Here is a 131843-nt window from a genome sequence, read left to right as displayed (position 1 = left end):
GAGGGAGGGAGGGAGGGAGGAAACATACTTGGAAGGCAATCTCAGAGCAAAAGGCAATAGCAGCTGGAACTAGGAAAGAACTCCTTAGAACATGGGCTTTGAGCTAAGTCTAGAAGGAAGCAAGGGAAACTAAGAGGCAGAATTTTGAGGGAAAACACTCCAGGCATGGAAGGTAGCCTATTCAGAGAGTGGAGAGGGAGTGTCACATTCAAAGAACAGCAAAGGGGCCAGTTGTAACTGGTCATACAGTATGTAAAAAGGAAGAGAAATGTAAGATGAGAAAGGTAAGGAGTATGCTGAAAAACCAAGAACTTTGATAAGCACTGATAGCTTTCTGACCATAAATCATTGTTGTTTTGTCTTTTGTTTTCAGAGGACCAATGGCATCAGGGATGATGTCTAGACTTGCTCATGAATTGGATTTAAATGAGGCAGAATTACACAGAGTCATCAGCTTCTCTCTCTCCTGGAGTCATTGAAGTTCAGTAGGGGAACAAAAGTCAGGACAATTGGCAATGCCCTAGGATGCAATGGACGACCTTGGCTTCTTCAATAACTCACTAAGCTCTAAGCACTGTACAGTACCTGCTTCAGTTGTTTTCTTGGCCATTGGAACAAATTGTTCTCATCCCCCCTTTTCACCAGGGGAGTCTTTCCATGCTTGGGATAGACATCCCTCTATATGGCACATCAATTACTACCAAACTGGTTTAGCCTGTTTACTGAGATGGTTTACCAAGATGTGGCTGCTGCTCATGCTATAGTTTCTTGGAGCCACAGATGAGGATTGGGTGAAAAGTAGGGATCAAAGGTGGATGAGCAGCCCTGAAAAGGGCTCGGTAAGCCCTCACATCAGTTCTGCTAGTCCTACCAAAACACCAATAAAATCCTGACCTTAAGTCAAGAAGAGAATTGAATTAAGAAAGACAAAGGAGATAGTAAAGGCACAGGTAAGAGGCCACCCTAAGAAGCTTGGCTGAAGGGAAAAGCTTCTTTAGTATTAATCAAAAGAGTTAGCTGAAAATGCAGATTTTTATAACAATTTTTTCTGATAAAGGTCTCATTTTTCAACTATATAAAGATTTAGTCAAATTTATAAGAATACAAGTCATTCCACAATTGACAAATTGTCAAAGGATATGAATAGGCTGTTTTCAGATTAATAAATCAAAGTTATCAATAGTCATAAAACAGTTCTAAATCACTCGATTAGAGAAATGCAAATTAAAAAAATTCAGGTATCACTTACACCTATCAGATTGGCCAATATGACAGTAAAGGAAAATGATAAATGTTGGAGGGGATGTGGCAAAATTGGGGCATCAATACATTGGTGGTGGAGTTGTGAACTGATCCAACAATTTTGGAAGGTAATTTGGAATTATGCTAAATGGGCTATAAAACAAAATGTATACCCTTTGATCAAGAAATACTACACTAGGTCTGTATCCTAAAGAGATTTTTTTAAAAATGAGGGAGTAAAGGACCTGTTTGTACAAAAATATTTATAGCTGCTCTTTTTTAGGTGGCAAAGAACTGGAAATTGAGAGGATGTCTATCAAGGTGAATGGCTGAACAAACTGTGGTATGTGATGGTGATGGAATATTATTGTGCTGTAAGGAATAATGAAGAGGATGATTTCAGAAAGAGCTGAGAATATCTACATGAAATGACATAAGCAGAATCAGGAGAACATTGTACACAGTAACAGCAACACTGTGGAATGATCACATGTGATAGACTTTGCTACTAATACTAATACAATGATCCAGGACAATTCTGAGGGACTTGGGACAAAGACTGCTATCCACTTCCAGAGAAAGAACTGTGGGAATAGGAATGCAGATCAAAGCATATGATTTTGTTTATTTGGGTATATGTTTTGAGGTTTTAGTTTTATAAGATTATTCACTCACAAAGATAAAAATATGGAAATATCTTTTATGTGATAATATATGTAAAACTGTTAGACAGGAATCTAGATAGTTAAGGTATGGTTGCCAGAAATCAGATTAACTCGATTTCAAATAAAAAATAGACCCAAGGATGACTTTTATGGAAGTTTATTTACAATTAGGAATTGAAGGTAGGAAAATAGAGAGAGAGAAACTCTGGCTTGGACCAGAGGTCCGAATCAGATAAGAATTTAGAGGTCCTAGCAAAGGAGCACAGAGGTTAATTAAACAAGGCTTCTTAGCCACAAGGCTTTTTACAATTAGAGAGGCAAGAGAGGCCTCCTTGAGGGCAGAGCCTCCAAAAACGCCAAGGGAGGAGAAAGGAAGTCAGCATAACTTATCAATGTGACAATTCAGAAGTAAGCCATCTGAGGTCTCGCCAGAGATTCTTCTACACCAAGTTCAAAGCGCCAACAACCCCACAGGAAGTTACCATCACATTTAAAAAATAGCATCTTTTGTCACTTCCTGCATCCACCTTCAATTTCAAGTGGACAAATGGCAGCCTCAACACTGTTTTGGACTGCCCAACGGGCAGTCCCTTGTTCTTGATTTGTTACTTATTGTCACGTGTGGGTAACTAATCTTCCCCTCCCCACTTAATTCTAAGTTGGGTGAGGTGACATTATTTCTGATGGCTAGAGTCTAAGGATGAATAAGGATGAGCTAATTCCATTTACACACAACCCAGACTGAATTGCTTGCCAGCCCTGGGAGGGAGGAGGAAAGAAGGTAGGGAGACAATTTGGATCATAAAACTTCAGAAAACTAATGTGGAAATTTGTTATTGAAATAAAAATAAATAAATAAAGAGGTAGCTGAAAGACCTTTTAGTTCTTCCTTGCTCAAGAAAGGTTTGCTTGACCCAGAACACTCTTTCTCCTTTCCTAGCCCTTCCTCAGAACAGACTAAGCAGGTGACTCTCTTCTATAACTGAGATTGGAAACCAAGGCTCAGGAGAAGGCTGGAAGAGCTTTCACTTTTCCCTACAGGGAAGCTGCTTCCCAAGCACAGTACACTGAGACATGGTAGAAGTGCCTGAAAGACCTGACTGACCTCTGTCAGCTTGGCCATAGTAAAGGCTGAGGGAGCACAAATCCCTAGCGAATGCAATATAAACAGGTCAGTGTGTCTATAGCCAGAGTGCTGAACACTGACTATAGCAAAGATGTGACACCCAGTGGGGAGTGGTGGGTGTACACCTCATACTTGGTGTGGAGCAGACAATCATACCAAAATAATCAAAAGACATTGGGAGCTTTATGATATTGGAGACCTATGAGACTCCTTGAAGCTTCAGATCTGACATGATTTGACTTAGGAGTGAGTTGCCCCTTCCAATTCATCACAGCTGGTGTGTTTCAGACAACTTTCTTATAAACAAGAGAGTTGATACCAGCTCAATGAGCTGTCCAATGAGATTTTCCTGGATTTTAGTGATGAGTGATGCACTACTGCCAGTGTAAGTGCGGTAATCTACCTGTGTTCTTTATACTCTGGGCAGCTAAATGGCACAGTGGATAAAGCCCTGAGCTTGGAATCAGGAAAACTCATCTTGCTGAGTTCAGATCTGAATACTTATTAGCTGTGTGACCCTGGGCAAGTAACTTAGCCTTGTTTGCCTCAGTTTCCTTATCTATAAAATGAGCTACAAAAGGAAATGGCAAACCACTCCAATATCTTTGCCAAGAAAACCCCAATCAGATCACAATGAGCCGGATATAGCTGAAAACAACTGAACAGCAACAATCTGCAATGCAAGGGTTTTTACATATGAACATTCTTTTCTCTCTCTTTCTAAATTTGAGCTCCTCAAAGCACACTTGCAAGTAAAGCCATTCTGTGTTCTTAAAACAAAAACCTAAGAAAAATAGGGATACAAACATAAACTTTCTTTTTCAGTCAGAATTCCCTAATGTGACTACAATATCCCTTAAAGAAGCTAAAAGCCCAGTAAGATGGAACATAGAGGAATTATTTGTCTTCAATGCTTTCAAAATTCTTGATATTCTGAATTGTAAAAGCTAAAATATTCCTTTGTGATTCCTATTAATCAAACATAGCACTCCAGATGTCACTGAATATTTTGCAACCAAATTTCTTTTACAAACAAACCCTAGTGACAGGGTCCAGTTTCTATTTGCCCCCCCTCCAACAGTCTTTTTACTATATCTAATTCTGTCCCTGAAATGACTGAAAAGATCAATCAAAGGTTTGAAAATGCCTCCTCCCCCCCCAGTTTAAAGTCTTTAAAACATCCCTTTGTAGAAAACTCAGAACTATGACCATTTTCTTACACAAAACAGAATTTGCAAAGAGAAAAGAAGGCAGCAGCAAATGGATTAAAGAAAGAACGAAGGGTTTATAGCAGATTGGACAAGCTGAGGTTTGAGTTTTGCCTTTGATACTAACTGCATGACAAATTGTGCAAACTCTAAGAAGTAAATCCCATGGTACTTGATGAAAGCAGCCAGGCAGAAAGTTACATTTATCAGACCAAACACATATTTGCTTTTCCCCTGGCAGTCAACTTCATCATTCTTCCATAAGGTAAGCATAACCTGTAGGGCAGTGCTGAGCAAACAGATCCAATGATGTTATTCCACAACATAAAAGTAGGTTTCTGATTTTCACCTGCTAGATGAAAGTGATTCCCCACTCCCCAAGCCAAATGATCAAGTGGAATATTTCAAGTGTGCCTAAAAGGGACAATCTTTTTGTTTTGTTTTATTTTTAATTCATTTATTTATTTTTAAGTATTTTCCCATGGTTACATGATTCATGTCCTTTCCTTCTCTTCTTCCCTCCCCACTCCTGGAGCTAACAAACAAGTCTACTGGGTTATTGTAACATCCATTATTTTAAGTGGGGTGAAACTACCTCACAGATTTCCACAGTACCCCCCAGAAGTCTAGGGGGGCAGTTGGGGCAGTTAAAAATGTGAGTATAAAAGCCAGGACACCCAGCTTGCAAGATCTCACTCTTTTTGGGGGCTCAAGGGTGGCTGGGAAGAAGGGTAGGATTACTCTTTTTGTTAGCTCATCTCTGACCTCAGGGAGTAAAGTGTTACTTTGCTGTTTACCTTATACAGACTAAACCAGGCTGTGTGCACTGGAAAATACCTCAATTGCAATATCTCAGTATATAGATTTACAATCTAGATTACCTTCACCATCTTAAACTTGATAACATTAGATTAAAAGGAAAGTTAGTTTGTGAGGCAGTTAGTGGTTAAGTTATTTCCTAAAGAAATTAGGTAGCTTTCCTTACCCTCAATCCTAAAACTTCCCTCCTTCCTGTGTTTTCGTAAAATTAATAAATCCCTTCCCTTGTTAAATTTGAGAGCCTGTGTGAAGTTATACTTTGGCTTTACCAACCAATATCATACATTACCTAGGTAAAATCTTCATCCAGGCAAGCACTGGAACAGCTGTTATCCAGAGAGCAAGTCTGCTGTATTAAAAGACATCCTGAACCTTTATCTATCTTAGGTTTGGGGAAATAATCTTCTAACAATGGAAGTTGCTAATCTCAGTGGCATTATTTCCTTTCTGTCTACCAGTTTAGCCCTGGATTAGCCAAGCCTAAACTGTCTCCATTTCTTGATCTAAAAAGGATTCTGTTAAAACTGTTACTCTTTCTGCTGTAACTGCCTCAAGAGGGGGAGGAGAAAGAATTCTATTCACTCACACCCCTCCCCCCCCCTCGCTAGGATAGCCAGTTTCATCCTTTGCTCTGACTCCATTACCAATCATTGCCAATCTCAATCAATTTTACAGTTATACATGTGTATCACTTGATACTTATTTCCATATTATTCTATTTTGTAATAGAGTGTGACCTTTTAAAAACCAAAACCCCAAGTCCTATACCCATATAAACAAGTGATAAATCATATATTTTCTTTTGCATTTCTACTCCCATTGATATAAAAACCTGGAAAACGAGGATATGCCCTTCAATTGGGGAATGGCTGAACAAATTGTGGTATCTGTTGGTGATGGAATATCTTGATGTGGATAGTGTTCTTTCTCATAAGATCCATGGGATGGTTTTTGATTGTTGTATTGATATTAGTAGCAGAATCTGTTACATTTGATCATCCCACAATGTTTCACTTACTGTGTACAATGTTCTCCTGGTGCTGCTCATTTCATTCCACATCAGTTCATGGAGGTCTTCCCAGTTTTTACTGAAGTCAAGCAGTTCATCATTCCTAAAAAGAACAATCTTAAGATGGATTCAATAGGCATCCTCTCTACAAAGATCTTCTCTTTCACCAGCATGGGTGGTCCTTCCACCCACACAGACTGTGACACCTTTAGGATTAAAGAGAAGGTCCTTTAAGGCTGCCACAGCTGAAGAACTTGCCATCTGGTGGGTGACCTAGTGAGGTGCCTCCCCAGACTTAGTATCCCAGTATTCCAGAATTCAAAAGGACTTCAGGACCCATCTAGTCTGACCCATATACATGACAAAGCTCTCAGTGGCTTCTGAGGTCCCTCTCAGCTCTAACTCTATGATCTCCAGCAAGTAGTCATCCAGGTTTCACTTAAAACCTCTAGCTAGGACCCTATTATGCCACACCCAAGACAGTTCATTCAATCCTTATTACTTAGGGTAGGTGGGTAGCATAGTAACAAAAAGGCTGAGCCTGGAGTCAGGAAGGCTTGAGTTCAAATATGTCCTTAGACACCAGCTCTGTGACACTGGGCAAGTAAGTCACTTAACTTCCATTGCTTAGCCTTTACCACTCTTCTGCCTTAGAACCAATACATAGTAAGGATTCTAAGACAGAAGGTAAGGGTTTTTAAAAAAACAAACAGCACAGTGTCTGGCATATAGTAAGTGCTACATAAATGTTAATGGCAATGATGAAGATGATAATAGTGGTGATGGTTGTGATGATAATTATGATGAGGAAGAAGTTTTCTGCACATCGAAATGGAATATACTTCTTTGCATCTTATACCCCACCCCACCCCCAGTTCTACTCCCTGGGACCAAGTAGAACAAGTCTAATCCCTCTTCTACAAGACAATCCTTCAGTTACCTGAAGACAGTGACAACCTATTCTCCAACCCACCCATAACTAGTCCTTTCCATCAGTCTATCTTTCCATCATTCCCCTGCACTTTTTTTTTTTTTATAATTTTTTTTTAAACCCTTGTACTTTCGGTGTATTGTCTCATAGGTGGAAGAGTGGTAAGGGTGGGCAATGGGGGTCAAGTGACTTGCCCAGGGTCACACAGCTGGGAAGTGGCTGAGGCTGGGTTTGAACCTAGGACCTCCTGTCTCTAGGCCTGACTCTCACTCCACTGAGCTACCCAGCTGCCCTGCCCTGCACTTTTGTGTGCCTTTATCCTCCTCTATGCCTCTTCTGGATATCCTCCTCTATGCCTCTTCTTTAGTTTATCAATGTCTTTTTTTTATTTTTTAGAAAAATTTTCCATGGTTACATGATTCATGTTCTTTCTCTCCCCTCCACCCCCCCACTCCCCCACACCCACCCCTGAAGGCAACACATGTTCCCCCTGGGTTTTACATGTGTCATTGATCAAGACCTATTTCCATATTATTGATAGTTGCACTGGGGTAGTCATTTAGAATCTACATCCCAAATCATTTCCGCATCAACTCATGTGACCAAGCAGTTGTTTTTCTTCTGTGTTTCTATTCCCACAGTTCTTTCTCTGTATGTGGATAGTGTTCTTTCTCATAAGTCCCTCAGCCTTGCTCTGGATAATTGCATCACTGCTTGTAGAGAAGTCCATTACATTCAGTATTTATCACAGTGTACCCATCTCTGTGTATAAGGTTCTCCTGGTTCTGCTCCTTTCACTCTGCATCAATTCGTGAAGGTCATTCCAGTTCACATGGTATTCCTCAAGTTCATTATTCCTTGTAGCATAATAGTATTCCATCACCAACAGATACCACAATTTGTTCAGCCATTCCCCAATTGAAGGGCATATCCTCGTTTTCCAGGTTTTTTATATCAATGTCCTTTTTAAACAGATAACATCAAGACTTGAGCATACTGTTCCATGGGTGGTCTGATTAGGAAAGAATATAGAACAATTATCACCTGTAAGGAATGATGAACAGTATGATTTCAGAAAGAGCTGGAAAGAACTATACAAACTGATGTGGAATGAAACAAGTAGATCCAGGAGAACATTTTACACAGTAACAGCAATACTGTAGAATGATCAATTGTGAAAAACTTAGCTACTCTCAGCAACAGAATGATCCAGGACAATTCTGAGGGACTTAAACAAAGAATGCTGTCCACCTGCAGAGAAAGAACTATTGAAGTCAGAATGCAGATGAAAGCATCGATTTTTCAATTGTTTATTTGGGTTTATATTTGGGGGTTTTGGTTTTATAAGTTTACTCACAAAAATGAACAATATGGAAATATATTTTCCATGAATAATACATGTATAACCCAGATGGAATTGCCTACCAGCAACTGGAGGGAAGGGAAGGAAATGAGTTCAATCATATAACTTAGGAAAACTTGTGTGAAAATTTGGAATTACATGTAATTGGTAAAAAATAAAATAAAATAGAACAATTATCACCTCTCTGTAGTCTAGGAGACTAGGCTTTTCTTAATGAAGCCTAAGATTGCATTAGTTTTTATGACTACTGTAAAAAGGAAAAAATAGGGTTTTGGTTGGACTGAAAAAAGCCAATTAGGGGGCAGTCCCCTTTGGCATAAAAGTTTACACTACCACATTATACCAGGTGGTCCACTTAGAGACTGATCTTTTTAAAGAAAGACATGCTATCTAGTCATATTTTACTCATTTCATACTGCTGAAACTGACTTTTGGAATCTCTGAGCTGAATTTGATGTTTAGCCTTTCTAAATTTCATCTTCTCCTGCCTATTCTAAATCATTTGGATCTTGACTCTTGTGGTGAAGAGAGGGGGCATAATTGATTTGCAGAGTTCTTCTGCCAGTTAAGGATTTTAGAATCTTGGGAAAGAGACAGTTGGTCCCGGGAACTCGTGAAGAGAACCAGGGTCCATCTGAGCTCTTTCTTTAGACTGAAATCTGGCCTATATTTTGCAGCTTTTCTTTTAAGATTTGTTAATTTAGCTAATTCCTTTGAATCTCCCTACCATACCTTATTCCCACCTTCATTTTCCCTGTCTGAATTCCTGTGAGGGTTTGAAAGGAGGGTAGTTTGGAGTGTTAGTTTAAACTTGATATTTTAAATAATCAAATAGGGCTTACCCTTGCAACAATTTACCTATTGAATCATTGTATCCAACTTTCCTAACCCCATTGATTACAAAACCATCTGAGAGCTGAGTTAAGGCAGGTCCTTTCTCAGTCTCACGTTCCTGCCTTCCCTTCCCCCACCTGAAGTTTCTCTAAGCGTCTGTTAGGGCTACCTTGTATCCTCTACCCTGCCAATCTATCCTAGAAAACAATAAACCTTGTTTGTATTTAATCAAGACCTTTTGGCTACTTCATTAGTTGATTAATAAGAGAGGGAGGAAGAGAGAGAAGAATAACATACTCTCTGGAGTTTGAGGGAAGCTGAAGGTATCCATTTTGGAGGAAGTGTAACTTCAATACTTCCTTCTAGTCCCCTCCTGTGAAACTGACTAAAGCCTCAAGTCAGTTTCATGCTGTCCTTGGCTAGCTCTAACCTTGCTCGGTAAAGTGTCCTTTTACTTGAAGGGTTCAGTCTATTTCCCTTCAGTGTTTTGTCTCTAACCTGGTTCCCAGTCTGTGTTTCCCTGCTGCTGTTGCCTGCCTTAGATTAACTCATCCTCTCCCTTGCAACCCTTGGTACCACAGTGTTATGTTCCCTAAGCTCAGACATTCCCTTATTTCTCCTACCACCTCAACTACCAACCTTCATCACTGCACCTTCCTCATCTACCTTATTGCCTTAATTTCCCTATTACCTAGCCTATTCCCTTGATTACCTCCAGTCTTGGATCCCTTGCCTTGTCTTATTCCCTATTCCAACCAGCTACTACCTATAGCTTCAGTCCCTTATTACATCCTGCAGATCCCCTTATTACATCCTAAAAATCCCCTTATAACACTCTGTCACCCAAGATGTTAAGTGATTCCTGTCAGTTTTGTGTTGGTTGCAAATTTGACAAGAATGTAATCTACTCTTTCATCCAAATCATTGATTAAAAAGCATTAATTAGTTAGGGCCAAGGACTTTTTATTAAAGACTACTAAGTTGACATCTATACACTGACAGCCATTTGCTAGCCCTTGAGCACTAGGAATACTGGATTTGTCTATTAATGCTCTTCCTATACTGTAGCTACTCTTTTGTTAATGTTTAAATCCTTATCTTCTATCTAGAATCAAAACTGTATATTGGTTCCAAGGCAGAAGAGTGATAAGGGTTATGCAATGGGGTTAAGTGACTTGCCCAAGGTCCCACAACCAGATTTGAACCCAGGACCTCCCATCTCTAGGTTTGGCTTTCAATTCCCTGAGCCATCTAGCTGCCCCACCACCACTGTAGCTATTCTTTTTTTTTTTTTAAACCCTTACCTTCCATCTTGGAATCAATACTGAGTGGTAAGGGCTAGGCAATGGGGGTCAAGTGACTTGCCCAGGGTCACACAGCTAGGAAGTGTCTGAGGTCAGATTTGAACCTAGGACCTCCCATCTCTGAGCCTAATTCTCAATCCACTGAGTCATCCAGCTGTCCCCTGTAGCTACTTTAAAAAAAATTTTTTAATTAAAAAAATTTATTTTGAATATTTCCCCTAGTTACATATTTCAAGTTCTTTCCCTCTCCCCCCGTAGCTACTTTTGATGAGAATATGATTCACCAATGTGGGTCCATCAATTCATCAATCAAATCCATCATATGTCCTTACTAGAAACCTTCCCAGTTTGACAGGATCTTCCAGCATCATAGAATCATCAATCTAGAACTAGAAATGAGAATCAAAGACCATCTAAAACAACCCCATCACTTTTACAGATGAAGAAACTGAGGCCCAGAGAGGTTCAGTGATTTGCCCAAAGTCACACAGGTAATAAATTGCAGAGCCATGATTTGAAACCAGGTCCTGTTAATTATGGGTTCTTTATGGTATACTATGCTACTACCATCCCCAACCCAGAGTTGCTTCTGTAGTACGAGACACTATTTTATCTTGTTTTATTTCTGAGGTAACTAAGTGGTACAGTTAAAATCTGCGTTAAAATCTGGCCTCAGATAGTAGCTGCATGTCTCTGCCTCGATTTCCTCATCTGTAAAATGAGGGCAATAATAGCATCTCTCAAATTGAGAAGATGTCCATCAGTGGAGAATGGCTGAACAAATTGTGCTACATATTAGTGATAGAATACTATTATGGTATAAGAAATGATAAGCGGGATAATTTCAGAAAAAGCTAGAAAGATCTGCGGGAACTGAGGCAGAGTGAAATAAGCAGAACTGGGAGAACATTGTACACAATAATAGCAACACTGGATGATGATTATCTGTGAAAAATTGGTCACTCTCAGCAATGCAATGATCTTGGACAATCCTGAAAGACTTACGACAGGGAATGCTCTCTACCTCCAGAGAAAGAACTGCTGGAGTTGTCTTTCACATCAGTGTATCTATGGTTTTATTTGGGGATTTGGGTTATGTCTGAGCTTGCTCTTATAACAATGGCCAATGTGGAAGTATGTTTTGCTTGATAATAAAAATGAAATAAAAAAGTAATAGCACCCATCCCCCAGGATCAATGTAAAGACAAAATGAGATAATATTTTAAAATACTTTGCAAACTTTAAAGTGTTACACAAATTCTAGCTATTGTTATTATTTGGTCTGGACCTTTGTTTTTGTTTTTGTTTTTGTTTATTTTAGGAACCTCTAATGTGGAAATTAAGAGTTGCATAAGGTACTAAAAGGTCAAATGAACTGTGTATGCAACTAGTACAGTATGGATCAGACTTGAACTCAAGGCGTCCTCACTCTAAGGTTGACCTATCCACCGACTCACACAAAACTTCACATAAATGTATAAATAAACAAAACACAATGAAAATCCAAATAAATACATGGAATACATATATATATATATATATATATATATATATATATATATATATAGAGAGAGAGAGAGAGAGAGAGAGAGAGAGAGAGACAGAAAAAGAGAGTCAGAGAGAAAGTAAGAGAGAGAGAGAAAGGAAGAGACAGAGAGGGAGGAAAAGAGAGAGAAGAGGGAAGAAGGGAGAGAGGGAGAGAAAGCGAGAGAGAGAGAAAGCATATATATATAAAACCCACATACTAGACAAGGGGGAAAAGATATGATCTATGTTTCTTTTTTTTTCCACTTAGAATGTGAGCCATATAAATAGAAGAGACCCAAATCATTTGCATTTTCTGTGCAGTAGATAGCTATGTTAGACATTCAATTCTTGCAGATGGAATCATCAGTCATCTTTATTAAAAAGTCAGTTTCATTCATTTATGCTTTCACATTCTCTCCTTTCTTCATTAAAGTTAGACCCCAAATCAAATTTTTGTGCCAGGATTCAGATGTCAATCATTGCTTTTGGAAATGACTTTTGCACATTTATCAATTAGGGTATGGCTTTTATTCTTATAAATTTGACAATATTCTCTATATATTTTAGATGTGAAACCTCTATCTGAGAAGCTGTCTATGCAATTTCCCCTGAATTTTCTGATTTCCTTCTAATGGCAACATTTATTTTATCTGTACAAAACCTTTCCAATTTAATACACTCAAAATTATCTGTTTAACATCTCACAATAGTCTTCATCTTTCCTTGACTTATAAATTTTTCCTCTCCTCTCCATAGATAGCTGCAATAGTTTAGGGAGAATGACTAAGGACCTAAACTAAAAGGCATCTTTCCAGTAAAATCAACAAGACTTGGTTCATTGGATAGAGGGAGGGGGAAAGGGAAAGTGAGTAAGAATGTATATAGACCATGTTCAACAAATATTAACATAGTGATAATACTGAATCTCTCTGTCACCTGTTTGCACAAATGGGTACTACCCAGAAAGATAATGGCAATCTCCCCCACTCTCTTCTGCCAATAGGACTTACCCTGATCTAGATGGGCATGTGTTTAATAAATGCATATTTACCAAAAAATATTAACTTACAAGTAATTTCTTCTATTTTTGACCATATTCAGGAGCTAAAATTTTGTTCTGCTCAGTTTAATCCACCCAGATTTATCCCAACAGAAACCCCCTTAAAGTCTACTTTCTCATACCCAAAAAAGCAATAGAAACACTTGGACCCTCTAGGATAGTTTATAGCATCATAGAATAATTGTAAACTCCTCGAGGACAGAAACTGTCTTCTGTCTCTTTTTTTGAATCCCCAGCATTTAGCCCCATGCCTCGCACATATTAAGCACATTAAGTTTATTAAAAATGTTTATCAATTGATTTATTGAGAAGGGCAGCAGTGTCAAATATGCTGCCCCAAGGGGGCTAATACATTCAAGTGTGACAAGAAACAGACTAAAATGTAACTGGAAAATATTTACCAAAATAAATAAAAATACAATAAAGCATAAGTAACTACATTTTAAAACTAAGTCAATAGATGGCCTGCAAGAATCCTTATTTATGGCTCAGTAACCTCTATTTCTATTTGCCTTTGATGCCACCACTCTAAGGGACTCTACAGGCCATCTAGTTCAACACTTTCCTTTAGGAGATGAGGCCTGAAGAATCATTACAAATGGGCTCAATGACTTACCTAAGTTCATATAAGTAGCAAGTGATAGAGATTCAGTCCTAGTCCTTTGACTCCAAACCCAGTGCTCTTTCCATTGGCCATAATCTTTTGATCAATGACTATAAAGAGTATTACTGAAGGGGATTTTTTTTTCATTTAAAATTGAAATTTTAAATTAAAATTAACAAATTTTTAATTAACTTAAGGGCTAATGAGCCCCGTACCTTTTGATAATCCTATCATTCTTAGAAAGCAAGAATTGGGAAATTAACTGGACCAGAAGTTAGAAGAGCTAGATTTGAATTCCATTCCTGTAATTTATTTACTTTGTGACCTCAAATGACTCACTTAACTCCTCTAAGTCTTAATCTCCTTACCTGTAAAATGAAAGGAATGGAACAGATGATCTCTAAGGGCCCTTCTGAGTCTTAAATTCTTGATCAAATAGGTCAAGTATCTTTGATTTAACCTGGAGTCAGTCTGGTTGGAGTTGTGGGAGGCAAGTCATCTGCAATCCCTTCCCAAGTCACACTATTCTTTCTTAAAAATAGGGGACTTCTGGGAGAGATAACCCTTTACTTCAGCTCTAATCGTGATTCCTTTCTCAGTAGACTCCAAACCAGAGAGCATGCTGGTATAGAAAGACCTCTGAATTTGGAGCAATACAGCTTGGATTTGTATCTAAGATGTACCCCTCCCTCCCTGTGTGACCCTGGGCAAGTTATCAATCCTCTTTCAGCCTCAGTTTTCATTTGTAAAAGGAGGGGGTTGAATTAGATAAGCTCTAAATTCTCATTTCTAATTCTATTAATTAAAAATCTAAAAGATCTAAGTGGGGGGCAGCTAGGTAGCTTAGTGGTTTGAGAGTCAGTCTTAGAGACAGGAGGTCCTATGTTCAAGTCTGGCCTCAGATCCCCCCTAGCTGTGTGACCCTTGTATATTTGGAATTGGGGAGATGCCATTTAAAAGTATGTTATATTATTTCCTATGGACACGTGGGGACTTTGAAACTACATTTCCCATGATTCCTCATGGCAAACAGGAAGTATGATGATGTAAGAGAGGGGATAAGACTCCTGGGTCAGGAGGAAGTCTTGTTCTTAGCTACTGGACATGGGAGATAGGAAAGGTAAAAATGGCTGAGGCAATGTGAAGTCTAATGATTTTATCCCTATCAGCATGGCCTTAATTAACCTACTAATTTCTCTTAGTATATCAGTCTTTAACATTTTTAATCGTAACACCCTGGGCAAGTCACCTAACCTCCATTGCCTAGCCCTTACCACTCTTCTGCCTTGGAACCAATACATATTATTGATTTTTAATTTTTAAATTAATTCTCATTTATTTATTTAGAAATTTATTAAAATTTTATTTATTTATTTGTTAATTAATTTAATATTTAAGATAGAAGGTGAGGATTTAAAAAAATAAAATAAAAGGTCCAAGTGTATTATTTTAATTGTTAGGTTTGAGATTTTAAAAATAATATTGTCTTCAATCATAATGCTCCAGGATGAACTTGGGTGACTCAAACATTGACTTTCTAGATTGCCAAGTGCCTGAGTCACCCACTAAATAATGTGTTTATTCAAAACAACTCAGGGACCTTATGACCTGACTAGGAACAGAAAAACCTACATTTGTTGAAGTGAATATTAAATTACTCCTACTTTAAGTAGCAAACAACCAGCAAGCCCTGTTTTCTGAGAAAGAAAGCCAAGAGAACCTGTCATGTATTGAATGCTCACCAAACATGAACAGTAGTTGATGGTCTTATGTTTAAAACAAAGTGAGTTGCTATAGCATTTACACTAGCAAAGGACCAGCAGAAGCAATATTTCATTTACAGGCATTATCTGCCATCTCATTATTGGAGGTACTTGAACTGAATCACTGCCTGAAGTCTTTCAGAGGCCAGAAATTATTAGACAAGTTTTACTTTAAAAAACTCCTGCACCAAATAATAGTGGATTTCCACTAGAAGCAAACTAACCAAAGACATTGGACTAGATGGCCTAATAAGGTCTCTTTCATCTCATCAAACTGTGTGTGTGTGTGTAAAGACAGTTTCTATCATTGTGGGTAAGCAGAGCCAATATAATAAAAATGACAATTCTACCTAAATTAATTTACCTTTTCAGTGTCATACCAATTAAACTACCCAAAAATTATCTCATAAAGTTAGAAAAAAATGATAAAATTCATATGGAAGAACTAAAGGCCAAGAGAGAGAAAGAGAGAGCAAAAGATCAATGCTTGAGTCACCCAAGTTCATCCTGGAGCATTAGAATGGAATAATTATACATATTTATTTATTTATGCATTTATGGTATATTTGGGGTTAATCCTTTTTATCATCTATTTGAGGGACTCCAGTTATGGAAACTTTCTCCATTATTGCTTATTGGAAACTCCTCTGTAATTTATAATCTTAGATTATAAAGTCCTGGGACACTGAACAATTAACTGACTTGTCCCTGATCACAGAGCTAATATTTGACAGGAACTGGTTATTAAGCTATGTCTTGCTGACTCCAAGTTTGTTTCCATTATAAAATGCTGCCTTTCCTAGGCAATATAAAATTAAAAAAATAAAAAAACAACCCAGAGTCTATCAAAGGAGGTGCATTAGACCAAGAATGAGGAGATCAGTGATCTAATCCCACTTTTGTTATCAATGGTTTCAGTTTCTCCATTTGCAAAATGAGAGTGATAATCATTTACCTGGGAACCTCACAGATGTGTTGGACTTTGCTCCCAAATATCTTTTCACAATTATTAGATATTAATATCATATCCACATCTGGGCCCTTGTCTGAACTCCAAGAACATTCTTTCTTAATGTGTTTATCACTGGTTCTCAGCAGCAATTCAGTTTTTACCTCCTTATGTCTCCTTGATACAAATGTATGCAATATGGAGACAAAAGCAGTTGATCTACTGTTACATTTTCTTAACTTTCTATAGTTGTGGGTAGGCAGAGCCAATATAATAAAGATAATTCTACCTAAATTAATTTTCCTCTTCAGTACCATACCAATCAAATACCCCCAAATTATTTCATGAATCTAGAAAAAAATAATAAAACTCATCTGGAAGAACACAAGGCCAAGCATATCAAGAAAACTAAAGAAAAAAAATGAAGGAGGGTAGCTTAACTATACCAGATTTCAAATTGTGTTATACATTGGCAACTATCAAAACAATCTAGTACTGGCTGAAAAAGAGAGTAGTGAACCAATGGCCTGAAATTCTACCTCTGACCTTATTTTATCTCAGAAGCAGACCCAGAGCTGATTTACACATCTCACCATTTGAGATGCTATTTGGGACATCCACCTATTCAGGCACAACCATTCAACCCTGCCTATACTTCATTGTTAGGAGGGGGTACAACCATTGCTACTTATATCAGACAATTACAAACAAAATCGCGAGAACTTCATGGCTCTGGAGCTGCTGTTGAAGCAGGCCCCTTAGACTTCTTGCTTCATGATTTGAACCCAGGTGACAGTGTGTACATAAAGAATTTCAAACGTACTGGGTCAACTGAACCTGCTTATGATGGACCATTCCAGATCCTATTAACTACACAACAGCCATTAAAATTGGGGAAAGGAACTCATGGATTCATTGCAGTCATGTGAAATGAGTACTCTCTATTGATAATGAATAATTCTCTGTATCTATTATATTTGACTATTGATTGTATTTGACTATTGTGATAAGAATGCTTTATTGATGGATCTTGTACTATTTTGTTGTACTTTATTTGATTGATCCTTGTACTTGAACCATACATATACTACCTCATAACAAAATATCTGTATTAGTGACCTATATTGACCTGATGTGCCTTTCAAAACATTTTGTGCCTTTTGTCATTCTTTTTGTATCTTCTTGAATGTACTATTGCTTTATATGCCTCTTTTGCACCCACATCACTTTGTCTACCTCATTTACACTCACACTGTGGGATCATGGCAAGTTAAGGAGGGAATGAATCTTATTTCTTGAAAATTAACCTCTTTTCTTTACCTCTGTGATTGTGTAAAACTATACATTTTTTTTGTTCGTTTTTCTTCCTACATATGCAATACAGTATTTGATTATTTTTTCTTATCTCATTTTTTACATTTGAAGCATGTTACCAGCATTAAATAGATTCTTGACTGTTTCAATTTTTGCAATAAGAATAAGCTAAGATGTCCATTTGCCTAGCATATAAATTTTTACCCAAAAAGCTTTGGACTATAGAAACCTGGTACTAGTTATTTCATTATTATGAGACTTTTGCTTGATGACTATGTCTAATCCAAGGAAAATTGGACCACAAAGGAGCACAGAGTTTTTGACCTGCAAAGTGCAAATGAGCACATAAAGGAAAGAGAACAAACTAATCCTACAGGGATTGATGGCATTCTACACGAAGACTTGATCCTGTGTGAGACTGGAAGTTGCGATGCTTAGCATATGTTAAGATGTAGGACTTCCTTGTACCACACTTGATATCAAGTACTCAACATTGAATTGTTCTGGCTCCATTATCTCTGAAAGTGAAGAAAAGTTTTGAGCCAGGAAATGCTATTTCCCATTTGTCTTGAGATCTAGTCTCCTTTTTCCATTTCTTTCATGATGTGACAACTTACTGTAGTCCAGGCTGCTAAATTGGGTGAGTGATTGTTGTTGCAAAGCTTATGGGACATGGATTGCTACAGGAACCTGCTTTGATTTGTGAATTTTTTCCTTTTTCTTGTTCCTAGAATTTTTTTCCTTTCATATTTTTTTAATATCCTGTATTTTCCACAGAGGTTGTTTTTTTTTTTCCTTTTTATTTTTCTTTGGACTTTTTGATGTTTTGAGAATTAATTCATATACCTTATGCCTTGACCATGTATTCCTGTTGATTCCCATGTATATCCCTGTATTTTCCTCGGGGGGGGGGGAGGGAATGTAAAGTTGTTCTCCTCTGGGGGACTGTTATTCCTGTGAATTTGGACTTGAATTTGACCCTAATTTAGAACAGAAGACTACCTCCCAGAATCCAGAAGACACCATGAAGATGCCTGCAGAGACCACACACTGTACCAAAAGATCCAGAGTGAATTTCGAGACATGGCGAATTTGAACTTTGGGGGATTGAACATATTTATTTTGAATGGACACTTTATGCCAGAAAGGGGACTGCCCCCTAAATGGTTTTTGTCAATGTACTGAACATTGGTTTTGTTCTTTCTCCCTTTTATTTCCCTTTTATCTCTGAATTATTGTAAACTTTAATTTGATTATTTTTTCATGATCCATTGGGGAGACTTGTCTCCCAAAGGATCATAGGGGGGAACGTAAAGTTGAAAAAACCTTGTACCCCTTTAAACTACATTATCCAAACTCCCTTTCACCATACCCATAATTCCTTAAGCCTTTTCCTATTTGTTGTGGGTTTGGCGAGCTGTTTTGATATGGTTGTTGTGGGCGTGGTTACAGGGCTTTTTGGGAGAGGAGGCGGCATGATAAAGGGTGAGTTGAGACTCTTTACGCTTTTAATAAAATCCTTATAAATATCATACTTTGGAGGCATTGAATATTAATTTTAAAACTTACAGCACTCAACATGTACTAATAGTAACTTAAGGTTTGACAAACACAGATTCAAGCTTTTGGAAGAATTTACTATTTGACCAAAACTTCTGGGAAAACTAGAAAATGGTATGGCAGAAACAAGACATAGACCAATACCTTACATTATATACTAATGTCAAGTCAAAATGGATATATGATTTAGAAATAAATGGTAGGGCAGCTGGGTAGCTCAGTGGAGTGAGAGTCAGGCCTAGAGACAGGAGGTCCTAGGTTCAAACCCGGCCTCAGCCACTTCCCAGCTGTGTGACCCTGGGCAAGTCACTTGACCCCCATTGCCCACCCTTACCAAGCTACCACCTATGAGACAATACACCGAAGTACAAGGGTTAAAAAAAAGAAAAGAAAAGAAAAGAAAAAAAGAAATAAATGGTAATACCATAAACAAATTAGGGGAGCATGAAATTATTTACCTGTCAGATCTATGGATAAGGGAAGAATGTATGTCCAATTAAGACATAGAGAACACTGAGATATAAAAGATAATTTTGACTACAATAAATTAAAAAGGGGTTGCACAAACAAAATCAATGCAACCAACATCAGAAGAAAAACTACAAACTTGGGGGTAGGGGGAATTCTATAGTCTCTGACAAAATATTCCCTAACTGTCAAAAAGGATGAACAGACAATTCTCAGATATAGAAATTAAAACTGTGTTTAGTCACTTTTAGAGAAATGTACATTAAAACAACCCTGAAGTACCTCCTCACACCTATCAGACTGGCTAACATGACAACAAAGGAAAATGATAAATATTGGAAGGGCTGTAGAAAAATTAAGACACTAATACACTGTTGGTGGAGCTATGAACTGATAAAACCATTCTAGAGAAAATTTGAAACCATGCCCAACGTGCCATCAAACTGTGTATACCCTTTGACCCAGAAATATCACTCCTGGGTCTGTATCCCAAAGAGATCAAAGATAAGAGAAAAGGAATTACCTGTACAAAAATATTTATAGCAGCTCTCGTTGTGGTGGCAAAGAACTGAAAACTAAAGTCCATCCATTGAGGAATGGCTGAACAAGCTATGGTATATGATTTTAATGGAATTATTTTGTGCCTAAGAAATGACAAACAAGATGGTCAAAAAAATACCCTGGAAAGACTTGTATGAAGTGATGCAAAGTGAAGTGAGCAGAACCAGAACATTGTACATAGTAACAAAAATAATACATGGTGATGAACTACGAATGACTTAATTATTATCAGCGATGCAAAGATCAAAGACAACTCCAGGGGACTCACGAGGGAAAAAGCTGTCCATCACCACAGACGAAACTGATGGAGTCTGAAGGCAGATGGAAGCACATCATTCTTTATTCTGTTTCCTACATGAACTTTTCTCTAGTGTAAGTGGTGTGTCTTCTTTCATAACATGATGAACACAGAATTATGCATTGTATGAAAACACATGTACAAACTATATCATACTACCTGCTCTCTTGGGGAGGGGGAGAAATGAGAGAATATGGATCACAAAATGGATTATTAAAAATTTTGTTGATATGTAGTCTGAAAAAAAATAAAAATAAAACAGGGGGAGGGGGAAAAAAACTCTTTCTATCTTTGACCTCCTTTGGGTATAAGCCTAGCAGTGAGATGTCTGGATAAAAGCTTATGGAAATTTTAATGATTTCCTTAGCTCAAATATAAACTGCTTTCAAGAGGGTTGATCAATTCCCAGTTCCACCTATGGCATATTATATGCCTTGTCTGTCCACAATCCTTCAAACATTGACCATTCCCATCTTTTGTCATCTTGACCAAATTGCTTGGTGTGAGATGAAACCTCCAAGTAGTTTTGACCTGCCCATCTTTTAAAACTCAAATCAAATGCTCTTTTCTTCCAAGGAAGCCTTCTCTGATCCCACTGTGTCAGGAAGACTCTTTTCCCTTCTCAGGGTTGTGATAGCACTTGCCCATCTCTCATTTGCTCTGCATGTTTTGTCCTTTGGGCATCTCCGTGGTATCCCGCTCTTTCTTGCATGTGGCAGATGCCCAATTGTTGAATGCAAGTGGAAGTGAAAGATTGGCTTTCGATTTGCTCATGCTGTATGTAGTGACAATATTTTCACCCTTATTGTAACTCCAGTGAAATAACCAGCCATCAGACCTCATTGCTGGCGACTGGTTTAGCTTGTGCCATGACTAAGAGACTCTTTTTTTCCCTCTTAAATATTTTATTATTACTTTAATAGTCCTTTTGAAAACTAAGCACAAATAAAATAAAGCCATAAATTTCAAGCCATTTACTTGCCGATTTTAAAAAGAGGGATAAAGAAGATGGAAACTAATATATAACCTAAACTAACAGGCTCTTTTTAAATATGGGCAGTAAAAGTAGACAAGCAAATGTTGGGCAGTTTAGACATTGTATGTTAAACTCACTCAGTCCTGAGCTCAACCTAGGACAGGGTTGGCAGGCAGCCACAATAAACTGGAGCAGCATTGAAACAGCAGCAATAACCCCACATCAAGACAGGGTAGGGAGCCAGGCATAACCAGCTGTATTCAGGTGTGAGGAGCTGTGGATGCCTGATCTTGGCTGGGGCTATCACATAATTTAAAAAAAAAAAAAAAAAAAAAAACCTTACCTTCTCTCTTAGACTCAATACTGTGTGTCGGTTCCAAGGCAGAAGAGCTGTAAGGGCTAGGCAATGGGAGTGATGTGATTTGCTCACAGTTACACAGCTAGGAAATATCTGAGGTCAGATTTGAACCCTTGGCTTGGCTCTCAATCCACTGAGCCACCTAGCTGCCCCTAGGGCTACCTCTTACCAATGATGAGTCTTTGAGTTTAAGAGCAGCACAAGAGGTCGGAAAATCAAAGTAAATCCCCTTTGTAGGCACTCCAGAGCAGTTACTGGGTGGGGCTTATTTGCAGACTTCTTGGAGATGCCAGAAAAAACAGATTTTAATTATTGATATCTTATTCCTAGGTCCTCAGCTATTGCTGGTTTGTTTAAAAAAAAAGTCAAACACAGAGACAGGAGGAATAAGGGCCTTTGGGAGCCTTACCTGATTGTTTATAGTCTTTGAAAATCAAGTAATTTCCATCATTAAAAAAAAAAAATTAGTCTGCTAGAGTATGGTTACCCAACCAGGCTTTTCAGCATTTTCATTCATCTGTTGGATACCTACTCTACAGAGCATAATACTAGTCACTCAGTTAGTAAATGAGATGGTAAAGAGGCAGTCCATTGTTGAAAATCACTTGCCAGAACCCGTTTGCATCCTACAAATGCCCTCATTGAGGGTGTCTTAGATTTATACATATGTGACTCTCATAAAGATTTGTATGTATGGGAAGGGGCTGCTAGACGGTTCAGTGGATAGCATGCTGGACCTAAAGTCAGGAAGACTCCTCTTTCTGAGTTCAAATCCAGCCTCAGACACTTACCAGCTATAAAGATCCTGGGCAAGTCACTTAACTCTGTTGGCCTCAGTTTCCTCATTCGCAAAATGAGCCGGAGAAGGAAATGGTAAACCACTCCATTATCTTTGCCAAGCAAACCCCAAAGAGTTGAACATGATTGAAAACAATTGAACAAAATATATAAGAAAGCAGGCACAAAGCTGGGATTTATTGATATTCTGTTGGCCCCCTTTCAGGGTTTTAATATAGTCTGATATCTTTTACACAAAAATGGTACTTTTCTCTTCTATGTCTTCTATATGAATGTCTCAACCTTCCCACAATTGTATCCTCTCCAGCACTGATCTCTTCAAGGTTATATTTGATCCAATCTCGCTGATTTTCCCATCTTCATTCTCTTTGGTTTTATTTCTCCCTTCTTTATGGTCACATACAGGTCCAGGACGGTAGAGACCTAGTTTAGTGGCACTACTGTCCTTGATAGAGAAAAATTGATTTTATAAACCTCTTCTACTCTTCTTCTGTTTAATTATCCTTCTTACATTTTCATCCTTGAATGCCCTTGGGATGGCTTGAACCAGTCATATGGCTTGCCAAATTTCTATAAATTGGTTTTACCACCCACTGCTTCTCAGTGCTTTATGAGGCAATACTGCTCAATCGTCAATCTTTCTTCATAAGATTTTATAACAAGTTTATGTTAACCCTATGTTGTCTTTGGCAGCTATCTCTCTCTATTTGGCCAATCAGATATTTGCTGAGTATCACTTTTTTGGGGAGGCAGCTAGGTGGCTCAGGAGATAGAAAGCCAGGTTTGGAGACAGGAGGTCCTAAGTTCAAATATGGCCTCAGACCCCTCCTATCTATGTGATCCTAGGCAAATCATTTAGTCCCAATCGCCTAGCCCTTACTGATATTCTGCCTTGGAATTTATCAATGTATCAATTCTAAGACAGAAGTTAAGGGTTTAAAAATAAATTAATTTTTAAAAGACTTTTTTCTTAACTTTTGGTCTCCTTATTGTGGCAGTGAGTTTACACAGAATAAACTAGCAGATAAACTGTGATAATTGTTGTCCATGTAATTTCTGTTGTCTACATCCCATTTTGATGGTCAATTAATTGTTGCCATATTCTAGAATTTAGTTGTTTCAGTTGTAAGTCTTTTATTTTTCTCATTAAAATTCTTGGCTCTTTACTAATTCTGATCGTCTGACTATATAGACAACAGACTCAGGAATTATTCTCACATCAATATCATCTCCTGTCCATTAAAACGTAATGCATTTTGTTCTTTTTGGTGTTCCCCAATATTTTTCTCAAAATGCTCATTTAGAGCAGTGGTTCCCAAACTTTTTTGGCCTACTGCCCCCTTTCCAGAAAAAATATTACTTAGCCCCCTGGAAATTAATTTTTTTTAATTTTAATAGCAATTAATAGGAAAGATAAATGCACCTGTGGCCATCACCGCTATCCTGGATCGCTGCAGCACCCACCAGGGGCAGTAGCACCCACTTTGGGAATCACTGATTTAGAGGCATGAAGCTTCTGTGCAGCCTACACGTTTTTGGTCTCATTCCTTCTTGCTGAACCATACTGTCCCATATAGTTCTTCCCATACTCACCTTTGCCTACCTTTGCATCTGAAGTTACCAATTGTCAGAGTACACATTGATTTAATTTGGCTATCAAGTCCTTCATAGAATATTTCAGCCTCAGTACCTGGTGTTGGTGTATAAGGCATAATTACTTCCTAGTGGCCCTTTTGCAAGTAGTTATCATTAGTACTGCAGTACATGATGACCAAATATTCCATTAAGTAATGTTTCCTGTTGACCAATGACTCTTAATGTATGACAAAATTCGTTGTCATTATTCAGTCTTGTCCAACAATTTATGACCTTATGGATGCCAATGCTGTCCATAGCGTTTTCTTGCAAAGACACTGGAGTGGTTTGGCATTTCCTTTTCTGATGATTAAGGCAGGGTTAAAGTGTCTTGCCCAAGATCACACAGCTAGTAAGTGTCCAAGGCTGGATTTGAACTGACTACTGAGCTACCTAGCTGCTGCTACATGACAAGATATATTCTGCCAATTCTTCTCTTTGCCTCTCCAAGCAGTACCTATGAGTCGTCCATCCATCTTACTATAGCTTTCATCTTTCTTCTAGTATTTTATAGAAAAACTGTCAAGACAGGAGAGGGGAGTGAGTAGGGGAGGGAAAGAACATGAAGCATGTAATGATGGAAAAATATTCTCAAATAAGTAAAAAAATGAATGAATTTTAAAAAATAATTGTCAAGATCAATATAGTTGCCCACTGGTTATTTATTGGACAAGGATCTCCATTTATAATATTAAAAATTAAAGTTTAACAGTCTAAAACCAGTGTGACTTTTGTCATCCTCTAATCCCTTTCCTGTAACTATCACTGAAGAAGCAGAAAGGAACCATTTTAATTGCCCTTTGTTTTTGGATTTCCATGGCCAAAAACATTCATCCTCAGGGAGCCAGCCTACTAATGCACCTCTCCATATTTAACTGGATTGGTCTGTGGAATAGATTTGATTTGTCACCAAGGTCATAACCATAAACCTTTTTCAGCATGGTCTAACCTGCTAGAGCTTACACTCCACTGTCATAACCTTTGAAAACTCAGTCGCCTTGATTCTGTGATGAGACAGCAGAGTAGAACTTTAAGGAGGTTACTCAGGAAACCTTATTTTAAAAATAGCAGAAAGAATAAGCCTGGTAGAATTGGTAGAAATTCAACCTAGGAGTAATGAATAAAGGGCTAGTCTTGGGAATCAAGATCTGTGTTCAAGCAGTATCTCTTAACTATGTGGTCATGAGCTTAAGTGACCAAGTCATTTAACATCTCAGTGACCATAGGCAACTTTGTAAGATTATATAAATGCAGATATTCATCAGTAGAATGTCAACCAAATAAGCATTTAGTACATTATTATGTACCAAGTACTATGGATACAGATACAAAAATGAGATGGCTCTTGCCCTCAAGAAGCATAAATTCTGGCCAAACAAATTGCAGTATACAACTGCGACAAAATACTATTTTGCTATAAGAAATGATGAGCAAGATGGTTTTGGAAAAACCTGGAAAGACTTACATGAACTGATGGCAAAATGAAGTAAGCAGAACCAGAAGAATATTGTACAAAACAGAAATATTGTACAATGATCAACTGTGAATGATTTAGTCACTCTTGGCAATACAATAATTCAAGACAAAGCCAAAGGACTAATGATGAAAAATGTCTTCCATCTCCAAAGAAACAACTGCTGTAGTCAGAATGCAGATTAAAGCATTCAATTTTTCACTTAATTTTCTTCAGTTTTTACTTTTTTTATATGTCTTCTTTTGCAATATGTCCAACATAGGAAAAAAAAATTTTTTATGATTGCACATGTATAACCTAGATCAAACTGCTTACCTTCTCAGAGAGTAGGAAGGGAAGAGACTATAGAACTCAAAATTTTAGAAAAACAAATATTAAAAATTGTTATTATGCATGTATAATACAGGGGAATTGCTTGTCAGCTCCAGGAGGGGGGAAGGAAGAGGGGAGGAAGAGAACATGAGTCATGTAACCATGGAAAAATATTTTAAAATAAATACATTTTTTTAAATTGTTATTACATATAACTGGAAAAATTCTGTTAAAAAAGCATACAATCTAATAGGGGATACAATACACACAAGAGTGGTGGCTAGAAAAGGGAATTTTGGTTGAGGTAGTCACAGGGAATGTGACTGGAGCAACAGATTAATACACTCTTTTTTTTAGTAATATTGATTTAATTGTTGTTCCAAGAGCAAGAAGTAGAAAGGGGATGGGAACAGAAGGCAAGATGCCCATGCTGAAAAGAGCCTAGAGGATGACTGGAAGAAGTTTTCACATTAGAAATCCCAGCAATCATGAAAACTGCAGGTCTAGACCTGAATAAAGAAATTATTGGAAAGGTAAGCTTTGACTCAGTCTATGTTGAAGGAATAACCAAAGACAAATTAGTGGGTGAGGTTTATTATGGGCAAATCTCTTGGATCCCCTAAAGTACAGTTCAGGTATTTTGTAACCTTTGAGCAGTTTGAGCAGATGGTCTTTCAGGGAGGATTTTTACAGCCCTAAAAAGTACAATAAAATCCTTTGAGTTATTTCAATTTTACTGCCTCCTCTTATTAGCTCACCCCCCATCTAATCCTCCTCTATTGCAAGTATTATATCTCCAAACTCTCTTGTTTATGTGGTTATTAACCTTGAAGACTCAATGGTATTGGACCTTTTGCATTGTTTTCTTTTCCCTGAGTCTCTGCAACTGATATATTTTTAAGACATACCTTTCTTTCCCAAACTACTCAGTTTCCATGTTGTTTATTTATTGTTATAGTAATAAGATCTTTTACATACAACACATCCGGTGCTTAGCACAAGCCTTCTCCCACAAGGTAGTGAGTCAATAAATGTTTGTTGAATAAATTAGAATGAATGCAGAGACAGCTGCTAACAGAGCTCCCCATGCTCCTAGGAAATGCCAATTTGAACTGGGGAAAGAACTCAAGAAAAGGACCTCAGATCTCGTAAAATATACTGCCACCTTGTGGAAAGAGTTTACAAATGTTGTTCTCATTTAAGTGAGATTTTTCTAATTGGCCATTTTAATTTCTATTTGCAAGTCCTAAAAAGGCAATATTTGTTGCATGAAGGAACATTTTCTGTCTGAGCTGCACAGTTTATTTTATGCATGTCAACCAAGTGCTACTCACATAAATTAACCATTTCTTCAACAACCATTTAATGACTTTAATTATTCAACTATTGATTAAGTACCTGCTGATGTATATTTCGGCCAGAGATCCAAAGGTGAATAGTTGGTTGCTTTTATCTTCAGATAATTTAAGAACCTCAGGATGGGAAGAGGATCTCAAAGGTTATTTAGTCCTAACCCCCACGAGAACTAGAATACCCTCAACAACATTCCTGAGAGGTGAGTATCCATTAGAGGAATTTGCAATCTAATTGCCCCTACTGCCTGTACAATTGGTCTCCCTATCAAGGAGTTTTCCATTTAGTAGGAAACATAAAACATGTACACAAAACTCAGCAAATACTATCACAGAAAGCCAGACTCATAACATGGAGATAGAAACAAAGCATGAGAGAAATGAATTCAAATGAGGGAGGAATCACTTCTAGCTGAGGTTATCAAGGAATTTTTGATGGAAAAGATAGCATTTGGGCTAACCAGAATAGCTAGTGTTTATAGAGAGCCTACAATGTACCAGGCATTGTGCTAAGCTCTTTACAAATATTTTCTTTTACAAATATTATCTCACTTGATCCTCACAACAATCCCAGGAGGTAGGGGCTATTATTTATTATCTCCATTTTACAGATGAGGAAAATGAAGCAAGTAAGTTCAGCGACTTGCCCAGGGACACAGTTAGTGTCTGAGCAGAACTCTTAACTTTGATCTTCCTTATTCCAAGCCCAGAACTCTACTAAATGAGCCAAGGGAAATAAAGAAAATTACTTGCCCAGGGAAATATAGCCAGTGTGTGTCAGAGGTGGGAGAGTGTGGGAGCCCCCAAAGACGCTGAGCCTAAGATGCTGAACTATACATGAGGGGAGCAGTACAGACCAGAGGGGATGGAGGGAAGGATCTGCCTCCTACCTAGGGGAACATAAGACTTTGGTCTGTTGAGTTGTCCCAGACAGAACCTCTGAGAAGAAAGTGAGCACGCCATGAGCAATCTTGAACGAGCCTCCGGATGTCTTCCTCCCCAACCCCTTGCACCTGGATGTGGCTCTTCTGGGGACCAAGAGAAGCACAACACTGCCTTGACTTCCCACCCACACTCTGATGAGCCCTTAAAACAGGGCTTCTTAGCCTTTTTGTGTGTTTCATGAACATTTCTGGGAGTCTAGTGAAATCTACAAACCCCTTCTTAGAATAATGGTTTTAAATGTATAAAATAAAATACATAACATTCTAAATCAAAATTCAAAAAAAAACTTCCTAAATGCAGTTATCACAATATATATATTTTTAATGTACAAGTTCATGGACTCCAGGTTAAGAACCCTTGTCTTAGAAGAAGTGGCCTTACACATGGGCTACGGAGAATGAGGGGACACTGGAGGAGTGTCCACAGGAAAACAGGGTCTGCCCATATCTGCCCAGGCAGATAAGCAGCTAGAGTTCTCTTTCCCAGGGAGGGCAAGTAATCCTTGTAGAATATCCCTCTGTAGGACGAGATGACTCAGCTGCATCAAAAACGTAAGCCAAAATACAATTATTCTGGACAGTTCTGGGGGACCTGGAATAAAGAATGCAATCCACCTCTAGAGAAAGAACTGTTGGAGTAGAAATACAGATCAAAGAATATAATTTTTTACTTTAGTCTATTTGGGGGCTTTGGTTTTATGTGATTATTCTTATAAAAATGTGCAATATGGAAATGTTTTGCATGATAATTATGAATAACCCAGATCAAATCTGCTGCCAATACCAGGAAGTGGAAGGGGAGGGAGGAAGGAAGATATGTTCAATCACATAACCCAAAAAATAGTGTGGAAATTTGTTATAACATGTAATTGATGATAAATTAATTCATTAATTTAAAAAAATTATAATGCAAGCCAGTCCCCCCACTTGCCTCTCCATCCACTCTTGGTAACAAGGATTTATGTGTCATCTTGGGCAGAAGAATAAAAAGGCATCAGACGGAGACAGAACCTGCCGACTCCCCAAGAAGGCAGGGAATACTACCAGAGGGTAATTAACTAAGGGACAGTTGTAACTGGTAATGTGCTTTACTCTGCAGCAAAGGCTGCCACAATTAGACTCTGATCTGTCAACATTGGGAGCATGAAGGCTTTGGGGTTCCGCCTCTGCTCCTTGGTATCTTAATCTCCAAACTGGTTCTACATATGACTCATCTAACGCAAACATGTGTGCCAGCTCTTGTGGGTTTCCCTACTTCCAGATTTCTTTTGAAACCAGATGGCACAGTGAAAAGAGCACAGGATTTAGAATCAGGAAAACCTGAACTCAAAACCATTAGCTATGTGACCCTGGGTCTGTTTCCTCATCTGTAAAATAAGAACAACTACACTTAATTCTCAGGGATGTTATAAGGATAAAATGAGATATTTGTAAGGCATTTTACAAACCTTAAAGCACTAGATAAAAACTATTTTTAAAAAACTGAATCCTTTCCTTCTGTCTTAAAATCAATACTATCTATTGGTTCCAAGGCAGAAGAGGAAATAAAAGCTAGGCAATTGGGGTTAAGTGGCTTTCCCCTGGTCACACAGCTAGGGAAGTGACTGAGGCCAAATCTGAATTTCCTGTCTCTAGATCTAGCTCTCTATCCACTGAGACACCTAGCTGTTTCATAAAGTATTAAAGCATTAGACACCTTCAGCAGATGGATGCAGTCCCATGATCATCCAGATCAGTGATTCCCAAAGTGGGTGCCACCGCCCCCTGGTGGGTGCTGCAGTAACCAATTTATTAACACAAAAGAAACCAATTGCAAAAAGTCAATCATGGTGATTTAAGATTACTGCTGACGAAAACAGAGCCGAGGATTACTAAATTGGTAGTAGCACACCAGGTTCATTCTTCTCATTAAGATGATTTCAAATGTTTTAACTTTTTTTGTATTACATTCTATTCTGAGTTCAATGTTTCTAACTTACACCTTTCTTTACTATATATATATATATTTTTTAACCCTTGTACTTTGGTGTATTGTCTCATAGGTGGAAGATTGGTAAGAGTGGGCAATGGGGGTCAAGTGACTTGCCCAGGGTCACACAGCTGGGAAGTGGCTGAGGCCGGGTTTGATCTTTACTATATTTTACAAAAAAGATAGAAACATTAATACATATATCTTTGCTATTAATTGCTATTAAAATTTAAACAAAAATTAATTTCCAGGGGGCACTAAGTAATATTTTTTCTGGAAAGGGGGCAGTAGGCCAAAAAAGTTTGGGAACCACTGATCCATATGATCCCTACACTTCCTAAAAAGTGGCACTCAGCTGTGACTTGACCCATCCAGAGTCCAAGTCTTATTTTGAATATTCTACATCTTTTAGGTTAAATTTCTTTCCTATACTTCATACATTCAACATAGGGACATAGGTCTATTTCAGAAAAATAGCTATTTTCATTTTTAAACCAATTTTCAAATTAAATTATTTATTGTGATAATTAAAAATTAAAACAGATAAAATTTAAAATAAAATGTAATTTAAAATAAAATAAAAAGTATTTAATTATTAAGTGATTAAAAAACTTATATCTCTTAATTGTTATTTAACTGTTAAAAAAATTAATATCTTAGCCTAATGGCCAAGGAATGACCCTATTCAGAAAGAGAGGATGCTTGTTATGTCTAAGTTATATTTAACCTAAAAAGGTAACAAGATAAAGATAACACACACAAACTTTTTTTTTTTTTCTGTCTCTCCATGTTTCAATTTCTTCCTGTTTAACATGTAGGAGAAATTCCATTCAATTGTCAAGGGAACAGATATTTTGCCCAGCAGACTTGGAATTCACCTAACATTGTCAGAGGAATTCTGTTTTTATGTAGCCGTTTCCTTTTGTACATCCAGATTGCTTAGAAGTTACTCGAGCCTCACACATACAAAAAGATGAATCAGATGGTTTGAAACTACTATTTTAATGAGCAAAATCTTTTCTGACGTTCCTGGAATTTCCTCTAGTTTGGGGTGTTTATTCAGGAGACAATCCCCATTAAAGTTGGCTGATGAGATATAGTTAATGTGTACACTAGGGATCTAGAAAATATGCTACAGTGGAAAGAAAATTTTCTCATTTTAGAGAGGGCAAAAATCTTTGATTGGCACAAAAGTTATATGTGAAATTCTACCTGTACTTTTATAAAAAATATCCCACTTCATTTTTTTTACTGCTTTTGACAAATTAATAGTTCTTTATACAGTTCAGAATGCACCAAAATGTTTTAGGTCAAATAGAAATTGTTTTGGATAAATAGTAATACTTTAAAACAACACTCCCTAAGAATAAGAAGCAGTATAGTAGTTAGAAAGCTAGCCTCAGAGTCTGGAAGACCTAAGCTCTTGACATATTCTGGTAATACATACAATCCATAACCTCTTAGTGGCCTCCAAGTAATTCTTTAAGACAAGTAGCAGGCCAGATGCAGATCTGCTTTGGTGAAGGGAATTTCCTCCCTGGGAGTTTCCCTATACAAATGTAATTATGGGTCCAATTTAAAAAAAAAAAAAAAGGCATTCCCTAATTTGAAGCATATAGCAGCTAGGTGGTGCAGTGGACAGGGTGCCAGGCCTGGAGTCAAGAAGACTCATCTTCCTGAGTTCTAAAATGACTTTATGGGAATAGTTAGGTGACTCAGTGGATTGTGAACCAGGCCTAAGAGCAGGAGGTCCTGAGTTTAAATCTGGCCTGAGATACTTCCTAGCTGTGTGACCCTGGACCAATCATTTAACCACCATTCTCTTGCCCTTACCGCTTTTGCCTTGGAACCAATACACAGTATTGATTCTAAGAAGGAAGGTAAGGGTTTAAAAAAAAAATCTGGCCTCAGATATTTACTAGTTGTGTGATCCTAAGCCAATTGCTTAACTGTATTTGCCTCAGTTTCTTCATCTATAAAATAAGCTGGAGAAGGAAATGGCAAACCACTACGTATTTTTGCCAAGAAAATCTCAAATGGGGTCACAAAGAGTCAGACATGACTGAACAACAAAAACTTGAAACATGTTGATCCCATACCCTTGAGAGCATCCATATGTATTCACTAGCAGCAAGCTTACCCAGGGATGTTCCTGCCACCTCTCATATAGCAATCAGTTTTTAAAATACCTATTATTATACTGTATAAGCCATATATCACATGACCTAATGTATGAGCCATACAGAAGACCTTTACTGAAATATATGTACCACTTTCAGAGATTTACAAATTGTGAATCTGCAAAACAGAAAAAATGCATAATGGCCATAGGCTTCCTTTAAAGGCCAGATCAGACTAAATTGAAAACAAGATCTCTGAAAGGAAAACAGAGAAACCCTCTGAAAAATGACACTGATTATAGACCACCCTCAGATTTTATGTGAAGTTTGAGAGGAGATGGGATAAATAGAAAGAATTCTGGATAATGAAATCCAAAGAGATGGATTTTATTCTGGCCATGCGACTGTGTAACCACTTCTGTCCTTCCAATTCTTCCTGTACAAAATGAAGGAATTGGACGAGATCTCTTAAGAACCTTTTTGGCTCCACATCCTAATATCCCACAAGTGAGGCCTATACTTGAACAAATATTTTAATGTTTGATACATATTTTGGGGAGGAAGAAAGGGAATTCCTGAACTGGACTTCACTGGGATAGAGAATTCTCAATGGATAAATTCTATCCACTGAAGATCACCTGTAACTTAGCCCTAGAGGATTGTCCTGAGCACTAAGAACTTGCCTAATGGCTTGTGTAGTCACACACCTATCTGTCAAAGTCTTGTCTTGAAACTTGCCTCCAAGTTTTCCTAACTCAAAGGTCTATTAAATTAAGGTACCTCATCTACTTAAAGGTGGCTTGGTCTGGGAAAATATGGATCAAGAAGGAGAGAATCCAAATACAGAAGCTTCACACATCTACTTCACTTTTGTTCAAGCAAAGGAATGGTAGTTATTTCTCAGTCCAGATCTCCAAGACCTCAAGGAGATGACAGTCCATTAGCTTTAGTATGGACTCTCTTCTGAGAAGCAGTCTAAGGAAATCTTCTCCCTCAGGCCAAATGATGCCCAACTCTTGAATTCACAAAGTCTTGGACTCATAAAGTAACTACCAAGACTGTAAAACGTCCATTTCTCAGATCACTACTCACTGATATTTCAGAAAAGAAAATAGAACATACATATATGTTAAACACGACAAGCAACAAATAGCATAAAGAACAGACAGGAGATGTTATTATTGTAAGGGTAATACTCGAGTTAACAGTCTCAGTATAGTCTAAATTGTCAGAGCTAAGACAGAATTAATAAAAAGAAGAATGGAAGAAAAAATATTTGGCATAACTGAAAACAATTTCATCTTGAATGATTTAAATAAGTAAACTTATTTTTGCTTAGTATTAAATTATTTGCCCAGGGTCACACAGCTAAAGTGTCTGAGGCTGGATTTAAACTTAAGAAGATGAGTTTTCCTGAGTCCAGGCCTGGAACTCTTTTCACTGTACCATCTAGCTGCCCTCTAAAAATTGTAGAAGATACAATTGGGAGGGCACTGACAGATCAATAATCAAGGTATCTGAAGGGAAGATGCTAAAGGTCTAAAACAAAACCTCAGACTTTCTTAGAAAAGAAAGAAAGAAAAAAAAAAGGTGACCAACAGATTAATAACTACCAACCTCTATACAAAATCTTGCTAAGTTATATATACTAGTTGAAGGCATTCTCAATGAAAGTATTGGTGGGAACAATTTTTTACAAGTGACAACTGACTATGTCTTTTACCATTTCACAACTGACTGATGTGGAGAATTAAATATCCCACCACAATTACTGCTATGGAAAAACATTTGATTTGGGAGAGAAAAAAGACTTTCTCAACAAAATGGCTCCCTTTTATGTATCAAAATCATCTGAGATTTCTTGAAAAACTTAACAGAAATAACCGTTATTTCTCTGATACAAAGAAATCAGGTGAAACATAAAACAAGATGCATGCTTGCTAAAGGTATTTGCAATTATGATAGAAGAAATATCACGCAGAATTCATATTGGAGACGGATCCCCTGTGGATGGTGAGTTCCCCTAGATGCTATTTTCCAATGACACTCTGATTATATCAATTCCCACATTACTGAGCTTCCTGGGAGAGATCAGTCATCATGTAGGCCTGATCATCTATATAGGAAGGCCCAAGTGGATGAAGAATGTGTATTCACTAAATTTCAATATGCATTTGGATATTGATCTAGCACTCAAGTAAACAATCTGAGACAGATGGCTAATGAATTGGATCTAGAGTTAAACAAAAAGAAAAAGGGGGGCTGAATTACCTTTGGGAAATTTAGTGATTTCTTTCATGAGCCTAAGATTCCCAAGAAAGCAAAGTTCCATTGTTTTGTTTTCCTATTTAAAAAAATAATCATAATCTTTTCCTCCCACTGTCCCAATCCCCATAATTAAGCAAAAAGAAAAACTCATTATAAATATGCATAATTTAGTAAAACAAATTCCCATATTGGCCATGTTCCAAAACGTACACTTGTTTCTGCATTATAAGTCAATGGAAATTTCTCTCCAGCAGGTGGTTTCAGTCTTCAAGATTCGATTTTTCAGGGCAGCTGGGTAGCTCAGTAGATTGAGAGCCAGGCCTAGAGATGGGAGGTCCTAGGTTCAAATCCAGCCTCAGACACCTCCCAGCTGTGTGACCCTGGGCAAGTCACTTGACCCCCATTGCCCACCCTTACCACTCTTCCACCTAGGAGCCAATACACAGAAGTTAAGGGTTTAAAAAAAAAAAAAGATTTGATTTCTCATTGAATTGATCATTTTTAGATCTTTCAAAGTTATTTTTCTGTTATTGTCATCATATAAATTTTTCTCCCAGTTCTACTCACTTTACTTTGCATCAGTTCTTAGATCATCTTTCACAGTTTCCTCTGAAACTTTCCATTTTGTCATTCTTATACTTCAGGCTTGTGTTTAGTTAATACCCAGCAGGATAAGCCCCTTAGTTTCCAATTTGGGGCTTCTATGAAAAGAACTCCTATAAGTATTTGTGTACTATAAGGTTTTCCTCTTTCTTTAATCTCAGACCCTTAGTTTTTAATACTATTATTACTATATGGCAGCCAAGACACAGAATGCAAGCCTCTAAAGAATTAAAAATTATTATCTCATGAAGGGCAGCAGAAAGATAAATTCTAGATTGAATAGGCTACACTACATGCCAAAAGAAGAACAGAATAAAAGATAAGATTAAAGAATCATATGATAAGATGGGCTTCATATGACAAGGGCAGGGGATGATGACAGTTGGACAGCTTCTTCCTGGCACTCTTGAGATGTTAGAAGCAAGCAAAGACTCCAGCAGAGGAAGTGAGGTGGCTCAGTGGATTGAGAGCCAGGCCTAGAGATGGCAGGTCCTGGATTCAAATCTGACCTCAGACACTTCCTAGCTGTATGACTCTGGGTAAGTTATTTAACCCCCACTGCCTAGCCCTTACCACTCTTCTGCCTTAGAACCAATACCCAGAACTGATTCCAAGACAGAAGGTAAGGGGTTTAAAAAAAATAGGAATATCAAAAGATATTCTCTAATAATAAAGAAAAGCCAGGCCCAGGCATCAGATAGACCCCAAATCTGATGTGAGTACTTCCTAACTATACACTGAGGATTCTGGTTATTTTCTTGCCTAAAAAATTAATAAAAGATTCACATACAAAAATAATCATTCTAGCCATTGAATGTTAATACATTCAAGTGGGTCAGCAAAGAGCAAACTACTTTCTCCATCCTCAGGCAAACCTGGTGTAGAACCCAACGTCCCAGGAAAGCTATGATTCCACCCTTAGCTAACATAGGATAGCTAGTTTGGCAGGGGACTGAGAATGCCAAGTACCTTCTCTAGCAAATCTGTTTTTCTGAGTACAAAATCCTGGTGTCTTAGGAAAGGTGACCCAGAATGGAGGCACTGTCCGGGGGCTCCTCCTTCCGAACACAAACATATCCTCTGAATGCTTCTCCCCCACCCTGATTCTGATGTAGAATATTTGCTGCATCAAAGCATCAGGTCATCTAAGAAAACTGAAAGTGGACTGTGCCCAACATAGTAAGAGTCAGACAAGCAAAACCATCCTCCAATCTGAAGATTTTATAAAATTACTCAAAATATAGAAACAAAATTGTTTCATCAAAAAACACACTGTAAGGAGATATTTCTTTTCCAAACATTACTAGTTCAGTCTCTTTTGAAAAAACACATTTCAATGAACTTCTCATATGAAGTTATCCACAGGGAGTCACTCACCAGACAGACACCCTTTCCAATACTGAATAGGCCAAAGTTCACTTAAAGTTTGCTTTCATTCACCAACCAAGGCATCAAACAGATACACTGCTTGGATCTTGTTCCTGTTCCCTGGAAACACCATTGGATTTGTCGAAAACAGAAGTGCTTTCTTTTCTTATCATGGTAGCAAAAAGCATGTCCATCATCCCCAAAGCTTCTAATAGTTGTCCTTGGTAACTAATCTCTTTTTCTACAAGCTCTTGAAGCACCAAAAACTGTTTATCAATTACTGGTGACTGTCCAATCACAGGTAGGTATATATCTAGGGGGGAAAAAAAACATTCACTAGAGATTCCTTTCTGCTATAAAGGGAGAAATATATTTGTAAACAATAGAATCTGCACTGAAGTATATGGCAAGAAATCATTTTATTTTGCTATTTTTTTAATAGTTACTTTGTTCTTTTGTATGAAGGCATAAGCACAGAAATAATTGGCCATCTCGCTTACAAGAGATCAAATAATATATGAAAGCAATTTTAATAAAAGTGCTACATATAAATGTCAGTTATTATGATAAATTTTAGCTGGTAAGCAATGTGAACTGAATTTTAAATTCAATTTTAGCATTTTTAAAACTATGTCTACTAAACTTCTTAAATTAAACTATAAGCTCTCTCTCTATATATATTTATATATATAAAAAAGTTTACAACTTACCAATAACCATTTCAGCAACATTAATTAAAACAGGGGCAAATCTTGGCTCAGCCAGGTGTCTATAAAGGAAAAAAACCTGTTTATCAGGACCAAAACTTTGGAAATCATCACCTTTCTGTTATACCTACTCTATAAAAATAAAAGTTTGGAATAAACTGGTTTGAAGTCAGAAGGCCTGGGCTGGATTCAAATCCCAGATTTGACCCTTCTCAGCTCTATGACTGAGGTGAATAAAAGTTTAATCTCTTCATTTCATTTTCCTCATTTGTTAAAGAGATTAGAAGAGAAATCAATATCTTTACTACCAAGTTCATGGGACTGTTGGGAGGAAAGTATTTTGTAAAGCTTAAAACAGTACAAAAGTGTGAGTTACTAAAAGGGAGAGGAACTCATATCTATGATTTTACTGGTATACAGAACTCCCAGGTAAGGAGACTCCTTGTATCAATGCAGGTTGACCCCCTCTTTGCAGCTTACAATGTTAAAGTTGCCCAAAACAATGAAAGATGAAATGACCTGGTCCAAGGCTCACCTGGGAAGTATAAGTCAGGAGTAGGACCTGAATGCAGGACTTCCTGGCTCTCTCTGTTACTATCATTACACCATGGTCCCTCTCTCTTTTAATAATTTCTCTAATTTACAAATAAGCTTTTCAGATTCAAAAGACTATTGTTTTAGAGACTATGAAACATACCTTATCAAGAAACTAAGAATAATGCTAAGTTGTTTCTCATCTCTCCCTGCAAGGGCATTTGAGAGAGTTCCTCTTCGATTTAACTCCTGAATGACAGCAACTGTAACTTCTGGCTGTTTGACTCTAAACCTGGGCTAAAACAAAATGGGGAGGAAAGTCAGCTTGCATAGATAATATAGTACACTCCAAGATCAAAGCCATTACCATTATGAAACCTAAAAAGGTTTTCTTTCCGTGTTCTTGAATCATGGTAATTAGAAACCCAAATAAAACAATTACAGGGAGAAAAAAAAACCCCAATGTTGCTCACCTGAAGTACTCGATCAAGAGCCTTGGAAACCTGAAAGCTTTTCAAATCTCTGTCATATGTCTGTAAGTATGTCTTTAATGGTCTACTGACCAAAACATCATCCTAGAAAGACAAATTTTTAACAAGAGAAAATCAAAATCTATCTATTCATTCTGAAAGTTAATTTTTTTTTTCATTATCATCTTCCACTGAATGGAGAGGGGGGAAGGGAGGGTTGGGGTACTTTAAAATATTCATTTTACAAGTACCATTATGCTTACAAGGTAAAGTATATGAAAAGTATCAAATCAGTGCCTAAAAGGTGAATTCTAAGTTATAACTTCCAAAGTTAAAAATAAATTATATATATAACAATATATGAATAAACTTGTAAAGAAGTTGTAACTTTTTTTAAATCCCTTACCTTCTGTCTTAAAATCAGTACTATGTGTTGGTTCCAAGACAGAAGAGCAATTAAGGGCTAGGCAACCAGGATTAAGTGACTTGCCCATGGTCATACATCTAGAAGTGTCTGAGGTCAAACTTAAGTTATACCTTCTAATATCAATACTCTTTATACTTTGTAAAGTACTTTTGCTTATCAGATCCCCATTATCATCCTTATTTTATCATTCAAAGAAATGATACTTCCTAATAACCTTCTTTAGCAATTGATTTAGTCATTCTATAATGGCACATTTTATTTTTAAAATAAAGTAAGGATTTACTCTATTCTCTTCCTTCTGAAATACCTGTTTTTTCATGTAATTTTTCCCCCTAACAAAGGTTCTATATGCAGGCCTTCGTCTTCTTGGAAAAGGATCCTTCTTTGTTTCAGGTTTCCGATGTTTAACATTTAGCACTCCATTGGTCATTCCTACAACTATAGTTTCATCTTCACGCTGAAATGAATTTTTAAATGTTGATAAGTGTTGATTAATCAAAATGCTATTCTGTAACATATTCCCCTTTAATCTTAAAAAGCCCTTATAGGGTTATTTACTGCTTATCATATTGCTTGATCATTTCTGGAAACATCCTAGGGCAGCAATGGGCAAACTTTGGCCCATGGGCTAGATTGGGGGAGCCCCCCTGAAATGTTCTATCCCACCAGGCAACATTATTCCTAATCTGACGAATACAATGAGTAGGATACAATACGATGAAACTTTGAAAGAGTTGCCTTAGATGAGCATTTCCTCTCCTTTGGTCCCCTCTTTAAAAAGTCTGCCCATCACTGTACTAGCGTAATCAAAAAACTGTGTTACCAGAGTAGACAGCAGAAAGTAGGAAAAAATAAGATCTTCATTTCATACCAGCATAACCGTTGTGATGAATACACACAGTAAATAGATTATATTTATTCCTAAACCTTCATCAGAAAATTATAAAATGTATGCATTCAGAGCTAACAACATATTGGAAGAATAGTTAACATCCTTTTTACATCTCTAGACTACTGACACTTCTTTCTAAATTCTCCTAGCTGGCTTTGACAGAAAAGGCTGATGAGGTGGTTCTACTTTTCTAGTCTTGCTAAAGGGATCATAAGATCATTAGTCTAAAGCTGGAAGGCACCTTAAAGACTATTTAATCAACTAATGAACAACCCCTTCATTTCAAAGATGATTATAACGAGCCCCAGGAACATGTCTAAGGTCACATGTATTTTGCATTACAATTCTCACACTATGAAGTACCCCTAAATAAACAAGTGAGCCTGAAATGACCTCAATTTTATTAGATAGGAGGGGAAAATGTGTTTAATTTGAAGAGAAAATGCTGACATCAGGAAGAGATACCGTATTTACTGTTGTTCTTATTACATTTTCTGTACTAGAGGAGTTCAATTTGTCCTTTAGAATTTTATATTCTATTTGTGTTGGAAACTGGATCCTTGGACATCCTTTTCAGTGGTGGATGCGCGTTCTCATAAGCCCTAACATACTAGTACTAGAAGAACTGGAATACTCTTTGCTCCCCTGCTACTCCCAGGTTCTCCCTCTTCCATCATCCAAAACTTCTCTAACGTTTATACTCTAGCCAACTATCTAGATCCTGATGGGTCATTACCTACCATGTCCAAGTTATACTCTAGAAGTTCAGTAGTACCTTGAAAAGTTCTCAAGAATTACCAATACCTCAATACCCTTCATACTAGGAGACTATAGAATCCTTCCTAATCTCCCAGTTTCTCAATATACCCAGCTTCCATAATACTCCATTCCACTTCAGTTATGCACAGGGATAGTTGTACTCTTGATTTTGCCATTGCCCACAACTATTCCATAATAATCAAGGGCTCTGAAATTCCTTTATCTAATATGCCATCACTTGTCTCTTGTCCTATGCCTTATTCCTCTCTGGACTCTCATTCTTTCTCTACCATGCCACTGATGCCTCCTCTCCCTGGAAGTTCACTCTGCCCGTGACCTTCTCACACTATGGCCACTTCCGCCCAAAACCTCTGTTTTAAGGAAAATAGCTCAGGCCAGAGTTGTCCTTGTTCCATTCTCAGAACTTTCCCAGGTATTCACCCCTTCTTAGGTGACTTCGCTTGCCTACCTTTCCCAATTGCAACCCTTTAGATAACCAGTGAAATTCTACCCTTTCCTCTCTTGAATCCCTTGTTCCCCTAGACTACTGCTACTTCATGCCCTGCCAGACTTCAACCCTGTGTAATTTCCATCATCACCCCCTTCTGCTCCTACTTATGTGCTACCAAGAAGTCATATAATTATGTTGACCGGATCTACTACACATTTATTTCATCTCAACTAAACCCTTACTAGAAGGCGGCAATTCTTTCACTTGTCCCTAATTAACTCTCTATTCAACTAACCAGTCACAACTATCTTCTTTTCTCATACTATCTCCTTTTCTTCATAAAGACTTTCCTGATGCCCCAGCTGCTAGTGGCTGTGCTCCAAAATTACCTTGCATCTACTCTATAATATACCTGTTGGTATATATGTGCTCTCTCCTCACTAGATTATAAGCTGAGGGAAGGGGGCTGCTTCATTAGTGTCTTTGCATCCCCAGGATCCAGCAGTACCAAAATATACACAAGAAGCACTTAATTAAATGCTTGTTGGACTAGATATGCTTAAAAATGTACTCCTTTTAGCTTGTGCCTCTGATATCTTTTTACTTTCTACATTATACATTATATAATACACAATATAATGTATATTAACACATTATATATTACATGCAACATATTATATTCTAGATAACAATCTCAAACATTTCAGGCAAGAGAAAAAGGAGGAAATTTTTCAGACTAAATCACAAACCTGAAAAATTCACTTTCCAATCTGCCTAAAGTGGTTAATTTTAAGAAATAAACACATACAAAAAGGAAGTCTACACGGATACTTACAGCCAACGCCAGGCTTAAAATTGATGCTGCATAATCAAAACTGTGCACTACCTTGTAGGAAGTTGTACTGTACACTTTCACCTTCCTAAGAAGAAGAGAAACTTAGTTACATATCTTCTTGGAACTTTTCAGCCTGAAGTATAAAATACAGAATGTTAAAAAAAAAAATAGTAAGAGCCTAAGAACCTATTTTAAAATACTAAATTAAGACATGAAGCGAATTATAAAAAGATTCATCATGGAATTCCCCCAACTTTTTTTAAAACTCTTACCTTCAATCTTAGAACCAATACTGTGGATTGGTTCCAAGGTAGAAGAGCAGTAAAACTAGATAATGGAAGACTTCCCAAATTTATTAAGTGTTTATTTGTATGTCATATAAAACAAGGTTTTAATTAACTTTTAAATACTACTCTTTCAAAAGGTACTCCTAATAGTAATAACTTTGTGGTAACAAGACTATATCTGTTTTTTAGCTGCAAAAATAGCTCACAATAGCACTGTAGTTTAAGACCTACAAAGTGCTTACCTCACAACAACTCTACAAGTTAAGCAGCACAGGCATTATTATAACCATTTTTATTGATGAGGAAAATGAGGCTTTGCCCAAGGTAACAGCCAGAAAAATATAAGAACTATAAGTAGAACTAAAATCTGGGTCATTTGTCTCTAAATCCAGCCTTCTTTTCACTAGACCACCCTAATTCTTACAAGTATCATTTTTTACATGCAATGACTTTCTTCATGCCTCTAGATTACAAGACCACTTCCAAGGTTAAAGCCATTAGCAAAACAAAAGAGTAGATAATTCTGTTGTAGGTGGTGCCTGACTGAGCATCTAAACTAAGCTAAATATAACAAGTCTGCCTGGAGTCAAACTGCAAGACAACAAACTGAAGCTGTGCAGCTTGGCCTTTCTATTGCTCCTTCTAGCCTCATGTCCTCTGGCACATATCAGAGCCACTCCAATTCAAGAGCAACATGGTAGGTGCAAAGAATACTTGGGCAAAGATCCAAAAATTCACCCCTCTTTTTAAGTCACTTCAACACTGGCAATTTGCCTGTCTTAAATGTGAGCACTTTAAGAAACTCGACAAACATGATTACGAAATGTGAATAAGCCTTAAACAAGATCTGGGCACCAATTAAGTAATCAAATTTACCAAGAACATAGAGAGGATCAACATTGGCCAAATTTGTTACCAGATAATTGTCACCAGATTTATAAGACCTAATCTAAAAGACCTCCAAGAGCACATAGTTTAATTCTTTTGTTTTCCAAGATAAATTGAGGATTTGTTGAAATAAGCCTTCATCTCTCATGAGAAGGCAAAGCAGAAAATTTTTAGTGAAGACACTTTAAGACAGTCAACTAATGTTCAAAAATAACACATTCATTTATTCATTAAAAAAATTTTTTTTAACCCTTACCTTCCATCTTAGAATCAATATTGTGTATTAATTGATTCCAAGGTAAAAGAGCAGTGTGATAATTAGATTAAGTCTACAGGGCCCATCTTTAGATTTAATCACCAAAGGTGAGAGCACCTCCAAATTCTGGGAGGTCCTAACCCACGTGTGCTAGAGTGAGTGACAAATCAGAATAGACTGACTGCCCCCTAGGTGGTCTATGAAAAAAGTCTATTGTGATTGGACACATAGGCTAGGGGAAGGCACAGGAAGTGACGCATAATTGACCCCTTTAAAAAGAGGGAGTTGAGTGAGTGAGAGATCTTCGGTTGAAAAGGTAACGGACCTCTTCTGGTTCGTGGAAGAGTGCTGGAACGCTGAGACCCTGGTGAGACTGCTTTAAATATCTTCTTTGAATTCCATGAGGTGAGTTTAAAGACTGACTGAATCTTCCTGAACTTCTCTTAAGAAACTTCTTTTAATAGACTCTGTGAATGAATTTTTGCTTCATTCACTTCCGGGCCTCTGGCCCTCTGACGCTCGGCTGAGGGTTAATTAGATCTACCTGGATTAATTAGAGGATCTAGTAAATTACCTACTGGGTTAGATTCTTATTTCCTCTTTCTCTTCTTAATTGTAAATAAACTTCCATAAAAGTCAATTTTGACTTGAGGTTATTCCTAAATTGGGAAGATTTCCCCTGGCAACCACCTTTTAATATATTGAACCCCAAAACCCCTTTTTCCCCCTTACAGCAGTAAGGGCTAGGCAATGGGGGCTAAGTGGCTTGCCCTAAATCACAGTAAGTGTTCACACTAAGTATCTTGAGGTCAAATCTGAACCCAGGACCTGCTGCTTCTAGACCCCAACCTCCTGTCAAAATCCAAGAGGTACATAGCTACTCCCCATTCATTTTTGATGTACCAACTATACACAATGCATGCACTGGATGCTGGAGGAGGCAGACTGTCTTTCCCAAATTATGATCCAGATTTTTAACAGATAACATAGGTTTTAAAAATCAATTTATATATCTAAATAAAATAACAGATATAATTAACAAAATGTTTCATATCCACACTCCAGCATCATCTAAAAATTCATAAATACAAGCAAATTTACATTTATTACTTTAATAAGAAATAATGCCTACAAATAAGGAAACACAGATACTAAACTTGCAAAAAGGCTATAGAGGAATGCTATAGGAAGGCTCAAGATTGCTGCAGTATATTTACTCATGCTAACCATACATCAGCACAGCAAACCCCTGCTGAGGCCTATAATATGGAGAGGGACAACAGTAAAATACGAGATATCAAAAGGCCTCAAAAACAAAGAATCAGCAGATAGGGGTATCAGAAGAAATATGTTATAAGTTCAGTTAAAATGGAAACTACAAGAATAAAAAATATTTTCTGGAATTAAAAAAAAAAATCTATTTTGCCAGGATATAGAATTCCTGGAAAGAACAATCCTCATAAAAGGTCTAGTCAATTATTTTTCAAAACTTTAAACTTTCAAGATGACAATTGGTTGCATAATGTTTTCTTTGAGTTTTATATGATTCTAAGATGGGCAGAGGAGACACACCTATCTCCTCATAAGAGGAAATTTTGTTCTACTACTTCAAACTTACAGTCAACAAAAATTTAACGGGGGATCTTGCACTTGCAAGATCATTCCATCAACTTTGGGACTACTAAATTATATTCTGCTGTAGAATATCTTTGCAAAAACTGCCTGTTCCATTTGCATAATTCCTTCATCAAGGAGATTCTTGAATTACAGACAAAAGAAAATAAGCACCCAAAAGTTTAGTTACTGAAATTTTTTTTAATTGCTTTTTGGGACAGTAAAATCTGAAACTTTCCCCAAGGATTTAATATAATCTCCTCTTTTAGGGACCTTGAAAATTAATTCCTCATCACCCTCAAAATGGCATTGCCTCCAACAGGGACCCCTCTCCTCTATATATACTTGAGTTCATTCATTTCAATTTTCTTAGGTGTTATTTCTATGCCTTCATTCAGCATCCTGGAGATTATGATGTTAAGAGTTCAAATGTGAAAAACTCCACTGGATGGAGAAAAAAAAATTATTACAAAAATACTGATAGATTTTTTTTCTATTTTCCAACTGTTTATTACCCTCCTTCTTCTAGGTTTCTCACCAAGCTTTCTGTAAACTTGTTTTCCTGCACTGTCCTTGCTCTCTTATGTGATGATGTTGCTCCTACATTTCCACCATCCCACTCTTCAGATTTTACAAACCAGTTTCTATCTTATGTCAGTGTTACCCTTGGCTGCAATCACTCTGTTTTGGCAAAAAACAAGTGTTTTCTTGCTAAATTGTTTTTCAGCTCTTCTGGTTTCCTTGAAACTACTGAAAATGTCAAGATTAATGTGATTCAGTTCTTTCAGCAGTGCGCTCTCCAGACAAGGATTTCACCTTTAGACTACTAACAGTTAATACTTGTAAGTGATTTAAAAAAAAAAATGATTCTTAGTACTTTCTGATCCCTTTTCTGCCACTGTGTCAATGCAGAAAAAAGGAGTCACACTGGACCAATGGTTGTTTTGTAAATTTTTTTGCTTCATGAGTTCCAATAGCCAAAGAATTCATCACCACCCATGAAGGAGGTCTAGGATCCTCTCCAAACTTATCAAAGCTAGTTTTCAAAGAATGAACAGTATGCTGCTGAGACTGTACTTTCTATCCTGAAGGAACCTGTTAAGACCATGTACTCTGCTGGCAAAGCCTTTGAAAATCCAGGGTCACCTACATCATGACACAATGAAATATCAGGAAAATCTTCTAGAGGCTAATGATTCAAAACACTAGAAAATGAGACAACATATTGAATGTTTCATTTTTACAGGGATCTAATCTTATCAACAACAGCAATTACTTTTTTGGACTCTGCCCACTGCAATAACTTAACATACCAGGAGAAGAAACCCAAACATTCTAAAAGAAGTTGACTCAAGGACTCAGGATGAAAAATACTAGCCCACAGTCAAAGAAAAAACTGTTAAGAGTCTGACTGAAGATCAAAGCATTATTTCCTCTGTGAGTGTATGAGTGTATGTATGTATGTATGTGTGATATGTATGTGCTTCTTTCAGAGCATGAGGAATATGTACTGCATAACAGCACTAGAATAATCCATAGACTACTTACTGCCAGGGTAGGCTCAGAGGGAAAGAAAATGTGAATTGCAAAATGTCAGGTAACAATTATTAAAAATTGTTACTACATGTAATTTAAACAATTTTTAAAGTTAAAAAAAGGAGTTGAAAAGGGTGTCTGACTGACCAAATAAATGAAGAAGAGATATAATTTTAAAGGTACTTAATATCAATTTTTGAGAGATCTCAAAAATTCTTTAAAACTAACCTCCAAACCATAAATTACACTTAAACAAAACTAAACTAAAAAGTGGCACCAAGAAAGCAACAATCTCTGGATCCACATGCCTAATTTCTCATCCCTCTAAAATTTATATGAGAATGGTCTATGCATTTTTCTAAGTACTCAGAAATAAATATATAAGGTGAGAAAGGGCTTTCTCAGACAACTTGCTACAGTAAACCAAGTTTCAAAGTCACCAATAAGAATGAAAGATGCTAAGAAAGTAAGATCCTACTGTGTATATTTTGTGGATTTTTTAAATTCTCTGAATTTTTTCAAACTTTCAATTCCTATTACATAATCCACCTTAAAATGCAGATCAGAACAGGTTACATGAGGTGAGTAAGATTTTAATGCCAAAATCTAATATGGGTAAAACCAAAGAAAGTAAATTATCAGTCCAATTCATTTGTGATTTTACTTGTGAGTATAAATATCCTAAATTAAATCTTGGCAAATGCAATGTTAAAGTAATCACTTTTTGCAGATAACAAAAGCCAAGAAAAACAAAACAAAAAAAATTAAGAACTCAGCAAATTAGAATTAAAAGGAAAACATAAAACTAACTATATTCCTTTGAAGAGTATATCAGAAGTCACAATGCAGTTTTAATTTTTTTTAAATCTTATTAAAGCTTAAATTATAAGACTTTTATAAAATACATACTCGTAACAAACAGCCTTCTACTTAACTAAAATCTGGTCCAAGTCGAAATTTAATCTCTTTAAAAACTTCAGGCTCCTCATCTGTAAAATGGTAATGAAACCATTGTGAAGAAAGCACTTTGGAAACTACAAAGTACTCACTATATGAACTTCAAATATTACTACTGCACAACAAATTGATTTTTGAGAAAAGAAAGTCAGAGAAGAAAAAAATGATTTAACCCATAAATCACTTAAGTCAACCTGGAGAAGGGAGAACCACATCTTTTATATTAAACAGCTGAGACTTACCATCTCCAGACATTTTTCTTAATTCAAGACAAAGTCAAGTCTTTGACTAAAATTAAGATACTGACCTGTCTAGTGATCCAGAGAGTAGTCTTTGTCCAGAGCTGCTTAGACATAAGCATGTGACAGTTTTGTGATGATTTCTCAGTGATACTAGCAATTGTCCTCCTTTTAGAATGTCCCAGACCTTAACATAGCGACCTCCTAAGAACAAGGAGAATCAAATATGTTAATATGAGACAAGAAAATGTTTTAGAAACATAAATCACCCTTAGTGTCATTATCCAAAGAAATATTTTCCTTGAGCTTCAATTTCAAAGCCCATTTGTTTGAAAGACAAATTACCTGAAACGTGCTATAAAAACCATAAGCTGGCCTCAGACATTTCCCAGTCGTGTGACCCTGGGCAAGTCACTTGACCTCCATTGCCTACCCTTACCACTCTTCTGCCTTGGAGCCAATACTCAGTATTGACTCTAAGACAGAAGGTAAGGGTTTAAAAAAAAAAACAAACCATAAGCTTAAGAAACCATGCATTTCATAACAAGAACTTCTGTTTGTGTTGATAAACATTTTATGTGCTTAAGAAAACTGTGAAATACTATTAACTTAAGGAAAAATACTTCATTAAATTATGACCATAGCCATTTATATATAACACAACCCAGACTGCATATGGATTTCTTTTTTCAGTAAGCAGACAGCCTGAAACCTTCTCTAGAAATCTTAATTTCAAGTATTTATCCTCAGAACAGAGAAGAGAGGGAAAACATTCAGGGTGTCTATTTTCTTTTTTGGAGAGTAACCTAGCCCAAGAGGTAGGGGATGAGATGTACATACGATGAAACTGGCAAAACACCAGAGCTGTGAATCAGGCTATCTGAAAACTTGGACACTTAATAACTAAGAAACTTTTAGAATTCAACTACCCTGGGTTTCCATTTTTCCACCTGTAAAAGGAGAGAGTTCTATCTAACATTGCTCTTCCCTGCTTTAAATTCCATAATACTAAATCATTCATTCCCTCTGGGGGTCAGTTTTTCATCTGTAAAAAAGGAATAATTCTTATTCAATTCAATCATTGTGAATAAGTCATGTTAAAAGTAAAACTTCCATATAAATGTGAAATATTATCAATGAGTAACAGCATTAATTTTTAGGTTCTATTATATCAAATAGAAGAATTCTCTTTAAGGAAAGCAATCATTATATGTATGCACTGTGCACAAGCATGCAGCACTTCAGGACTATACATACTTGCTAACTTAAACAGAAAAAGGCCCTTAGTTTAGCATCATCGCATTGAAAAGTTTAGCTGGATAAACAAAAGACAACAAGCAAACAAACCTATTCCCAGACAATGTAGAATGTAACCAGAATGACACCAGTGTCTTAGAAACTTGTATTTCTCAAAGCTTCCCAGGCTCTCCTAGGTCATTAAGCTGGAGATGACCATAACTCTGGTTCTGACCAAAAATCTACCAAAGCCCTTCAGATCTGGGGAAAGTCACCAAAGCACAGACACATTTTTCCTTCTTAAATTTAACTAATGATTTTTATAAAGTTTCACACATTTAATTCAAAATTTAAGGTCAAGAATAACTCTTTCTTGGATAATGACAATAATGATAGTTTGTTTATAAAATCCTTTCGTGTTACTTTAACATCTGTTCAATTCTCTACTCCAACTATCTGAGAGATATTTTCAGATACATGATGAAGTTATACAATGACAAATTACTCAAATAAAATAAGGAAACATGCTGTCTAGTAAATGATCATGTACAATTCAAAACGGAACAGGCATATGAGAGACCAATAGTAAACATTTTTTCTTTCTTTTTTTAAAATAAAAAAACTGATACCTGCAGACACTAGAAGGCCTCCAGATGGAAAGAGCAGAACACTCTCCACAGGCTGTCCATGCTCCACAGTCAGCACACTTTTCTTCACTCGAGCATCAAACATTTTTACAGTATGGTCATATGAACCTAAAACACCAATTTATGCTTTTATGAAACTGGCTATTATTTTTAAAACAAACAACTTTTCTCACAAAGGGAAACCTCAGGCAAAGGTCAAAGGCATGGACTAATGGTTGAAAGAATCCCCAAGAGTGTCTGTGTGTCAAAGCTGAGCATTAGCATGCACTGAAGACAGGGCAGCACAGTGGAAAAGGAGGCTCTGGAATCGGAAAGTCTGAGTTCAAATCTTAGGCCTGTTCACTACTGTCCAGGTGGCCTGGGACCTAGTCCCTTACCCACTCTGAGTCTCTCTTTCCTCATCTATCCAGTAAGAATTGCATGAGATAATCTCTGCCATCCCATCCAATTCTGAAATACTCATGTTCAACATATGTGCATGCATTATGTTTTACATCATTCCTGCTTTCAAAGCCTACATCAGTTTGCTGAACAGCTGAAGGTGTGAAACCCTGGTTAGAGGCAGTCACAAAACTGTAACCTGAAAATGTAACTCATCTTTGACCCTTAACTACCACTGAAGCCTCGAGGACTGATAAACTCAATTAAGTCTGCCTGAAATTAGAGGACAAGCCCTTCCTCCCTCCCTTCCTTTCTTTCTTTTTTTTAAAATTTAGCCCTTAACTTCTGTGTATTGGCTCTTAGGTGGAAGAGTGGTAAGGGTGGGCAATGGGGGTCAAGTGACTTGCCCAGGGTCACACAGCTGGGAAGTATCTGAGGCCAGATTTGAACCTAGGACCTCCCGTCTCTAGGCCTGACTCTCAATCCACTGAGCTACCCAGCTGCCCCTCACAAGCCCTTCCTTTCTATTAAAGATGAGTAAACTACAAAAATGCAAAATGGTACAAAGAGTGCTTGGCCTTAGGTAGTCTTGTTTTAATAGCAAGGTACTGGTGCAGCTAGGTAGCACAGTTGGTAGAGAGCCAGGCTTGGAGTCAGGATGACCTGGGTTAAAATCTGGCTTCCAAACTATGACCCTGGGCAAGTCATGTAATCCCAATTGCCTAGCCCTTTCCACTTTTCTTAATATTAATTTTAGTTCTACAATTAATTATAATATTGAGGCAGAAGGTAAGGGTAAAAAAAAAATAGCAAAGTACCATGGAGAAACAGAGCTATTCATTAGGAAGTGACTGATATTTCAAAATAAAATACATCAACTGAATTTGCAAGGGGCACAGCAAAGGAAAAAAGACTTGAGAATTTTGAAAGCAAGTTTGTTACTCACATATACATACTTAAGTTTACTAAAAACCTTTGCCCACAAGGGACCTCAGTGCCCAACCATCAATAAATTTCCTCAACTTACAGATGAAGAAACTAAAACCCATGGAGGCTAAGCAATTTATTTGCTCAAGGTCACACAGGTAGGAAGTACCAGAAGTAGAATGTGAACACATGTTCCAAAGTCAGGACACTTTCCTCTGTACCACATTGGCTGCAAAGCAAATAATATTGTAGAGGGGAAAAAAACAAAGGATAATATGCAAAAAGGAGAGGAAATAAAGCTAATTCCAATATGAAATAGAAAATTAACCCCCTCCTCCCAAAAAAATAGAAAAAAACATACTCCCGTCAGAAAAAAAGGATTTAAACTAACCTGTTACAAGGAGATCTGCATTAAGTTTGCTGGCACAACCACATCTCACATAATCTGTGTGCTCACTAAAGGACAAAATTTCAGTAGCATTCGGGATATCCCATAGCTTAGTTGTATAATCATCTGCTCCGGAGAGTATGCGATATTTATCAGCTGTAAAATCTACCACGTGAACAGCTCTGAATGATAAGAAATGGTAAAGCATAAGATTATGACAGACCGTGGTCAATTGCACTCTATTAAAAACAGTGAAAAGCTTGAGTAGATGACTGTGGGGTCAAGAGGACTGAGGAAAAGTGAAGATTGTTTAGATGCCTATTTGACCCAATTCAGTTTGGATATTTTAAATTTCCATGTCATAACTAAACTGTCATAAAACAAGAGATAATGAATCGATATTAGTATACTAATAGCTTAATTCAGTTCAAAAAACACTTATTAAGCACTTAAGCGCTTGCAAGACACGGTGCTAGGAATTTGTATACAAAGAAAGAAACAATGCAGACCTACATGGCAAGTTTACAATCTAATTAAGAGGAAAGATGCTGACATGAATAGCCTATAAAAAAAGGAATATGTAAAGTCTAAGAAGTTCAGCCAAAGCTTCATGAAATATTTGAGATTTTTGGTGAAGTAGAAGTATAGATCTGTAGGGGCCCTGCTGCCTTATGATACGCTTACATTTCCACCCAGAGATAGCATGATAAATAAATGCCTAGTGTGCTGGACTTGATGTCAGGAAAACCTAGGTCCAAGTTCTGCCTCTGACACTTTCTATCTGCCTCATGTCTCAGGACCAACTATATGTTTGGGCAGAGATGGATTGTCACCTAACCACACAGTGTGGAAGGAGTCTGAAAAATTGAGAAAATAACAAATACTTCTGTACCTCTATGGACTTTAGCAAATGTAATAGAAAAGGGTATCTCAGGTGTTTTTCAATGCAATATCTTTACCTTGGGGTCTATTAAATTAACTTAATCTCAAATATTTATTTCATTAGCAATCACCTATCTAGATTATTGCAACAGCACCCTCAATATGTGAGCACTCTCCTCACTGTAATTCAGACTTCAAGTCACTGCTAGAATAATTTTCTTCTATGAAGGTTAGGTCCAAAACACTTTATTTGCTCCCTTTTCCTAGATAATGAATAAAAACAGTTTATACTTCTTTTTTCCAGGCATTCAAAGCCCTTCATCATTAGTTACCAGCCTACTCTTCTTGTCCTCTCCTATTCCTTCTCTCTTTGCCCTTTCTATTTTAACTTGGGTTATTCTCCTTTGAACCTTCCTGATTCTGTACAGATAATATTCTCTGTGCCTCCAATGTCCACATTCTCCTTCTGACTATACTCTTCTCTATTCCCACAGTAAATATGGATGCTACCCTCTCTAGCAAGATTAAGTCTTCACATTAAGTAACAACTTTCCTCTTCAGGGCTCACATAGATCTTTGTTTGGATTTTTCAATCATGTGTATGATTTCAATCAGGCATAATTTCATTAATGCATTTAAATCATCTGTTTGCACATGTTATCCATCTACTAAACTGACAACCCCATAAGGGCAGAGACCAAGTCTTATTTGACTCTATCCCCCTTGACACCTAACAGTGGTCAATACACAACAGACAGGGGGCAGCTGGGTAGCTCAGTAGATTGAGAGCCAGACCTAGAGACGGGAGGTCCTGGGTTCAAATCTGGCCTCAGATACTTCCTAGCTGTGTGACCCTGGGCAAGTCACTTAACTCCCACTGCCTAGCCCTTAACACTCTTCTGCCTTGGAGCCAATACACAGTATTGACTCCAAGACAGAAGGTAAGGGTTTTAAAAAAAAAATACACATCAGACACAGTTGCTATTAATCCTCCATTTTGGAAGAGGACTGTATTTAAGTGAGGCAGAGATGTACAAAATTGTCAGTCTCACTCTGTCTTTCAGTGCCATCAAGTCCAGAGGCAAGACAAAAGTTGGGATGACTGGTGATGGCCCAGGATGCAATGCATGGCCTTGACATCTTCAATGTCTAACCACAGTGTCTGCTTTAGACACCTTCATGGCCATTGGAACAAACTGCACACCTGCCCATTCTGCCAGGGGAAGTCTTCCCAGGTGTGAGTTAGACACTCCACCCAGTCACTGATGGGTTTGAGGCCTGATAGAGTATGTGCTTGTTGAATTACTGTCAAATAACAGATCTATCTTGGGAAATACCATGAAGAACAAACTTCTCTTTTAAATCAGCATTTCAGTCATAAGCAATTTTAATAAAATTAGTGCAATTCTCAGATGAAATAATTATCAAGAAGTTCAAAGAACCAAGAAAAAAGGAAAAATGGTTCTGACAGTTTGCTTGACTTATAATAAAGATCCATCCAGCTATTCTTCACTGGCATGCATAGCCACCTACTAATATAGGCTTCCAAATGCCTCCTCAAAAGTCCAAACTGCTCCCAAGATACTCTCAAAATATGGTACTGGGGCTTTTACATTTATAATACCTAAACTTCCAAGACGGTACCCATCAGTTTCTGAGAGGCTAGATCAACAAAATAATTATGCTGGGGAAAAAAAATGTACCAATAAAAGTCAGCTGCAATTCTTACTTTGAATGGCCATCAAACTGCCTAAGTGGTGCCCTTCCAGTCACATCAAAGAGTTGGACAGCACCATCTTCACTGCCAGCAACTAGTAGTCGACCATCTTGTCGATAGGTAGCACAGTACGCAGTATCCTTGAAGCGGGAAAAGGTTTTTATTGGTTCTTGGGAGTATCGACCATAAATATGAATCTATAGCAAATGACAAAGATACACCAAAAGAGTTTGATGAATTTTTTTCACCAATGAGTTCATGAATCAAAAGTTAAAGATAAACCACATAAAACCATACTTGATATCAAGTCTTACCCTTGAAGAAGCTGTGACAGCATAATTATAGGGAGGCTCTGGAGAAAAGTCTATTTTTGTTACTGCACCAAACTCCTTTATCTGAACAGGAGTCTAAATGAAAAACAATGTCATGTTAGCATACTTTTAACATTAGTAGATTAACATCTATATACATTCCCTACAAATAATTTCTAAGAATTTTTTTATTTCCTTTATGTTTCATCTTACGAGGAAATCTGAAGACTGAACAAAAGCCAATTTTTAAAAATCATTAATGTCTTATGATATGTGGAAAGGCAAAGAAAGAGGCTCTAAAGTTTAACAAGCAAGGTTAGAATTATAGAAATTTCTCATTAAACAATTCTGACACAAAGTATTTAGAAATAAGAACAACCAAACCAAAGCTAAAGCCCAATTCTCGTCATCTTCTAAATTAGTTTCTGAGTTGTTTTCAAAGTTTTATTTAGACTGTACTAATTTGGTATAGAAAATCAAACCAAAATTAAACTGTGTATCAAAGAAATGAACATAAATGCAAAATTTCTATTATCTCAGGTGCTTACCTTGTAATTTTTCCAATACAATGTGTCTTGAGTTATTTTCTCACCAAGTTTGGGAAATGTTTGAATAACAACAGGCTTATAACCAGCCATTATTCCTTACAGCTAACCACCCAAAAAAGGGCAATCCTTAAGTATTAAAGTAGAATCCTTCAGTATTTTAGATGTCCCTTTCTTGAATCTGAAAAAATGGAAAACGTAATTTTTACATATGTACATCAATATATATTTTAAATTTGAACCACTCCTATTTCAAAAAACTTTGGGGAACCTTACATAATAAAACAGTATAAAGTGAGTCATCTACTTAAGGAACCATCCAAAGGTAGCATCATTATTTTCTGGCACCTGAATTAGGAAGGTTACACTTCTAACAAAAAATGTGGGTACATCTTCTGGCAGCTAAGGCAAAAAGAACAACACTAAAATAGCAGAAGTTGTATTTACTATAAAAAGGAAATACATATAATCATTTGTAAAGGAGGCACAAAGTTTCAAAGTTTCCAACATTATTTTATTAAAGATATAGAAATGCTGTTAAGCTAAATGCTTCAACTCTCTGAAGAAAGAGGGTATAACAGTAAATTACAACTCAGTAAAGAATTTCTTCAAGAAATTGAAATGAAGCAGTCCAGGAATTTTGCTTTTTAATAGTCTAACAATATAGTGTAAGGATTGCAGAATCTAGACAGAAGGATATTTTTAAAGATTACTTTGCTATCCACCTAATACTAGCTTTCTTAAAACAGTTTTGTAGAGTTCCTAATAGCATTTAATTCATGTTCAAATCTTGTAACAACTATCTATGGTGTGCATATATTCCATAAAATTTGATTCAAGTGTTAGTAATTAATTTAGATAATAGATACCTAGGCAACAAAATTAATGTGTTCCTGAAGATTTTTTAAAAGTTAATAATAATAACTTATTTATCTAATGATTTATGGTTTACAACTTACATTTTCTCATTTGATCATCATAACAACCTTGTGAGGTAGGTGCTATATTATCCCCAGCTACAGATGAAAGAACTGGAACCAAAAGTAACTTGCCCAAGATAACAAAGAAGAATCTTCATAGAATATTTAGGTCTTAATGTTTCAAAGAGCCTCATCAAAATATTACATTAGGAAGGCTCTTTCTTAAAATTTTAAGCATAAGCTTAAAGATCTGAAAAGTAGCATGGAAAATGTAGAGATGGGGCCTGACACATATTGGCTCTGGGACTTCACATAACACCTCAGTGTCATCTCCAAGCAATTGTCTAAGTTGAAGAGCAGGGAGATTTGCATTGGTAAAGGAAGATTCCTATGTGGGAAGGCCTTACACTAATGAAATCACAAGTGTGACCTTTAAAAACAAACCCAAAAGCAGCTGGTTGGATCAGTGGATTGAGAGCCAGGCCCAGAGATGGAAGGTCCTGGGTTCAAATGTGATCTCAGACACTTCCTAGCTGGGTGACTCTGAGCAAATCACTTAACCCCCACTGCCTAGCCCTTACCACTCTTCTGCCTTAGAACCAATCATAGTATTGATTCTAAGACTGAAGGTAAGAGTTTAAAAAAAAAAAAAACATCAAAAGGGTCATTAAAATTCAGTTGGAATATTAGGAAAATACTTTCTCTCTTCCAAGTTTACATTACCAAGAATCAGTTACTGCCTGTATACAGTACCAATCATTATATAAAGGGAATACAGTAATTTAGAAGGGTCTCTACTTTTTAATAAAAAGGCAACAGTATATTATGTATAGCCTAATCAAAGAAAGTGACAAAACTCAAAACAACACCGAAGAGAATTTATTGTATAAACAAATATCATTTATTCAATAAATCCCATTTTCTGAACAAATCTAATGAAGTCAAAACGAATCAATGAAACTCTGGAATTACACAATTTCAGAAAAATACGTTCTTCCACGGAGAGACAAATTGGAACTTCACAATATTCATTTAGAAATCAAATGTTAATTTTGGCAAAAAAGCAAATGAGGGCATACAAAAGGATTTTTAATGACAAAATACTTATATCCTTTCTCCTCTCACATCTCTACCATCGGGAACTGTGCGAGAAATCTGGTTAAATACTGGAGAGGCTTTAAGTCCAAGCGGAAGTTTTCCATTACGAAAGGGGTGCATTACATAACACTGACGTCGCAGGAAGTGAATAGAATGTCAAAGTTTAAAAGTCTAGTTCAGTGGTTCTTAACTTAGGGTCTGGGAACTAAGGAAAAAGGAACGGAAGGGTATGCAAATGTATCGATGAGTGTTTTTCGGTAATTGTTTTCTTTCGTAATATTGAGTCGTGCATTCAAAAACAGTGTAGTCCTCCAGCTCTAATTGATTAATTATTTAATTAAGCAAGCCTCACAGCTAATACCCGGGCTGTGACGCCGAAAGTCTAGAAGTCCTGCCAACAACACGAAGCGCGTCGGGAGCACCCTGGCCCTAGACTGTCTTCCCTGCCCGACCCGGGGGACTTGACTTCCTACGAGGCCGCAGCGTTCCCGCAGGGACACAATCCACCGGCCAGGGTACTCGTCACCGAGTGCAGAGGGACGGGCAAGCGCCCAGCTTCCAGAGGCCGCCTCTTCCCTTACCTCCGCCGGAACTTGCGGCGTTCCTGCTCTGGCGGCCGCTCCCGCAGCTTCAGCTCCTCCCGACACCATGCAGCCTAAACAGGGATCAACCCCTGGGATTCACGTGCCGCCGGGACCCACGAGTCATCGTCTAGCTGCCCGATCCTCTTCCGGTTTCGTCGCAAGATGTGTGCGTCATCCGCATTCCGGCGCCGCCGGACTGGCGTAAGGGGGAGGCGGGGCCTAGGACGCGGGGGGCGTGGTGGACTGGGAAAGGATGGCGACTGTAAGGTAGCGGAAGCTGGACTCTTGACTGCGGGCTTCCGCCTCGGTTGTTTCCTGGGTCTCCGGCCTTGGAACGAAAGAGCGGGTCGTCTTAGAGGAGAGGAGAAACTGGTTGGTTGGTTCGGAAGGTAAGATGGAGAACCCCGCTTTCCTGAGCTCTGGAGCCAAGGGAAGGAATAGGAAGTGACGCATCGGCCACAACAACCCGGCCGGGGAGGAAGCGGCGTCGACTGGTTAGCAGGTGGAAGAGAGGCTCGGAGAGCCAGGAATGGGAGACTGAAAGGAACGGTCTCTCCCAGCCTCCGTTCCACCCTATCGCCCCTACCCCCTCCTTTCATTGCCATTTTCCGGTCCTCTCGGTACACCTGTCTCCTTCAGTTTCTCGAGCTCCTGCCCCTTCCCATCCCTGCGGTCCTCCTGCTCTCCTTGCATCTCTGTCCTTCTACCCCCACTAGTCACTACCATCTTCATGTCTCCCTAAAGCCCCTGCCCCGTCCCTACCACTCCCTTGGTTCTGCACCCTCCTGCCTGCCCTTGATCTCCCGCAGTCCTTCTGTAGAGATGAATGAATGTTTCCTTCCCCAAGAACAAATTCTCCCTCTCTCATCTTCTAAATTCTTAGGGTCCCAACCTCCGGGCAGGGGCAAATGCCAAACTCCCAGAAACCAAACCCAATCCTTAATCCCAGTGCCTCATCCTCTTTTTCGAGCAAAATCGGCAAGCATTTAAGTGCTTGATTTATGCATTTTCTGATATCTGTGGGGTTGGTAAATGGAAAGTAGTAGAACATAGGCTGTAGTTGGCTTTTAAAGCCAGTTCATCACCTGGTCCCCCCCTCCCTCTCCTGGCTTCTTATCCCTTTCCTTCTACCATGGACTCCTGCCTGCTCCTTGAACAGGACACTCCATTTCCATCACTGAGGGTGGTGTTTTCAGTGGCTGAACCTCACCCCTGGAATGCTTTCCTTCCTCATCTTCACCTCCTGGCTTCTTTAGAGTCTCAGCTAAAGTTCTCTTTTCTTCAAGAAACTTTTCCCAATCTCCTTAACCTTTAGGCCTTTCCTCTGAGACTATCCCCAATTTTTGTGTTTTAGATCACTTACTTGTACATAGTTCTTTGTATGTAGTCTCCTGCATTATACCTTGAGCTCCCTGAGAACAGTGTCTCTTCAATCTTTTTTTTCCTTTACTTTGTGGCCCCAGCCTTAGCACATGGTAGGCACTTAATAAATCCTAGTTGATTTGACTTCACTTGAATTAGAGTGATAGCATAAATGTAAGGAAACCTAAGTTGATGCCCTAATAACTTAACTAGATATGTAACTGTGAGCCGACAGTCACCTCACCTGACCAAGCCACAGTTTCCCAGTTCATAAGATGGAGATAATAACCTACCTTGCCTACCTGAGGAAAATGCTATATATATAATTGTGAACTATTTGATAATTATTCCTACTACGAATATAGTCAATTCCCCTATATCTTAATATAGTATTCTAAGATCACAAATGTGGAACTTAGAAGAATCTCAGAGATTATTCTATCTCTACACTCACATTTACAAATAAAGAAACTGAAGCCCAGAGAAATTAAGATACTTGCCTATATTCATATAGAGTGGGAGACCCAAGATTTGAACCAATGTCCATTGACTACAAATAAATAAATGAAAAAGCATTTACTTATTAAGACCTTAACTGTGAAATAATAAATGTCACTTTTCCAGATAATAATGTGATTAAAATTATAATTAACAAGAGTTCATGGAAAGGAAAATTTAAAATTAATTGGAAACCAAATTATCTAATTCTTCAAAACTGGTCAGTCAAAGAAGAAATCATAGAAACAATTATGGACTTCATTAAAGAGAATGACAATGAGGAGACATCATATCAAAACCTATGAGATATAACCAAAGCAGTACTCAGGGGAAAATTTATATCTCTGAGTGCCTATACCAACAAAATAGAGAAGAGATCAATGAATTGGGCTTGCAAAACTTAAAAAATTAGAAAAAGAACAACTTAAAAATCCCCAGATTAAAAAAAAAAAAGACCTTACTGTGGATAAAGCACTAAAATAAGTATTTGATATATAGAAAATAGAAAAATAAGTCTTCCTGGCTCTCAATAGAGAGCTCCTATTTTGCTAGGTCTTCATCCACATCATGACCACTCACCATGAGTGTCTACTGGGCCCTGTCCTGGGCAGTGTTTTTGCTCTGTACCATTTCATTTGCTGAACTCATCAACTCTTATTGATTTATTTGCCATCTCTCTATGCTGATGATTCTCAAATCTGTTTATCCAGCTTTAAATTTCAGTTTTGCTCTCCTACTGGTTATCTTGAACTGGATGTCCTGTAGATAAAGTTAACATGTCAAAAACTAATCTCATGATTCCCCCAAGACCTCTTCTCTTAATTTCCCTGTTACTGTTAGTGGCACAACTCCTCACTCTCATGCCTCATATCAAGTGTCTCGCCAAAGCCTGCCCACATTCTACCTTTATAACATCTCTATTTTTACCCTTTTCTATCTTCTGACTCTTGTCATTCCCCTAATCCAGATCCTAATCTTATCTTCTATATCAATGGTGTCAAACTAGAATATAAAGAAATTCTTGCTGCCGCATATTGACTTAGAAAACCTCAAATTGGCATTGTCTTTATTATATTGTATTTTTGTTCATTTTGTTAAACATTTCCCAATTATTTTTTAAACTGTTACCTTCTATCTTAGTATTAATTCTAATTAATTGTAATGATGGAATTAATACTAAGGCAAAAGGGCTAGGCAATTGGGGTTAAATAACTTGTCCAGGGTCACACTACTAGAAAGTATCTTGAGGTCATATTTAAACCCAGGTCCTCCTGAATGCAGGTCTGGCTTTCTATCCACTGAGCCACCTAGCTGCCCCTCAATTACATTAAATCTGATTCTCTGAAGTTTTGTAGGCCTGTAGCCAGGCAGTAAGTTTAATGCCTCTGTTCTATGAGAAGCCTTTTCTGATCTTCCTTCCTACTAGTATTATTCCTTCTGTTGATTATCTTCAGTTCATCCTGTATATATCTTGTTTGTATATTTGTCTTTCTCATTAGACTGTGAATTACTTGAGAGCAGGGACTGATTTCTTTGCCTTTCTTTGTTTTTCCAGCATTTAATACATAAGTGCCTGGTACATAAATGTCTGATAAATGCTTGTTGACTTGTTGATTTATAGGAAAGGTTTCAGCTGCAAGTCCATTAGTCCTTAGAGTAGACTGATAAATGAAATGATAATGCATCATATTTAATATCATTTCAATGATAAATTCCCCATAATTTTCTGATGTTGAACTTTTTAAAAGTGCCAAAGACTTAGATGGCAAGAACTTTCTTTTTTGGGGGTCTTTAGGAGAACCATTTTCTAAGCAGCACCTCCACAAGGGCTGCTTCCTAGGATGATAGCTCAACAACAAGACTAAAAGCAGGACCATTGGGCCAAAGTATGCAGCCACTCCCTTAGAATAGCTTAGCTGCCCATGAGTATCAGGAGATAGAAGCAAATTCATTGGTCTGGAGGGCATCACTGTTCCCAGAGCTCAATGGTTCAGGCTCCTGAATTGTTTTCATCTGTTAGTAAAGAATGTCAATGGTATGACTTACTAGGCACCTGCTAAATTTCATTCATCAAAGGTGGCTTATGTCATTGTGTAGAGGCAGGAGAAAGTTCAGGGAATAGCTTATGGTCCAATTGGCATGTAGGGCAAATAAAGGGGAACAGCGTGAAATTAGGGTGAAAAGACCCATTAAAGCCAGATCTTGCAAACTATACTTTGTAAAAATGCACACAAAGGAGTTTGTATTTTATCCTCTAAGCCCTGTGGATCCACTAAAAGCTTTTTAGCAAAGGAGTGATATAAACAGATCTGCCTTATAAAAATGATTTTTGGGGGCAGCTGGGTAGCTCAGTGGATTGAGAGCCCGGCCTAAAGACGGGAGGTCCTAGGTTCAAAATCCGGCCTCAGACACTTCCCATCTGTGTGACCCTGGGCAAGTCACTTGACCCCCATTGCCTAGCCCTTACCACTCTTCCACCTATGAGTCAATACAGAGAAGTTAAGGGTTTAAAATAAATTTAAAAAAAAATGATTTTTGAAGTCTTATAGAGAACAGATTGTAGAGACTTAAGAATTTAAGCAGGGAAGCTTAGAGTAGACTAGATGAGAGATGATAAAGGCTGGAACTTGAGTGTTAGACATGAGAAGATACAAGTGTAAGAGATGCTGTGAAGTTTGAATCAACAAGACTTAGAATCTAATCATAGATGGGGACGAATCAAGGACAATTCCAAGATTATGAACCTGGGTTACTAGGAAGATGTTAGTTTCCTCAACAAAAAGAAGGAAAAGTTTGAAAAGAGGACAGACTTAAAAGGGGAAGAAAATGAACTTCATTTTGGTATTTAAAATGAACCTGAGGCTTCCAGGTAGAGGGATCCAGCAGGCAGTTAGTGATGGGAGATGCCTGTCACTAAACATACATAAATTTTGGAGGCACCTGTGTAAAGATGATAATTGAATATGAGGGATCTGATGAGATCCCCAAGGGAGAAGGCATAGAGAAGAAAGAGAAAATAACCAAGACTAAAACCTTAGGGGACAACTTCATTTAGGGAGAGATGTATGTTAGATCAGGAAAGAAGACTGAAGGAACGGGAGAGGGATGATCAGGATATTGCAAGGATGTTGATTGTGTCAGAAGCAAGGAGGATAAAGACTGAGAAAATGCCATTGGATTTAGCAGTTAAGAAATCTTTGGTTGTCTTTGAGGAAATTATTTCAAAACAATGATGAAGTAAGAAACCATATTGCTAAGGAACAAAGAAGTGAATAAATGATAAGAAAGTAGATAGCCTTGGATTTTCCGTTGTGCCTTAATCCCCACATCTGTGTATGACACTGAATTTATTCAACCAACTATTCAAATTTTGTAGAATCATAGAATTTTAGATCTAGAATGACCTTGAGAGGTAGCACAGTGTAACAGAAAGAGCCTTGAACTGGGAGATAGGAGAAATCTGAGTTCAAGTCCCATCTGATGCAATCAATTTTAGCCTGGACAAGTCTTTAATTCACTGACTCTGTCTTTGCTGTAGACCAAGGTAAATATCTCACCATTTCATTGTGAAGATTAAATGAGAAAAAGAAAATTATAAAGTTCTTTGCAAACTTTAAGCACTCTCTCTATCAGTTGATATCTTGCTTAGTTCAACTCTCATATTTTACAGATGAGGAAATAAGAGACTGAAAGAGATTAAAGGACTTCCCTTAAAATCACACAGGTAGTGACAGAAATAAGACCAGAGCCTAGATCTCTTAACTAACCAGTATCTATTGTGTGCTAACAGTATTAGATGCTGTATGAGATAGAAAGATACAGATCTTGCCCACAAGGCTTACAATATTTATAGGACATTGTCTTTAGTGGTATCCCATTATTTTTCCTCACTGTTATCTCTGGTTTCATTTCTTTGTATGCCATTCTGATTTATTTTGTAAGTGTATGCTGATCCTGTTCCCTATTTATTTCTTCTTTATGATCAACATCAGCCAAAATTTGACCTTAGAAGATAATGTATAACCTTTACTAGGATTTGAATGACTTTTGCTCTAGATCTAAGCCCTTTTTGTTTGTAAAATTTAATTTCATTCCAATTTTAACGTTTCTTCCATCATAAAATTCTGCTCTCTCAAAATATGTGACAGGGTTTGTCTATACCAAGTAGAGGAAGATTAAAGAAGATATGTCTTTTTATCTCAGCTTCTATTAAGAAATTTTATATCTTCTTTTGTTTTGATTATTTTGTGTAATTTTAGCTGTAATAAAACATTTCAGTTGACCTTACTTTATTAAAGTCCAGGAGGGAATGCCAGTTATGAAAGCCTGGTTCAAACTGCTTAAGAAAAAAAACTAAAAGAATTAAAGGCATGCTTTGAATAGTAGTTTTTATTAACAAAAAAAAATTTAGTTATCCTGATATTTCTTTGCAAATGATCCTTTCTTCTGAACTTAGTTTCAATTCATGTTCCTTGCCTTTTCCTTTAAAGGTTCAAATATAGGAGCTATACTTATTTGTTTCTAACATTCTAGCAATGTTGGCTCGTGTGGAGATGTGGACTTATTCTTACATGATTTTATGGCCCATAGAAACTGACTACTGCTCAAGTTGCTGATCCAGTATAAGCACTGATGGTTGTCTCTCCTGTTAACAGAAATTTAAGCCTTTTGGAGCCAGTAGTCATTGGCTTGAAATTTATATTTGTATATGATTAATAATAAATTTGAGTATAGAAAAGTAAATCTGTGATATTTACTTTAATGACAAGCTGAGAGAGTGGCATTTGTTTAATTATAGCATACCAAAAATAAGGAATTTCAAATCAAAGGTTAAATAAATCACATTGTCGTTATTTGTCTAGTATTGTATATGATCTGGCAGTAGTCAAGCATATCTATGTAATGCATTCAGTATTTGGTGCCTTGTTAAAGTTGCCTATATTCTGTATACTTCCTCCAATATTTGTGTTTATGTGGTGCCATGTGCTTAGTAAATATTTGTTGAATAAACACACCTTAAATGTTGAAATGTTATTTTTCTGTATATTTGCAGGTTTTTAGAATCCACAGATCCCAAGAATAGTACTAAAATTGAACCAAGTAGAAAAACCATGGAGAAACATATTAAGTATTGATACTAAAATTAAAATCATGGCCTCATCAGCAAATCTGGATATGGGAGCCCAACTGATTGCTGAAGAATGCAGTAACAGCTACAGCCTTTCTGACATGACAGACATTAAAACAGAGCACCCAATGGACTCAAATCCTGAAGAAAACCCAGCCCAGAGTGTTGCTATGGGGATGAAGTTCATTTTGCCTAATAGATTTGATATGAATGTGTGCTCTAGATTTGTAAAGTCCTTAAATGAAGAGGATAGTAAAAATATTCAAGATCAAGTTAACTCCGACCTCGAGGTGGCATCTGTTCTATTTAAAGGTTGAAATTTATGGTATAAGTTATTGCATTCGTTTTGTCTTTTCCATTTCCATTGTGAAATTTGTTTTACATATATAAGCATATATATGTATATCTATTCATTCGTGTACATTTAAATATATTTGTATGTGTATATATGACTTCATATACACATATAAACACATATGTGTGTGTTTATGTGTTATTAATGAAAAGAGAGTCTTAGGTCATTTTTTAACATTGCTTTCTTTTCTAGAACTATTCTAAAACCAGTATTAAATTCTTTAGGTTACATATAAGATAAAATCTATTTTATTTTTAATGCTACTTGTCAAGCCCTTATATAGTCTTTCCAAATCTACTTTTTAGTTACTTCCCTAGTGTTTCCACTAAATAAATGCCTAACCCAGAATAGTTATTAAAATTAAAACTTAGTACCATTTGCTATGAAACATCATAATATACTCTAGTCTGCAAATATCTGACTTGTATTAACTTAAGAATGCTATGTTAACCTGTTTGAATAATATAAATTTACTTTTCTAGTGATCTTTTGATGCTACTTAGAAATAAGAAAATTATGAAACTAGTCTTGCTAGTCATGAGCAAGATCATTTAGAGCCTCTATGAAAATATATATATGTGTTGGGATGACTAGGTGGCCCAGTGGATATAGCTCCAGGCTTCAAGTTAGGAGAACCTGGGTTCAAATGTGACCTCAGACACTTGCTAGTTGTGTAACCCTAAACAAGTCACTTAGCCCCATTTGCTTAGCCCTTGCTGCTCTTCTTTCTTAGAGTTGTTACTAGGACAGAAAGTAAGAGTTTAAGCAGGGGGGAAGGGGAGGCGTGGCTTATATACGTATATATATTCTGACTCAGTTGTTTTCTATTAAAAGGTTTTATGCAACCAAATAGATATGTAAGTGCTTATGATTTAAGTACTTCATAATTTCTCAAGAAAGATGTTGCTGCTCAAATAGCATATACATCATAGAATATTATTTTACTTCATCCATGTTATGGAATATTGTTTTATGTATTGCTAAGCAATGGGCAGTTACTCTAAAATAGTGGATAATAAAATTCAGGGTATATTGAAATCATCTTTATGGATCTGACAGATTTTTCATTCTTTTTAAAAAGACAACAACAAAATAATTGCTGAAGTTAAAACAGAATTTTGACATGCCTTCTAACTTGATGTTAAGAGATGTTTGGAAATAACTCACAGACAGCTAGAGTAGTATATAGAAGGCCGGCCTCAGAGTCACCAAGAACTGGGTTCAGGTACCACCTCTGACATATTATTCCCATGGCACTGAGGAAGTCACTCAACTTCTCAGTGTTCCAGGTAACTATCTAAGACTTAAGGCTTATTAATAGGTGTTTCTAATGCATTTATTTGTTCATTCTTTTTGAATGATGTCTTCTTTCCTCACCATCCCCCAACCTCCAAAAGGTGCAATTAAAGAAAAAGTTACTGATAGGAAAAAGAAGGTTTTAAGCACACACATAGGTTTTTATATTTATTTATGTATGTATATCTATATATAATAAATAAGCATATGTGGTATATTTACTCTTATCACTAGTAAAGTAATTTCATAAATTTTACTTTGAAGTAATATCAGAATACCTTTATATACACTATTACATTTAAGATTTTATTTGGTCATTTAATTTAAAATAGTTATGAACTGTCTTTGTGACCAAGGATATTTCTTATTTTCTCTTCTTTCATTAGGGAAAAACTGACATCAGAACAATAATTATTTTTTAAACCTTCAGGGTTTAGTATTGCTTGAGATTCAGACTAGGCCATTTAAGAATACATCAGCTTTTTAAAGTCAGTCATTATTTAAAAAAATAAATAAATAAAGTCAGTCATTATATATATAAATATTACTTATGCACATATATTACTATATATTTAAACCCTGATGTGTGTTCACACACACCTGCATAAATGTATATAAGCGATCCTTTTTGGGATTTAGGATGGTTTTGGACCTGTCTTTTCAATAGATCACTGATTTATAGACTTAGAAAGTTGCTTGGAGGGACAGCTAGATAATACAGTAGATAGAGCACTAGACCTGGGTTCAAATCTGTTCCTAGGCCCTTTCTAGCTATGTGACCCTGGGCAAGTCACTTAAACTTCCATACTAAGACAGAAGGTAAGGGCCTTTTTAGGAAAAGAAAAAGAAAGAAAGTTACTTGGGGCCCTGAGACCTTAAAACAATTTGTCCTTGGTCACATAGTGAGTATGTGTCAGAGACGGAGCTTAAGCCCAGCTCTTTGGCTTCAGGAAGATTATCCATTTTGCCTTTCACCGTTCTCTTACCTAATAGCTACCATTTATGGCCAACTGGAAAAAAAAAAATGACTGCATTCATGAAATAACAGAAATGACTAAACTGCTTTGAAATTCAGTAGTTCTATTCCTATGAAGTTTTTATTGATGGAGGGATTTTAGTGATGGAATGAAGAACTAAACATTTTCATAATAAGCAATCAGTATATGAAACAGTAGTAGACTCAGATTTTTTTTTTTCCATCCATTTACGTACTCGGGCTACTAGTATTAGTTGAATGTCCATTGTAAGCTCACTGCTGTTGAAAAAAATTTTTGTCATCTTTTAACCTGTTTGATTTAGCTGAATGCAATATTCATACGTCCCCTTCTCCTGGGATTCAAGTAAGGCATGTCTACACTCCTTCAACAACTAAACATTTTTCACCCATAAAACAGTCAACTACTTTAACAAACAAACATAGAGGAAATGAGGTATCGACAACACCTCTGCTTGTGAATTGTAAGTATTTCTCAATGATGTACTCATTAGTCATTTTTAAATTTAATTTTAAATTAGTATTAAATACTCTAATGTACTCTGTTAACACTTAAGATTTGTTTGGTCATTTCACTTAAAATAGCCACAATCATTCTTTGTGACCAAGGATATTCTTTATTTTCTCTTCTTTGGTTAGGGAAAATTGACATCTGAACATTAATCACCTTTTAAACCTTCAGTGTTTAATATTGACTGGGATTCATACTAAGTAATTTTAAGAACACATTGGCTTTTTTAAATCAGTCAGCAAATATTTTTTAATCATCTGCTATGTACCAGTCACTGTGCTAAACTCTGGGGATATAAAGACAAAATGGAGCAGCTAGGTGACTTAGCGAATTGAGAACCAAACCTAGAGACAGGAGGTCCTGGGTTCAAATTTGGTCTCAGACACTTCCTAGCTGTGTGACCCTGAACAAGTCACTGTAACCCCCACTGCCTGGGCCTTACTCCTATATATATATAATATATAATATTGGTTCCAAGGCAGAAGGTAAAAGAAGAAAGAAAAAGAGAGAGAAAATAACAAAGAAAAGAAAGCCCTCAAGAGGCTCACAATCTAATGATGGAGGCAACATGCAAACAACTCTGTACAATCAAGCTCTAGATAGGATAAATTGGAGATAATCAATAGAAAGAAGGTACTAGCATTAAAAGGGATCTGGAGGGGACAGCTGGGTAGCTCAATGGATTGAGAGCCAGGCCTAGAGATGGGAGGTCCTAGGTTCAAATCTGGCCTCAGATACTTCCCAGCTGTGTGACCCTGGGCAAGTCACTTGACCCCCATTGCCTGCCCTTACCACTTTCCTGCCTTGGAGCCAATACACAGTATTGACTCCAAGATGGAAGGTAAGAGTTTAAAAAAAAAAAAAAGGAATCTGGAAAGACTTCCTTTAGAAGGTGAAATTTTATCTGGGACTTAAAGGAGGGAGAGAATTCCAGGCATGGAAGCAGCCAGTGAAAATGCTTTTTAGCATAGTTGGGAGCTGGGGTGGTGTCTCCTTCAAGGACTTACAAAGAGATCCGTAATTGCATTGCAATAGTGGGGGGAAGGGGAGGAAGTAAAGATGGAGAAGGGTGCTAAGAAGACTGGACAGGTCAAGAGGGCTAAGTTTTTAAGAGCTTTAAATGTCAAATAGAGGGTTTAATATTTGATCTTGGAGGTGATTGGGACTGGAATTTATTGAGTATGGTCAAGTTATTGAGCATAGTCAAGACTGTTATTTAAGACGATCACTTTGGCAGCTATGTAGAGAATGGACTGTACTAGGGAGAAACGTGTGCCAGGAAGACCAATTCCCAAATGTGTAATAGTCCACAGGTGAGGCCTGACTCAGACCCTGAACTAAGGTGATGACAGTGTCCTGAGAGAAGGGGGTGTATATTAAAGATGATACAAAGGTAAAATCAACAGGACTTAACAAGGGTTTGGATATGGGAGGTGAAAGATGGTGAGGAGCTGAAAATGGCACCTAGCTCATGAACCTGGATGACTAGATAGTGGTGCCATGGACAATAATAGAGGAATTTGGAAGCAGGAGAGTCTGGGGGAAGATAATGAGTTCAGTTTGGAAAAGCTTTAAGATGTCTACAGGACATTCAGTTGAAGATGTCCATCAGGACAGAAGATGTGAGGCTAGAAACAAGGGGAGAAGTTCAGGCTGGATAAGTAGACCAGAATAATCAGGATATAGGTGATAATTGAATGCTTGGGACCTGATGAGTTCACCAAGTGAAATAGTATAGAGAGAAAAGAAAAGAAGGCCTGGGACAGACCCCTTTGGAATGCCCATGGTTAATGGGCAGTGTCTGATGAAAATACAGCAAAGGAGTCCGAAAAAGGAGACATAGGAGGAGAACCAGGAGAGATTAGTGTCATGAAAACCTAGAGAACAGAGACAGTCAGATATGAAGCATTTAGAATACCAAGCAATGCATTTCCCAACATAAACCAGGTAGAAAAAGTTGACTTGTTACCATTCCGATATTCTTACTATAATTTTGATCAGAAAATTAAACAAACCAGTTTCAAATGGCAAATCTTCTAAATTTACCCCATCAAGAAATAAATGCAATATAAGATCACTTCAGGGGAAATAAAATGACGAAACTTTGAATTAAAGAAATATGAAAGGAAGCCTAATGGATTCCATATGATAGCCAGAAAGTAGCCACTTTGTATTGTTGTTATAGAGGAAGACCTTTAAATTGTGTCCCAAGCCACCTTTGGATGTGCACTTCAATAATGGCACTTAGCTAATGTCAAAGTAATCTTACATTACAGGCTAAAGACTATCTCTGTAGTATAAGCAGTGTACTAAATGGTTTTAATAGACTGGGAAAATGAAGGAAAGTTGCACAAAATAAGCAAATTAGAACTGAAGAAAAATATATTTGTCATGTCCCTGTGACACATGTCATACTGTTGTTTCAGCCTTATCTGTTCACCAGTTGGCTGCTCAGGGAGAAATGCTTTATTTGGCCACTCGTATTGAACAAGGTGAGATAACTAAGTAGTCTGTTTAACCATGTTTTTCACTTAAAAGGAATACTTAATATCTAAAACTTCATATACTAGAGAGGTTCCTTCAGATAGGATTGGCTTTAAATGGAAATTCCATTGATCATATTGAAAACTCTAGATCTCAATCCATGACATGGATTTAGAGAAAAGGCATTATGGACTTTAACTTTACTATTACATTCTATGTTGCTAGGCCACGAAAATGAAGGTGAAAATCAGTAGAGTTCTGCACAGCTAACAGATTAGGGGGTAAGCAGATTGGAAGGTGGGGTGGTGATGGGGGGTGTTGCTTCAAGATGGATTTCCATCATACTGTATTCTAAATTATTTTTATCTAAATTATTTACTATTCAATTGTATTATGCTAACTTAATAAATCACAAGGATGGGAGAAATTCAAAAGAAGACATTTAACATGCAAGATAAAACTAAATGATTCCCCTCCTAAGATAGTCTCTCATTTTGTTTATAGTATTTTGCCATTTGTATCTAGTATTTAATGATTTCTCTTAAGTATGGCACATAAACAAAACCAGGTGTACATTGAACATTTTTCAGAATTCAAATAGTTTTCAAGATGATTTCATGGATCAAATTTGAGCTCAAAATAGAAACCCTCACATTCACATACAATACCCTTTTAGAATAGCAGGATTTTGGTTAAAAATAGTGTCATATAACTTCATTGGTACAGATTACAACCCATCCATACTTTCTTATCCTCTGTGATTATTTATTGTCCATGTCCTCCCAAAAAAATAATAACTGGCATTTATATAGTACCTTAAAGGTTCACTAAGTGCTTTATCTCTATTATTACATTTAGTAAAACCTCCACAGAGTACTTATGAAATACAGACCTTTCTCCAGCTCTTACCACTATATAAGTAACCATGACCACACTCAAGACCATCTGTCTGGTTACTTCTTGATCTTTATTATATGACCAGTTCACTGCCTTTCCTTATCATATATATTTCCTGCATAATAGCATTTATGTCAGTTCTTGATTCAACCCATGAAACAAAGAGTAAGAAATATAGTATAATGTTGTTAGTCACTGAAATTTTTTTCTTTTAAATAGAAAATATAATCAACCACACAGATGAAGAAGGATTTACTCCTCTAATGTGGGCCGCTGCTCATGGGCAAATAGCAGTGGTAGAGTTTCTGCTTCAGAATGTAAGGAAATTTTTTGCAAATTTTATTTTGCATTAGTATCTTTCAGAGCAGATTCAATCATCAGTAATTATTAAATGTTCACTATATATCCCAAACTGTGCTAAGTCCATGGGGTATTAAAAAAATGTATGGCATCATCCCTGACTTCAAGGAGCTTAAAAGTTAGTCAAGATGACCAAACTAATACATATGAAAATATAGAATCATAGTATCCCAGTGACAGTCACCTTTATGAACAGTAGTCCCCTCTACAACATCACTGACAAATGGTCATCCTGTCTCTCCTTGAGGATTTCCAGTGCTAGAAAACTCATCAGCTCTTAAAGCAACCTATTCTACCTTTGCATTAGTTTTAGGGGAGTTTTCTTGACTCCATCTTACAATAAAAAATATAGTAGAGTTGAAAGAAAGGAGAACTCTATGTGAGCTGAAAAAGGCTCCTTGGTAAAGGTGGGATGAGCAGAATCTTGAAGGATTAAGTTAAGATTTAGACAGGCAGATAGAAAGAGAAAAGAGTGTTCCAGAAAGAGAAAAAATAGAAGTTCATAAGATTCTCTTATGAGTGCAAAAAACACATGACCATAATTAATTTCATTAAAGTAAACTAAAGAAGATATCTGCATATGTTGTTTATCATCCTTTTTATTGTTATGGATAATAGTGATGGTGACAATAATAATGATCAGGATTTGAACTTCTGATGGAACTAAAAAAGGCATTTTTCTCTATCAATTTTTTTCCAGGGTGCAGACCCACAGATTTTGGGGAAAGGACGGGAAAGTGCCCTGTCTTTGGCCTGTAGTAAAGGATACACAGATATTGTCAAGATGTTGCTGGATTGTGGAGTTGATGTTAATGAATATGATTGGGTAAGTTTAGTATAGGTTGTTGCCTCTATCTTTCAAGTTGTAGGCATTTTATGTAACTTGTATTTCACTCTCTTGCTTATAAATCTTAAGGAATTATGTAAGTGATATTTTTAATGATGATAACAATAATTGGAATATGACTTTGCAAGATATAGACTAGTCTGATTTGAATACCACTGCCTTTATCAAACAGATTCATTTGTTTTTGCAGATTAATTTTATTTAAACTTTGAAGACAGTTACAATTTAAATTATTTTAATTGCTCTTAGGTGATGTTTAGCAACTCTTCTCAAATAAACAACTTTTGAAAAATATTTCTAGAGTAACATCAAATAGGTCTAGACTAACTTTTCTTTCCCTTCCTTTTTTCAGAATGGAGGAACACCTTTACTTTATGCTGTGCATGGAAATCATGTGAAATGTGTAAAAATTTTACTAGGTAATTAAGCCAGATAAAAATCAGAACTGTTGAGAAATTTCCATTTATGGCATTAACTTTATTTTTTTCCTTTTTTTAACAAATTATTATTTAGAAAATGGAGCAGACCCAACTATTGAAACAGATTCTGGATATAATTCTATGGATTTATCTGTAGCATTGGGCTATAGGGGCGGTAAGTATTTCAGAATTCTGTCCTAATTTTTCCATAAAAATCTTATCCCACCAATTTTCATCTTGCCCAAATCCCAGAAGATTCTGCCTTTTGTCATAAAATACCCAACTTCTGGCATAAACTCTGACTTGAATAAATATGATTTACTGTTCATATATTTTTACATAAATATTGAAAAAATATTACTGCACAGAAAATGCATATCTCTGTACAATCTAGAAATCCCTCTCATTTTGTTACTTTTTTCCAGCTTAGGTTTCTTGGTAGTTTAGAGTTTATAAGTGCTTGCTTTTTTATTAGGTGCTTTTAGCATTTCATTCCCCAATTGTAGTTACAAAATATTTTATCATTTTATTTTCATCATTCCTTATAACATTTTTGTGAGTCAGAATGGGTAAGTTGGTTTGCAAAGGAAATATATTATTGGTCTGATGTAGGTTGTACTTTTCTTGAAAATCTAATCTGTATGAAACCTAACTGTCACCTATAATGTGGAGAGAGAAGAAGGAGGTGAAAAGAAAAAATTAAAAAATAAAGCCCTCATATACTGGGGAAAAAAAAACAACCTTTAAAATGAGTTCTTATTTTAGGGATGTGGCCTCCAGATCAATATTGTGGTAACAAATCCCAAAAAATCCTCTAGACTTGGTATAAGTCACATAGTCATTTATCAAATTCAGGTTTCAGATGTCTAGTTTCCTTGTTTTACAAGTAGTATACTTCAGACAATGCCATGCTGCTTGGAAACCAGTGTTTTCTGGGATGAGATCATGTTTCTTAAATGTGATATGACTTGTTTACAATTACAGTGATCTTGATTGCTTCTTTATTTCAGTTCAACAGGTTATTGAGGCACATTTGTTGAGGCTTCTACAAAATATCAAGGAGTAGACTTGCAGAGTCATCAGGAAATGTTCTGTAAAAACCATTTGCTTTTTTTTTTTTAAGTCTCAATAAGTGACAAAGATTTGTTTACTTTTTAAAACTTTACCTCAGTCACAATATTTACTCATTTTTTGTAAATTTTAATAAATTTCCCTCAAAGTAATTCACTGGTTTGTAGTAGACTTGGTGTGGATGTTTTCTTTGTAAATGAATTTTACTGTGTATTTAAAAAGGTAAATTAATGTTCCGTTGCATGTAAACCTTTCTAGTCAACATAGCTAAATAATCATCCCTTCTCTCCTGTGTTTACCTATTGACTTTATATGGAATTTAGGTGAATTCCCATAGAAAACAAATTTCATTGTTATAGTTTTTAAAAAGTGCACAAAGTGTGATTGTTTACAGAGTGCTATTCACTTATAAATACAATAGTTCTGTCTTTGCATTGCTGTACTTAAAAATTCAAGCTATATTTTGAATTTCTTTTAGGGTTTCAGCTTAAAGTGTTCTATTAGCAATTTTAAATATTTATAAATATTCTTGTTTTAGATGAACCTGAATGTAAAGGTAAATTTAATATATACTCTCTAATATTCAAATGAATCTTTGATCTTATCAATCTGGATGTTTATTCCAGTAATTGCAAATTGCAGTCTCTTCATGTCTGTGCTCCCTTTGCAACTCTTGTTTGTGTCCTTCCCTAAATTCATTTAAGAGCATTGTGCTGAAATCTCTCCTCATTTTGTCCTGACATCAGGAGACTATCTATGGAGCACTCAGTCTCTACCTGTCATCCTTTGCTTTGTGACTAGCTTGTCTTCTCTTCCTATCAGATGTTTCTCCACTAACAGCTTTCTTTCCTGTTCATCATAGTTCCTCTCTGGTTATGTGTGGTAGCCTACTCACTCACACTGAATGCCTCTCCTTTGTTCTTTTTGTCATATCATTTACTTTTGCAGAGATTTGCAGAGACATGTGTTCCATTCCTCATAGCCTTAAAATAACATTATTAGCATATTGATCTTAAAATCATGAGCCTTTGTTTTGGAGAAAATTTGGGGACATTAAAGGAGCTCTCTAATTCCCTGAAGCTAATGCCTCCTGCTCTCTTCCTTTCCTCATGTTTAATTATGGGCCTGGCTCTTCCTTGTTTTCTCTGTCCCTTACATAAAAATTCTATACAATGCACAGATTATGGCATGAAGTTGGATGGCCAATAGACGTTCTCTCTCCACTTGGTCTTTTTGATGTGGATGGTAAGGGCCAACTCCTAAATGGTTAAGAAAATCTCCCAGGAGGCTCCACTGTGTTCCAGAACTTGATGTAACCAGCATAATGTCATCAAGGAACAGGAGCATCCAGAACACCTCACTCTCCACAGGGAACCTTGGCATACTAGACTCTGAACTGGTTCTTCCTCATTATAGTCATCATTTGGCCAGTGTTGGGCTCTTTGTTTTATGTCTCGCCCAATATTTGTGATCTTTGAATTACAGTTATCTCATTATGCTTTTCAGAGAAACTTGAACAGTTTTGATGTATAGATCAAAGGAACCTTGTTGGAAGAAATTTTAAAGTGGAATGTTGTTCTACGAAATGAAATACTTTTTTTTCATAAACAGTAGTAAGTGCAGTGGGGTTTTGTATCCTCTACATCTTTCAGTCAGTTATTAAATGGTAAAGGTGTGGTCCACAGTAGATGTGTCTTAGGAAAGCATGCCTGTTTTGCATAAATAATACAGCACATCCTTGATGTGTGTATAAATGAGTATCATATAGATTTTATATAACAGAGAAAGTAGGCAGTATGGAAAGTTTGGGATTTAGAGCCGGGAAGATCTGAGTTCAGGTCGTGCCTGGGCAAGTCCCCTTCTCTCAGCTTCAGTTTCCTCATCTATAAAGTTGAGAATGATCACAACACTTACCTCACAGGGTTGTTGTAGGGTTCAAATAAGAGAACATATAAAGTGGTTTGCAAAACTTAAAATAATCTGTAACTGTTACCTATTAGTGAGTGTTGGTGTGCTCCAACTTGCTCTTTTTCTGTATTAGGAAGATGTAAGATTGTTTTAACACACTTTTGATATGTTGTCTTCATTCATTACCTTGTGTATGAATCCCTTAGAATTGTATCCTCTTTCCTCTGTGTCCTTTTGGTCCAATCTAGTTACTTTTCCCATCTTTGATGTCTTCAGTTCCATCTCTGAAATAAGCACATTTGTGACTGCAGAGTCAGGGACCAAGTGTAGTGGTTCCCCTTCTCAGTGGTAAAAACAGTTCCCCCCCCCCCAAAAAAAAAATCCTCTTTTTTCTTCCGTTTATTGTACATCCATTTTTGTCCTTAAATATCCCTTGGGATTTTTTGCTTAGTTTTGATCTTTTCCAGAGTAGTTGGGTTTTGTCAGGGGTTTTTTTTAAGTGCACAGATTGTGATTGTTTACAGAATGCCCTTCAATTATAACTTTAATCTTTACATTGGTTTCACCCTCTATTTCTCCCTGCTTTTTGAGGTGATACTGTTCCATTGATACTGTGTCATTGTTCTTTATAAGAGTTTTTAAATGACTTTATATTCTAACCTGGTTTTGCCTATTATCATCATATCTTGTCAGTTGGCAAGGAGATGTCTGCAGAATAAGGTGCTTTGTTAGGATTTTTTGGTCTCTCTTATGGAATTTGATTTTTATCAATTAAACTATAAAATTGTTATGATATGTGTCGATGTCATTTCTGATTTCTGTTACTCATTTTTCACCATCAGTTACTTGTTTAAGTGATTTGGGATAAAGTTGTTTCATTATTAACCCCAGGTTTTTACTAATTTGTTCTTTGCTCTAACATGTCACTTGTTTAACTGCATACAGGTTGTCCATTGCCTCCCCATCAATAGCAAGTTTAAAACAAAAAATATGTAACATATTTATAATATAAATTTTTAAACATTTTTTGGTCATGTTATTCAGTGTTCACCATGCCCAATTGCCTTTTTGAAGTTTTTTGACAATTGCCGATTGTCTTTTTGAAAAAAATATTCACAATGCATAACTGAAGCTTCTGTGTAGTCTGCAAGTGTTTGGCCTCTTTCATAGCTTTCCTCCCTACCTTTGTTTCCCAATATATTTAACACCATTCTCAACAATTCCTAAAATATATCATGTAGCCTGGGCTAATTTTTCATTAAAAGACAGGGAATCTGGGACTTGATTGGACCAGGAGCCTAAGATTTGAACCATTGGCCTAGCTTCCCATTTGAGATTAGGGCATAAATTGGCCAGCCCACAAAGAACCACTGCCCTTATTTCCCTGCCATTAGAGTCAACCCACTCTTTTGACCAGGTATATTCATACGGAAAAGAAATAGGCTAACATCATGTCCTTGTTGAATATCTGCACCATGTTGGCTAAGTAAACCTTTTGTGAACTGTCATTGGCTTTATGAACATCTTATTTCATCCAAGCCCAAAACTGAAGCACCAGTCTTGCCATTTAGGCCTGGCCCACAATACAAATTTTAAAAGTTTTGTTTTACTTTGGAGATGGTCTCATGAAATTTCTTTACTCTCTGCAATCAATGTTAGTATGTAAGCTATAGTTATTTTCATGAGACTCTTTTTGCAAATATTCATCTTTCACATGGTAGTTCTAGACAACCAAGTGGCCAGTGAAGTAATGTTTCTTATCCTTGAGTAAGTCATTCTTCCATTTAGTTGCAAATTTCTTCCTTTCTTTTGGTTTCTTTTATAACAAAAACGTCAACATGGATATAATTCAACTCCTTAATCAATAAGCCCACTGCATTAAGTCACTGGTCAAGGAACTTGTGTTTAGAGCACCAGCAATTAATGTGTATAAACTGTCTAAAAAAATGTCTACATCTTTTGCCACCATCATTAGTTTCTTAATTTTCCACAGTCAAAGGATTTGTCCCCAAATTTTGGCCAGCCTGAGATTCTTCTCACATATCTAGGCTTGGCTAAAAAAGGCAGTCCCAGTGTGTGTAATGGAAACATCCAGAATTCATGCTTAACTGGAGTAGGAATTTGTAGAGCAATGTTTAATTCATAAATCAGTAAGGCTTGTTAACATAGGTAGCTGGCAACATTCTCCAACAATTGTGGGGATGATCCTGTGGCAAAATTCTCACTAGGGAAAAAAACAGCATAGGTTGGGTCTGTTCTTTAAGAGTAGCAGAATACCACACAATTCTCTCAAAGAAACAGGGCAAATCTGATCAGTCAGCTAGTGAAGAGAGCAACAAACTTTCCATTTTTGACTTGACAGCTGGGTCTGTGACTTACATCATTAACCTGTGCCTCAAATTCTTCATCGAACTCATCAGAGCTACCTCTTCCTCTATTCAAGTTATTATGGGAATAGCCTTCTAAAAAATGAAATGGGACATATTTTAGTTCTTTAAATATTTGGAATTTTGTCCACATGGCTGTAGGCAATCTCTTTTAAACATACTGCAGCTTTCTAATTTCATAGATGCTATTTACTAGTTGCTATCAATCTGGTAATGAACCTCTTCAAACTAAGGAAAGACCTAAAGCGCTAGACTTGGAGATAGGAAAACTTGAGTTCAAGTTCTGCCTTAGACAATGTGACCCTAGGCAAGTCATTTAACCTTGTAGTCTCAGTTTACCTCATCTGGAAAACGGGAATGGTAACCAGCATCTACCTCAGGATTGCTGTAGGGACATCATGTAGTAACATCTGAAATTCTTTGCAGACCTTAATGTGCTATATACATTACTAAATATTAATATATACTCAAAGCCTTTCCATTACAATAGAATCTGCTAGAGTTTGTCCTAATAGACATAGCCTTCTAACACCTCCATGAAGTAGCAAAATATGACTTTAGTGAAAGAAGAGAATCTCTAGGGAAACAGAGGTGCTGTGCTGGCAAGAGGCAGTCATTGGCACAGTGGATAGGATGGGGAAGAACATTACCCTTTCCCTTAACTCCTGTGTGAGGCAGCTAGGTGGCACAGTAGTTAGAGCACATTAGCTAGAGTTAGGAAGATCTGAGTTCAAATCCAATCTCAGATACTTAGTAGCTCTGTGACTAAGCAAGTCACTGAATTTTATTTGCTTCAGTTTCCTCAGTTATAGAATGAGCCAGAGAAGGGAATTGTAAACCACTCCAGTGTCTTTGCCAAGAAAACCCCAAATGAGTTCAGAAAGGTCAGACACAATTGAAATGACAACATACATGAGAGAGTGATGGTCTAAAAGACCAGACTAGATGCTGTTTATTTTTCTAACTTAGCAAGTTTTTTTCTAACAAGCATCATCTCCCACCGCTACTTTCCCAAGTTTCCATGCCAAGGCCTTTCTGCAGCTTACCACTATGTGTCCAGAAGCAGTGAAGGAGTTTATAATCCCCAAAGGCCCAAGCAATGAGTTGACATCTCCCTGAAGACCTCTCTTCCTTCACACCACTGCCAGAGTGGTTTTCCTAAAGTGCAACCTTTGTATATCCTGACTCAATAAAAATCTAGTTTTCTATTATCTAGAGCAGTGGTTCCCAAACTTTTTTGGCCTAGCACCCCCTTTCCAGAAAAAATATTTCTTAGTGCCCCTGGAAATTAACTTTTTTTTATTTTAATAGCAATTAATAGGAAAGATAAATGCACCTGTGGCCATCACTGCCTTCCTGGATCGCTGCAGCACCCACCAGGGGACGGTGGCACCCACTTTGGGAATCACTGATCTATAGGATCAAATATAAACTCTGTCAGACATGAAAAGCTCTTTTTTTTTAACCCTTGCCTTCTGCCTTAGCGTCAATTCTAAGACAGAAGATTGTCACAGGCTAAGCAATGGGGGTTAAGTGACTTGCCCAGGGTCAGCTGAGAAGTATCTGAGGTCACATTTGAACTGGATCCTTCCATCTCTAGGTCTGGCTCTCAATCCACTGAGCCACCCAGCTGCCTCCCACTAAGGTTACCTTGTATTTCCTTTGCAAGTATCTTATTAGTACCTTTATATGTCCTCGTTGTCTCCCCAATTAGAACTTAGTATCACCCACACTTAGCATAGTGTCTGGTCCATAGCAGGCACATAATAAAATAAATGTTTGTTGATTGATTGACCATCCTAACTGAGCTTGGAGAAGTTCATCCCCCAAACCAGTTGCACAGAAGTGAATTCTTTGGCCACAACAATTCTCAAGATCTTTCTGCTTATTCACAATATTTGTTAAAACTTTCACACCAATGACATGACAGATTCTTGAAATATTTTGAAGTGAAATGCTACAAAGTTTTTCTGCTTCTATGGTTATTCTTTTTAGGGCAGTAGATAAAGTGTTGTGCCTTGAGTTAGGAGGACTCAACTTGCTGAAGTCATCTTCCTGAGTTCAAACACTAGCTGTGGGAGGGACCCTGAGCAAGTCACTTCACCTGATTGGCCTCAGTTTCCTCATCTGTAAAATGAGCTGGAGAAGGAAATGGCCAACCACTCCAGTATCTTTGCCAAGGAACCCCCAAATGGGGTCACTGAGGCTCAAACACGACCTAGAAGTAACTGAATGATTCTTTTAGAGATCTAGTTGCTAGGACAAACAGACAACTAAGGGGGAGGAGCTCCCGCCAGAGATGATAAACTCAAATGGGAAGAGCTTGGGTAGAATGCAACTGTTCCTAGCCTTTGTTACTTGCGATTCTACTTCTTTCATCACCTCAGTGGTAAGCTAACAGGTGTCTTAAAGAGGTGGTGAGATCAATCACTCCACCAACTGAACTGCATAATTCACCATGAAGCTGCTCGTTGTGAAGGAAGCTGGAGCCTAGAGAGCTGAGTAAAGGGGTAAATATATTGTGGTTCTATTTTAAACATATTAATAATATTCTTGAAGTTTTAAAAATATTGTCAATAGACTGTATAAATAATAATCTGTTTTACTTTGAGGAAAAAAGTAACAGATACAACAAAGACACTTTTTAAAAAAGTAATATTATATTTCCCATCATTGAAACTGTTTAAAATGTCTTTTGCTCTTCTTATTGGCTATCTAGAAAATATCTGTTCAGTTTCAACTGCAATATATTTTCCTTTTGAACATATACAAATGCACAAGGTTTTTATTTTTAAACCATTACTTTCTGATAGTAACAACTCTAAGGCAGAAAGAAGAACAAGAGCTAGGAAATTGAGGTTGTGACTTGCCCAGGGTCACACAGCTGGGAAGTTTCCAAGTTGACATTTGAACCCAGGTTCTCCTGATTCCATGCCTGGCACTCTACCCACTGTGCCACCTAGCTGCCCATAAATAAGGTTTTTTTTCATATATAGAATTACATACATTTTATCTCTTTCTGTCATATTTTCTGTATATAAAGTAAAAGATTCGACTGGCAGTAATGATTATAGTTGACACTGAATAGGTTTATAACTATGAAGTGATGCTTTATTTATAAAAATAAATGTTTGTGAAAACATGACATCTTTTGAGTTGAATAGAAGTGGAAGGAATGGAAGAAAGTATAGCAAAATAAAATCTTGTGGAAGTACTACCACTGGGAATTTTCTTAAGAGTTCTTCTCCTCCTCCTCTCCTCTTTCCTCTCCTTTTCTTCTTTCCTTTTTCTCCTCCTTCTCATCTTTGTCCCCCTCCCTCTTCTTCTCTTTCTCAGAAGAGTTTACTCTTTAGATGGATCTTTTAAAAATATAAGAATTACAGAAATTACATATGATTATATATAACTGAGAACACTGATCATATATCCATTTTGCATTATTAGATTATATTATTTGTGAAATGCAGTGTGGCATAGTGGATAAAGGGCCAGCCTTAGAGTGATGAAGACCTGGATTCAATTCCATGAACTAACTGTGCAACTCTAGTTAGACAACTTCATCTGCCAGTGCCAAAAGCCATCACTAAGACTACAAATCAGTGTTGTCTTTTTTCTGTACCAGTGGAATTAATTTCCACACTAGGAGTCCCCTGAATTGGTGGCATCACTAGTCTAGGTATAATCTTTATTTTGTAGATGCCAGAGAAAGAGGGCAGATTAAGAGTGAGATCAAGGGTCTTGTCCTGGCCCTGATGCCAACTAGCTACAAGTCATCTCTTCTCTCCAGATATCAGTTTCTTCATCTATGAAAGGAGGGAATTAAATTTATTTCAATTCAATAATAATTTGAACCAGTTCTCCTAGAGGTAGCATGGCATCATGGATATGAGCTCTGGACTACTGTAGAGCACTAACATCTCTGAGCCTTCATTCTCAGCTGTAAAATGTGAAGGGTCTCAGGGTAAAGTAGCAAACAAAGCAAGCATGTAGCCCTGCTACAGAGCATCTGAAATAAATTTCTTGGAATCTACTTCACATTTTATTTTTCATTGGTAAATTCAGAGGAGCAAATGGTGTTATTATCAGTTTTGTGATTGTCTGTTACATTGACCAGAGTTCTTGAGTCTTTCCTAGTTCTTATTCTTTACAATATTGTGATCATCATATAAATTATTCTCCTCGATCTGCTCATTTTAGTCTACATCAGGTCATATGAGTCCTCCCAGGTCTTGAATCTATTCCTTTCATAATTGTTTTTCTTTTTAAAAAATAAAAACCCTTGCCTTCTGTTTTGGTATCAACTCTAGGACAGAAGGACAAGGACTAAACAAACAGGAGTTAAGTAATTTGCCCAGGATCACATACAGCTAGGAAGTATCTGAGGCCAGTTTTGAATGCAGGTCCTCCTTACTCAAGGCCTAATGCTTTATCCACAGTGCTACCTTCTGCCTCCTTTCTTCTTTTTCTAGGTTACTCTCTTCTTCCTCTACTGCTTCAACTGGTGATCTCATCAGGGTTTAATTACCAACTACAACCATCTATCCTTATGATCATCTATGCCAATAATTCTCAAATTTCATAATTTCTTACATTGTATTAGTATTACTTTACATTTTGTCTAGCTGTTCTGCTTGACCTCCCAATTCTTTCCTAGGTCACCTCCCTTGCACTAGCCTCTCTCTCCTCTTTTCCTCATCTTGATGAATCAATTTTAATCAGTTTGAATCTTGAGTTTCTGGGCTCCTGATCTTTTCACTGACTATGTCCTGCCAAGCCAAAGTCTTGGATCACTCCCACCATTTGCTCCCTTTATTCTTACACACATGCCACTAAACAAGGTAAAGAAAATCATGCAAATGTTCTGACTGGGTCCATTACAAACTTCAACTGGGCCCTCATTGCTGCTTCAGCAATCCTACTGTACTTCATCAACTTCATCAGCACATACTTCATCAATTCACCATCCCACTCTCCAAAGTGGCTCTCTATACCTTTTCATTCCCTCCTCAAACCTGCCATAGCCTTCCTTCCCTTATTCTGTCTGCTCTCCCTCCTTTCCCCATCTCCCCTCACTCAGGCACCTTCTGCCATACTCTCCTCCTTCACCCTTGTCTCATGTGATGTAGTGGCCTTACTCTTTACCAAGGCTAACCCCTCTGCCTGCACAAGTGATCCTTGTTTTATTTCATCTTCTCCAACATATTGTCTCCACTGTCATCCCCACTCTATCATTTATTTTATCATTATCTCTCCCTTTCTTCAGGCTCCTTCCCTACTACCTACAAACCATGTCGCCTCCATCCTCAGAAAATCCTCATGTGATCCTTTCATCCCTAGTAATTATCATCGCATATCTCATCTGCAATTTTTTTTTAAACCCTCAACTTCCATCTTAGAATCAAGACTGTGTTCTGGTTCTAATGCAGAAAAGTGGTAAGGGCTAGGCAACAGAGATTAAGTAACTTGTCCAGTATCACAAATCTAGGAAGAATCTGAGGTCTTCTTTCCTGCTCTTTGTGACTAAACTCTTTGAAAAGGTGCCTCCATTTTCTCTCCTCTTTCTCTCTTAACCTCTTAATATCCAGCTTCTGATCTCATCATTCAATTGATACCACTCTCCTCAATTACCAATGCTCTCTTAATTTCCAAATCCTTTTCTCAATTCTCATTTTCCTTGTCCTCTCTGTAGCCTCTGACAATACTAGTCACCCTCTCCTTCTTGATGCTCTCTTCTCTCTAGGACACCACTTTCTCCTGGTTCTCTTCCTGCCTCTCTGATTGCTCTTTTTCAGTCTCCTTTGCTGGATACTTATCCAGATCACACCCTCTGAGTACAGATATCTTCTGGGATTCTCTTCTTCTCCCTCTATACTACTCCATTTGGTGATCTCATCAGCTCCCGTGGATTTAGTTACCTACTGCAACCATCTGTGCTTATGACCATCTATGCCAGTGATTCTCAAATCTATCTAACCTGTTCCAAAATGCCTATTAATCTTCAATCTCCAGTTGCCTTTCTGACATCTTGAACTGGATGTCCAGGAGACATCTTCAATTCAACATACCCCAAACCAAACTTATTATCTTTCCCTCTAAATTCTCTCCACCACTGAGTGATCCTTTGCCTAGCCTTTACTAATCCTATGACAAAAGGTGAGGGTTAAAGTAAGTAAAGAAATCTCCCCACCTCCTATCTTCCCTATTACTGTAAAGGTGAATAGCATCTTCCTAGTCCCTCAGGCTCACAACCAAGGTGTCATTCTCACTTTCTCACTATCTCTCACCCTGCCATATCCAATCTGTTGCTAAGGCCCCCTTGTCTCCTCTGACATTGCCACCATTCTAATGCAGATTCTCATCACCTCATGCCTAAACTATTGCAAAAGCCTGCTGGTGGGTCTGCATGCCTCAGGTCTCTTCCCATTCCAATCCAGCCTCCATTCAGCCCCCATAGTGATTTTTATTAAGCACAGGGTCAACCATATCACCCCCTACTCAAAGTCCAGTGGACTCCTTATCTACTCCAGGATCAAATATAATATGCTCTGTTTAATTCAAGGGTTTTTATAACCTAACCCCTTGCTACCTAGCAATGTTGGGGTTTTTTTTGTTTGTTTTTGTTTTTGTTTTTTACATTTTTAAACCCTTAACTTCTGTGTATTGACTCCTAGGTGGAAGAGTGGTAAGGGTGGGCAATGGGGGCCAAGTGACCTGCCCAGGGTCACATAGCTGGGAAGTGTCTGAGGCCGGATCTGAAACTAGGACCTCCTGTCTGTAGGCCTGACTCTCAATCCACTGAGCTAACCAGCTGCCCCCCTAGCAATGTTTTTAAAGAGATATCTGAATAAATGGACAAAAGGAAGAATACTTCATGTAGAAAAGAAGAAGAGGAAAAAGAGGAAGAGGAAGAAGCAGCTTGTTATTACATTAGAACAAAAAGGTGTCATGGCTAAACAGCATGAGTGTGGTCATAATCAATTTGAAATAGGTGATGTTAGGATGCCAGAATCTATGTGTATAATATTATAAAACTCAAAAGCAAAATTTTAAAAAAGGCAAAGTTGCACCAGTTCCTTATAGTTTACAAACAACTACAAGAAAAAGGCGTGTTACAAGGATAGAAATTCAGCCTCTTTCACCTGTGTGCTTTAAAGATTATGATCAAAAATGCATTCCTGTTTGCCAAGCAGCCATTCAGACAAGCCTCAAGTAAGGTAATAAAAGAAAATGGAAAGGAAGTGGTTAATGAAGAAACTTTCATTGCAGGCACTGGTTGATTTAAATGCTTTGAAAATTGAGTTCAATTGTATAATGTTTACTGAAGCAGAGGGGCAACTAGATGACCCCATGGATAAATACTCAGGCCTAGAAATGAGAAGACTTGGGTTCAGATATGGCCTCAGACATAGCTGTGTGATCCTGGACAAGCCACTTCACCCTATTTGTCTCAGTTCCTCATCTATAAAATGAACTGGAGGAGAAAATGGCAAACCATTCTGGAATCTTTGTGGAGAAAACCCCAAATGGGATCAGAGAGTTGGACACAACTGAAAATGACTTGACCACAATAATGCTGAAGGGAATTTTAAATTGAAGCCAAAGCTCATTTATTGTATATTGCTTTTATTGTTTTTATTTTATTTATTGTATATATTGTACTCAAATCATTGTTCTCTGGGGTGCCATAACCAACAATAACTAACATATAATTAGAATTATGAATAGTGTAAATTCCATTATTGTGACCATTTCATGACATTCATCATTTATACTATTTGAGGTTGAACGTAGATGTGAATATAAAATCCTTTACTTTTGTTCCAAAAGAAAAATCTTTACCCGTGCGAGATTGAAGAAGTTTGCCACAATGGAGAGCTGGAGCCAAAGTTCAGGGGTCATGGGGAACACCATGACAAGAAAAGCCATAACATAGGACCAAAAAAAGAAAAGTATTAAAGCAAAAGAAAAATAATTGCCAGAGTACTTAAACTTTTAACAACAGAGGGAGACCCCAAGTCATTCCTGAAGAGCAGGCTATCCATATGGGGAGGAGGGAGTCTCTGCATCACAGCTGTGACCTGAGGAGAAGTCACTTTGAGCTAGGCCAAAGTAGTACTTTTTATGTGAAAGTCAATTCTTTGGTACTCAGCTCAGCTCCTGGAGCTTCCACAGGAGGTGAGTAATAATTTAGCTTTTGGGTGTTGTACAACACACAATGGCAAATAAAGGATTTATGGGCTGGGTGCAGGCAGAAGTCATTACATGTCTGAAATTGAGAAAGACCCTTTGTTCATCTGCCTTTACCTAAATAAGCTCTTTGGCAAAATCTTTCATCAGTCAGAAAGAGAGAGGGAGAGGAAGAGAAAGAGAGACAGAGGCAGAGAGACAGAGACAGAAAGACAGAGACAGAGAGATGGAGAGAGATGGAGAGACAGAGAGAAAGATGGAGAGGGAGGGAGAGTGAGAAAGAGACAGACAGACAGAGAGAGAAAGAGATGGAGAGAGACAAAGAGAGAGAGGAGAAAGAGACAGAGATAGAGACAAAGAGAGAAAGATGATGATGATGACGATGAGAGAGAGAGAGAGAGAGAGAGAGAGAGANGAGAGAGAGAGAGAGAGAGAGAGAAAGTGAGAGAGAGAGAGAAAGTGAGAGAGAGAGAGAGAGAGAGAGAAAGTGAGAGAGAGAGAGAAAGTGAGAGAGAGAGAGAGAGAGAGAAAGAGAGAGAGAGAGAGAGAAATGGTGGTTTTAGTAGCTAGCCTAGGCTGCATTAAAAGAAGCATAGACTATACATACAATAGGAAAAGTGTTTAGATATAGTCTGCCCCTGATCAAACCATATCTAGATCACTATGCTTGTTTCTGAGAGCAACATTTAAGGGAAATCATAGATAAGCTAGTGACAGCTAGATGACTCTGGATAGAGCGCTAGGCCTAGAGTCAGGAATACCTGAGTTCAAATCTGGCCTCAGACATTTACTAGTTCTGTGATTCTGGGCAAGTTACTTAACCCCCATTGCCTATCCCTTACTGCTCCTCTGCCTTGGAACCAATATACAGTATTGATTCTAAGATGGAAGATAAGGATTATTTTTTTAAATAGGTAAACTAGAGGTAAAGTAAGATAGTAAGAGGACTTGAGAGCATTTCACAAAATGTTCAGTTGAAGGAATGGAGAGTTGGAGACAAGATGGCAGAGGAGTAACTGAGCTTTCCCTGACAATATATACAAATAGATTTAGAGAGTTGAAATCATAAAATCTAAGAAAAAAACCAGCAAGTCGTTTTTCCAGACAGAAAGGTCTGCAGATACTGAGAACAGAGTCTAACCAGGAATAACCAAATGCAGAACATTCCTGCACAAGAACTGGGACAGAAAAAAAGACCATATCCCAGGGCAAGAAAGGATGCAGGAAGAGGTGCCAAATGGCAGTGATGTGGTTTACCACTCAGTCATAGAATTGGGACAGAATGAGGGCAGACTATCTAGGGTCTCCAGGATGAGGAGAGATGGCAGGTCCAAAGTTGACTAAAGAACAAGGATCAATTTTGGAAGCAAGCTGCAGAGCTGTGGCTCAAAATCCAGGGTCTCAGTTCCAGCCTCTGGCCCTCTCTGAAACCTATTAGTGAAATAATCAGGACAGGAATCCCAGACCGTAGAGCTGTCTAGATAGCTGATAAAGGCTCAGTCCAGCAGCATCTGGATCTGGGTTCAAATTTTGACTCTGCTATTTACTATGCTGGAAGAGTGACTTAACCTCTCCAGGCTTCAATTTTCTTATCTGTAAAATGTGGAGATTGGACTAGGTGGTTTGTAAAGTCTCTTTTAGCAGTAAATCTATGATCATGATCCTCTGACCTGCCTACTGAAACCAGGACAATCTGGAATCATGTTCTATTGCCCTACTATCTTGTTACCAGTGCTTGATATAACAGCTTATTAAAGGAACTGGTTTTCACCCTTTCTCCCCAACCTGTTCATACTTGCTGAGTTTTCTTTGTGAAAATAAAGAAATTCTAAGCCTACAGGACAAAGCAAAACATTCCTAAGCTCTAATCTCATCTTTAGTCATTCAGGATGCTATTAATTGGAACCAAAAACCCTTCCTTAATTAGTGTTTCTTGAGAGTCATGCCCATTTCTGATGCCCTCCCATTATTGACTTTCTTGGGTTGCCCCAAACGAACACTCTGAAAACCATCAACCTTGAATATCAAGAGTAATCATTTGTACAAACAAAAAAACAAGGGCTTTTCATGTCATTATTTTATTCCAGGACTTCCTTTCAGACAAGGGTGTGGGCAGCACTTCCTGATCAGTGTTGAAGCATGCCAACCCACAGAATTCATCCCCAAACCCAGGTAATTCAATAAGTCTCTGAAATCCTCTCCTGCCTACCTTGTACCATAGAGCACTAATGTTTGCTATTTCTGTCAGGGAGACTGTCAACAAAAGTCATGGCTTGGAGATACAAGCAGTTATTTCCTGATGTAATCTCAAGGACCACCTTATTCTAAGGGTCACTTAGATCTAACCAAATATTCCTTTCTCTGATACTATAAGGCCCATGAGGGCTGGGACCAGGCATACTGATCTTTATGTTCTCTGCAGTGCTAAAAACAAGATAAACCTTAGTGGGAGTTTCATGGAACACTTGTGGGCTGCATGTGAGCTTGGGACACTGGGGTTACTGGGTAGCAGTAGTGGTTCATAGTTACTTCATATGCTACAAAAAAAGTGATGTGTTACTATACGAATTTTCCAAAGAGGGCATGTAATATCTAAATTGTCCAACAGATGTCACACTATTCAAAGCTCTTGCCATGTGGTCCCATTAGAATTGTTCACACTATTCAAACCTCTTGCCATGTGGTCCCATTAGAATTGTTCCAACACCTTGAGTGAAATGGCCTTTGTAAAAAATTTCTGCATCGCCACCCCCACCCCATTGGCCACCAGAGAATATCCAGCTTGCAAATGATTGTGGCATTTATTTGCCTTCCTACAATTTTGGAGCCAATAAGACTTTTTGCAACAGCACTGACTAAATTCGGAATTTAAGCTAGGGTACCAAAATCTATTACCCACCACATTCATATAGCAATGATCAATTCAATTTATTGATTGCCAATTTCATTAAACATAAAAGAAATTTTAAATATAGACCAAGTGGTCCTACATAAAGCATCCAGCTGTTATCTCCACAGGTCATGGAAAAGGGACAAGGGGAGAAAAAGTTTTAAGTGAGTATGGGACTCAATTCAGATCTTGTGTGTGTGTGTGTGTGTGTGAAAATAAGAAGGAAAAGGAAAAAACAAAAACAAGAAACAAAAAAGTCAAGAACTCTTTTGACAAAAACTGTTGGGAAAATTGGAAAACAGTATGGCAAAAATTAGGTATAGATCAATATCTCACACCCTATCCCAAGTAAGATTAAAATGGGTATATGATTTTGACATAAAGGATGACATTACAAGTTAATTTGGGGAACATAGAATAGTCTACCTGTCAGATGGAGAAGAAAAGAATTTATGACCAAACAAGAGAGAGATCATTACAATATGAAAAATGAATAATTTGAGTATATTAAATTAAAAAGAGGTTGTACAAACAAAACCAATGTAACCAAGATTAGAAGGGAAACAACAAACTGGGGGGAAAATTTTATAATAAATTTCTCTGAAAAAGGTCTAACTTCTCAAATATATAAAGAACTAATTCAAATGTATAAAAATATAAGTCATTCCTCAACTAACAAATGGTCAAGGGATATGAATAGACAGTTTTCAGATGAAGAAATCAAAGTTGTTAATAACCATATGAAAAAGTGTTCTAAATCCCTCTTGATTAGAGAAATGCAAAATAAAATGCCTCTGAGGTACCAATTCACACCCATCAGATTGGCCAATATGACAATAAAGGAAAATGATAAATGTTGGAGAGGATGTGGCAAAAGAGGAACACTAATGTTGGAGTTGTGAACTGATCCAGCCATTCTGGAGGGCAATTTGGAACTATGCCCAAAGCATATAAAAATGCATGCCTTTTGATCCAGTAAATACCACTACTATATCTATGTCCCAAAGAGATTTTTAAAAAGTGGGAGGAGGGTGGGAAGGACCTACTTGTGTGTTATTTAGAATTTCTGGGGGTTCCAAATTTATTCTACCAACAATGGCCATGATTAAAATATTACTTCTCCTTTTTCTCTCAGTCTTTACTTATTCTAAATATAACACTTGTACAAAAATATTTATAGCTGCTTTTTTTGTGGTGGCAAAGAATTGAAAATTGAAGGGCTGTCCATTTATAGGGAAATGGCTAAACAAACTGTGGTATATGATGGCGATGGAATACTACCGTGCTGTAAGGAATGATGAACAAGATGATTTCAAAAAGAGGTGGAAAGACCAACATGATCTCATGCAGAGTGAAATAAAAAGAAACAGGAAAACATTGTACACAGTAACAGCAATATTGTGTAATGATCCACTGTGAAAGATTTAGCTACTCTCAGCAATACAATGATACAGGACAATTCTTTTTTTTTTTTTCATTTAATAATTTTTATTTTTTAGAAAAGTTAACATGGTTAAGTGATTCATGCTCTTACTTTCCCCTTCACCCCCCGACTTCCCACCCCCCATAGCTGATGCACATTTCCACTGGTTTTAACATGTGTCATTGATCAAGACCCTTTTCCAAATTGTTGATAGTGCACTGGGGTGATCATTTAGAGTCTACATCCCTAATCATGTCCGCCTCAACCCATGTGTTCAAGCAGTTGCTTTTCTTCTGTGTTGATCCAGGACAATTCTGAGAGACTTATGAAAAAGAATGCTATCTACCTTCAGAGAAAGAACTTTTGGAGTTGGAATGCAGATGAAAACATACCATTTTTCACTCATTTATTTGGGTTTTTGTTTTAAAGTTTTGGCTTTATAGGATTATTCTCTTGCAGAAATGAAGAATATGGAAATAGGTTTTGCATGATAATACATGTATAACCCAGATTAAATTGTTTGTCAGCACTGAAAAGGGGCAGGAAAGGGAGGAAGGGAGACAATTTGGATCATGTAAATTCAGAAAAATACATGGGAGGGCAGCTGGGTAGCTCAGTGGAGTGAGAGTCAGGCCTAGAGACAGGAGGTCTTAGGTTCAAACCCAGCCTCAGCCACTTCCCAGCTGTGTGACCCTGGGCAAGTCACTTGACCCCCATTGCCCACCCTTACCAATCTTCCACCTATGAGACAATACACCGAAAGTACAAGGGTTTAAAAAAAATACATGGGAATTTGTTATTACATATAATTGGTTAAATAAATAAATAAAGTCCCCCCAAAAAAGTCTAGTTTATCATCTCACTCTCCCAGCCTGTTCCACTCAGTTGTTCCTCCCTGGAAGTGGTGCTGGATTTAGAGCCAGAGAGTCTGCATTGGAATCTCAGTTCTGCTACCTTCTGCCTCTGTGATTCGACACATCATTTAGTAGAGTTTTGGGTTGTGTGGCTAGTTTCCTTATTTGTAAAATGAGAAGGATTGGACTCCATGATCTCTATGGTCCCTTCCTACTCCAAATCTAGGATGATTACCTCTGGTAAGATGTTTTCATGTCTACTAGTTTCTTTACCTAAAGACTTCTCTTACATCGGGGTATTCATGGCTATTTCTTTTCTTGTAGGCAGAAGGAGCCACTTTCTCCATTGCAGAGGAAAAACCTGTGAATCTCAATCATGGAAAAGGTGACATTTCTATTTTCCTAAAAATAAATAAAAAGGCCCTGTCAAACAGCAGTCAGTGAATTAGTGGAGGCTTGGGTGCAAAATGGGCACAATATCAAAAGTCAAGAGACTGTTAAGCAGATATGAAAGCATTTGGGCAGTGTACCCAAAACGCCAGATGACAGCTTCCAAAGACTGAGATGAAGCTCAAATAGAATTTTTCTGGATGTGGTTCCTGGAAAACTTTTCCCAGGCCAGTTGAGCTTCTAGGTGACTGAAAGAGGAAAGGCTCTTTATAAAACATAACAGTTTATTTTTCAAGCTTCCTAGATATAGAAGTATTCTTGTCCTAACACTAGCACTTGTGGTAATTATTGCTTAGCACAACAAATTCTTCTTCTTTCTCTGTCTTCTCTTAATGAATGCCTTTGGTATCTGGCAGCATGGGCAGCAGTATGGGATGCTACAGAAGAACTGTGGGTAGAAGACAGTATAGGTGGGCCCCTGCTCAGTTTGGGAAGATACTGGCAGTTAGGTGGTTCACTGGAGAGAGTGCTGCACTTGACATGAAGAAGACTTGAATTCTAATTCTCCTTGGATGAATCACTTAATTTCTCAACTTTAGTTTCCTCATCTGCAAAATGGAGATCATAATGGCACCCACCTTACAAAGTTGTAGAAATTATGAGATAATATTGGTAAAGAACTTTATACTATATAACAAATATAAAAATAATATAATAAACATAAATAAAAGAACTATACTATATAATATTTGTAAAGAACATCTTAAAGTGCTGTGTCTGTGATGGTGAACCTAAGGCACGTGTACCAAAGATGGCACACAGAGACCTTTCTGTGGGCACACATTGCCTGCCAGAGTTAGTTACTAAACAGGCAGGGGGGCTCCTCAGAGCTTCTCCATTCCCCTTCTCCACCATACCTATCCACCCCTTTGCCCAGAAGCCCAGTGGAAATGCTTATTCCCTCCCCTGAGTGGAGCACCCAGACACCCAGGCCACTCCCCTCCCTTTCTCTCTCCCCTGTCTGGGGTAAAAGGGGAAAGAAATCAGCCCCCAACAAGCAGTGGTGGGGAAGGGCATGGCACACAGTAGGGATGGGGCACAGCACGCAATCTCTAAAAGGTTTGCCATCACTGTGCTATATAAATGCTAACTCTTTTTAGTAACTGGAATAGGACTACCTGGGATCCTCCTCCAGTCCTGGAGTTGTGAGAAGCATGACGGGGATGGCATTTTCCCCAGACTGTTTATGGGAACCAGAGTGAGAAGAAGGTGGTGCATCTTGGATGTAATTAGTCTAGATAAAGTAGTGAACCAAATCTGTGACCAGAGTCAAGCATGTTGTACAGGGGAGAAGCTTCTTGAAGTTTGGAGGATGTTTACAGCTCTAAAGTCTGCAGTATTAAGGTCTTTCTTTCTGCTATGCTGAGTGTGAGGGTCCTCATATATATGTGCTGGTTCAGAGTCACAACTGCTATAGGGCTTAGAGACAACACATACTAGAATTATACTACACAAATGTATCTATTTCTTGTTCCCAGAGAAAGAGTGCCTAATGGTAAGCATGAGGCATAAAAAATGTATATGTAAGCATGTATATAGGCATGTGGGTATGCACACATATACATAGATAAATATACACATGTGCATTTGTATACACACATATATACCACCTAGCCATATATGTTTTGTACACGTATGTATGCATGTATATATTATATGCTTATATATAGACGGATGGATGGATGGATGGGTAGAGAGATAGATAGATAGATGTATGATAGTTAGATGGATGGATGGATCAATTGATAGATAGATGATGGATGGATCAATTGATTGATAGATCAATAGATAGCTAAAGATATAGATGAAAGAAAGAAAGAGAGAGAGAGAGAGAAAGAAAAAAAGAAAGAAAGAAAGGAAAAGGAAGGAAGGAAGGAAGGAAGGAAGGAAGGAAGGAAGGAAGGAATGAAGGAAGGAAGGAAGGAAGGAGAGATGGTAAATATAGATAGAGAGAGATAAAGGAATATAGATATAAACATAGATATAGATATATACAGCTAAATGGTACAGTGAGTGGTTAGAGCATGGGGTCTAAAGTCCAAAATATTTATCACCCTAAGTTCAAATCTGGCCTCAGACATTTACTAGCTATGTGACCCTGGGAAAGTCATTGAACCCTGTTTATCTCAGTTTCCTCATTTGTGAAATGAACTAGAGAAACAAATGGCAAATTACCCCAATATCTTTGCCAAGAAAATCCCAAATGGGGTCATGAAGAACTGCATGTGACCGAAACAACTGAACGACAATACATGTATATGCTTTTTATGTATGTGTGCACGTGTATACGTATATGTTAGTGTGTGTAGTCAAGCAATAAGCATGTATTTAATTGCTCATTATGTGCTAGCCACTCTACTAGGGACATAAAGAAAGACAAACATGCAAAAATATTTTCAAAGAACATAAATTCTAAAGGGGAGCTAAGTATATAGGTGGGGTTGCTAGGTGGCACATCGTGTAAAGTGCCAGACTAGCTGCCCTCCCCCCATTCCAACATGCTTTTTAAAGAAATCCTATGATTAGGGGCAGCTGGGTAGCTCAGTGGATTGAGAACCAGGCCCAGAGACGGGAGGTCCTGGGTTCATATTTGACCTTAGACACTTTCCAGCTGTGTGACCCTGGGCAAGTCACTTAACCCCCATTGGCTAGCCCTCACCATTCTTCTCACCACACCAATACATAGTACTGATTCTAAGACAGAAGGTAAGGGTTATTTATTTAAAAAAAGAAAAAAAAATCCTATAATGAATACTTCAACGAGGTGAAAATTTGCCACCTCATTTATTTGTTGTTGTTTAGTCATTTTCAGTCATGTCCAACTCTCGTGATCCCATCTGGGCTTTTCTTGGATCCCAGAATGGTTTGCCCATTTCCTTTTCCAGCTCATTTTATAAATGAAGAAACTGAGGCAAACAGAGTTAAGTGACTTGCCCAGAGTCATAAAGCTAGTAAATGTTTGAGGCCAGATTTGAACTGATGAAAATGAACCTTCCTGATTCCAAGGCCAAGATTCTGTCCACTGTACCACCTAGCTACTTCTCACCTGGTCATCCTCTTCACAATCTAGATTTACATTTATTAGGTTTGCTTGAAGTGTGGTGCCCCTGGGATTGGAGTTCAGACTGGGTCACAATAGCGGCTTACTCCTATTCAGACCCCCAAGGGAAAAAATAATCACCAAATATTCATGGTCTAGTTTTTCAAGCTTAGTAGGAAATAAAGGGAAACCTGAGAGGATTCAAGGTCCATTCTCCTCTGTGGTGATATCAGTTATAATCTAAACATCTCAGATATCTGACCTGTGGGTGAGCATCCATGGAATAGAAGTTAAGCACATAAACAAGACCTGATAGCAATCTAGAAACCACATCTTACAACAAGATTCAGATAACCTTTCTACTGGAGTTAGCTGGGTTTGTGTCTCCTTAGTTTCTAGAAGATGGCCTCAACTGATTCGCTAGCTCAGAAAGATAAATATTTATTTACTTCTGAAGTTAAATCACAACCTTAACTCTCCAACAGAAAGATTCCATCTCAGCAGTCCAAAATCCCTTTTCTGGGTTGGAGGGTTGGGACAGGAAAGGAAAGAGCCTTCTCTGAAGTTTTTGTTTTCTTTTTAACTCTTTATCTTCTGTCTAAAAAATCAACACGAAGGATAGGTTCCAAGACAAAAAAGTGGTAAGGGCTAGGCAATGGGGACTTGCCCAGGGTCACACAGCTAAGAAGTGTCTGAGGTCAAATTTGAACCCAGGCCCTCCCAACTCCAGGCTTGACTATCCAGCTGCCCCTCTGAAATTCTTTTGCATGTTCATTCTTCAATTGCCAGTTCCTTATAAAAGGTAACAAGAATATCATTACCAGAGTAGCATAGCCCAAGCTCATCACTTTACACTAAGCTACCAAGAGTCATTGCCAAATTAATCTTCAAGGATACGGATATCAGTTAATCCCCTAGGACCTCAGACTTAAGCCCTAGTGTTGTCTTTTATGGGCCTGTCCTATTGGCATTGAGATTATCCCCCAGGTAAAGTCATAGATTTACAGCTATAAGGGACCTCAGAGATCCCGGAATACAACTCCCTCATTTTATAGCTTTGCTAAGGATCAACCAAGTCATAAGTAGCAGAGATAGTATTTGAACCTCGGTCCTCTGAACTCCAAATCCAGAATTCTTTCCATTATAGCATGCTATTGAACCTATGAACAAATAAAATGAAGTTAAAGATTTCACATCTCCATTAAACTTGAGATAGTTTTTCACCATCATTGGCATGCGTACCTTGGCCCACCCCCACCCCAAATTATTTAACTATTTCTCACACCAAAATCCCTGCTGAAATAAAATTTGTAAGAAGCACCTGATTACCCTAAACCAGTGATGAGCAAACTTTTTAAAGAGGGGGTCAAAGGAAAGGAAATGCTCATCTGTCAGTCTGTTTCTAAGGCAACTCTTTGGAAGTTTCATTGTATTGCATCCTACTCGTTGTATTTGTCAAATTAGGAATAATATCGTGGGGCTGGATAGAATATTTCAGGGGGCTGCAACTAGCCCACAGGCTGTAGTTTACCCATCACTGCCCTAAACCAACGTTTCCTAAACTTTTTTTCAGTCTGTGCCACATCCACCAACTTGACAGCACCTACTGAGACTGGTGGAGAGAGAGAGAGAGAGAGAGAGAGAGAGAGAGAGAGAGAGAGAGAGAGAGAGAGAGAGAGAGAGAGAGAGAGAGAGAGAAAGTAAAACATTCCTCACAACAATTTATGATGTAGATAGTTATAAGCATTATTGTAAAGGATACTCATTCTATGGATTCAGTTCCATTCACAAACATTTATTAAACACCTTGGAATGCACAAGAAAGGAAATAGAATTTGCCCTTAAGAAGCTTACATTCTTCTGGGCTGGGGCTGGCAATACATAATAAATAAGTAGATAAGTGTATGAATAAACAATTCCTGGATATGAAAGGTCATAGAGTTTTTGCCCATCATCAACCAGATGGCAAGGGGCACTGGTTAAGGAACCCTGTGCTCTCCACCATGCTGCCTTTGTCCCTACCCCCAAACATTTGTTCAGCTTCATCTCTTTCTGTCTCTGTTTCTATCTCTGTCTCTTTGTCTCTCTCCCCCTTTTCTCCATCTCTGTCTCTCTCTCAATCTCTCTATCTCTCTTTTTGTCTCTCTGTCTCTCTCTCACATACACATACACACACACACACACACAGAGAAAGAGAGAGAGAGAGAGAGAGAGAGAGAGAGACAGAGAGACAGAGAGACAGAGAGACAGAGAGACAGAGACAGAGACAGAGAGAGAGAGAGAAAGAAAGAGACAGAGACAGAGAGAGAAAAAGAGGCAGAGAGAGAGAGAGAGAGAGAGAGAGAGAGAGAGAGAGAGAGAGAGAGAGAGAGAGAGAACATTATGTCTGTAGATCAATTATCCTCTACTGCCATGGTGGCAAACTTATGGCACATGTGCCAGAGGGAGCTAGGTATTGAGGAAAGTTCCAGTAGAGCAGTGATGGCAAACCTTTTAGAAGGGTGGGTGATGTGAGAAATGTCTTCAGAAGCCTGTGGAGAGGGGGAGCAGCTCAGGTTGTGTCCCTCTGACTTTCTAGTAATGAATTCTGGCAAACTCTGTGCTGGGGTAATGGCACACATGCCCACAGAGAGGGCCCGTAGTGCACCCTCTGGCACATGTGACATAAGTTTGCCACTATGGCAGTAGAGGATAATTGATCTACAGACATAACGTTCTCTCTCTTTCTGTCTCTCTCTGTCTCTCTGTCTCTCTGTCTGTCTCTGCCTCTCTCTCTCTCTCATATTTATTTTGATAACTACATTCTCCTCCAGAGAGCTGTGTGCTGGCTCAGAAGCTTTCTGTGTATATCTGGTTAAAAGAGAGGGTAGAAATCTTGTAGGGGTGGGATGCAGTTTTGAATGAAAGGCCACCCAGAGGGAAAGCAGGTAACTGAACCAGAAGGGGCAGCCAGCAACACAGAAGATTTATACAGGAATAGGCAGAGTTTTATCCATAAATAGGGAAAATAGAATATATCTGGTCCTAATGATGGAAACTCCAGAGACTTAACACCCACTAATTGCTGCTCTATGACTGAGACTGTCTCATCCTTTCTTCCCTTTCTTTCTGTTTCTTTCCTAGGATTCAGTTACTTTTTCCCATGCTGTAGATGTTCCCCTTCTGTTGACAAATATCTCTCTTACTGTCCTTGCCCCTGCCTCATCATGTCCAAATGAAATTCATTCTTTCCCCACCAAACCTTCCCCCTAAATTTATTCCTTTTCTAAGCCAGAACCGATGCTCATAATCTTAGAGGAATCCTGAATGTGGGGTCTATGGACCCTAAATGGGGCCACAAAGAATTGGACATGACTGAATAACAACATCAAGTATAGACATGATCATTAAATCCATAGAAGTTAAGATCTCCAAGGGAAAAAAAAGTTGAGAAAGAAGAGAAGGGAACCTAGGAAAGACCCATGATTCATTGTCTTTCACTCCTCAATTTCTTGTTGGATCATCATCTATTGATCATCATCCCCTAGAATTCCATCTGGGGTAATAAAGAGGGCCTGACAGATCCATGAATGATTTTTATGAATATTTTTGCAAGTAAATCTCTCCATATGTCTTCTGTTTTATGGTGTGATGAAAAGAGCATTGGATTAAAAGTTAAGACTCTTGAATTTTGGCTCTACAGATAATGAATAGTGAAACCTTAGGCAAGTCTGAATCTATTTCCTCATCTGTAAAGTGAAGGAGTTTAGACTAGGTGGCCTGAAATTCCCATCCAGCTCTAAATCTATAATATTCTGATCCTTCCAATTCTAATGTTATGCAAGTCTATGACTTCTTACTGTTCTAGGCTTCTTGGATCCTAAACTTCTTCCAAATGGACTATCTTTTGATTATTTTGATTATTCTCTGCTGCCCCCTTCAGGATAAAAATGACCCCAACTTTCCCATCTGATCTGATGAGGTATGAACATCTGCTTTGGACTGGAGAAGAGAGGATGGGGAAGGCAGACTTTTGGAACTGAACCACTTCTGTTGGGTGGACCAACATGGCACAGCATACACCAGACCACATTTTCATGAGCATGTCAAGATGTGTAGACATGTCCACTAAAACTGATTCAAGGAAAGCTGCATACAGACAACTCTAAGCTAAATTATGCTTTGTCTTTAGTGACTGGGCAGATAGGTAGTGCTGTGGATAGAAAGTCAGGCCTGGAATCAGAAAGCTCATTTCCTGACTTCAAATCTGACCTTAGATACCTACTGACTGTGTGATCCTGGGCAAGTCACTTCACCCTATTTGCCCTAGTTTCCTCATCTGTCAAATGAGCTGGAGAATGAAATGGCAAACTACTGCAGTATCTTTGTCAAGAAAACTCCAAATGTGGTCACAAAGAGTCAGACATGACTGAAAAACAACTGAATAACAACTTTAGTGGCCCCCCCTCTCTCCTCTGTCCATTCTACCCTTTTCGGCTTCTCCCCTAATCACCCATTATTTCTGCCTTTGAAAATCCTTTTCTTCCTTCAAGGATTCACTCAGGTGTTCCCTCTTGTAGAATAACTTCTATGACACTCAATTCTTAGTGTCTTTCCCCTTTATTTCCTTTAAGCCATACTTGGGGGTGCGTCTTGCCTGATGAATGACTCTCCCTTGGCCAGATCCCATACTGATCCTTCAGTCATGAAGATCTCATTACTAACTGCTGTCGTCCCTAACCTAGATGGAGACATTCCTAATCTTGTATGTTATCTCCTAAACTCTGGGCCTTCATGAAGTCCATGATGGCTGCTGGCTAATGATAAATGCATCTGTGCTAATGGGAAGCTAGAAGAGAAGTCTTCTTTCCCTCTCTGCCTCCCTGCCAGATGCAATTCTCAGCAAGGACGCTTTCCCCTTCCAATCTTCCCTTCCCAGCCAATGTGGTTTGAACATTTTCTTCCTTCTGGTTCCATATCTTTGTCTGACTCACAGAAGTAAGTGACTCTAATGTGGAAAATGTCAGACTGAGAATGAGAAGGCAGGCCAGTTGGAAGCCAGCAAAACCTAGTGACCACTATGAGATGACACTTCATATGTTGCCACTTGGACCAACTATGTAGAAATCCAGCTCCCAGGGTATCCCTGGCCCTTAGGAGTTTCATGTGGCCTGAAATAAAAACAGTATGTGCTTGGCAAAGATAAAGGGCCCAGGCCGCTCTTGTCACCTAAGCAGAAAGAGTCCAGGAGACGTTTGCCATCCTACCCTTCTCATCGCCCGTCCTTTTCCATTTCCCCTGCTTTTGTAAGTAAGCTCTCCTGATTCCTAAGAGGCAGCCTTTTATCTTGATGGCGATGAGAGGATTTGTGCATTGAATGCAGGCAAACTTATAGGCTCAGATCTTTGTCTTTCCATTTTATTTATTTATTTATTTGAATTATGACACTGAAATTCAGCATAGGGATAAGTTTATAGGAAGGAAGGAAGAAAGGAAGGTGGGAAGGAAAGGAGGAAGGAAGGAGGGAAGGAAGGAAGGGAAAAAGGGGAAAAGGGAAGGAGAGAAGGAAAGAAGGAAAGAAAGAAGGAAGGAGGAAGAGCTTATAAGGCACCTACTATGTAGCAGTCACCATGCTAAACACTTTATAAATACTTTCTCATTTAATTTTCATAACCCTGGGATGAAGATGCTGTTTTGTCACCATTTTACAATTGAAGAAACTGAGGCTGAGAGATGATAGAGGTCACAAAGCTACTAGGTGTCTGAGGCCATTTTTCAATTTAAAACTTCCTGATTCCAAGTCCAGCAGTTTACTCACTCACTATACCACCAAGCTGCCGCTACGTAGTTAAGTAATTGGCTTTTGGTTTGGGGTATTGAGGGGCTTTCTTTGGAGGAACAGAGGTAGAGCTAGAGGATTAAAGATAGATTCAAAGGTAGAACAGGATCATTGATAGGGATTGTATATGGGTGGGGGGTTAGTGTTAAGGGATAATTTTAGTGAAAACTAAAGGCTAGTAAATAGGGAAGATTTAATGTTGAATACATAGACATGAAAGGATTTGTATTAAAGATGAGTAGTTTTGCTATTTTAGAATTAGATTTTAACCTGAAATTAGCTCCTGACAAATGGCATCAGACAAGAAAGAGACTAATCTGAAAAACTACATAGAAGACTTTTTGTTAGCTGTGGATTTTAAATTTCAGATATGTGATTTCCTCCCAAAGTTTTATAAGTAAAAAAGACCTACCAAAGGATATTGGAAAATATCAGGCAGAAGCTAACTTTCAATTTCACATTCAAATTCCTATTTATCCTTAACATAAATTCAATCCTTCTCATCGATCTCTATACATTTTTGTTATTCAATCATTTTTCAGTGTTTACAACTCTTCATGACTCCATTCACGATTTTTTTTTTGACAAAGATATTGAGATGCTTGCCATTTCGTTCCCCAATTCATTTTACAGATGAGGGATGGAGGCAAACGGGGTTAAGTGATTTGCCCAGGGTCACACAACTAGTACATGTTTGAGATCATATTTGAACTTGGGAAGATGAGTCTATACACTGCACAAAAAATATCTGCAAAGGGGGCAGCTGGGTAACTCAGTGGATTGAGAGTCAGGCCTAGAGATGGGAGGTCGTAGGTTCAAATCCGATCTCAGATACTTCCTAACTGTGTGACCCTGGACAAGTCACTTAACCCCCACTGCCTAGCCCTTACTACTCTTCTGCCTTGGAGCCAATACACAGTATTGACTCCAAGACAGAAGGTAAGGGTTTAAAAAAAAACAAAAAGTAGTATCAGTAAGATAGTGTGTTATGCTATAATCTAAAACCAGCAGTGGAAGAGATACTATTATATACTAACGCCTACTGGGAGACTTTGCCTTCTGAAGAGCTTCTTTACTCTTCCTTCTCCTTCCCACTAAAAGAGTTTTTGCCATTTTCCTCCATGCCTCTTCCAGGGAGCACCTGTTCAGCCCTGGAGAGTCAGCAATCAAGAGCTTTTGGTTCAATATTGCCCACTACAAAGGCAGAGAGTGAGATAAATAAACCTTCTCAATGATGGCAACAGGGCAAGAGAGAACTGAGACAAATCAGATTGGAAAGAAACTCAGCAAAGATGTCCCTCAGGAAGTAGGAGGAGCTTATAAAATTCATGAGAAATCCATTCATTTGGACATTTTTACCTTAAGGTAAGAAGCACCACTAAATAGGGGACTTCATAATAGATTTTTAAGTGGCAGAGAGCCAGCAGTCTTAGCAAGCTATAGTTATCTAGTTTATAAAGAGAATTCTTTATAAATATTCAGAATGTAGAAATGAACTTTCAGACAAGAATATCAGATTATATTAAGAAAGTGAAGGAAGATTTCAAGTGTAAAGGTGTCCAGAAGGATTTTAAACTTAAAACATCAAGTCCCAAAAGGAAAAAAAAAAATACAGTCCGATGACTGACTGCATAGGACTAATCATCCTCATGCTTTTTGAGATGTCTAATGAGGCCTCACTGTTGTATCAGATCCCAATTTCAATTTTATATTAGCATTTTAAAGATGGCAACTCAGTGGCACTGTGGGCAGAGCCCCAAACCTGAGACCTGGGAAAGTGTCCAAAGGATATTGGAAAATATCAGGCAAAAGCTAACTTTTAATATCACATTCAAATTCCTATTCATCCTTAATATAAATTAATATAAATCCCAGGTCCAAATCTGGCTTCAGACGCTTATTAGCTATACGACCCTGGGCAAGTCACTTAACCTTGTCTGCCTCAATTTCCTCATCTGTCAGATGTGTTGGAGAAGGAAATGGTAAGCCACTCAAATATTTTTGCCAAGAAAACCCCAATGTGGGCTCACAAAGAATTGGACGTGTCTGAAACCCTGAAAAACTGTTTAAAAGAAGTACGATTTAGGGGCAGCTGGGTAGCTCAGTGGATTGAGAGCCAGGCCTAGAGACAGGAGGTCCTAGGTTGAAATCCGGCCTCAGACACTTCCCAGCTGTGTGACCCTGGGCAAGTCACTTGACCCCCATTGCTCACCCTTACCAATCTTCCACCTATGAGTCAATGCACAGAAGTTAAGGGTTTAAAATTAAAAAAAAAAAAAAAAAAAAAAAGTACGATTTGGACCCAGATCCACTTTCCCCATAGTTCTATATCTGCTCATACCAAAATGCAGTACTTCAGCTCATGTCAAAAATCCACTTTTGAACCCAATTCACTCTTACTGTGGCTCATCTGAGGCATTGCAATAGTACAGCTCCTGGACCAGATGACATGAGGTGCTGGATATGGGAAAAGACTGATCCAAGGGACATGTTTTAACAACTGTGTTTTTAGAATGTCACATAAATATAACTTTTTCCTAAAGGCATGGCAGCTCCTTAATATCATTGCAATGTGATAGAAAGGTGGTGAGAATCTCCCCTCCAACTGGAAACCCTTAGATAGCACCATAGCCAAGATCTATGTCTTGGTTCAATCAAAAAGACTAAAGGCTTCGGATATTAGAAAAGGATTCAGTAGCGGGTATCAGAAGAGCTTCATGCCAACTGTGCGTGGATGTAAGCATTATTTCCTGCTACCGTCTATCTTGGATTATGCCAAACACAAAAAGAGAATGTGTGGGATGGTCTGGTTGGATCTGACAAATGCATTTGGCTCAGTGCCCCACAGTTCCATCTGGATGGCCCTGAAATAGGCCAGCTTGTACGACAAGGTCATTACTCTAATGCTGTCACTCTACCAGGACGATAAAGCTTCTGTTCATTCCAAGGATGGTTTTTCTCTGAGCAACAAAGGCAAGATTGCCCCCTCTGCCATATAGTGTTCAACTTCTTGGCATAATAAAGACAGCATTAGACTACGATCGTATGACAGGAAAACTAATGTCTTGGCATAGTGACTAACATCTCAGACCCTCTTTTATTTTTTATTTTTAATATTTTTTATTTTCTAGAATATTTTTCCATGGTTACATGATTCATGTTCTTTCCTCCCCCCCCAAATTTGTATAATGTGGATTTTAAAATTAATATCCAATAACTAAATATTATATTTAATAAAGTTTTATTAACAATAACTAAAGTAAGAGATCTAGGTATTCACCCACTTGCCAGAGCAAAAGAAAAAGAGGGAGGAGTTACAGCCAAATATAAAACAATAACATGACCACACAATCGTGGAGGCACAGGAGAGATTAAAGGGAATTTGGGGAAAACTAAGGGACTTATGATGGATGACGTCCAAGAATTCAAAATCCCCATTTATACAAATTCCCCCCCACTCCCTGTAGCTGACTCACAATTCCACTGGGTTTTACATATATCATTGATCAAGACCTATTTCCATATTATTGATAATTGCACTAGGGTGGTCATTTAGAGTCTACATCCCCAGTCATGTCCCCATCAATCTATATGATCAGTCAGTTGTTTTTCTTCTGTGTTTCTGCTCCCACAGTTCTTCCTCTGAATGTGGATAGAGTTCTTTAGATCCTCTTTTAAAATGCTGAAAAACATGAATGAGGTGGTCACATGGGCAATTTTAATGGGACACAATGTGTGTCCTTATTGCCTAGAACTTACCACTTTTCTGCCTTAGAACCAATATACAGTACCAATTCTAAGATGGAAGGTAAGGGTTTAAAAAAAAAAAAAAATTTGTAGCCTCCGTCAAAGATTAGCTCATGTGCCTCCTCCTAAATGAAGCTTTTCCTGATTTTGCCAGCTTCCTGAGCCTCCCCATAAATTACCTTGAATTTTGTGTGTGTGTGTAGGTATAGGTGTCATATAGCTGTATATAGGTCTGCATATATATGTTGATGTGTATATGTTACGTGTGTGTGTATATAATAGCCTATTTCTAGGTTGTATATGTATATAGATATGTATCGTATAATTGGAATTTTGTACCCCAGGACTCCATTTCCTAGAATCCCACATTTATCCTCATGTTACATCCTTACATTTTAGAGATAAAGTTTCTATTAAGTCCACCTTCTCTCACTCTTCTCCCACTAACGGAGTCAGGAAAACTTCTCTTTACTCAGGTTTTTTACTTTGGTGTTTTTATTTCCTCTACTTCAAGTGATTATTAATAAATCTTATAAAACATAATACTTGGAGTTATTGGATATTAATTTTAATTTTACAAATTGCATATGAGTATATTATATTTGTGTGTAATGGTATTGTGAGTGTGTAGTAGTGTATGTGCACACACATGTATGTTTATACTTCTAGGTATCCATGTTTTATATACTTCTAGGAAAGAGTAGATGCTTCTTAAGTGTAAAGACTCCTTTTTTGCCTTTGTTTCCCCAGCACCTAGCACTGCTTTTGGTACACAGTAGGCACTTAATAAATGATTTTCGAGTGATGTCCAATAGCAATTTTGATTTTCCATGTCATAGGGATGGTTCTACCAACCATGCTGAGGCTTCTAAAGCCTCTGGTCTAAGAACATGGACACAGAATCTCACTGAGTTGGACCTGGATTAAACATGAGAAAATTGATGTCTTTAGAATAGGAGTTCTTAGCCCTTTTTTGTGTCTTGGGCCACTTTGGCTGTTAAGTGAACATTAACAACCCCTTCTCAGAATAATGTTCTAAAATGCATATAGTAAAATACATAGGGGTACAAAGAAAATTAATTTTATTGAAAGTTATAAAAAAATTTTAATAAAAAATTAATGGAACCAGGTTTTTAAAAATCCAGCCTTGCTCTCTGTTTTTCTGGCCCTTGTTGAGAGGGTTACTTCAGGTCTAATTTGCAAAGTTTTCTCACGAATCTGTTGATTTGTGCAGTTGTCACTATTACTGGCCACTTAGGTAGTATTATATCTATAACTAGAATTCTGTTTTAATAACACCATATGATCCTTCAATTGAGGATCTTGATATATTTTAACAAGATATCATTATTAGTCCTTTTAGCACCCTTGAGGGAGCCCTGTTGTTGAATTTGAGAGTGACTTCCTAAATGTGTCTAGGAGCATGTGTTATGTAAGTCTTGGTTATTTTGGAGCAAAGCCCAAGATGGAATGCATTTACAGTGTTTCCATCCACTCATCTTTGACTTCCCTGCTTGTGGAGAATGGTGGTAACTATGTACTATACTGACCTTTCATAAGCATCAACAGAACTGTACAAATAGGGGCCCAAAACTACCGGGGCTTAAAGCTAAAAGTGATCCAATGGGAGCATCACCTCCAAGTACCCAACAAATAGCAAAAGAAAAATACTGAAGTAAAAGGATTCAAGATTACTTCATGCAAGAGAGAGGCTTAACTTTCCATTGAGATTTAGAAGAGGATTTAATTTACACAAAGCACATTTCAGGGAAATATAATTTCTTTAGGTTTGATGCTTCATGGTAAATTCACTTGTTTGGCTGGGTTGAAGGGCATAGTAGGTGAGTGAAGATGCTTATAAAAATGATATAATTAGGGCATAGTGAGTCAGCCTTGGAGTGAGAAGAATATGGGTTCAGTTCTCACTTCTGGCTGTGGACTTTGAGTAGGTCATTTATACTTGGTTCCCCTAGAAATACCTTGTCTATTGATATCAGTAGAGAGAGCTTCTAGAGGAGGAATTCTTTAAAATAATGAAAGAAGGAAGGAAGGAAGGGAGGAAGGCAGGAAGGGAAGAAGGAAGGAAGGAAGGAAGGAAGGAAGGAAGGAAGGAAGGAAGGAAGGAAGGAAGGAAGGAAGGAAACAAGTATTTATTAAGTACCTACTATGTGTCAGGTGCTGTGCTAAGTGCTTTACAAATGTTAGTTTATTTGATTTTCACAACCACCCTGAGAGGTAAGCCCTATTATTGTCTCCATTTTATAGTTGAGGAAACTGAGGCAAACAGAGATTTCATCTTCACTGGGAAATCTTCCCAGCCCAGAAGAGTCTAAAGCAATATCTCCCTTTTCTGAGTAGTTATAGCTCTTATTATATCTACTTTCTTATGCTTGGATTTATTTGTATTATTGCTATCTTTTAGGAGCATAGACTTAAGTTGTCCTTTTTTTGTTGTTTAGTTGTTTTTCAGTCATGTCTGACTCTTCACGTCCCCGTTTGAGGTTTTCTAGACAAAGGCACTGGAGTGGTTTGCATTTCTTTCTCTAGCTCATTTAACAGGTGAAAAAAAATGAGGCAACTAGGGTAAAGTGGCTTGCCCAGGATCACACAGCTAGTAAGTGTCTGAGGCCAGGTTTGAACTTATGGAGAAGAGTCTTCCTGACTCTAGACCTCACACTCTAGCCACTCTGCCAACTAGCTGCCACCAAGCTGTCTTTGCAGAATACCCTCATCAGAGTACTACTAGTTGCCAGATGACTAAACTTCCCCTGGTAGGTCCTAGGCAATCAGGCATTGGCAAAGAGGACAAATGCTAGGGGAGAATTCTTCCACTGGCCAAATTAAATATTTTAATGTTACACAATAACAATGGAATGTATGTAATAAGCATTAAGTATAAACTCAACCCAAGATATCATAGACCCAGATAGTCAGCACAAATCGAATTGGTAAGCATTTAAGTGCCTTCCTGTGCCCAAGCCCTGTGCTATGGGGCTGAGGATACATTGGATGTCCACTATGTCAGTAGCTCACTCTGCTTATTTCTATATTCTGGCTTCCTTTAGGTCTCAACTAAAATCCTACCTTCTACAGGAAGCTTTCTGCTAGAGCCTTCCCTCTGAAGATTATCTCCAATTTTAAAAATCCTGAATGTAGCATATTTGTACAGTTGCTTTTATGTTGTCTCCCCCACTAGACTGTGAGAGTAGGGGACTATCTTTTGCCTTTTTTTTGCATACCCAAATCTTAGCACAGTAGTATATATATATATATATATGTAGTTGTTCATTGTTTTTCAGTGGTGTCCAACTCTTCATGATCCCATTTGGGGTTTTCTTTTTCTTTTTTTTTTTTTTAAATCCTTACCTTCCATCTTGGAGTCAATACTATGTATTGGCTCCAAGGCAGAAGAGTGGTAAGGGCTAGACAATGGGGGTCAAGTGACTTGCCCAGGGTCACACAGCTAGGAAGTGTCTGAGGCTAGATTTGAACCTAGGACCTCTCGTCTCTAGGCCTGGCTCTCAATCCACTGAGCTACCCAGCTGCCCCTGGGGTTTTCTTGACAAAGATCCTGGAGGTATTTGCTATTTCTTTCTCCAGTTCATTTTGCAGATGAGGAAACTAAGGCAAACAGGGTAGGTCACACAGATAATAAGTCTCTGAGGCTAGATTTAGCCTTGAAAAGATGACTGTTTCTGATTTGGGGTTCCAAACTCTATCCACTGTACCATCTAGCAGCCCTGTTTTGTGTGTGTGTGTGTGTGTGTGTGTGTGTGTGTGTGTGTGTGTGTGTGTGTGTGTACTGTTGTGAGGGTTTATTTAGTAATTTATTTAGCAATAGTGTTAGACCTAGCAGGAAGGGCTGGAGGATTCCAAGATGGAATGAAGGAGCAGAAAGTGGGCTTGTGCTCTGAGAGGGACTCCATTAGTGGTTGGTACAAACTGTTGCTAGCCCTGGGAGATCTCAGAGTTAAGGACACCCTGCACCCTGATTCCCTGGGATCCTGAGTGGTGGAGGCTTTCAGCAAGTGGACAAGACCTGCAGAGCTGCACCAAGTGGAGGAGGGGTTTGAGATCTGGTGGACAGCATCTCAAGCACACTCTCTCTACCTGGGTACCTTGGACCACCTTGGCTCTTGGCATCCTGTAATCATCCTTGGATAACCATGAGCCCCAAAGCCACTCTCAGGCCCTTTAGCTGTGCTGGCCAAACCTGGCTGGAACCATGTTTGAAGCAGCCTTCCCAGTGACTCCAGTACTGCTTCCTTTGGACCCTGCCTGGCTTAGGTCAATTAGATTAGAGTAGTCAAGTCCTCCCCTTGCCCCTGTGGTTTGCCCTTTAAGTTTTCAAATGCAGAATCCCCTATCCCATCCTTTATTTAGTTACTCACAATTAAACTGTTAAAAACCTCTACCTTTGCCTGCTGGTTCCATAGACCCTGGCCTAGGGTGAGCTGGGTGACCGTTGGGGCCAACTGCCATTCTTGTGTCTGATAAACAGTGAACCCTGGTCTCCCTATCCTGGTTGGTCCTGTCTCTCCTTCAACCCAGTGTGGACCCACAAACCATTTAGATTTTAACATCCCTGGTGCCCCATCTTTACAGTACATATATATATGCATATATAATGTACATGCATATATAAAATACACATATACCCACACATACATAATATATATATTCACACACATATATAACATTCCCACATATATTGTGTATACATGTATGTGTATACACACATATAATATAAACACACATATAATATATAGACATATATTTGTCTATATGTATACATATATAATATACACATATAATATGTTATATTGTAAGAGCAGGGTGTTAGCTGATAGATGGGGTGTGCTCTGGTAACCCCTCTAGCTGAATCAGTATGAGTCCAATCCACTCACTCCACCCCTCCTTACCAGGGAGACTCTTGGGTTACAGTACGAGAGGAGGTTCCCCAAAATGGATGTGCCAGGGTAGAGAGGATAGAGGGAGATGTTGGGAGTTAAATGAGACCCAGATGGCTCCCCTCAATTACCCAGAGCCAGGCTATTTGGGGCCAAGCCTCCCCCTACCCCAAATTGACTGCCCACCAATATGGAGTTTGTGTTCCTTCCACACGCCACCCACATGATGCTGCCTCCCACCTTGAAAACACTCTTCCAACTCTGTCTTAAAATAACTCAACTGAGGTTTATTCAGGAACAAGGTATTCAGGGATTAAGGGGAAAGACTTCAGGAAAGAGGGTGAGGATGAAACTATTGATAATCTATTCTCAGTCTCTTCCAGGGTTGAGCAGTAACTAGATTTCTTCTGTAACTTTCAATCTTAGCTAAGTGACTCAGGACCCCGTGTAAAACTCCTATCCTAAAAGGTTATAAATGGCTAAAGAGGGAAGGGCAATAACTAAGCCCAACCTAGGCTTAGTTAGCACCCCCCCAAGGACCAACTCTGTCCTACCAGAGTCTCTGGCTCCTTGGCCATAAGGGAAACTGCAATATTTGTCTTCCCAGTTGTTCACTGAAGATGTAGAATCAATGAGGTTGGCTATAGTAGCAGAAGATCTGGTAAATTCTCAGATTTAGGCTTTTTGAGATATTCAGGGTCTAAGGGAAACGCTCCCACCCACCTTCCTGTCCTTCCCAAAAAGTCCAAAGAGCCCCGAGTGACCTTTGCTTTTCTTGTTCCCAGAATTCTCAGCCTCAGCCCAACTGCCAACTCTCCTGGGTCCTCAGAGTTCCATCAAATGCAGTCTTGCTTGGCCCCTTAGTCTGTTACAATATATACACATATTTAATATACACACATAATATAAAACATATAATATATACTATACACATATAACACACACTGATATATAATATCTACACACATATATGCATAACCTGTTATATACACACATGTGTTATGGTAAATTAATAAATAACTCTGTGGGTTAACTAAAAGAATAACAAAACTAGTGACAGATAACTCCAGGGTGGTTTGGTAAGGAGAGGAATGGGAATGGAGGAGAGAGGAGAAACCACCAGGAAAAGCTGCTCGGGTTATCTCATTGGGTTCTCATTGTCAAGATGCCAGGTTTGTCTGGGCAAGGAGAAGAACAAGGAAGGTCTGTATAAAAGGGTTTTAATAACAAACTAGGATAGGGAGTAAAGGGAAGTAAGAAAAACTGCGACTTAAGTCTAAAGGTAACTGTCAGGGAATGGAGGGATGGTGATGATGACTCTGAACACTAAATCTACCAGCAGATTGCCTATGGCAAAGTTGGCTTGTCAGGGGTAAGGGTGTCTCACTAAGCTGTCCTTGCCTTATCTCTAGATGTCTCTGGTCCCAGGAAACTCTGGTTTCACAACCAGATATAATCCAAGTGGGAAGTCAGGGAGATGGGATTAATCTGTGTGTCCACCAGTACAGACCAAAATCCTGCAACTTCACTATTCTTGAATGAAGATCTTGTATTTGAGTCCAAGGAACAAATCCAAAGTACGAGATCCTAAACACCACACGGGCTCACCCAGACAGCTGTTTATCAAGCCAACAACTGCCAACAACTGCCAATTCCAGAGTCACTGTGTGCAAGTTCCCTATGTGGCAGGATTCCAAGTTTGGAATTCCAAGCTCTTGCCAGCTTGCCAGCTAAGTCTGCTGTTTGCTAACTAAATCTCTAATCTATATTTTCTCTATAACACATATAATATACACAGGTATCTAATATATACACACATCTAATATAAGCACATAATAAATAAACACATAATAAAATAAATGATATGTACATGCATACATATAATATATGCAGGTATCTAATATATACATACATATAACATGTACATATATAATATATACACATAATCTATAAACATATACTATATACTAAATACAAATACACATTTAATATACAGACATATAATATACATGCATATAATACACACATGTCTAATATAGACACATAATACATAAACACAATATATTGTATATATAATCACATATATACATAGATAGCTAATATATACATGTGTAATATACACATATAATGTATCATATGCATACGTGTCATATACACACAATATATAAGCCTATCATAATATATAGATTTCTAATACACATATACACACATATCCAATACACACACACACACACACACATATATATATATGATATATATATTCTATATATATAATTGGTGCTTAACAAATACCTATTGATGGGACTTGAACCAGTCCCCACCTTGGGGAATCTCTTTTCTCAAGGGAAATGATATGTGCAAATAGAAATATACAAAATAAATATAACAATTTTGGTGGAGGGACCCAGTACTAACATATGAGAATTGGTTGAGGATCTGGGGCTGTTTTGAAGATGAAAGTGATATGATAGCTGACTTTGAGTTTAGAAAAGATTGGGAAGAGAAGACTTTTTCCACTTGTCCTTCTAGTCTGTACAACGAAGGCTAGTGAGTAGAAGCTTCAAATAGGCAAAATCAGGCTTCCAATTGGCTATGTCTACAAGTAGCACGGACTGAGTCAAGAGTTCATGGTATCCTCTTGTTGGTCTTCAAGCACTAAGCACTGGTCAAGTGTGCTAGAGAGGAAATATTTATCTAGGTGGGGGTTGGATTAGATCACCCCTGAGGTTCCTTCCAACTTTGAAATTCTCTAAGTCTGTGGGCTTCCAGTCCAGGATCCTCTAAGTAGGTCACAAGCAGGGGCTAGCAACTTATGTGATTGATATTCAAGAAATATGTATCAAAGTACCTACTCCATGGTAATCAGGGCAGCTAGGGTGCTTAGTGGATAGAATGCCAGGTCTGAAGTCAGTTGAAATCCAGCCTCAGACACTTTATAACTGTGTGACCCTAGGTAAGTCACTTAACCCTATTGGCCTCAGTTCCTCCAGTATCTTTGCCAAGAAAGCCCCAAGTGAGGTCACAAAGAGTTAGACATGATTGAAGTGACTAAACAACAATGTTCAATTCATTGTGCTAGGAGTAGGGGAAGATACAGAAAAAAAAAATGAGACAAAGTCTTGATCCTAAGAAGCTCATTTAGTATAGTTTTTGGATTAGTTTTATTGTATTTAATCTCAAAAGTATTACTTATTATAAAGCAGTGGTTCCCAAACTTTTTTGGCCTACCGCCCCCTTTCCAGAAAAAAATATTACTTAGCCCTCTGGAAATTAATTTTTTTAAAATTGTAATAGCAATTAATAGGAAAGATAAATGCATCTGTGGCCATTACCACTTTCCTGGATCGCTGCAACACCCACCAGGGGGCGGTAGCACCCACTTTGCAAATCACTGTTATAAGGTATATACTGTATCTCTCTAAATCTAAATTTACCATATATAAAATTATTTTGTTAACTATTCATCTTTTTTTAAAAAACCCTTACCTTTCAGTGGAATTGCTTTTTGGCTCTAGGAGGCCACATAAAGTAATTGGGGAGAAGGGGAAGGAGGGAGGACTTGACTTCTAGTTCATTTTTTATTTTTAAAACCCTTATCCTCTTAGAATCAATATGAAGTCTCTGTTTCAAAGCAGAAGATGGGTAAGAGATAGGCAATAGGGGTTAAGTGGCTCGCTGAGAATCACACAGCTAGGAAGTGTCTGTGGTCACATTTGAACTTAGGACTTTCCGTCTCTGGCCTGGCTTTCTATCCACTGAGCTTACCTGGGTGCCCCTTAGTCTTCTTTAAATGAAAAGATCCTTTACGAATTTCTCAGTATTATTACTAGCCCTGTGGCTAGTGTAATTTAATGAAGATGTTATCCTTTTTGTGTATGTGTCACAGAAAACTGGTACCTTCCCTCTAAGAGATGGCTCCTCATTTCCTGCGCAGCATTCCTTGTACTTGGCAGTATCGCAGCAGTGCTGAGTCTTTTGATAACCTTTGGTATACCTGTGAAACCTACAAGTATGTACCTCCTATAGCATGATTGAAGAGCTGAATGATCGGGGTTACCAAAGTCCAAACCGTGGCTCTTTGCTTTCTTTCAAATAGTCTGGGGAGTAGGTAACAAGATAGGAGGAGGTGGAGCAATGGATAGATGATAGCCTGGAGTCAAAAAGACATCTTCCTGAGTTCAAATTCTCTCAGATACTAGCTGTGTGACCCGGGACAAGTCGCTTATCCTGGTTTGCCTCAGTGTCCTCATCTGTCAAATGAGCTAGAGAAGGAAATGGTGGACCACTCCAGTATCTTTGCCAAGAAAACTCCAAATGGGGTCACAAAAAAAGTCAGACATGAAATGGCTGAACAACAAAAACAATGAAGAAATATATACTGAGGCTGAGATGGTAAATTTTCAAAATCTTAGAAAGTAATCTATTTTAACATACAGCCTATGGAGAGACTGTTCCATGTGTCCTGAGGCAAATGACTCAATCCCCTCTCCATCTAAAACCCTTGAGGTATGTCTGAGAAGATAGTGTAGATTTTCTCAGCAACTATTTAAAGGCATGTCCTTTGATATGATCCCAGGAGCTCATCATTTGCTCCATTTGGGAAGGGAATAAGCATTTATATAGTGCCTATGTACTATTTTTATAAATATTTTCTCATTTGATTTTCATAACTCTGAGGAAGCAGGGACAATCATTATCCCCATTCTACAGTTGAGAAAATTGAGGCAAGCAGAAGTTAAATGATTTGCTTGACTGATCACATAGTTTCAATTCTAAGGGAAGATTTGAAACCAAGCATTCCTGACTCCAAGTCTACATTCTATCCTCTGTAACCAGGGGTCACCACATTTTCACTCAGTGTTACTCAGTTCTCTCTTGTCAAGGAACGATTCTATATGCACATAACTAAATGCTAGAAGATTAATCCAATCTAATTTATTAACATAAATCAACTAAAAGTTTACAAAAAAAAATTTTAAAGGGGCAATTTCTTTTTTATGGGCTGCTAATTTACCAAGCTGCAATATCTGATCAGAAAATAAGCATCTTGTTCAGTCAGCAAACCCATGGTTGCAGGTAAACCCCCTCATATTTTTAGATTTCCCATAAAGTCTTGCAAAGACTTTTCAGAATATTTTTATCTTCTAGGATTGCTTCTCAAGCACTTCCAGGGTTTAAGCAATGCTTTTCCTTATAATTATATCAAGGAGAATTCAAAAGGTTTCTTATAGTCCTATGTAGGCATAGATGACTGTATACCACGGTCACTGAAGTTCAGTCCTTTGTGACTTGTGGGCTGCTTTCTGCATATAGAGCTAATGCTAAAGGAGCCTGCTTAAAACAGTATACAGATCTTTAATATTATGAAAGACTGGTTCAAAGATTATTATGTTAAAGTACTTGTATCTCTAATAATCAACTGATCAATGAACAAGTATTCAACAAGTTTTAAGTGCCCAATCATTGTGATAGGCACATACCAATACAACAATATTAATAATAGTTGGATAATTTTATGGTCCTGTCTCTATAGTGGAAATAAGCTGCTTGTGGCCCAGGAAATCCAAACTGTGGTACCATCTCTTAAATGTCAGATGAATCTGGAATCAAACCACTCAAAGGCAGAAAACAAATCTTCACCAAATCTCTACAAATCTTGAACCAAGTATCCTGAATATTATTAATATGATTACCACCATACATTGTCCTATAAGTATTTCAAGACAGCAGTATTTTAGTTTCTTCCTGTGAACACTTGAAAATAGCTTAAATGTCAAAGTACTTTATCTTCACAGTATCATTTCCAAGTTTGGTATTTTTACCTCTTTTATGGATAAAGAAAGACATGTTAAGAGTGACATGGACTGGCATATATTGGGTAGCTAGTTAGTAGTAAAACCCAAACTTCATCACCCAGGACTCTTAAGCTCCCAGCTCAGATTCAAATATATTTAACAAAGAAAAGAGAATATCTTCTGTTCCAAGTACAATCGGAGATATGCAAACTAAAATCAAAACAAAAAGCATGTCCCAGAAGACCAGTGAGAGCACAGTGAAATCAAAAGGGAAAAAGAGAAATTAAAAATATAATTATCCCCCTTCCACGTTGCAGAGGTTAGGAGAACAATGCCCCCATGACCTGGAAAAGCCATGCAAAATTTTTAGCACTTACTTCATTCCAGAAAAGTCTGGGTGTTTTGTTTTTCCATTTACAGAATATATAATAAAGTACCTTATTGCAAATTTTGGGCTAAGTATGCACTTCTGAGTTTCTAAATTCTTCTGTTATTTCTGGCCTTCACATCTGTGGCTTCTGCAAAACTCCCCCCAAATTCCTATTTAGTTTCTTATGCTGACCCACAATATATCCAAACTGTAATGAGGAAGGCTAAGATGTGGACAGGATATAAGCTGTATAATGGGAAGCAATGTGGTAGCATTAGAACAGTGGCTTTGGAATCCAAGGACCTAGATCTTGCCTATGTCCATCATTATGTGACTTTTGGCAAATTATTTAACCTCCTTGGCCCCATCGGTTTGGAAATGATACATACCCCTTTCAGTTCTAGAACTATGACCCTATAATCCTAAGCAGGTGTGTGTGTGGGGGGGTATACCTATATGTGTGCACATAAAGTTGCCAGGAAATGAATCAGGTACTGCACACAGGTAGCAGTACCATAGGTTCACAGACATATGTGTAGATGCATAGTTACTCAAAGATGTTACTAATAATGCATTTTTACAACTCCTCTAGGCTCATCATATCGGCAGTGTAAAATGGCTTCAAAGCAGCTTGGCTTTTTGTGTGATGATCTCACCACCTGCATACCACCGTCCCTGCTTTGCAATAGAAAGCTAGATTGCAGTCATGGAGAAGATGAATCCAAAGCATATTGTGGTGAGGATACAAAATCCTAGGTTGATATGTATTTGCTATTAATCTCTAGGACCTTACTAACTGTATAATTTTCATCCCGTCTTTTCCTGAAATAGGTCAAATACCCAGCAGTCTACCTCAAAATTTGATATTTAAGTGTCCTAACTGGAAGACATGGACTTATATAGACAAAGTCTGCGACATGAGGAATGACTGTGGAGACTGTTCAGATGAATCAGGTACTTAAGAAAGATGCTTAATTACCATTAATGGGCTAGCAGAACTCCAACACACCCTAGAATCCAAGTCAAACCAATCATTTCTCATACAACTCAATGCAGGTGAACAGACAAACCAAGTTAAATTATCTAGCCAAGAAGCAGGTTCAGCAAGTTTTAGTTAAGAGACCAGGGCAAAGGCTGGATGAGAGCCCAAAACTGAGTGAGGCCCTCCTCTTTTTTTAAACCTTAATTCAAGATAATGTCTCAATTTATAGTTTCATTTTAGGTAAAGGTCAAAAATTTCACATACTTTGGGTTCCATCTTCTTAATACTCCTTTTCTTCTCTAACCTTCCCTACAAAGATTATTAAATGTTTGCTGATGAGTGGAAACTTTTATCTCCTCCAGAAAGTTATTAAAAAAACCACATTTTGTAAAGTCAAAATTGGTTCATCTTGGCCTTTGCTGCCATCATGCTATCATCAGTGTTGGCAAACAAGTTGGAGGTCACATCTGAACCCAGGTCCCCCGACTCCAGGCCTGGTGTTTTATCTACCATGCTAAAACCAGCTGCCCATGTCTGCTCATCTTTCTATGTCTATTTAAAATATACGTGGTGGTTTTTCCTTGTTTGTATAAATCAAGATACTATTTTTAGGTTGAATTATGTTCCTCAATTTGCTCTTTGTTCAGAGCACCAATTATTTCACACAAACATGTATAATACTTAGCAGACAGTTGCAATTATCTTCATTTTTATAAAAACACCCTAAATCTCTCAGATATTTCTTTTCCAGTTGTAGCTAAGCCTGAGTTCAAGTAGTAGAGCTCTATTCAAACACTGGACAAACATTTTAAAATAACCAATTATCTACAGGTCTGCAGTGCTCAACTTGTTCTGGCTGGAGATGCAATACTGTTTTCTTTGCTGATTGTGACTGCATTCCCAGAGCACGCTGCAAAGATGGTGTACAAGACTGTGCTGACTGGAGCGATGAAAACACATGTGTACAGACTAATTTCACCAATCTATGATTTCTAGAAAATTATACAAGTTTCCAAGTTCATAAGATTTTAAAATGAAAGATGTACATGGTTACAAGATTTCCTGAACAAATCTTGTTCAATACTAATTCAGTTCAATACTAATACAGAAGTCTGTTTTTAACTCCCACGTCACCTCAAAAACCTTTGATGAAAGCAGTCATACAGTATAGATTCCAGCACCAATATTTAGCCATTAGCAAGAGTATTCTTCTACTGAGAAGTAAACAGGTCCATCCAATTCCATGTACTGTCTGGCTAACTCAGATGTGAAGGCCAGAAATAACAGAAGAATTTAGAAACTCAGAAGTGCATACTTAGCCCAAAATTTGCAATAAGGTACTTACCATTTACTGTTGAGAGACAACAAATGTCCTAGATTCAAAGGGCTCTCCTAAAATGAAAGGAACTTTAAGCGATTATTAGTACAATTCCCTAACTAGAAACTAGGAATAAAATCCAAGTAAGGTATGGTTGTGTGCTGAACACAAGATAGTAACAAGAACCGAGTTGAACCTAGGGCTCCTCTATCTTGAACTCCAAACCTTATCTGTGTCCAATTAACCTGTTTTATCTTGAATTCCTACTAATTCAGTAAAAGCCTTCTGAAGACATGTATATTCAAGTTTTTAAGTTATCTATAATGCCTTGGAAAAAAGCTAACTGGATTTTTATTTAAAAAGGTATAGAAGTCTGGATAGCTTGAGTGTACTGCTTATATTTGGGCAGCCATTTGTTAACTATCCTGTAGCAGTTTGTCACAAGACAAAATGGGTCAAGAATTAAATTCAATAGCCCTATATTTCACTACGTAATATTTATTCTGCTCTTAGACATTTAAAGATAGGAGTAAAGGTTTGCAAGTAGCTAGCAAATGGCCTTATTTATTTAAATTGCAGGAGGGCAATCAAACATCTTAACTGGTATTCTACATATGTGACTAAACAACACAAAATAAGACACAAGACCCATTCTAAATTTAACGGAATCTGACATTTTGATACCTACTAATTTGGGAGCTAAATCTGTTGGGATAATTACTGCTTTAGGGTCAAGAATAGGTAGCAGTTTGCAGAAGATACTCAAATATTTGCTGACTGAAGTAGACAGGCAAGTTATGGCAGGAAGCTATTTTTTATCTTACCCCTTTAATACCTTTAGATTTTTAGGAGCTAATCTCCCCCCTAACCTTGCTATATTCAATTTGCAAATTCTATTTCTAGCAGAGGAATAATTTTTAAAAGCCCATATTTCCACAAATTATAAAGCATCAAGTAATTTACAGCTTACCAGAGACAAGCTATACTTTAAAACAACTGAAAACAAAGGATAGGTCCTCTGGATTATAAAATAACCCCCCTTTATTTTCCAAACTTTAAGCCAAAAAAACTCACTCAACAGTAAATACAAAAATTCATAGATTAAGACATTTACAAACAAGGATCTGGAATGTTTATGAACTACTTAGTGTTTAAAAAGATTGAGTGGTTCTGAATGTGAATAATCTACCAAAAGTGTCACTTTCCTGAAAAATTATATATCTATCCATTAAATTATTGTAACAGAAAAATAGATCCAGATCTTCGATTTCAAGTATCCCTATTAACAGTCATTTGAAGTTCAACAGGAAATAAGTTTTAAAAGCTACCAGGCTGGTAAAGAACATTAGAAAAGATAAAACCTTAAAAGTCTTAATTTATGAAATCTGCTCAAAATGTGAGCAAACTACTTTGCAATGAAATGGACCACATAGGGAATGATTCTTTATGAACCTTTCCAAAAGAATTTTGTGTTCTTTCCAGAAGTGTATATTGAATATACTTATTTCTATACACTAAATCACCACCAAAAGATAAATGTGACCTAAAACTATTTTGTTTTAATTGCTTCAAAGGAAAAAGTAATGCCTCACTACAAACTTTAAATCAACATATTTTTCCTTCCATCTTCACATAAAATCACTCCAACAAGTTAATTCTACTTAAATCTAGAGGCATTAAAAAAAAATCTCTTTAACTTTGTTTAAAGAAATATTAGAATAGAATTAATTAAATTTATAAAGAACATAGTTATATTGCATTACTTTAAAAAATCTATTTTGGGGGGCAGCTGGGTAGCTCAGTGGATTGAGAGCCAGGCCTAGAGATGGGAGGTCCTAGGTTCAAATCTGGCCTCAGACACTTCCAAGCTGTGTGACCCTGGGCAAGTCACTTGACCCCCATTGCCTACCCTTACCACTCTTCTGCCTTGGAGTCAATACACAGTATTGACTCTAAGATAGAAGGTAAGGGTTTAACCAAAAAAAAAAAAAAAAAAAAAAAAAAACAAACCAACTATCTTGCTTTCAGAAACAAATCGCACAACCAATAAAATCAAGTCAACTGTATACTAGGTAAAGATTTTATTAACCTTTTTTCCAAACTTTAATTCCAGGCTTGTTCAGCATAGTTAGGCTGCAAAGAATGAATTGTGTATAAGCAATAAATGAAAAGAGCTGCAATGTCCAACGGGCTTCAAAATATTAGAGATCTAATTCTCTAGATCCGTAAACAAAAACAAGAAAAGAAAAGGAAAAGGAAAAAGAAAAAAGCAGTCACACGATATAAAATAGCAGCTCCATATAACTTTCAAGTTTTAACTTTCAGAAGTTGATACTCAATTCAATTTGCCTCGTTCTTAGAAGCCTCATCAAAATTCTCGACGAGATCTAGGGGAAAAAAAAACAGATGGTTATGAAAAAAGAATTTTTAAGTTTTATGAAATACTAAGAAATAATTTCAAAGCATAGCTGATAAAATTAATCTTAAAATAACTTAAAAGAAGACACAAAATAAAACATTACAACCAACTTAGCATTATTCATCCTTATTTTAGTCTATTTGGGAACAGGCATAAAACATGGAAATGCTGGTAAAATGTTGCCAACAATGGAAATATTCCAACTCAAGAAACTGCTACTCTACAAAAGTTCTGATTGGGCAATACGCTAGTTACTATAAAGGAAACTGCTAGGTATACAAGTTAAAAAAAATTTTTTTTTTTAAACATCCAAAAACGTCTTAGTCACTGAAATTACCTGTGCAAAGGATATCATTAGTAATGAATGATCTGTTACAATTCTAAAGTTCTCAGAATCTGGTTTAGGGACCACTGGGGGCATTTAGACTATTGTCTTGCAATATTAATGTACTAACAAGAATATTTTATTTTTGAAAGAGTTACTTATGAAATTTAATACAATGAATGTAATGTATTATTGATATTGCTAAAAAGAAACTCATTCTTTCAATTTATTCCATGATAGTTTTAATTTGTTTGTCCTAATAACCCACAGAATAATTCACAAGGATATGCCTTATGGGAGCAATATGATGAAAAATATAGAAGTACAAACAGTACTTTTAATTTTATTTAGCTAAAGAAATGGTTTATTATAGCCTTTTACATTATGTCAATAAACCATACAATGTTCAACAAGTACAGTCTTACCTGGGACTTCGTCATCATCATCTTCCCCAGTAGCAAGTGGTGCTTTTCCATCAACAGCTATAATATATGCAAAATAAATGTTATCTATGTTTTCTCAAAGTCTTCCTTCAACAAAAAATGCAGTACTAGCAACAAATAAAAAAGTAGTTCAAGGTATTCACCCATTTCCTGTGAATTATAGAAACTAATAGTATCCCACTACATTCAGTGGGCATGCTATAAGAAATCTCAATTGATAATTACCACCAAGTCCCTACAAATTGCAACAGTGATATTACTTGAGGTTTCACCTATATTAACCGTTATTAAATATACCTACAGTTAGTGATTTTAAACATGTAAAACAATTTTTTTTCACTTAATTCATATCCAAATGAACAAGAATATGAAAAACAAAAGATTCTATCAAAGCTAAATTAAGCAGAAACATGGCAAAGTAAAAAGAAGCAACTTTAATATCATGGAGAAAGGAGTTGAAGGAAATTATTTCAAATCAATTTTTTCTGGGAAAACAGATCCCTGCCTTGAAAATAAGAAATATATTTGTATTGGTTTGAGTAAATTTTAAAAAAGGTATATTATCAAATCACCATTATCCACATTCACAATAACTACCCTAATAGCAACTTACGCTGTTTGGGCAGAGCCTCTGCCAGTCTTCTTAAGCTAGTCAGACTGTCAGCTCCAAGCTGGTTTAAGATGCTGGGGAGCATTTCTGTTAGCTGCTTTGTCTCAGCATGGCCTGTAATTGTGAAAGTGTTTGCTGCCAATGATGCCTGAACTTTAGGATTGTTAAAGTGGATCACTGTTCCCTGGTTGGTAAACATATTCACCTGTAAAAAATTTAAGGGGAAAAAGTTAGGAAAGCCTAATTTAAGACATTAAATATTTTATTAACAAAACCAAACCCTAAGCTTAAGATACCTCTTACAACAGATGGGCAACCTAAGATAAGGAATTTCCTTGTTACACTTAAATCAGAAAACAAATTCAATAGTCACTACCTTACATTCAACATATGCAAAATTTTTCCTAGGCTGAAATAGTTAAAATAAATCTAAGAACTTTTAGTGGGAATCTTTGAAGTTTTCTCTGTACCCCAATGAGTGCTATTTTATACCACCACCGATATATTACAACCAAATCCCACTGATGTGAGCATATGCACTTTGCTCTAAATATCTGGCTTATAAATCATTTCCTATGAAACAAACTTTCTCTACCAACAATTCTACCTATCATATACTCAAGAAACCATTTAAACATATGAAGGGGCCATGCCTATCATAATCTGTAAGAGTAAAATTGATGCCAACAACTTTTTTCCCCTCAAGAGCTCTATGCACAAAATTCTGACAGACGGGGGAATAGAGTTCTTATGCTACCCCAGAAAAGCAGTTCAAGTGACAATGGAAGAGTAAGGTTAGAATATAAGGGGATTTACAGATAGGAACTAAGATGTTTTAAGGCATTTTATAACCATAAAATTACACCAAGTTTGACACCTAAGTGCAAATTATTATTATTATTAAACTAAACCCAACTAGATGTCTAAAAGTCATTGGAAGGCATTCAACCTGCTTCAAGCTTTTTGGCAAACAGAAAAGATGAAAAGTAACTACAATTTAAACACTTTAATACTCATTTGTCTAGATTCTTATTCCCCCTCCCCCCAAATTTCCCAAGGGTAAACAGTACTCAATTAGTAGCAAATGCTCACTACAATAACAAGTCATGGCATCTTCTATACTATGAAGTTTCTCTGAGAGTAGGAAACTGTTAAGCAAAACATAAAATGAACAGGATACAATATCTAGGATTTCCTTTCTTTAACTACTATTCAGCAATTTTCTTTTTCTTAAACTGGAAAGAATGTTAACATTTTAGTACAGCATTTCCATAGTGTACAAAAAAAAAAAAACAAAAAAAAAAACACCAAGTAGAAAATTAAAACATCAGCCAGAAAGACAAGTCAATATCAGCACACTAATATGTGGTTATCTCAATTCTGCATTAAATATCCCCTGAAAAGACTATGTTCTCAGTGGAGAAATTATTCTCTCTTGTGTAGCTTTTAAGAGCAAAACCTATTACTCTATGTAGCTGGCTGAAACCCCCCCCATTCCTAAAGAAAGTAAGACAGTAAGAAATTTACAAGGAACTCTATCTTCTTTCTCTTTTTAAAGGAAAACAAGTCAACATTTAACAAAATTACCTCTTCAATACCAGAGATATTGTTTACTCCTAGTTTCTTTAAGGAAAATTGAAGTTTCTTATCATCTGCTGTAGCTGTTCTATGAACCACCTTCTTCTTTCTCCGAGCAGTTCCCTAGAAGGGGGAAAAAAGAGAAGATGCAATCATTAAAGTCATTTTCAAGTTAAGTTTTTTCTTTCTGACCTTTCTCTGGACCCTTTCCAACAAAATAATCATAATAAGATATCAATGTACTAAGGTGGGATGGAGTTAAAGGATAACTATGATAAAGAAGATGCCATCTTGATTCATTTATTGGTAATAAGGATAAGCTTAGGATCAAAAGTCATATTTGGAAAAATTTTCAAAAGCGAATTTTATTCTATTCATCAGTACCATCCTGACCCCAGATAAAGACAAAATCATGAATATGGTCTAGGTCTAGGTGTTTGAATTTTTGCTTTCATCTGTCCATTTTGAATTATGTTTTAATAGGAGAAAGCAATGATCTAAATATCTAGCATCTCTGTGCATGGCACTGTGCTTTCCACAGGTCAACTGATTCTAAAGTTAGAAGAAATTGACCTTTTAATAGTACTTTTAAAAAAGGGAAGCATGTTCACAATGAATGGGAATACAAAAGAAACTTGTTAGCAAACACAAGAAACAAAGTTTTGAGTGAAAGCCAACTAGTTTGGAAAATATTTTATACTTCCAAAGACATTCAAACATTTTAAAACAAAGTATCAAACTCTAAAAATGTTTTATTTTCATATTCCCAATTTGTAAATATGCTTCTATGGAAGTACAATTACAAAAACCTACTTATACCAGGATATTATGACCAAGAGGCATGGTCACTTCAATTTCTTGCTTCACTTTTACTTGGCTAGTCTAGTATGTGGTCAATCTTCCAAAAATAAAACTTTTCTTAAAATAAGATGTGCGAATATCTTTGAGTAGTAACAAGATAACAAGGAAAGATGAGCTTGAAATAGGCAAGGTATTTTCTGCCTCTGGAAAGTTTTAGATATTGCAAAGTATTTAGGGGCTGGTCAGGGAATCCCAGTAAAAATGGAAAATTTTTGTCAGTAAGACCGGGCACTGGCATAACTACTATCTCTATGACAGGGCACTAACACAGCAAAAAGAGCCCTCCAAGTAGTCAGGTAGTTTAGAAAACCTGGCAGGAGACACAAAGCTTACACGAACAATTTCCAACAATTCCATTTAAATAGACCTTTTCCAAAATGGATCGCAAAGAATATAGTTTTTAAGCAAAAGTAGCATGTTTTTGCACTCATCGCAAGATTTCTGCCCTCAAGCCTCATCCAGTCAATAAAAAATTCTATTACCACCAAAATGACTAAATATGTTAGTAGGTTTTGTTTTTGAAAAAGAACTGGTATGTACAAAATTAGTTACCATTAGCACACTTCACCTTTCCTGTTATAACAGGTCAACATCTTCTAAAGGTCTGGAAATTCACTTTTTCAAATTGTATTTCACATCCATTTTTAAAAACCACATATAATTCAAAATGACATCAGTTACCCCAGTAAACACAATACTGAAAACCTTTAACCTTTCTAATGTCTCCTCCAAAGTTAAATAGTTTTACCCATCACTAGGGATTTACTCCTGAAAACACTGAAGGAATCATGGCATAAGAACACCCAACTTTGCTCCATAAGAAAATCTGATTAGTTTTCCCAGAGACTGAAAGCCACACCTAGCTTATAATATTGTTGCTAAAAGTGCAAAATGCAACCAATCTTTTATATGTAGGTGTAAACCTAAAAGAATACAAGTTTCAACATGCAAAGATCAAGATCAAATCACTGAATTCCAGGTCCAACAAACATTGCTTAAGACAGAAGTTATTAATGCTGTAAAAGACAACTGGATAGAGTGAACTTGTGATATAAAAAAATCCATTGTTTAATTTTAGAAATAAGCAGCATAATCATCCACTGAAGTCCTACTGTCATACTGTCAGCAGGAAACAAACCATGAGCCATTTTAAAACTTTCCCTCTAGATTTTAGTCCCGAAATTGAGTGTTTAAACAACCCATCAAAGTCCCCTCTTCCTCTGAATTCTACAAAGGCCAAAACAATAGAAAGACATTCTTTCAAGCATGGTTAAAAATATGCTATATGAAAAATGCAGAATAAAATGTCAAGAAAAAAGCAATTATCCTAATCAAATTAAACTCGAAAAATATGTTTAATTTAAAATTTCTCATGTTCTAGAAATATGTATTACCTTTACTACAATTCTTATTTTGGGAACTATGGCTAGTTAGAGAACTAAAAGATTATTATTAGAGCAAAACTATATATATGCAAAATATATGTGGATTTTTACCTATAATCTTATTATGGGCGAACTGTGGCCCCCTGAAATGTTCTAGCCAGCCCAGAGATATCATTCCTAATCTGACAAATACGTTGAGTAGGATACACTACAATGAAACTTCGAAAGTTGCCTTAGAAACAGACTGACAGATGAGCATTTCCTTTCCCTTGGCCCCCTCTTTAAAAAGTTTGCCCATTACTGGTGTAGGGTATTGCTATTAATAACGTAGTTCAGCAACTGCTCAACAAAATTAATAATCTTAAAGTTGTTTGCCTGTATGGGTCAGAGGTAAGACTTGAACCTAGCTCCTTCCTGACTTCAAGTTCTTGATCCACTAAAAAGATGCACAAAATAATATTAACAGTCTAAAAGGAGATAGCAGAGGAGTAAATGGATGTAATCTGTGTGCTATATTTGTGAATATAGGGAAATAAGCTCCAAATAATGTCACCTTAATGGATGACAAGAGTAGCCTAGGGCTGATAGAAATGGATGGATTTACTGGAACATTATAGATCTGAGTGTATTACATAGTTTACCCAAGGTTAAAAATTTTATTACATTGTGAACCTTGAAAATTTAAGTTCATCTACAAACCTGAATTTAAAATATCAAAGTTTAACCATTCTATGCAGTAGGTCGGGTTTTTCCCAGAATATTCTACTTCTCTATTTACCGACTTACTTATCCTTGGTTCTTCCCCCAAAATATAGTCCGCACATCTCAACTGGTATATCCCTCTCTCCTATCTTCAACAAACATTAAATATCCAAATATGTACTAGGTGCTGAAGAAAACACAAAGTATAGTCAAGAAAGGGTAGAGTGTCTGTCAAAGGCTTACAGGGTAGGGGAAAAGCTCTAACCACATACATTATATATTTTAGGGTTATCGAAACAAAGTGCGGTGTGAAGCTTGATTATGGGCCTATAAATTAACAAGCATTTATTAAGAGACTGCTGATTATGTATCAGGCAGGCTTTGTATTCCTGAAGAATTAGGGGGTGACCAAGGAAAGGCTGAAAAACTTATGCTTCCCAGCTATAAGATTTAGATTTGGACACTGCAGTGTCCCCTAAATTAAAAAAAAAAAAGTTACAAGCAAAAAATCCATTAAAGTGTGCAAAAGCACTACTAAATAAAGCCTTGACTTTTCAGAACAATATTACACTCATGAAAAAACTTACTTTCCCACCAATGCGCACTTGTGCCTGCAGCTTGGCAAGTTTCTCTTGGTTCATAATCGTTTCTTTCATCTGTAAGAGCAGAACAAGTGGTCAGCTGCGGCCTCTCACCCACTTAGTCCTGCCTTCAGTACACCTCGCCCCAGCTGCCGTTCCCCGCCCTCCTCCCCTCGGGAAGCCCAGCCAAGCCTCGCTCCCTCCTCCCCCCAAGGCTCAAGGGGGCCGACCTGACCATTCGTCTGGGCCGGCAGCCGGGCTCGCCTTCCCCCGAGTCCGGCGCAGCCCCGGAGTCGCAGCCATCTCACCGGGGAGTTCTTGGGGCCCGACCTGGCCCCCCCACCCCGCCCGGCCGCAGCAGGCCCCCAGTTGATTCCGCCGGCCCAGTAAAGGTAGGCCGTGGGTCACCTGCGGCTCCGGGTCTCCTCCAGCCGCACCGTGGTCTATGGGATGGGAGAACATGGCCCGGCCGCGCAGGGGAGCCTAGCCCCGCTCGGTCGCTCAGTCGCTCGGCCGCTCGGCCTGCCCGACTTCCCCGCTCCCTTCCCTTCTCCACTTCCTCCTTCCCCGCTCTGCCTCAGCCCTCGCTTCCGGGAGCTCTCCCCGGGGACCGCCGTCCGCCCAGACCCCGGCCCCGCGCCCTTTTGTACCTTGCCGGAACGGAAACAGAGCTGCGCAGATGACCGGGGGTGTTACTCGCGGGGTCGCAGGTAGAAGAGCCAAAGATAGGGGAACACACGCGGGATAGCAAGATGGCAGCCAGAGAGGAAGCCGGAAGTGACGCCTGGCCTCTTCCCTGCCAACCTCCGAGAGGAAGGAAACGGCTCCGCCCCGTGCTCTGCGGCGCGCGCACGCCTCTGCCTCCTCGACCCCTCCCGTCCTTGAATTAGAGGGGCTCCTAGTTTGTGACGTTTTCCCGACTCGACACTGCCCTAAGGTTGCTGGGGAGCATGTGGCTAGGGAGCCTTTGTCTTTACGCAGGCGCAGTCCCGAGAGATAGTTTGATCCCCTCCCCCTGCCCGCGTTCCCCATTCTGAATCTTCTCTCCTGGCTTGGTGAGACCTATCTTTTCCAGGACTTCTCGTTTCCGGGACCTGCGGGGCTACTGCTAGACACTTTTAAGATACCTATACCTAAACCATAAATTCTTAGGGTTTGGGGTTGTTTGTTTAAGGTACTGAAGCTCTTTGACGGTCTAGGAAAGTCTACCTTTTCGCAGAATAATCGTTTTACGTGCGTAAACTCAAATACATAGAATTATAAAGGAAGCGAATTATTATATGGAAATAAGAGTTCTTAAAAATACTTAAGTTCACAGGTTAAGAATCTCAACTCTAGCAAAATCAAATGGAGAACTGAGTCATTAGGCAACCCTCCTCCCCACCAAAAATTTTAAAATGGCATCAATGACCTAGACATTTTCCTCTAGTTTTTTCCTTGATTTGCCAAGTAAATTTACCCCTTGAAAATTTAATCAAGTTGGCCAGGTACCGAGAAGCAAATCTAGTAGAACTGAGGCAAAGGAGACAAAGAAAACAACCCCCTGAAATCATCTAATTGTAATCCAAAGAGATTTTTGTGCCTTAGAAGAAGAGGTGCCTGAGTTTGGAGATAAACTAAATCTATTTAACATTGAAATAAGGCCTAATAGCAGTAATCTTGACTATAAAATAAAAAATAGTAACAAAAAATAATATCAACCAAGTGTCTTGCTATCTTGACCGCAATATGTTAAGTCTTTTGAGGGCATGGCCAGGGGTCATTTTATCTTTTATTTTTCTCACTGTCTTCTAATGATCAGGGAATACAGAAGCTATAATGAATTGACTAAATGATTGGACTAAATTGAAATGCATATTAAAGTGTCATAACTAAATTGGGAAATTCCCTGAAATTAGGCAGAAACAATCCACTTAGGGTAAGTAGAAGATAAAAATTTTCCCATGTTAAGTTCCTTTCTTTTTTAATGGAAACCATAAAATCCTCTGTTAAATATTCTTCAAAGATAAATGGGGGTTAAAATTAGTAATGCTATATGCTCAGTGTGAAAAAATATTTTTATTTGTTGGACTGCTTTATCTACTAGTCCTCTGGACCCTCCATTCTCAGTGCATTCAATGCTTGGCTCACAGGTCTTCCTCTCCACTCCCAACTCCCTCCTTAATATTGGGGACATCAACATTGATGTTCTCAAAGACATCATTTTATAGATGGAGAAACTTGAGCTACTAAAGTGAAATGATTTGCTCAGGGTCATAGAGGTAATAAACTATAAGAGATGAGATTTGAAGTAGGTCCTATGAGACAGAAAAAGTCTTCTTGCCATTGTTCCACAGTGCTTCTTCCTAGACTAAAAACAAGTTCTTTCCCAAAGGATAATCCCTATAGTGATTCCAAAATGACCAAGAAAGAGTTTGGAATTCGATGCTGTTTCTAGAAACAGACTATCAGAGAAAAAGTGAGGCTCCAAGTAATAAGCCAAATCTTATTATTTTCACTTTATTCATTTTTCTGAATAAAATTGTTTTAAAAACATAACAGTCTTTAAAAGTGTTTAGGTATATAATTTATAGTTTATTCTTCCTTTCTCCATTTTTCTCCTGTCCCTAGAGTTTCATTCAGATTCTTCTATGCAAATAACATCCTCAAATCATACCCCAAACAAGCCAAATTCAGAGTTGTAACAGCTGTTTTTCTTTATTAACCTCTCTAATCATTGGATAGAGCCTGAGGAATAAAGTATATGGAGCTCCAAAATGCAAATCTAGTGGTAAGGAATAATGACAAATATTTTTCAGGCTCCTACAATTTTACATGAAGTGAAATTAAAATGTACTCACTTCTTGTTTTCTTCTAGTATGTAAGCTATTTTGTGCCTAGATCTGAAGAGATGAAAAGGGTAAAATTTGCATTAAGCCCTTGTTAAATTCCAACCACAATCTGTGTTTTTAAGTCTTTTTCGGGAGGCCAAATTTCAGACTTGAACTTTCATTACTGATTAGAACACATGAGAAATAACTGGGTGTATATATATATATATAAATATATATATATATATAATACTGACTAGAGAAACATAGTTGACTTTAAAATTTTATCATTAAAAGCAGCTTTCACAAATACAGAGTAACAGCTAAAGTGCAAATCAGAAAAACTCTGAATTATAGTCATTTTACTCTGAACTCTTTGTATAACTTTGGGCAGCTAACATAATTTTTTTTTTTAAACCATTACCTTCCGTCTTGGAGTCAATACTGTGTATTGGCTTCAAGGCAGAAGAGTGGTAAGGGCTAGGCAATGGGGGCTAAGTGACTTGCCCAGGGTCACACAGCTGGGAAGTGTCAGAGATCAAATTTGAACCTAGGACCTCCCATCTCTAGGCCTGGCTCTCAATCCACTGAGCTACCCAGCTGCCCCTAGCTAACATAATTTCGCTGGGCCTCCGTTTCCCCTTCTTTAAAATGAGTGGGATGGACTAGATGGTTTCTAAGGTTCCTTCCTTTTTCTGCAAAGCTCTGCAGAGCTGAAGTATCAGAGTGTTTGTATGTGTTTCTACTTTCTTCCTGTGGTACCTCCTTTAGCCTCATGTCCAGCTTCTTATCCTCATCAAATCTGTTATCTTCATTTTCATCCAAATCACAAACTGCCTTATCAGGATAAAATTAAAAGGAAAAGAGAGATGGGTCTAGAGTCAGCAAGAACTGAATTAAAATCTGGTCTCGTGTGCTTACTAGTTGTATGACCCTTGGCAAGTCACTTAATCTCTCTTTGCCTCAGTTTCTCAACTGTAAAATAAGGATCATAACCTTGCAGGGTTGTTGTGTGGATCAAATGAGATAAAACTCTATAAAGTTCTCAGCACAGTGCTTGGTACATAGTAAGCCCTTCATGAATGCTTGTTTCCTTACCCTCCCCCCCATTGTTCAATTTTCATTTTAACAACAAATAATTCCAACAACCATGTCCTCATAAGCACTCATAAAAAAAATGGTAGATTTGGAATCAGAGGACCTAGGTTCAACCTCTGCTGTGTCACTTACTAGCTATATAATCTTGAGGAAGTTAAGATATCAGTTTCTTCACCTGGAAAATGAAAAGACTAGACTAGACGATCTGTAAGGCTCCTTCTGGCCCACATATTCTCAGATTCAGTCCATTGTTTGGGAGTTCCATATTGTTACATAACTTCCAGAAACTACAAACAAATGTTAGGTATATGTTGCTGATGTAAGACCTATATATGTTCACATGAGATGTCTAAATTATATAAAGACAGCATAATAGAAGACATTAATCAATATAATCAGAGGTCTGGGCCAGTCCTCTCCATTAGAGATTTTTAATCCTGTCCTGAAGGAAACTGCATAAGACACCAAAAGGCAGGCCCCTCCCAAGAGACAGTTTATTCTCCATTCTTCAAGTAAGGAGTTTGAAAATAGAATTATACTATCTACCTCCCCTAAATATTGCTGGTTAGGGGCACATTTGTTCAAAACAAAAAGACACTAGCTTTCCTAGTTGCCATCCCTTAAAAAAAAGTAGGGTATAGGGGCATCTAGGTGGTTCAGTAGAGAGAGTCAGGCCTGGAGATGGGAAGTCTTGGGTTCAGACATGGCCTCAGATACTTCCTAATTGTGTGACCCTGGGAAAGTCACAAACCCAATTGCTTAGCCCTTACCACTGTTCTGCCTTGGAATCAATACTAAAATATTGATTCTAATGCAGATGGTAAGGACTAAAAAAACAAACAAAAAAGTGCCAAGCTCTAGGAGGCAACTAGGTGGTTCCATGGGTAGAACTGGGCCTAGAGTCACTAAGATCTAAGATCAAATTTGGCCTCAGATACTCACTAAGCTATGTGACCCTGAGCAAATCACTTAACATCTATTTGCTTTAATCCACTGGAGAATAAAATGGCAAACCATGCCAGTAACTTTGCCAAGAAAACCTCATATAGGGTCAAAAAGAAATGGACATGCACAACAACAATCCTCCCAAGTTTATACCTTCTGGCTTGACTCCTTTCTGTCAAATGATGGTTATACAAAAGACCCTCACAAACAGTAAACTAGTCAAGTGATCCCATTTATCCAAGCAAATAGTAAATCGATATCAGAGGAGTTCTATAAATTAGAATATACTAGAATATATACAAGTGTGAATGTTCTTTGATGAGAGCAAGATGAGACATTACTCAACCAAGATAAAGGCCTCATGAGAAAATTCTCTGAAGGTTCTAGGAGGGCAAGCTGAAAAGCAGGGACATGTTAAGGAGCTAGCTTTCCTGATATAGGGAACTATAGCTTCCAAAGCCTGGTACCACATGTTGTCATCTTTCACCTCACCAATTAGGAAAGTCTGGTTTAGG

At 37.7% G+C, this 131843-nt stretch overlaps 4 protein-coding genes across 6 annotated transcripts; 2 read left to right on the top strand and 2 right to left on the bottom strand.

The window, feature by feature from the left end:
• Positions 1-36620: 36620 nt before the first annotated feature.
• On the bottom strand, positions 36621-54800 carry UTP15 (UTP15 small subunit processome component). 2 transcript variants are annotated; one of them, XM_044657690.1, is made up of 12 exons: positions 54672-54800; positions 54127-54219; positions 53825-54009; positions 51217-51395; positions 49500-49625; positions 47703-47838; positions 41858-41942; positions 39228-39377; positions 38497-38598; positions 38187-38320; positions 37493-37551; positions 36621-37095 (listed from the first exon to the last, which is right to left on the bottom strand). In XM_044657690.1, the coding sequence occupies exons 1-12, from the start codon at positions 54759-54761 to the stop codon at positions 36866-36868; spliced, it is 1569 nt and encodes a 522-aa protein (XP_044513625.1). In that variant the 5' UTR covers positions 54762-54800; the 3' UTR covers positions 36621-36865. The 2 variants fall into 2 exon arrangements, with proteins under 2 accessions (XP_044513625.1, XP_044513626.1); XM_044657691.1 differs by having other exon boundaries at positions 54127-54162.
• A 2732-nt stretch (positions 54801-57532) lies between these two features.
• ANKRA2 (ankyrin repeat family A member 2) lies at positions 57533-73593 on the top strand. The gene is made up of 9 exons (XM_044663042.1): positions 57533-57659; positions 64184-64570; positions 67209-67367; positions 69841-69906; positions 71015-71112; positions 71856-71981; positions 72355-72421; positions 72516-72596; positions 73432-73593. The coding sequence occupies exons 2-9, from the start codon at positions 64282-64284 to the stop codon at positions 73485-73487; spliced, it is 942 nt and encodes a 313-aa protein (XP_044518977.1). The 5' UTR covers positions 57533-57659; positions 64184-64281; the 3' UTR covers positions 73488-73593.
• A 36990-nt stretch (positions 73594-110583) lies between these two features.
• Positions 110584-117242, top strand: LOC123251500 (low-density lipoprotein receptor class A domain-containing protein 1-like). The gene is made up of 5 exons (XM_044680769.1): positions 110584-110683; positions 112993-113115; positions 115864-116007; positions 116103-116225; positions 117085-117242. The coding sequence occupies exons 1-5, from the start codon at positions 110584-110586 to the stop codon at positions 117240-117242; spliced, it is 648 nt and encodes a 215-aa protein (XP_044536704.1).
• Positions 117243-117899: 657 nt separating this feature from the next.
• On the bottom strand, positions 117900-127259 carry BTF3 (basic transcription factor 3). Of its 2 annotated transcripts, none has more exons than XR_006505113.1 (6): positions 126482-126550; positions 122956-123069; positions 121372-121573; positions 120741-120797; positions 119674-119958; positions 117900-117910 (listed from the first exon to the last, which is right to left on the bottom strand). XR_006505113.1 is itself a non-coding variant. In XM_044657688.1 (6 exons), exons 2-6 carry the CDS (start codon positions 126548-126550, stop codon positions 119912-119914), a joined length of 489 nt encoding a protein of 162 aa, XP_044513623.1. In that variant the 5' UTR covers positions 127126-127259; the 3' UTR covers positions 119638-119911. The 2 variants fall into 2 exon arrangements, 1 of the variants encoding a protein (XP_044513623.1); XM_044657688.1 differs by lacking the exon at positions 117900-117910 and adding an exon at positions 127126-127259 and having other exon boundaries at positions 119638-119958.
• Positions 127260-131843: the final 4584 nt, after the last annotated feature.

The sequence above is a fragment of the Gracilinanus agilis genome, chromosome 1 (assembly GCF_016433145.1).
Source record: "Gracilinanus agilis isolate LMUSP501 chromosome 1, AgileGrace, whole genome shotgun sequence".
Lineage (NCBI taxonomy): Eukaryota > Metazoa > Chordata > Mammalia > Didelphimorphia > Didelphidae > Gracilinanus > Gracilinanus agilis.
Note: the sequence above shows the minus strand (reverse complement) of the source record. Positions and strands in the feature narration are given on the sequence as shown.

Coding starts and splice junctions, on each gene's coding strand:
- UTP15 (XM_044657690.1), bottom strand. CDS start 54,761: ATGGCTGGTTATAAGCCTGTTGTTATTCAAACATTTCCCAAACTTGGT. Junction 49,626..51,216: donor TGCAGATCTCCTTGTAACAG/GTTAGTTTAAAT, acceptor TTGGTGTTTTAG/GTTCATATGACCATACTGTA. Junction 41,943..47,702: donor CTCTCTGGATCACTAGACAG/GTCAGTATCTTA, acceptor TCTTCTTCTTAG/GAAGGTGAAAGTGTACAGTA.
- ANKRA2 (XM_044663042.1), top strand. CDS start 64,282: ATGGCCTCATCAGCAAATCTGGATATGGGAGCCCAACTGATTGCTGAA. Junction 69,907..71,014: donor GGCCACTCGTATTGAACAAG/GTGAGATAACTA, acceptor TCTTTTAAATAG/AAAATATAATCAACCACACA. Junction 71,982..72,354: donor ATGTTAATGAATATGATTGG/GTAAGTTTAGTA, acceptor TCCTTTTTTCAG/AATGGAGGAACACCTTTACT.
- LOC123251500 (XM_044680769.1), top strand. CDS start 110,584: ATGGGATTAATCTGTGTGTCCACCAGTACAGACCAAAATCCTGCAACT. Junction 110,684..112,992: donor GTCCAAGGAACAAATCCAAA/GTACGAGATCCT, acceptor TATGTGTCACAG/AAAACTGGTACCTTCCCTCT. Junction 113,116..115,863: donor TATACCTGTGAAACCTACAA/GTATGTACCTCC, acceptor CAACTCCTCTAG/GCTCATCATATCGGCAGTGT.
- BTF3 (XM_044657688.1), bottom strand. CDS start 126,550: ATGAAAGAAACGATTATGAACCAAGAGAAACTTGCCAAGCTGCAGGCA. Junction 120,798..121,371: donor AGAGGCTCTGCCCAAACAGC/GTAAGTTGCTAT, acceptor CATATATTATAG/CTGTTGATGGAAAAGCACCA. Junction 119,959..120,740: donor TGATGATGACGAAGTCCCAG/GTAAGACTGTAC, acceptor TTTTTCCCCTAG/ATCTCGTCGAGAATTTTGAT.